Source organism: Mauremys mutica, chromosome 1, assembly GCF_020497125.1.
Source record: "Mauremys mutica isolate MM-2020 ecotype Southern chromosome 1, ASM2049712v1, whole genome shotgun sequence".
NCBI lineage: Eukaryota > Metazoa > Chordata > Testudines > Geoemydidae > Mauremys > Mauremys mutica.
The window spans coordinates 154,181,937-154,303,832 of NC_059072.1; the positions used below are offsets into that span (position 1 = coordinate 154,181,937).

The 121,896-nt window shown below is 42.9% G+C and overlaps 1 protein-coding gene across 4 annotated transcripts; it reads left to right on the forward strand.

The window, feature by feature from the left end:
• The first annotated feature begins 34,632 nt into the window (after positions 1–34,632).
• WARS2 (tryptophanyl tRNA synthetase 2, mitochondrial) lies at positions 34,633–120,003 on the forward strand. 4 transcript variants are annotated; one of them, XM_045000958.1, is made up of 7 exons: positions 34,633–34,734; positions 73,730–73,987; positions 107,867–107,947; positions 109,789–109,874; positions 113,031–113,149; positions 115,591–115,739; positions 118,336–120,003. In XM_045000958.1, exons 1-7 carry the CDS (start codon positions 34,681–34,683, stop codon positions 118,456–118,458), a joined length of 870 nt encoding a protein of 289 aa, XP_044856893.1. In that variant the 5' UTR covers positions 34,633–34,680; the 3' UTR covers positions 118,459–120,003. The 4 variants fall into 4 exon arrangements, with proteins under 4 accessions (XP_044856893.1, XP_044856894.1, XP_044856890.1 ...); XM_045000959.1 differs by having other exon boundaries at positions 117,545–118,472; XM_045000957.1 differs by lacking the exon at positions 118,336–120,003 and adding an exon at positions 72,901–73,016 and having other exon boundaries at positions 34,718–34,734; positions 115,591–117,568.
• The last annotated feature ends 1,893 nt before the right edge of the window (positions 120,004–121,896 follow it).

Consider the following 121,896-nt stretch of genomic DNA (forward strand, 5'->3'; position numbering starts at 1 on the left):
GCATTTTGTGCGCTCCCCACGGGGCGCACGGGAGCTTCCGGTTCCGCTCCCGTCGCGCCGCCGAAGAACGACCTTCTGCCGATGTGCCGCGGAAAACAGCGGCAGGCAATTGAGCAGCTCAATGGCTGCCGCTGTCGCCTGCGGCATTTCGGCAGAGGGTCCTTCTTCGGCGGCGCGATGGGAGCGGAACCGGAAGCTCCCTTGCACCCCGTGGGGAGCGCACAAAATGCCGCCCCCCGAAACCCTGGCGCCACTTCTGCTGACAGAAGAGGTGGAGAAGGAGCAGGGCCTCCAGGGAAGAGCAGAGAATGGCAGGGCCTCAAATGAAGAGGCTGAAAAGGACAGGGTCTTGAGGGAAGAGGCGGGGCTTCGGGGGTCCAGTTACCAGCAATTAGAAATTTCCCATCAGGAATTCTGCACACAAATAGCTCACAAATTGCAGGATTCCTCTTGTTCAAACATGACTTGTCCTGTAGATCTTATTGAGTGCTAAGAAATAAGCCACGGAGAAAGACAATTGGTTTACTATGTCTAAAATTATGGATGGAAGTTTTGTTCATGCACAGTAGAATGGCCTGCAGAGATACAAATCTATTGCTTAATGGCCAAGAGTTTGAAAAATAGGTGCCTGTAGTTAGATTCCAAAATCCATATTTGGGCAGCTAAATAAATGCTGGTTTTCTAAAGAGCTGGGCACTCAGCTGAGCACTTTTGAAAATCTGTAAACCACTAACCCTCCTTTGTCCTCTGATTGCAGAGGTGTTAGCCCACTTCATCTTGAATGGTCTCTTGAAGCATATGTTAACTCCATATACTTAACAATCTGTTCCGCCTTGTATTTAGTAGTGACACTCTGATTGCCTTTCCCAGACATGAAGAAGAGCTCTGCGGAGCTTGAAAGCTTGTATCTTAGGTCTGGTCTACACTACACTACACTAGAACCAGCCACTTGGAAATCCCCATGGCATAAAGGGAATTCCATGGTAGTGTTGGCTTTATGCTGTTCCCTCACAGTGCCTGGCAAGGAGTGGTAAAAAGTGTTGGAGGAGGACAAAGCGGGGCTGGAGTGCAGGGCACTCTGACTCTTTTGGTCTGTTACAGTGGCTCATAAAGCTCAGAAGAGCTTAAGGCCTGGTTTATACTACCAAATTAGATCAACATAAACTGCCTTGCATAACCTATTTGTGTATTAAAATTAATCTCCAGTAAAAATAAGCAGCTTGTTACAGCAATGCAGTAAAACCACCTCCCCAGACAGTGTTGAGGTGCAACTGACCTATTGAGGTCCACGCAGTGCCAGTGTAGACAGTGTGCGACCTATGTCAACCCTAACAGTTCTCGAGCAGCTGTCCCACAATGCCCCATTCCTTGTGACAGTGACCACTCTGGTCACAATTTTAAACTCAACCGCCAAGTGGTCACAGAGATGGGAAGCCCCTTTAAAGTCCTCCATGTGTTTTTGAAATGCCTTTTTCTAATTGCCTGTGTTTGTGAGCACACCTTGCTCATCTTTGTAGTGTGCAATTGCCCATGCCGGCTTCATGCATACAGAGAGACACTAAATGTGATCCTGCCTGGACAGACAGGAAGGTTTGGATCTCCTGGGCCTGTGGGAGATAAGCCTGTGCAAGCTCAGCTACAGACCAGCCACAGAAAGGTGGACAGCTACAAGCAGATTGCACAGGGGATGCAGGCAAAGGGGCGCAATAGGGATCAGCAGCAGTGCTGCATGAAAGCCAAGGACTTCAACAGGGACACCTCAAGACCAGGGAGCACAGCCACTGATCTGCCACTTTTACAATGAGCTGAATGCCATGCTTGGCAGAGACCCCACCAGCGCACTGCAGACCATTGTGGATACCTGAGAGGAGCCCAAGACAGAGACCCCTGCTATGAACAGTGAGGGAGAGAAGGAAGAAGAGAAGAGTGGAGCTGCCACAGGGGACTCCAGCCATGCTACCATGGGCGGTGGGTATAATAGGCTGGGGGAGGCTTTGCCTGCCCCGGTACTGCCGTGGGCACTGGGCCCCTGGGTGTGGAGTTTGTGGGGGCAAGTTTTTGCTTTATTATGCCCCATGCAGGTCCCGGGGTGGCTGAGGAGGCAGTATGTGCTATTCAGCTTCCCAGGTTGATCAGTAATCTCCCTGGACTCCAGAGAGATTACTGAGGAACCCAGGAAGCTGAGTAGCTGAGTACTGCCTCCTCAGCCCCCCCCCCCCCCCACAACCAACATGGGGCATAGCAAAAGCTTCTTCATGAGAGTGAGAGCTTTTCTCCAGGGCCGCTTGGGGTCTGGGGACGGGGGGGCACAGTGCAGCTGTGGCTGGCCAGTGGCTCCTCCGGGCAGGTGGGGTGAGGGGCCTAGAGGCTTTGGCTGGCCTGGGGCTCCTCTTGGCAGGGGCTTATAGCTCTGGCCAAGGGGGGGAGGGGTCTCAGCGCTCCAGCTGTGGGGGGGCTCGGGGCTCTAGCCAAGGGGGCGGAGCGCTCAGGCCTCTGGCCAGTCTGAGACTCCTCTGGCCAAGGGAGGAGGGGCAGAAGGCCCCGGCGGGGGGCTCCAGCCACCACCCATGATGCTGCAAACTAGTAACTGTTTGAGATTCTGCCAGAGTCTAGACAGTTCTGCCTGGCAAGTTCAGATGAGCCTAATGAAGGGGAAAGGAACTCAAGGCAGTGTGTCCATGCATTTTTCCTTACAGTGTTTAAATTTAAAGAAGGAACCTGGCCCATCCCCCAGTTAGCAAGACAAAGGTACCAACTTTTTACTGTTTTACTCATATAGAAATGTTAGAGGTACAACAAACAGAGGTAGAGTTGGCATCTGCTTTTCATTCTGCTGTTGGGTTGGGGTGGGGGGAGGGCGCATATGGAATACTTTGTCTAAGTGAATAGCGACGTCCCTTTTATCCTTCTGAGAGATCTTGATGAAACTTTCACGGAGATACTTTGCAATCCTCTTTTCAAGGTTTCTAGGGATGACAGCTTTATTTTTTCCTGTGCAGTAGGACACTTTCCCATGCCACTCTGCAATGAGTTCTGCCGGTATCATTGCAGTAAATAGGCTAGTTGCGTACGAGCCTGGGCAGTTCTGGGTGCCAGTAGCAGCTGTGTTATCTGTGCTTTTTGTGACCCTCAGGAATGAGATACCAGCTAGAATCACCACTGCCTGTGAAAATAGTGCCAATATTTGGTGCCATTGTCCTATACTTGTTGTACCCATGGAATAGGAACTGAAATTTTACAGCTTTGTGCAACAAAAAATCTTTCCTTCTCCCATCCCTAGTGGGTCATGCTCACCATGGCTGGGGCTGGACAGTGATGCTGTCCTGTGACATTCCAAAGCTGAAATGTTAATAAGTATTTCTTATTAAAAGTATGTATGGGAAATAAGGGAAGGGAGTTTTGAAACCTTCCATTGTAACTGTAAATCCAATGGTACATCTGTCTGTTTTATCTGCAGCTGCTTCTCTTGTGGCCTTGAGGGGTTGACCCTCCATGCCCGCAGAACCCCTGATCCTGAGGAGGAGGAGAAAGAAGAGGACATATTCTGTGAGATGCAGCAAGCTAGTGCAGTACTGGAACATGAACAAAAGGCTTGACGAGCCAGTATGACTGACAGCATGGAGAAAGACAGAGGGGACAGGAAAAAAGCCCAGGAGTCCCAGAAGAAGAAGGGGGAAATGCACCAGGACATAACTGGTCTTCTGAGGCAGCAAACCCAAATGCTAGAGACCCAGTGTCACAGGGCTGGCCCTTTAAAGGAGTCAGATGCCTAGGCTGCCTGTGACAGGCTCTACTGAAGGGATTAGGGAATGAGCCAACGCAGGCCCACCTGGGGATAGTTAACTGCCTAAGTTGCTGGAAGGCAGTTAATTTAGGAAGGAGCACCTGGGCCTAATAAAAGGCTCAGGAGAGCTCACTTGAAGAAAAAAGTTCCTGAGGAGAAAGGAAGCTGCAGAGGAGGGGAGCTCTGAGGGAACATGAACTAGGCAAAAGCTCTCCAGGCAGGGAGGCCTGGGAGAATGTGATGGTTCTTGGAGCACTCAAGATCATGAGTGGCAAGATGTGGCCTTGCCTGTGGTGGCTGGGTGTCAGCTCCCTGACACTACCAACCATTCAAGCATTCTCCTCTGCGGCATGATAGCCATATCATCGCCTTGCAGATTAACATTAGGGGCACTCCAGTCTCTAGATCCCCTTGCAATGTTCCCCTGTGATATCCAGCCCGAGACTGGCTACTCACAGAAATCCCAGATCTCCTGCCCCCAAAGGAGCCGTGTGCCCCAGTTTGCCAGTTTTCTCTTAAATCACCATTCCTATAAACCACTTTTAATACAACAAAAGTAGGTTTATTTAAGAAAGAATAGATATTTAACTAGATACAAGAGAGAGTGGTGGAAACAAATGGTTACAAAACAAAACAAAATTATAAAACAGGAACATGGGTCTACATTTATCATTCCTATCTAACAGAGCAGATTTCAAGTTCTATTTTTGGAGAATCCAATTATCTTTATTAGTGCACAGTGAATATTGCAGAATGAATAGCAGTAGTCAAGAAAAAAATACTTGGAAGTGCACACCAAGCACCATACAGTTAATAGTTTCAGGGAAACACACAGCCTTTGTTATAAATATACAGCCAACACTGCACAGTTCTTAGCAGAACTCAAAGCTCCAGGCTCAGAGAACAGTCCAGCACAGAACATTACTGTGACTGACCATTAAAGTGTTCTTTCAAAGCCTCCCTCAACCACATAGGTCCACATTTGGTTCTTGTAATAGCCCCCATGTCTGTGTATTCAAAGGCAGCAGACAGCCGCTTCACCTCCACCATGGTGGCAGATTTTCCCCCTTTTGCCTCTCAGATATTATGCTGGACCCAACAGGCAGCTATAACCATTTGGGATATTTTTCTCACTGAGATCCCATCTATAGAGTAAACATCACCAGTGTCCCTTCAGTCTACCAAAAGCACATTCAACAAATTTTCTGCATCACTGTGCTGGTAGTCAAATCTTTCCTTGGTGCTATCGAGGTGGCCAGTGTACTGCTTCATGAGTCAGGGCAGAAGGGGTAGGCTGCTTCTCCCAGAATCACTACTGGCATTTCAATATGGTCAATGGTAATCTGTGAGTCTGGAAAGAAAATCCCTGAGGGCAGTTTTCTGACCAGTCCTGTGTTCTTAAAAGACGTGATCATCATGCATCTTCGCACACTGATATCAATGAAGCATCCCTGGTGACCAACCCATGCTTGCATAACCGTAGAAAATTAGCCCTTTCTGTTGATGTATTCTGTGGCAAGGTGGGCTGGTGCCAAAACAGGGAACTGCAGTTTGGGAACTCCATTGCAGCAAATCCATCTACTATATCTTGCGCATTGCCAAGAGTCACAGTCCTGCACAGCAGGAGATGATTAATGGCCCTAAGAACTTGCATGACAACAGCCCCCACTGAGGATTTTCCAACTCCAAAATGATTTCCTACTGACTGGTAGCAATCTCATGTTGCAATTTTCCAGAGTGTGTTCACCACTCATTTCTCAGCTGTCAGTGAAGCTCTCATTCTGGTGTCCATACACTGGAGGGCTGATGCAAGCTCAGCACACAGATAAAGTTCTGCAGCAGCTGCGCCTCATCCCAAACCTGCGTTATGATATGATCCCACCAGTCAGTGCTCATTTCTTGGGCCCAGAAGCAGCTCTTTGCCATCTGCAGTTGCTTCCTGTACACCACCAAGAAACTTGAATTGTTTTTTGCTATGTCCCTCAGCAAACTCATCTCAAAGAAATCCTTATGTCCCACATTGTTGCGGTACATCCTGAAAGTCTGTACATAAAGAAGAAGCATACATCCTGTATTTGCGACATTCATTGGAATACTGCAGAGCTCGTCAAGCTCCATGCTTCTCTCAGAAATGACAGAAACCCACAAGTGCTGCACGGGTTTGTGGGATTTTTAAAAAGGTGTGTGAAAATTATGGGATATGGATGGCATGGGATAGAGAAAGTTGCATGCTGGGAACTTGACCCATAGTGCCCAGAAATCCCTGGGCAAGTCATTACTATCCCACAAAACATTGCAAAAATATCCCAGAAGTCATTGTGCTAGATGGCAATGCATGGCACTCTGGGATACTTACCCATGGTGAGTTGCACTTGACATCAACACTGCACTTGACATCGACACAAGTACTCCTGGTAAGTATGTGCAGCACTGACACAAACAGGCAAGCATGCATGTGCCCAAATTATATAGAAAATTCAGCGGCTATACACTGACATAGCTTGCATTGACCAACGTTTATAGTGTTGACATGGTCTAAGTTAGAGCAACCTTTGGATTCTGGGACAAAAGTTAGAGCAGTCCATGAAGTGCAAAGGTGGCATAAAGTCACTTTTCTCCTCATTTCTGCAGTTCCAGGGCTGATCTCAGCTCACCCAGAATGGAGAATGAGGACCAGAATCTTTGCTGGTGCTGCTTGAACCAGAAAGAAGCCAGCTTCTGTCTCTGGTCTCAGGTTAAGTTTGTGGAGCCAGCAGTTAGAAAAAACAACGTTTTACTTGCAGATTAAACTAATTTGCTCTGGACTCATGAAAGACAATAAACCTGAAGTCCCACAATGATATTTTTACAGTTACCTTCCAGTGTAGAACTGCACTTTAACCTTATACTGTACAGTACATCTTGTATGTATGAAAGTATACAATGTAATAAACCCAATGAATCATGGCTGTATTACAGTGTGCAGAATAAGGGAGTTAAGTGTATTATTTTTATTAATATCATATGCACCTCAGCTTACTTGTTTGATATTTGCCTGCCTGCCTGCCTGCATAAATTTAAATCAAAGGAGGTTGTTAGGGGGCAAACAAGCAGGAAACAAAACAGTGGCAGAGCTAAGGCTCCTTAAGGGAACAATGGAGGGAACTATTAACCAAGGAATGCCCCTGCCTGGCTCCAACCAGGCTAGCAAGGTTTACTCTTCCCAGGCCCAAGTCTAGGATCAAAGGAGATATTCAACCATTAAAGGATCCTGGGCCTAGGCAGGAGAGTTGGGTTGAGTGGATGGTCAGCAGCTGCCAGGGGGAGATGCTGAGAGTGACACATGGAAGGAGGAAGACAATGCAGCAGGGCAGTCTGCTTCCCCTGCCATGAGATGGTAACTGAACCGAATGCACTTACCAAAGCTAGCCAGGAAAAGTTAAGATTTAGGTAAGGAGAAATATCTATACAGGCCTTTGTTTTAACTCTTGTTTCTGACTGCTATGTACATATGGGTGAATGAATAACTAAATGCTTATTTTCAATAAGTTGGTTTTGGTCACAGTTGGGTTGCCACCTGTCCGGTTTTCCCAGGATTGTCCTTTTTTTGAAGTAGCAGTCCTGGGAAATCTGTAATGGTGCTCAGCATACTCTGCCAGCTGTCTAGTTTTATGGTCTGAGGCTCATCCAGGATGTCCCTTTTTTTCTACCTCAGAGGTGGCAACCCTGGGTCACAGGCTCCTGGAGAAAAAGGATTTACAGGTGCCAAACACAGCTGGGCCTGTCGGGTTAACACAGTTGGTTAATAGGGGGCTGCAGTCCAGAGATCCAATCTAATTATGGTAGGACTTCTACCCAGAGAAGGGTGAGGGTAGCAAAACTTGTCCCCAAAGAGGTGCAATAGAGAGGGACTAAAATGGGTGAAAAGCACTGCCCTGTAACCATGACATACAGCATTACAGTAATGACTCTGTAGTCAAGAGTACAAAGGACAATTCATTCTAAAATGCCACCTTTTCAGATGTAATTACTTTCTTCAAAAATTTTGAGTGAAAAGTTTTTTGTCTCAGCCACATGGGAATAGACCTTGTTGTAAAGATTTTTTTAAAACTCTATACAGCTATTTTCAACTTAGGAAAGTGTGTAGATGGATGAATTGAAAAATAATGTGACCGCTCTTTAAATTATTCAGACCTTTTCCCACCGAACATTCTGACAGCTGATTCTAAAATGACTTAGAATACATGGGAAATGGCTAATACTAAACGAGGAATAGTTATTTGATTAGGTATAGGAAAAATGTGAAGACCTAAAATTGTAAACAAAACAGAATTGCATGCTGACAGGTGCAGTGTCTAATGGTCCCTGCCAGTCAAGCTACTATTAATGACCTGAAATAACCAAAGCCCAGATTGTTTCCCTCCAAACCCCAGCTGGAGGGGATATTCTATGTCTGCATCTTCCCTGACCTTGTAAAGGGTAGATTAAATATTTTATGTCACTGTCTCTGCTGCTCTTGGCCACATAGATGGCTCTCTATAGTGTCAGTGTCTTCACTGCTGAGGATGTGAGAGAAATTCCCACACTTGAGCCATTCTTTTTTTAAGTGACAAATCAGAAGAACTGTACCAGAATCAGGCATCAGTAGACGAGGTTTTGGAACAAATTGGTAAATTGAACAGTAATAACCAGGACCAGATGGTATTCATCCAAGAGATCTGAAGAAATTCATATATGAAATTGCAGAACTACTAACTGTGGTATGTAACCTAGTGCTAGGTAACCTAGTAACTAGGTAACCTAGTGTACCAAATGACCTAGTAACTAGGTAACCTAGTGTGCCAAATGACTGGCAGATAGCTAATGTCATGCCAATTTTTAAAAAAGGCTCCAGAGGTGATCCTGGCAATTACAGGTCAGTAAGCCTAACTTCAGTACCTGGAAATTGGCTGAAACTTTAGTAAAGAACAGAATTATGAGATACACAGATGAACATAATATGTTGGGGAAGAGTCAACGTGGCTTTTGTAAAGGGAAATCATGCCTCAGCAATCAATTAGAATTCTTTGAGACGGTCAACAAACATGTGGACAAGGGTGATCCAGTGGACATAGTGTACTTGGACTTTCAGAAAGCCTTTGACATTCATCCTCACCAAAAGCTCTTAAGCAAAGTAAGCAGTCATGGGATAAGAGGGAGTGCCTCAAGTGCCTTCAAGTGGCTGGGGCTGCAATCTTTTTTCTTCTCCTGGCATCCCCTATAAGTTGCCACCAAAGCAAGGTATATATCAGAACTGAAGCACAAGACAAAAATAAGAAAATGTACTGTAGGGAATAATCTTGCATTGGCCAGCAGGAGGTGGACTGAACGAGCTAATGCAGGGGCTTTCATACATTTGCATAGACCACATGTTAATAAAACTGTTTGGGACAACCACCCTCCCATTTGGGATCTTGCAATATCACTAAAATAAAATCATCTAATGTATTATTTATTGTGATTTGCTCTCCTGACTTTTTATGACATTCATAAAAAGGTTAAAGCCCAAAAAGTGAGAACCTCCTTTTTGTGAATCCACATATCTCCAAAATACCTCATCTACTATGCCTTAAACATTCCAGGAATGTTCTACTCCAACCTACAACCCTACCTGTGAAATGTCAGCTTTGGTTTGCCCAAATTAGAAGTGGGGTTAGAATCAGGCTTATAATAACTGCCTCAACTGCAGTTATGTAAGAAACTAGCATCTCCTTAATAACAGCGAGTAGAATGTGTTAGATTGAGACATGATTATCAGCTAGGCAAGAAAGGAAGATAGATAGAAATGGGGATGGGCACTACGTTCTCTTTCATCGCAGATTTTAGGCGCCAACCATCAATGGTTGTACAGTGTGAAATGTTCAATATCTGACTCAAACATCCATTCTCCACCAGATCTCAGCGGGAATGCCTAACATTGAAGCTCTGTGTTATTATAACATATTGGTAGATGCACTGCAATATTTTCCTCTCTGCAAGTCTGGTGTTGGCATTCCATGTTGGCAGACGATTTTCCAGCATCAGTGAGGTGAAAGGCAGCTGCCATTCTCCCCAGCAGCAGCTGGAGAAACCAGGGCTATGTGTAAAGAGTGTCAGAGGTGTCAGAGCCTCAGGGGCAAAAGAGGGAAGGGAATTGCATGACTGTAACAGGAACCTTGTCTGCTTGCCTATCTGTCTGTCAGCATGGAGTTCTGAGTCAATAAATACTAGTCAAAATGCACAATTCCCACTGACCCACAGTCCCCTCTCTGTCTCTGGAGAAAATAAACAGGGATCTTGGGTGCTGAGCAGTTCTGCCTTCTTCAGAGCTTCCATTGTATTTGTATTTGAAGTTTTCAGCCAAAAGCACTCGGTAACATTAGTCTGGTAGTCCCAGGAACTTGGAGGGACTCCCCAGATATTATGAGATGATCCTTTCACCACAAAATGAAAGGTTCTTTACTGTTTCCAAATCCAACAAAGGAGCGTTCTCTCACAGATGTCAAGGAGTCAAGATGGGCTGGGTGTTTGATCTAACATGTAATCCTCTCACTGTTAGCTGAAGTTACCAGCACATTGCAGCTCTCCATCCCAAGCATCCAACGTGGCAAGAAGTTTTAGTCATTCTGTAGGTGGCACTCTTCCTCTGAATCAGAACTGAACGCAATGTCTCCCCAGCATAATGCTAGAGAGCCCGGTGCTGCTGGAGGTGCCTCCTTTCAATGGGATATGGTAATGAGCCTTTGACCACTTGGGCCCCGTGGCACTTTTAAAAAACAGCTACACTACTAGTTATAGGCTGCTTGCCATTTCCTGACAACAAAACATTCTGTCTCAGGTCACGCAGGGGACAGGACACTGCCCCTAATAGTAAAGGAACATATTTTATTCTAGATCTTTGCACGACCAGTTGTGATTATTATAATTAATTGTTCACAGTAAAATTGTTGTATAGAGTTAGTTACATATCTCCATCCACTGACTGTCATCTCCATCCTCCTCTCCATATTTAACTCCACTGTGCCTCTGTGATGGGACACTCCCCCTTGCTGGAGACCCTGCGGCCCTACTACACCCTACCCTAGGAAGGAGCAGCTAACTGGGTCTTCCAGGCCTAACTAGAGAGGCCCTATGGAAGCAGCCAATCAGAGTCCAGCAGGCTCAGATAAAAGGAGCTGCAGGGGCTGAGCAGGTCACTTCCTGATTCGGGTCAGCAGGGCAGAGAAGGAGGCTCTGCTCTGGGCAATGGAGCTTGGTGAGCTGCAATCCTGGGGGCAAGGATACCTGAGAACTCTTAACCCTAAGGTAACAGGGAGAAGTAAGGAGACCTGGTGGGAAGAGGCCCAGGGAAGTAGCAGTAACTAATAAAAGGGAGCAGTGCGTAGCTGCTGTTTATACAGAAAAGCTTCTGTATTAGGAGAGATCAAAAAGACTGGGACTTTTCAGTTTGGAAAAGTGATGACTAAGGAGGGATATGATAGAGATTTATAAAATCTTGACTGGTGTGGAGAAAGTGAATAAAGAAATGTTATTTACTTCTTCACATAACACAAGAACAAGGGGTCACCCAATAAAATTAATAGGCAGTCAGTTTAAAACAAACAAAAGGAAATGTTTCTTCACGCAATGCACAGTCAACCTGTGGAACTCCTTGCCAGGGGGTGTTGTGAAGGTCAAAACTATAATAGGGGTCAAAAAATAAATAGATAAGTTCCTGTAGGATAGGCTAATCAATGGCTATTAGCCAGGATGGGCAGGGATGCAGCACCATGTCTGAGTGTCCCTAGACTTTGTTTGACAGAAGCTGAGAATGGATGACAGAGGATGGATTGCTTGATGATTGCCTGTTCTGTTCATTCCCTCTGAAGCACCTGGCATTGGCCCCTGTCAGAAGACAGGATACTGGGTTAGATGGGCCATTGGTTTGACCCAGTATGGCCGTTCTTATGTTCTTATGAGGCGGGCCTGGGTTCCTCCACTGGCCACTGGCAAAGTGGCCTAAGCCCTGAGAAGGGGACAAGTCTCCTTTAGAAGCCTGAGTGTAGGGCTGATTTTAAAGGGCCCAGGAACAGGGCTGAAGACCCTTGTGGGGGCAGACAGTTTGTTGAACTCTTTGTTACCCAGGAAGGGGTTCATTTGTGACTGTGTGATTTGGCCAGAAGGCTGAACCACTGAAGAAATACCTATTGAGGTTTGCAAACTACAGGGGGTGCCAGGAGCAGAAAAAAAACTACAATACTACACCCAGCTGATAGAAGGCACTCAAGAGGTGAGTGTTCTCTGTCACAGCCTCTTTCAAACCTTCCTTCCAGTCCTCAAATTTGGCTGTGCCCTGCATCTGCTCCCCCTGTTCCTTCCCCCGTACTACCAAGCATCTTGAAAAAAATCCAACAACCATGCTGACATCCACCTATAAATGTATCTTGTTTGAGTTCTGCTATGTATCTTGATTTGTTTCTTCTCCTTGAATTTCTCCATGTTCACAAACTTCATTCCCTCTTCTCCTTCAACTGTGTCCTCAAACGCTCTCCTCCCTCTTGGCCTGCACTCTTGCCAGTTTCCTGAAGGACTGACACCAACTTTTCCCCTTATCCCATTTACTCCAACATCTCCCTTCCCATATGCTGCTACATGCTGAGAAGTCCCTTCTTTTCTCTTCCCTTGGAAGTACGAATGATATATGGAACGGAAGGAGAGAGATCCTTGAGGCCAAATTTAGGCTATTAGGTAAGAGATTAAAGTCCATGACCTCCATGGTAGCATTCTCTGAAATGCTTCCAGTTCCAAGTGCAGGGCCAGTTAGACAAGCAAAACTGTAGGGTCTCAACGTATAGATGAATCTATGGTGTTCAGAGGAGGGATTTAGGGTTATTAGGAACTGGGCAACCTTTTTGGAAAGGAGGAGCTGATACGAATAGATGGGCTCCACCTAAACCAAAACACAACCAGATTGCTGGCATGAATGAAAAAGATTGTAAAGGAGTTTTTAAACTAAGGGCTGGGGGAAAGCCAACAGCAGCGGTGCAAGTAGGACTGTATGGTATGGTAGGCCGTACTAGTAAGCTATTTAGAGCCGGTATGTCGTACTGGAAAGGCACTGGAGGAGCTGTACTGCCCCCAGCCCTTCCACGCAGCTGCATGCCTGCGTCTTCTGTCCGGGGTCTGTACAGCAGCCCTGTCGGAGAACAAGGCTGGGGGCAGGGCTGGGAGTGATACAGCTGTGCCGGAGGAGCTGCCAGTCTGAGGCCACCCGATGGTCCCACATTCTGCTCCTTTCACCGCTGCCTTTCCTGGGAGAAGCTAAATAAATTCTTTGCATCAGTCTTCACTGCAGCAGATATGAAAGAGATTCACATATCTGAGCCATTCTTTTTAGGTAACATATCTGAAGAACTGTTCCAGATTCAGATATCAATAGAGGAAATTTTGGAACACATTAATAAATTAGACAGTAATAAGCCATCAGGACCAGATGGTATTCACCTGAGAGTACGTACTAAAGGAACTCAGATGTGAAATTGCAGAACTAACTGTAGTGTGTAACCTATCGCTTCATCATCTGGTACAGAGGCTGATTAGGCAGATAGCTAAAGTAATTTTTTTATTTTATTTTTTAAAAGACTCCAGAGTCAAACCTGGCAATTATAGGCTGATAAGCCTAACTTCAGTACCAGGCAAATTGGTTGAAACTATAGCAAAGAACAATTATCAGACACATAGATGAACTCAACATGTCGGGGAAGAGCCAACACAGCTTTTGTAAAGGGAAATCATGCCTCACCAATCTATTAGCATTCTTCGTGAGGGTCAACAAACATATGGACAAGGGTGATTCAGTTGATATAGTTCACTTGGACTTTCAGAAAGCCTCTGACAAGGTCCCAGCAAAGTAGGCAGTCATGGGATAAGAAGGAAGGTCCTCTCCTGAATCAATAACTGGTTAAAAGATAGCAACAAAGGGTAGGAATAAATGGTCATTTTTCACAGTGGAGAAAGGTATATTAAAATTGAAAAAAGACAGAAAAGGCAATAAAAATGATTAGGGGTATGGAACACCTTCCATATAAGAAGAGATGGAAAAAACTGGGATTTCTCAGTTTAGAAAACAGATGATCAGATGGGAATATTCTAGAGGTCTATAGGATCATGAATGGTGTGGAGAAAATGAATAAGGAAGTGCTATTTACCCTTCACACAGCACAATGAAATTAATAGGCAGTAGACTTAAAACAAACATAAGGAAATACTTCACACAATGTATAGTCAACCTGGGGAACTCATTGCCTGGGGTTGTTGTGAAGGCCAAAAATATAACTGGGTTAAAAATAAATTAGATACGTTCTTTGGTCCATCAATGGCAATTAGCCAAGAAGGTCAGGGATGATGCAGTCTCATGCTCTGAGTTATCCCTAAACCTCTGACTGCTAGAATCTGGGACTGGATGACAGGGGATGTCACACTTGATAAATTGCCCTGTTCTGTTCATTCCCTCTGAGCACTGCTGGAAGGCAGGATACTGGACTAGATGGACCATTGATCTGATACAATATGGTTGTTCTTATGATCCAATACTTGACCCCAAGTTTTCACATCTCCTGATCTCCCTTCCATCCCCCTACTTCATGACCCTTCCATTGTACTCATTCTCAATTTTTTTCATCTGGGTCTTTTCCCTCAGCCTCCAAGAAAGTACCTGATTCTCCTATTTCCCTACAAACCTTTTCTGACTCCCCAGCTACAGCACCATCTCCATCCTCCCTTTCATGTCCAAGCCCCTAGACCTCGCAGTTTACTCTTGCTCCCTACTAATTCATTCGTTGACCCTTTGAACTCTGGCATCACTCTACTCAGGCTGCTCTCATTAAAGTCACTAATTACCTCTTCCTAGCTTCCACCTCTTTTCCTTCTACACCTTTTCCCTGGGAGAATTCATTCACTTGCATTGCTCCTGTCACCTTCTCAACACTAATGACTGCTTCTCTCTGCCCTTCCTGATACCCACCTAGCTCTCTTCCAGTTTAACAAAATGCTGCCAACAAATTCATCTTCTTCACCTGCCACTCTGACCGCATCAAACCTCTTCTGGGCCCCTTCACTAGCTCACATCTCCTCTGCATCAATATCACACTCCTTGGCCTCATTATTAAGGATCTGTCCATTCCTACAAATTATCACTGGTCACCCCCCACTCTCCTGATTGGACTATGCAATCTAACAATTCTTCCTTTTTCATGTTACTTTTGTTCCATTCTCCTGTAGGTGCCTCTGCACAATTTTCCCATGCTGTCCAATGACTGGAATGTCATGTCTAGTTCCGTGTAATATGCCATCTCCCGGTCTTCCTGAAAATCCCTCCTCAAAACCCACCTTTTCCCAACAATCTCTCAAAGATTCTCTAATTCCCTATAAATTTTAATAAGAAATTATTCAAAAATAAAATCAAGGAACTAACCTGCTGTGCATGGTGCCATCGAAGCAGACACACAGGATCATCTCCATATTTCTTCCTTCCTTCCTCTTTTCCCCATCTTGCCTGTCATTTGCTTCCATCCCACACTCCTTTTTCTGTATGTTGTCCATTTAGATTGTAAGCACTTTGGGGCAGGTTCCTCTTTTACACTGTCTCTAAAGCATCTAGTACAGTTTGGTTGTCATACAAATAAAAAGAAATAGTAGATCAGTATGTGTCTTCTCTCTTAGCCTTTTCAGCTATTGCAGTCAGCACGATAACACCAACATTTATCTGCATGTGTTCACTGATAAGTTGCCCTAAAGCACATAGGGAGCAAGGTCGGGGCTGCTCCACAAAACACAGGGAATGAGCACACTTACCTATGGTGGAAAATTAAAAGACTGAGATTTTCCTCCTGCTACCCATCCAAATCTCTTCCCCCTACCATACTCCCCCTACATACATCCAGGTTAAATTAATGACTTGTAAACATTTTAATTTGTGAAGGTGTATTTGGGATGTTTACTTTGTTTTTAAAACAGAAGAATAGTCTATCACTGACATTGAGTCAATTCTGACAAAAGGGGGATTGAAGAATTCAAGAGTTATTTTCTCTGTCTTGGCAGGATCTATCTCACTATTTCTCCAATCTATTTGAGGCTACCTTTGCGGCTGTGGCTGCTCCATCCATGTCACTTGTGGACCTGAATACTGTATCTACGCCAAATGTCCTGAGATTTTTGAAAGAAGTCCTGCAGGCCTGAGGAATCTCCCAAAAGCCTGAATATCATGCCAAAAGTCCGAGGTTAGGCTGTCGTGAGGGTGAGAGAGTGGCCTGGAGCAGATGAGCAGTGTCGCAAGATGCAAGGGTGAAGCAATCATCTCACAGAGACCTATGACAAGGTAGCAGGAGAAAGGGTACAGCAGTGACCTCTCAGAGGCATGGGGAAGTAGAGCAGCCATTGAGGATGCCGGGGTGATGCATAATGAATATAATGGTGCAGCACATAAAGATGTTTATCAGATCTTGTAATCAGGGCTCCATGTTTTCCACAATTCCATAACTGTGGAATTCACCACTTCCTGCAAAATCATGCTCCCGAATCTGAGCTTTCATTTAAAAAAATGCTTCTAGTCATTAGAGCTGCAGAGAACATGAACCAAGAGTAAATAAATGCAGTGATGTTTGTCTGACTCTACAGCGAGCCGAAAAACAACACCTCTGAGAGATGTGAACTGTTCCATTCATCTCAATCAGGGCCTCATGGACTCCATGACTCTGCTGCCATGGGATCCCTGATACGACTGAATTCAGCACTTTTACCATTCACCATTTTGCTGCAGCAGGCGCCTGACATTTTTTATTTCAGTCAGCTTGCAGAGAGGAAGATGGGGAAGTTGGTGTAAGCTGGTGAGCTAGGCAGTCTGAAGAACAGTATAGCAGCTAAGACCCAAGATGATGCTAGGGAGATGCACTTTTGAAGCTAGGTTCAAGTTCCTTCCTTCCCTGCCACATGAGGAGAAGAAAGCCCTGAGTTGGGCTACTTGGACTACATTGCTGGATTTGAGGCTCTGGGAATGGATCTGAGTTGCCTGGCGAGCATTGTGAAAGGAATTTTTCTCAAAAATAATAGTTGTTGAAAATAGTCAACAAATGTTACATCTGAGTGTTTTCAACTACATGCCACAGAAGTGCGTGTTTGTGTAGGGGTAGGGAGACAGAAATAAAGGGTATTTCCTAGCGATCACATCAGTTGTTGCCACACAATGAAGTGGTTGTTGCTGAACTACTTGGCCCCACTGTACCATGGAGTACACGGGCCCCTGCTTATAGAAGGATGCCCTATTGAATCCTATGACTCAGGTCCTTAGCTGGTGTAAAGTATTGTATCTCCACTGAAGTCAATGAGCTACTCATGAATCAACTGAAGTCCATTGAGCTACATCAATTTATACCAGCAGAGGATCTGGCCCTGTATATGTACTATACATTAAGTGACTGTTAAGGTTGGAAAGTACTCAAAATTAAGAAATGCCCATGTAACCTTAATTCAGTCCCCTTTGTGCATGCATTATGATACAGTCTTAAATTACATGATCAATGGGATGCTTTCTCAGGGCATCCAGAGAAAGTCACCTTGTTACTCCTCTGCCTCAGTGGGAGAGAGATTTGCTGCTACTAAACTGTGTGTCTGCACCTGGATGTTCCAATACTAAGCAATAATAATAGCGACAGAAATGGTTACAAATAAAACAATGGTATAATCATGCTTCTTAGAGACTAAAACTTAACCCAGCAGGTTATTATCCTTGTCTAAGGTGTTTTTCTCCCTACAGCCACTTTAGAGTCATCAACCAGTGCAGTTGGGTAACCACCATTCATCGATACAAAGAACACTGTCCTCTTAGTTCCTCAGTGATATATAGCTACGGCATTCTCTCACCTTCTTCTTATAGTCCAGTAAACCTTTGACACGCATTCTTTTGAAGTAGCAAAGAATCCTGTGGCACCTTATAGACTAACAGACGTTTTGCAGCATGAGCTTTCGTGGGTGAATACCCACTTCTTCGGATGCAAGTGGTGGAAATACACTTTTGAAGTGTATCCCCAGATAAAGTTCTCTTCCACTGCTGTTTGTGCCCCAGTGAGCTGATGCCATGCTGTCTTCCTCACCCTTCTCTCAATTTGCTTTTCCTGTTGACTCAGATGCAAATATAACCTCCATTGTCTCTGCCTTTAGGCGGACTGGTAACTCAACGTTCCTTTGATGCTGGGACTGCTCACATCTGGTCCATTACCCGTGCAGGCTTGAAATCAGACCTCTTACCATCTAGAGTCTCCCTCGTTCCAGGGGAACTCTGACTCACATCACCTTATCACTGTGTCTAGTTTTCCTCAGCCAGATCAGCAAAGGGTTCTGTTAGTGTGAATGTGGTTTCATGCTTTATTTACTGCACACTATTCAATCCCTGATCTGAAGACAGAATTATTAATTTTCTCATGGGATTTTCTTTGGCACTTATCACAGTCAGGTCAAGTGCTTCTCAAACATCAGTGCATTTATCTTCACAACACCCCTCTGAGAAAAGGTGATATTATTATTCCTATTTTACAGATGGATGAATGAGGCATAGAGATACCGATGTCAAAAGTGTCTGTAAGTTTTGGGTGCTCAATTTGAGATGTCTATGGGCCAATGTTTCAAATAACTTTATTTGAACACAACTCTCATTGCACAGGCAACCTTAATTCTGGAATTTCCTAACTTTTGAGTCCTTGACTTTGCAACTTTAATGTTCCTTTATTGTAGGTTTTTGTGTGTAATTTTCTAGGTGTTTTTAAAAAGGGAAACTGAAAAAATAGAAATTCAATCTCGTGGAATCATTTCAGCTCCACCATGGTTCATCAGCATGGTTAGAATCTTTAAATCTGTAGCACAGATCTCTGCCACTTGAGGTAAATGGAGTAACTGCTAGCAGTAGTAGGTTGTCATCCTCTGTGTGGACCAGCACTAGAAGAAGATGAGGCACACTTTTTGTCAGTTAGCTTCACAGGTATTTGCTGATAACAAGAGAATCTAGAGACTCAGGAATCCTGGATTATATTCCAGGCTCTCAAGGGAATGGACTCTAGTGGTGTTAGAACCTGTTCTGCCCCTCTCTCTCACAAGCCAGGCCACGTCTATCCCAGCCCACCCCATGTCCCAGTCTCCACTCCACCAAATCTTGGCTCCTTGTCTCAGACTCCCTGCCCACCCTTTAGCACCCCTCCCACTCAGTTCCATGTCCCAGTCCCAATCCTCCATACTCCCTGGCTCCATGTCCCTGTCCCCCACCTTGCCTTGGCTCCTCATCCTGGGCCTTCCTCCCTGGCAATTTGTCATGGCTCCTCAACCCCACATGCCCCCTCTTTGTTTCAGCCTTCCCACTCATGATACCTGATCCTCAACCCTCTGCATTCCAATCATGAAGCTTACTCCTGCTACTCCATGATACTTGAGGTTATGTCTACACTACTGTGGTAAATCGACCTACACTACGCAACTCCAGCAACGTGAATAACATCGCTGAAGTTGACGTACCTTAGGTCGAGTTACCATGGGGTCCACACCACGGTGGGAGGAGGGGTCCACGGGAGAAAATCTCCCTTCGACTTACCTTACTCTTCTTGTCAGGGGTAGAGTACAAGGGTCGACTGGAGAGTGATCTGCAGTCGATTTGGCGAGTCTTTACTAGACCCGCCAAATCAACTGCTGGTGGATCGATTTCATAGCATAGATCACAGCTGTAGTGTAGACCTGCCCTGATTGTCAGCAGAGTGTAGTGAAACAGTCTCTCTGCTCTCAGTTCCTGTGTGTGGAGCAACTATTAGTGGCCTCGTGTAGCCAAGCACACCAATTTCAGGGAAAGGCCTGACAGGCCCCTACAGTCCTGAGCTGGAGCATGCCCAGTGCAGACAGAATCGTCAGGGAATTTAACTGCAAAACTGTAAAAAGTCTATATTGAGCATGTGTGAACTGAAATTTTCAGAGGTTCATAATGTAGCCAAATTTGGGTGGATGTTCACAGGGGTAGGAGAAGACATGAAACCAGGATGTGAAGCCTGCCAAATTTAAGTCCAAAGCAAGGAGACATTAGACTTTCTCAACAAAACAGTTGTAAGACTTTTTTTAACATGAACAAGACAACCATTTTCCTTTTAGCCTCATTCTGAGAAATAGCAGAACTATTTTTGCTGACTTTTCTTTCTTTTTTTTGTTTTTTGTTCAGCCTGAGGCAGACATCTGGCCTGGGAAATTTCAGCCCAAATGGTTAAAGTTGGCAAAGTTATAATTAACTGAAAACAAGCTCTTATAATGGAAAATATTGGCCAAGCTTAACTATAGGTGTAGCTACCTGTACTGCCGATAATACTTATCTCACTTGATAAAAACTTAAAATTCTTTTTGATTAAGAGAAAAACAAAGCTGCTCTGCATATTATTTTAATCAACTCAGTAATAATTTGGTGATTAAATGTAGCAGAGTTCTTCTTAATTATAGTAATTACAGGCCAATTGTATGTATTAACCTTGGTTCTAAAATCTTGCAAAAAGTTTAGCCAAACAACTGTTAAAAACCCATTTTTACTTTATCTCTTTTTTTCAAATAGATTTAAGAAAAACGTTTGGCTGAGATTCATTTCTACAGTAAGTCAGTGGGCTCATTACTCTGTGGGCAGCATCACTGTCTTTCAATGTCAAAAAGGCATTTGACCGCCATGAGGAATGGAGCTACCTCATCCAAGCAATTAGTTGACTTAGTGAAGTGCCCAGGCTCATTAAAGGAACACTTCAATGAAATACAAAAGGCCATCTAAACACCACAGCTAATTACAAAACAGAATGAATGAGAATGTAAGGGTTCCGAAAAAATAAAAATAATAATTATCAGATTGCTAGTAAATTGCCACATTAATAGTCTGACAATGCAGGGGAGGACTCAGGCAATAGATAAGTCATATGAATACATGAGAAGAGAGAAAACTTGCAAGAAAAATTGATCATTTTTAAAATTAACTAAATGGGCCAAATCCATCCCTACTTAAGTGTTGACTAAGGAGGAACTTGATAATTGTCTTCAATTTGAACTAAGTAAACACCAAGCAATATGAAGAATTGTTTAAAGTTGTTCATGGAATAATGGGATGGAAATGTGGGGAAAATATGTTGACAGTAAAGATCAAATAGCTGCCGGAACTCTCCCCTTGGAGAAGTGGTAGAAGTCCCAGTATTTGTAATCTTTAAAACTGGACTGGATAAAGTACTAAATAATACATTGCAGGGAACAATTCTGCCTTGTCCCAACTCTGTGTCTTATGATTCTGTGATCAAAATCAGTACTAATTGTCAGTCTCAGACTCTCAGCAGAGAACCCGAGGACTGTCTAGACCATGGAAACTGACTTCCCCTCTCCTCAGAAGGGGGATGGGGTGTGACTAGGGCATGGGTGAGGTGCTTTGGTGAGGAAGCTCAGTAGCTGTGCCCAGGCTGTACCTGTTTTGTGGAACAATAAAGGACTTCAGTTTCTAAGGTTGTCAATCTGAAACTTTCATGAGAACCAAATTAATAAAAATGTCTTTAAAAAGTGAATAAAAAACATGTTAAAAGTGCTAAGTAGCCAGCGACTGATAGTTTGGAGCCCAGGGATTGATGGTGGAGAGTGAGCAGGGGGTCTGTTTCTCACCTAGGTAATGATTATATGAGCCCCATAAGGACATAGTTAAATCAAATATTAAGAAGACTGCACTTAAGAAGGGGAAAATATGTCAATCACACTTTGCCTTTGACAAAAGGAAATTCCTTGAAACTGAGAATGGAGAGAGAGCGGGAGGGAAAGTGTCTCCTCATGTGGGTGGCCAGGAAATTGGAGGCCAGAAAAGTACGAGAGAGAAAGAAAGTGTAAGAGACAGGAGGAAAAAAATCCACCAGATTGAATTCTAATCCAAATGCTGTGAGGCGTTCACACCAGGCCTTCTGAGAATATTAACAAGGTTACAGAAGAGAGGCCTTTAGCCTCGGGAATTATTAGTGAATATGGAATTATATTTGCACAAACACAACCAGATGCAAGCAGCTAAATGTTCTGCAGATGTGAAAAGAGCTGGAGTGTGTTACATAAAGCTGCTGCCCATTTGGAATTTAACACTCCTTCTTGGTGCCTTGCTGCATGTTACAAAAGGGCTACATTTCTCAAATGGCAATAGTACTGGAGGGATGGGGCTTTCTCTCTTGTCAATGCTGCATATATGGGCTCCTTTTGGGAATTGTTCTTTGGCAGAGCCCCCAACACCTCACAAGTGACATGAAGCTGAAGAATGTGTCTTTACTTCATTCTTTTTCATTGTCTGTACTTTTCCTCAGACCCATTTTCTACTATTGTACTTTCTTGTTGAATTTTTCCATTTATTTTTTTCTATAACCTCTATGTCCTTCTCATTGTTCTATTATTGCTGTTGTTATTAGTAATTACAGTCGCACCTAGAGGCTCAATTGATTTAGACACTGTACAAACATGGTAAGAGGCATTCCCTGCCCTGACTCCATGAGGAGAAAAATCTAATGAGTCTTTAAACATCAGTTTAATCTAATTTGGGTCCACAAACACTAAAGTGCCTTAATCATAACTGTATGGTTTTCGAATGGTGTCATTCTAGGGCAGAATTAAGGATTTTGCTGAAGGAAAAAAAAATTCAGGTATGAAGAATAATGGGAAAAATTACTGTTAATCATAGAAAAATATGCAAGTGTAGCCTATCGACAAGAGTTCACTGAGTTTTAACTATATGGGAAGTTTGACAAGTCCGTGACAGGGCAGAATTAAAGTTGTTTGGCAGCCCTAACTGTGCATTTGTATACCTTAATATGTTAGGATTTCTTTTAACTTAACTTTAAATTTCCTGGATTTGTAATGCTTGGTTTCAAGATAATTACCTTAGATGTCGTTTACCCTAAATTACAGTTGATGTGAGCTCTCAACCTAAACTTAATTTTGAAGTATATTTGTCTAGGAATATAGACTATGGAGGCATTGTTAGAAATTCCATAGTTAAGGCTGAGTTGAGTTCTGTACTTAAAGCAGGGGATTCAACCTCTTTGTAATGTATGAAAAACATACAGTGTCCTCCCCAAAATTGCAACACTTTACTTTTTAAGTATAGAATGAATTTTCTGAGAATTTGTAATGCATTAGTTAATTAGTTTAGGAATAAAAATTAATGAAAAATAGGTCCTTTAAGAAATATATCATCCACTGTCATATCTCATTTTTGCCTCTAATAATCTCACTAGCAGAATAACAGACTCTTCAAACTTCTCACGTAGTTAAAAATCACTGAAATCTTATGCATAGACTACTTTTCAGTTTTGTTTTTGTTTAGAATCATTGTTCAGATCAGGGGTGGGCAAACTTTTTGGACCGAGGGGCACATCTGGGTATAGAAATTGTATGGCGTGTCATGAATGCTCATAAATTGGGGTTGGGGCACAGGGGAGTGGCTCGTGGTGCAGGCTCTGGGCAGTGCTTACCTCAAGTGGCTCCCGGAAGCAGCAATATGTCCCCCCCCCCGGCTCCTACGCGCTGCCCCGTCTGCAAGTGCCACCCCTGAAACTCTCATTGGCTGTGGTTCCCAGCCAATGGGAGCTGTGGGGGGGAGGGGGGCACTTGGGGTGGGGACAGTGTGCAGAGCAGAGCACCCTGGTTGCCCCTATGCTTAGGAGCCAAAGGAAGGCCATGCTGCTGCTTCTGGGAGCCATGTAGATTAAAATGGCTGGTGGGCCACATCTGGCCCACGGGCCGTAGTTTACCCACCCCGGTTTAGATCATTTTTCAAGTTTTTCTTCATAACTGATTTTTTTTCCTTCAGCAGTGGCTGAAGGATAGAATGGCCTACTACAAAGAATTCCATAAAGAATTGCCCTCTTTCAAATGGCTGCCATGTTCCATTGCTCTCAGTGGGACTGAAACCACAGTGGCCCCCTGTTGGTGGCCATTTTGAGAAGGTGCACTATCTCTCTCATTGTTCACAATGGGTCTGAATTTCTGTGACTCTTCACAATATAGTCACTCACCATCTTCCCTGAGGGCAGCTGTCAGTTTTCAGTTCCATTGAGAACAATGCGAGATGGTGGGCATTTTGAAAGGGAGCAATTCATGACATAAATTTTCAGTTATGAAAAAGAATGACCCATATGATCATTCATCCTAAATAACTTTTCAAAAGCCACCCGTTGCATCAGGTAGGCCATGAGAGATGGGGAAACTGGAATATTTGTGTGTGCATGCAGGGGAATGTAGGAGGGTACAGGAGGAAAGAAGAAACAGACATGTGGGTGCAGGGTTATGTAGACAGGTACCAGAGGAAGAGGGAATTTGGAGTGTGTGTGCACAGAGTAGGTTTGCCAGTTTTGGTAGGATGTATTCCTGGAGGTTTCATCACATGACATAATCTCTAATTAAATATTAATCTTTAATTCCTGGAGGATTGGCAAACCTAGCACAGGGTAATGTAAGAAGGTGCAAGAAGCAGGGCAATTTTGTGTGCACACAAGGTAATGCTGGGAGGTGGAACAACAGGGGTAATCTGAGGGTTCTCCTTAATAGAACATAGGGAGGTGCAAGAGAGAAGTGGAATTTTTGCCAAGGATAATGCTGGGAGGTACAAGAGGCAGGAGAAATTTGGAGTATGGAAGGCAGGTCTCTGAAACAAAGCAGCCATAAATCCAGTTTATATGACCCATAAACTCTGGCTGCTTAGTGCTGCTCCAGAGTGGGGTAAAGCAGCCAAAATGTACCAGTGAATCTGGTCATAAAAGTTAAAATAAAAAAAAACAGATTTAAGGCTGACACTACATATCTTCAAATCGTTAAAAATATCAAATGCAACATTCTCTTTGAGTTTCTTATTTAGTGTTCTATTAAATTTTCATTTAAAAAAGAAAGGAAATTCTCAGACAATAACTATATTAAAATGGTTTTAAAGGTTAGAATAGATTTCAGTATTTAAGGTAAAATCCAGGTTGTAATTATATATCAAATAAACAAACAAACACACACACAAAAAACCCCAACTGTTGTAATCTGAGGAAATTCACAGTTAAGTTTAAGATTAAAAGAAATCCAAGCATGTTAACATATGGAGAGGCACAAACTAGGGCACTGAAACAATCTTAAATCTGCCTTGTCACAGACTCTTCAAAATTTCTCATATACTTAGAACTCATTGAAATTTTATGCATAGGCTACATCTGAATATATATTTCTTTAGAATTAACAGTCATTTCCCCCCACAAGTCTTCATATCTAAAAGTTTCTCGTATACCTTAACTCTGCCCTGTAGGACAAAACCATATGATTTATTATTGTGATTAAGGTATTTTAGTATTTGTGGTCCCAGTTAGATTAAATTCTTTTTTAAAACTCATTAGATTTTCTTCATTATTTTCTCCTCATAGTTTACTACAGGACTGAGTTAAGTTATTTGGGTGTCCTAACTGTGCATTTCTTTACTTTAACCAGTTTGGACTTCTTTAAAATTTAATCTTAACTGAATTTCCTGGGACCGCAATACTTGACCTTTAGATAATTACAATATACCTGTAATGTATTTTGTACATATAAAATCAATGAAGCATATATTAAATAGATTAAAAACTGACAGATTTCCAAAAATAATTGGGATTGGGGAGTCATCAGACAAGGGCGTTTTTATGGGTTTTCTTTAGAGATCTGATCTTGCTCAAATGCTCTTAAATGTCTTTACCAACAATCTGGAAGAAAATTATTGCTGGTAGAATTTGCAGATGACTAAAGTTGGTGGATTAGTAAATAATGTTGAGGATCAGACTATTATACCAAGTAATCAGGATTGCTTGGTAAGAAAGACTCAGTCAAACAACATGTTTTTTAATACAAATCAATGCAAGGTCATACATCTAGGAACAAAGAATGTGGGTCATACTTACAGGATGGAACACTGTATCTTGGAAAGCAGTGACTGAAAATGATTTAGGAGATCATGGTGAATAAGCAATTGAACATGATCTCCCACGGCTATATGGTGGCTAATGCTATACTTGGATGTATAAACAGAGGAATATTGAATAAGCAGGTTGCATTAAGTGAGACTGTTACTGGAATACTCTGCCCAGTTCTGGGGTCCCTGCTTCAAAAAGGATGTTGAAAAATTAGAAAATGTTCAGAAAAGAGCTACAAGAATTATTTGAGGTCTGAAAATCCTGATTTAGAGTGAGAGACATAAGAAAAAATCTATTAGTTTATCAAAGACAAGATAAAGAACTTACTTTATTATGTGGAGAGAAGATTTCTGAGAACAGAGGGCTCTTGCTGGGATGATTTAGTTGGGGATTGGTCCTACTTTGAGCAGGGGATTGTACTAGATGACCTCCTGAGGTCTCTTCCAATCCTAATCTTCTATGATTCTTTAGTCTAATGGACAATGATAATAATAATTAATAAGATACAATGGCTCGAAGTTGGAGTGAGACTAGTTCAGACTGGAAACGAGGCACAGTTTTTAACAGTGAGAATAACTGAAATAATTCGCCAAAGAGGCAGGGGGGAGGATTCTCTATCACTTGAAGTATTTAAATCAAGACTGAATATCTTTCTAAAAGATATCCTCTAGCTCAGCCAGAAGTTATGGGCTTTAGCAGGAATCACTGGGTGAATTCTGTGATCTGTGCTATATAGGGTGTCAGTCTAGAGGATCATAATGGTCACTTCTGGACTAAAAGCTATGACTACATGTTCACACATATATGCATGTATTTAATAACATCTTCAATATGTTTCATAGTAGGCTGAACATAGCCAAACCATGGCATACACAGGATTTAAGATGTCCTAAGCTTTAGGGAGCCAGTCTAAAGGTTAAAATGGTTGTAAAATGTCCAATAGCTGATGTGAGGGAAATATATGGGGAAGATAGGATGCGTGTTGGATAAGTTGTTGGTGCATATATGGTGAGATGTTGCTGTCTAGTCAATGAAGGATGAATCTGAGAATAGTCTATGATCACATTGATGGAACATACCCCAGGGAGGACAGATGGCTGTGTCGTAAGGGCACTATTCTGGGAGTAAAGAGATCTGGGTTGAATTCTTGGGCCCATCACAGACTCCTGTGTGACATTGAGTAAATCACTTAATATCTCTCTGTCTCAATCTCACATCTGTAAAATGGGGATAATATTTCTCCACCTCCCAGGTGTGTTGTGAGAGAAAATTATTCATTCACTTTGGGGGGGTCCTTCACCCCGAGGCGCTGGAACAATTTTTATAGTGAGGGTGCTGAGAGCCATTGAACCAAACTGTAATAAACCCTGTATATGGTGGAAACCACCTCAAGTTAGGGGGTGCAGCAGGCCTCCCCCAGCACCCCTAATTCCAGCACTTATGGGTTCATCTAACTACCTTAGACAGATATTTTTCTCTTACATTATAAATATATATTACAATCTTAGCACTATTTTAGCATATTTTTTGTTTGGGAATATCACTGTCAGTTTGGACGCTCTGGAGACAGGTTCCATAGATAAGAGGAACAGCAAAGGAGATAAGGTCTAGTAACTCTCTTCAGAGTAAAATCTTTCAACTCTACTCCATTAATAGTTATTTAAGCAGATGGTGCAGAGTATATTAATTTAATCCAAGAAAATAATATAGGGCCCATTGCAGATGTTTTGCGCATATAGAAAAGAAATTGCCATTCCACATGACAGAACCTTCTCAGCACCCAAGAAGAGAATGATGACTGGGGATCTAGTGGAGAGGATTATGTTTAAATGTCTGCTGTCAGAACTGTACTGATTTATTATAAAGCCTGCTTGTTCTCAGTGAATCGGTGTAGGAAGGAGTCTGTCTCTCTGGTGGAAACTATTTTGAATAATATTTGTTAAGCTACATTAGTACCTGGAAGTTTTAAAAGGAAGAAGTGTGTGGGAGGGAGGCGGAAAGCAGTTGAGGTGACATCCCAGCCATTCAATTCTCCCCTCCCCTCCTTTCACTTCTCGGTCACTGCTGTATAACATGAGGAAATATACTGTATATATCTGCTTCCTCTCCCAATAGTTCTCTCTCATATACACACACACTTCTTCCCTTCCCATCCCTCTCTTGTATTCTGGAAAAGCATATAAAAGTAGGTATCAGATCAGCACTAAAACTTTTCTTTATGTTGTCTGATTTGGATATTGATGCATCCTTTTCTTTCAGCCTAGGGATTTCATGTCATTTTAAAGTGGATAGATATTTCCACTATCCCCTTTATTACTAATTCATATTATCAACATCTAAATAGCAATACTGCTACAAACTGAATTTGGGAAGCAGGAGAAATGAAAATGTAATTATTAATTATTATTTATGTGGCATCCAAAAATATGCTAGGCACTTTACAGACATGGAATAAGACAGGGCCCTGCTCTGAATATGATTGGAGCTGTCTTCAGACATTCATACTGGACAAACTACTGGAAATAATAGCAGACTTCAGCTTTTTTATTTACCATAGTAAAGCAACCTGGTCTAGAAACTCCTTATTGCTGCAAACTAAAGGTGTGTGTCTGGGGAGGGAGAGCTTTTCCCCTTGATGTTCCAGGACGTGGAAACACAATCCTTTTTCAGACACAGATGTTTGCAATAGAAAACTTTCACCCTGCACTCCTCTGTTTTTAATCTACCCATGACAGGAAACACAGATTCAAAATGAATGTAAGAACAGAGTCACCACAACGGGTGATAATACAAAAGAACTTATAGGAAAGATCTCCTTCCCCCAAAATAGTAGAGAGAGAAAATTCCAGTAGATTTTAGGTGTATGTATTTCTGCTATGTTATCAATGCAATTGTTTTTCATGTACTTCAGAGAAAATAATCCTTACCAAACAGTGCCATATAGTACTGTGCAAATACACATTTAGTGTCTCTGCCAGATACTCAGCTCTTTTCAAACTGCTAATCTGCTTCATGTGAAAAGCTCTGAGCACAAAACAGAAATATCAGTTGTTAAAGCTTCCTCTTCTTATGTATGTAAAGTTTTTAATGGAACAGATATGATTATTTGATCCACTCCCTAGTTCCTCAGCCAGTCTCCAGCCCTTCTCTAACTCATTAGGCCAGGACTGCTCCCAAGCTCTGTACCCCCAAAGACATGCAAACTATTTCAACATATACCTCTCAAATACATATTCAAACATTCACATGTACAAAGACCATAGAAGTGTAGACTGGAAGAGACCTCAATAGGTCATCTATTCCAGTCCCCTGCACTCAAGGCAAGACTAAGTAATAACTAGACTAGACCATTCCTGACAGATGTTTGTCTAATTTGTTCTTTAAAACCTCCGATGATGGAGATTCCACAACCTTCCTAGGCAATTTGTTCTAGTGCTTAACTATCCTGACAGGAAGTTTTTTTCCTAATGTCTAACCTAAATCTCCCTTGCTGCAATTAAGCCCATTGCTTCTTGTCCTATCTTCAGAGGTTAAGAAAAACAATTTTTCTCCCTCCTCCTTGTAACAACCTTTTATGTACTTGAAAACTGTTATCATGTCCCCCCTCAGTCTTCTCTTCTCCAGACCAAACAAACCCATTCTTTTCAAACTTCCCTCATAGGTCTTGTTTTTTAGACCTTTAATCATTTTTGTTGCTGTCCTCTGGACTTTCTCCAGTTTGTCCACATCTTCCCTGAAATGTGGCACCCAGAACTGGACACAATGCTCCAGCTGAGGCCATATCAGCACGGAGCAGAGCTGAAGAATTACTTCTCATGTCTTGCTCACAACACTCCCGCTGATACATCTCAGAATGATGTTCATTTTTTTGCAACAGTATTACACAGCTGACTCATATTTAGCTTGTGATTCACTATAAACCCCAGATCCCTTTCCGCAGTACTCCTCCCAAGGCAGTCATTTCCCATTTTGTATGTGTGCAACTAATTGTTCCTTCCTAAGAGAAGTACTTTGCATTTGAAGAAGTGGTTTTTTACCCATGAAAGCTTATGCCCAAATAAATCTGCTAGTCTTTAAGGTGTCACTGGACTCCTTGTTCCTTTGCATTTGTCCTTATTGAATTTCATTCTATTTACTTAAGAAGAACATCAGAAAGGCCATACTGGGTCAGATCAAAGGTCCATCTAGCGCAGTATCCTGTCTCCCGACAGTAGTCAATGCCAAGTGCCCCAGAGGGAATGAACAGAACAGGTAATCATCAAGTGATCCATCCCCTGTTGCCCATTCCCAGCTTCTGGCAAACAGAGGCTAGGGACACCATCCCTGTCCATCCTGGCTAATAGCCATTGATGGACCTATCTGTGACATTGCAGTCTATATGGTTTTATAGAAATATGCTAATGAGTGAATATAATGAAACTGGAATATGCTTCATGCAAAAGGTCTCTTGTAAGGTATCATTACAAAGCTTATAATCTACTGAGTGTGATCATCCTATTTGTATAAATGTTCCATTTTTGTATCTGAAACTAGAAATATGAAATATAACTGAGGCCCTATTGTAATTATGCAAAGTGTGGGCCATTAACGGTGGTTTGGAATCTTGATGACTCCCATTAACCAGGACAACTGTCTGCAGATGGGTGTGTTTTACCTGTAAGTCTTCCTGTATAAGTGTGTACTGGCAAGTGGGCAATGAAGTCTTGCAGTGACATCTGATCATGCCACCTGAACTGGAATCCATCTTTAACCTGGTGTCTTTCCATTGAGGAGCGGGTGGGAACCAAGAGACGGACGAAGGATTCCCGCCTTATGCAAAAGATATATAAAGGGGTGGAAGAGAACAAAGGGGAGAAAGGAGCCATCATGAAGAATCCCCTAGCTACCACCTGAGCTGGATCAAGAGTTGTACCAGAGGAAAGAATTGTGCCCAGGCCTGGAAGGTGTCCAGTCTGAGGAAAAAACTTACTGAAGCATCTCTGAGGGTGAGATTATCTGTATTCAGTTTAATTAGACATAAGATTTGTGTATTTTATTTTATTTTGCTTGGTGACTTACTGTCTGTTACACCATGGGACCACTTAAATCCTACTTTCTGTATTTAATAAAATAACTTTTTACTTATTAATTAACTCAGAGTATGTATTAATACCTGGGCGAGCAAACAACTGTGCATATCTCTCTATCAGTGTTATAGAGGTTGGACAATTTATGAGTTTACCTGGTATAAGATTTATACAGGGTAAAATGGATTTATTTGGGTTTAGACCCAATTGGGAGTTGGGCAGCTGAGTGTTAAAGACAAGAACACTTCTGTTAGCTGCTTTCAGGTTAACCTGCAGCTTTGGGGCAAGTAATTCAGACCCTGAGTCTTTGTTGGAGCAGACGGGAATGTCTGGCTCAGCCAGACAGAGTGCTGGGGTCCCAAGCTGGCAGGAAAAGCAGGGGTAGAGGTAGTCTTGGCACATTGGGTGGCAGCTCCCAAGGGGGTTTCTGTGATCCGACCCATCACACTATCCTCCATGAATTTATCTAGTTCTTTTTAGAACCCTGCTATAGTCTTGGCCTTCACAACATGCTCTGACAAAGAGTTCCACAGGTTGACTATGCGTTGTATGAAAAAATACTTCCTTTTGTTTGTTTTAAACTTGCTCCCTAATAATTTCATTTGGTGACCCCTAGTTTCTGTGTTATGAGAAGGAGTAAATAACACTTCCTTATTTACTTTCTCCACACCAGTCATGATTTTATAGACCTCTATCATATCTCCCCTTAGTCGTCTCTTTTCCAAGCTGAAAAGTCCCAGTCTTATTAATCTCTCCTCATATGGCAGCCATTCCATACCCCAGTCATTTTGTTGCCCTTTTCTGAACCTTTTCCAATTCCAATATATCTTTTTTGAGATGGGGCGACCACATCTGCATGTAGTATTCAAGATGTGGGCATACAGTGGATTTATATAGAGGCAAAATTATATTTTCTGTCTTATTATCTATCCCTTTCTTAATGATTCCCAACATTCTGATAGCTTTTTTGACTGCTGCTGCACACTGAGTGGATGTTTTCAGAGAACTATCCACAATGACCCCAAGATCTCTTTTTTTGAGTGTCAACAGCTAATTTAGACTCCATCATTTTATATGTAGAGTTGGGACTTCAGACCATATCTCCAGATAATTTTGAATTTTAATCCTATTCACCAAAGCACTTGCAACCCCTCCCAGCTTGGTATCGTCCACAAAATTTATAAGCATACTCTCTATGCCGTTATCTAAATCATTGATGAAGATATTGAAGAGAACCAGACCCAGAACTGATCCCTGCAGGACCCCACTTGATATGCCCTTCTAGCTTGATTGTGAGCTACTGATAACTGGTGAACCCACAGAGTCGGACAACCACATCAGCATAGGTGCCCTCAATCTCCTACTGAAGTTGTTCCACTTTATATGACTAGTTAAATATTAATTTGGGCAGAGAAAGAATGAGTGACTCTACGTCCCAGTGGTACGAGCACTCATTTCAGAGGTGGCAGATCCCTATTCAAATTAGGCATGTAAATACTGTTTAAAAAGTTTTAAAAAACGGTTTAAACAATTAAAAATATTTCTTTTAAGTGGTTAACCAATTAAGCGGCTGAGGCTGATCCTGCTGGCCAGCCGGCATGGCTGGGGCTGCCTGCTCTAGCCAGGGCTTCTCTGGCTGGGCGGCACAGCTGGTCCCGCTCCAGCTGGGTGGTGTGGGGCCAGTGGGGCTAGCCAGCCAGCCCAATGGTTAATTATTGTCACTGTTTTAAAATGTACACCTTATTGCCAGCCTGAAGGTGTTTAGCTTCAACTTCAAGCTATTGAATCATGTTATATTGGTCTCAGCTAGATTGAAGAGCCCATTATTAAATATTTGTTCCCCATTTAGGTACTTACAGAATGTAATCAAGTCACCCTTTAACCTTCTGTTTGTTAAGCTAAATAGGTTGAACTCAAGTCTTTCACTAGAAGGCATGTTTTCTAATCCTTTCACCATTCTTGTGTCTCTTCTTTGAACCCTCTCCAATTTATCAACATTTTTTTTGAACTGTAGACACCAGAACTGGACACAGTATTCCTTGCAATGGTGGTACCATTGCCAAATACAGAATAAAATAACCTCTCTACTCGTTGAAATCCCTGTCTATGCATCCAAGGATTGCAGTAACCATTTTGGCCACAGCATCACACCGGGAGCTGACATTCAGTTGATTATCCACCAATGCCCCCCAAATTTTTTTCAGTCACTGCTTCTCAGGCTAGAGTCCCCCATCCAGTAAATACAGCCTACATTCTTTGTTCCTAGGTGTATACATTTAGCTGCATTAAAACATATATTATTTGCTTGTTCCTAGTTTACCAAGTGATCCAGAGTACTCTGTATCAGTGATCTGTTCTCTTCATTACATGAATGTTTTGATTAAGTAGACTGCACAAGGATTTATTTTTTCAACAATTTGACACTAAATTAAAGTATTTCTGTGAAAATTAACTTTTAAGCAGTATTGTATGTGTGTTGAATGTCTCTGTTCTAAGATCAGGCTACTAATCTGATCTAACCTGCACTAAAACATAATGTGTGCAGATGACCCGAGGCTGAAAATAAGAGCTGAGCTTCCACCTAATGTTTTTTTGTAAACTCCATCGAATGGCAGAAATGCCTCACGTTTCACATCTGTGGGAGCATATTATGGATTGACAAAGGCCCCCACTGCCACCCATACTAGTACAGCCTGGAATATACACCTCTACCCCGATAACGCTGTCCTCGGGAGCCAAAAAATCTTCTGCATTATAGGTGAAACCGTGTTATATCGAAATTGCTTTGATCCTCCAGAGTGTGCAGCCCCCCCGGAGCACTGCTTTACCATGTTATATCCAAATTTGTGTTATATAGGGTCGTGTTATACTTATATCAGGGTAGAGGCGTATTACCCACAGTACTGCAGTAGGACATTGGGATTAGTACTGACTCAGAGAAGAGTGCCCTCTCCTGAATTAGTTATGCCACTCATTTCCTGCAGCCAGCAGTGGATTATGGCTAAACAGTAGCTGGAGCCACCAAAACTCTGGGAGACCCCCATAGCCTGGTCTTCTTGCTCAAAAATTGACAGGCAGCTGGAAGAATCACCTGTGTGCTACACACTGTCATCTTCTGCTCTGCCATTAAACCACTGCTGAATCTGGCTCTTCCTAATTGTTGGGCCTGAATTACACAAATCCTGCAATAATCCACCCCTGCTTTTAGCACCGTGCAGGCGCCCAATACTGGATCTGAGCCTGCCCATCTCTGTTCATCTGGAGCGATCTGATCACAAAGCCATCAGGGAACAAGTCACCTATTATTTATCTCCCCAGTGGTGTTTATTGCTCTTGGTTCTGTTAGCCTGCGCAGGGCGAGGGGACTGGGGTGCAGTACCGTGCTGGGTGGCTAGGGAGAGGCGATGGCCTTCTCAGTGGGGCTGGGGGCGAAGCCACAGGCTTCCGGCAGCGCCGGGGCTGGCGCTGTGCTGGGGCCGGGGCCGGGGCCGGGGCCGCGAGCAGAGCTGGGCACCTCTGTGCAGGGACGCGGCCCGCGCACGAGTCTGTGTGTGGGACGGGCCGGGGCAGGCGGGGCTGTTCACGCGGCGGGGGGAGGCGTGGCAGGGGCCGCGGGGAGGGGCGGGAGGCGCGTGGCTGGGGGACGTTGGGATGACGCAAGGGGAGAGGCGGCAACACGCGCCGGCGGCAGCATCACTGGAGGGGGCGGGCTCTGACGAACCTGCCGGCCCCGCCCCTGCGCAGGGCGGTAGATTATGTTCTGGCCCCGCCCCTTGACGGCGGGTGCCCGGCGCGCAGGCGCTAGCAGTCAGCCAGGCCCCGTGCGCAGGCGCAGGCTCCCCGGCTGGCTATTCCCCTCCCCCCAGCCATGGCGGCGCCGCGCGGCGTGATCCGGGCCCTGCACCGCGGGACCCTCACCCAGGTAATGGGCCGGGGCCCCTCCTGGGCGGGGCCCGCGCGCGCCCCGCTCCGGGGACCCCCCCCCCGGGCACCGGCCCCACGCTGCGCCCCGGCCGCTCCCTGCCCCGAGCCGGAGCCGGAGGTGCCGGTGCGTTTCCCAGCTCGGCCCCGCCCCCCTCCGCATCCCTCCCCGTCCTTCCTCAGCCCCTCACCGCAGCTCTGCCCCCTGCCCTGCGTCACCAGCCCTCTGCGTAGCGCCGCAGCCCTGCCCCGCCCTCTGCCCTGCCGCACCACGCCCCCCCCCGCACTGCCCTGCCGCACCACGGCCCCCCCCCGCACTGCCCTGCCGCACCACGGCCCCCCCCCCGCACTGCCCCGCATCGGCGCACCTCCCCTCTGCATTGCCCCGCCGTGCTGCAGCATCGTGCCACAGCCCTGCCCCGCCCTCTGCCCTGCCGCACCACGCCCCCCCCCCGCACTGCCCCGCATCGGCGCACCTCCCCTCTGCATTGCCCCGCCGTGCTGCAGCATCGTGCCACAGCCCTGCCCCGCCCTCTGCCCTGCGTCTCCTGCCTGCGCCGCTTTACCAGATCACCACCTCCCTGCTGTGCCACAACAGTGCACGACTGTAGGGTCATGTTCCCTTGTATTTACTGTAAGGGAAAAAAAAAAGTCAAATTTAAGTTAGGTTTAGCTGGCACATGTGTGAGCTAAACGCTACTTTACACTCATCCATTGTCCCTAGTCCTGACAAGGCTTTGTCAGGACTAGGGAGAGCTAGTCCAATTTAGCACGTTAAAGGAAGACTACTTTGTCTCACTGAGACTCTTAAAAGATATTCACTAACATCACATCATGAAATCCTAGTCTAGACAGTATTTGGTAATAGTTTTTCTCAGGGTGATGGGGAGCTAGAGCCTGACTTTCTAACCTTTTTTTCCATTGTTTGCTGTGTTTATATGTGAGGTTTAGAACTTTTCAAAGCAAACCCTTTGGGCTGAAATTTATCAACCCTCTTCTCAGCCCAGACATAGGGTATGGCTACACTGGCGAGTTGCAGCGCTGGAAAGCCTCCACCAGCGCTGCAATTAGTAAGTGGCCACACCTGCAGGGCACTTCCAGCGCTGCAACTCCCTGGCTGCAGTGCTGGTCGTACACCTCACTCAGCATGGGGAATAAGGATTCCAGCGCTGGTCATCAAATGTGGCCACACACCAGCGCTGTGATTGGCCTCCAGGGTATAAGGATGTATCCCAGAATGCTTTTATAAATTACTCTCTTTGTTTTGTTATGCAGCCTCTCTTTGTTTGCTGTGATCAATCTGTGAACAATCAAATGAGATAATGAGGCAGGCAGGGAGTGAGTGTTTGCTTGACAGAAACAGCAGGGGCAGAGGGGAGAAAGGGAGTCGTGTTGGCTGCAGGCTGTTTGCAGTTAAGAGTTAAGGGTAAGGGATCGGGAACATGTTCTGATTTTTCAAGTCAGGAAGCTAACACACAGTATTGGCTCCAAAAATCCACACTCTCCCCCCCCCCCCGTCACACTATGCCCCACCCCACCCCCCTCTTTTGAAAAGCCCCGTTGCTGCCACTTGAATGCTGGGATAGCTGCCCATAATGCATCACTCTCAACAGCGCTGCAAATGTGGCTACACACCAGCGCTGGTAGCTGTGAGTGTGGCCACACACCAGCGCTGGCTCTGCACAGCTGGATGACCAGCGCTGCAACTATCAGTGCTGCAGATTTGTAAGTGTAGCCATACCCATAGAATAGTTGGAAAACTGGTAAACTGTTTACAGCAAAGTTATGTGAATCAGGGTGGATGGAAATAATTCAGTTTATCCAGAAGTATATAGTGTAATAAGATTTTTTTTTTTACGAATATTACAAGGTTTTACCAGTCTTCCTCTTGTAGAAGAAATCTTTTTCAAGACAGAGCTCACGAATGTTATGAAGAAATAAGTCCCTGGGGCCAGCCGCATTGGCTGCTGCTCAGGTGATCGGTGTGGCTGTCCCCAGGGCTGCCTGAGCAGCTAGCCGGTGCTGGCTGCTTGGGTGGCCCTGTGATCAGCCACACTGGGTGCTGCAGAAGTCACGGCGGTCGCAGGAAATCATGGAATCCGTAACTTACGCAACTTCTGTGACAAACGTGGAGCACTACTTATGCTGAACAGTCTGTTACATCTTGTATTTAGCTGTGACACTCTGAGGGATGGTCTACACTTAAAATACATCAGCATTGCTGTAGCGCTTAAGTGAGGGGTCTCCAAAGCGGGGAGAGGAACATGCGGGGGGCTCAGCTGGACCTGGGGGCAGGGGAAGGGAGTGCCACCCAGCCCCTCTCTGCCCCCATGTCTGCCCTGGTCCCACCGCAGCCTGGCTGTGGCTTTACTCCTGCTTCCACCCCCAGCCTTGGCCCCTAGCCACAGCCCTGCTCCCAGCCACACCCCCAGTTGCGTTTCCATCCCCCATCCCCCCAAGCTGCAGCCCCGCTTCCTGCTCTGGGGGAGCAGGGGGAGTGCAGACAGGGATAAGGGGGGCATGACCCTCAAAAGTTTGGGGACCGCTGGCTTAAGCGAAGATGCTCCTACACTGATGGGAGAGCACTCTCCCGTCGATGTAGTTAATCTACCTCCCTAAGATGAGATACCTTTCTCCCGCTGATATAGCGCTGTCCACATGGTGGTTTAGGCTGGTATAATTATGTTGCTCAGGGGTGAGCATTTTTCACAACATAGTTATGCTGACCTAACCCCCTATTTTAAGGTATAGGTCTATAGTGTAGACCAAACCTGAGTAAGTTTCTCATACCTGAAGAAGAGTTCTGTGTAAGATCGAAAGCTTGTCTCTCTCACCAACAGAAGTTGGTCCAATAAAAGATATTTCCTCACCCACCTCGTCTCTCTAATATCCTGGGACAGACAGACACAACTACAACTACACTGCATATATCTCTATATTAGGGAACATTTTTAGAAAATTTCAACCATTGCTAATACTGGTTTAGGTCTGTTTGTATTAGCAAAATTGAGAACCATAGTGTAGATGGGTCAGTGGCTGCTGCTGGGATTGTTAACACTGTCGGACCTTGATTGAGAATGGTTATGTGACAGTACTAAATAGATTGGTAACAACAGAATTGATGTTAAAATGGCTTAATTAAAACCATGTGGTTTTGCATTATGTCAGTAGAGGGTGGTTCCTGCTGAACAAGAATTTTTCACCTCTGTGGAATAATGTTAGATAAAAGGCCACTAATCCTAAAAATAAATTAAAAATCAAAATGTAGCCTATACTTAAGATTGCACTGAGTTTTAATTATATGGAAAGTTTGAAGAATGTGACAAGGTGGAGTTAAGGTTGTTTAGATGCCCTGATTTGTAGTGAATGCTACACTGGGGCCTATCTCATTCTTCTTGAGAGTGCAGAGACATGAGGATGATGCAGTGTTTCTGGGTGAGGTGGAAGTTGGAAGTGGCAAAGATCTATTTGATCCCAGACCATCCCATGGGGGCCAGTGCAGGATTGTTTAGTACAGTGTAATTGTCATGTTTTTTTTCTAGGCCAGTTTTAAATTACTTGAAATGTGGCTTCCTTAAAAGACTGTACACAGAAGAGCTTGTACATGATAGTCTACCTCAGTTTTATTTTTTATTACTATTATCCTTCTCCTAATTTTATGCCTTTGAATTGTTATTGTTGAGTTTGCTCCTAGGCCTCTCTTACCAGTCTTCTGCTCTGATATAGTGTATTGGATAGCTTCACAGTCTTTTGCTCTAAGGATTGAATATCCCTTTCAGATATCCCTTAGGATAACGGTGGGCAGCCTGTGGCCCACGGGCTGCACGTGGCCCATCAGGGTAATCCACTGGGGGGCCACCAGACAGTTTGTTTACATTTGCACAGCTGCCTGCAGCTCCCAGTGGCCACGGTTCACCGTTCCCGGCCAATGGGAGCTGCAGGCGGCCATGCAAATGTAAACAAACTGGTGGGTTGCCTGCGGATTACCCTGATGGGCCGCAGGTTGCCCACCACTGCATTCGGAACGTTGTCTAGGCCAGAATTAAGCATCTGCTCTTTTCTCACTTTCAGAGGTCAGAGAGAGCCAGTATGTAGCAGTACAGTGTACACTTCTGAGAGCCTCATTGAGTTCTGTGGCATTGAAGCTTTCATATAATAGTAAGTTACAAGAACTAGCCTCATTTTTCAGACAGAAATTATAGAATCATAGAAATGAAAGGTCTTTGAGGTATGTACTAACCCTGTTCATCTCAGTGGCATGTTAACAATGAAGTATGACAAATGGTCAATGTTAACTTCTCTAGGTGATCATTGTAATAGGAAATACCCCTTCATTCTGGTGTCTTGGCAGGTCTTGGGTAGAGTCCTACCTCTCGTTCCCTCTCTGGCCCGTAATTGAATCTCTTTGTTGAGCCTGATGTTAAACTGACAGTCCTGGATGCTGCATTTCTCTGTAAATATCCCCAGAACAGGTTGTGATTGTCACCGTTTCAAGGTTAACTGCTCCTTCTGACTCCCCCCACCCCGTCATCCTTGAGGATATCCATTTAAAGTTTCAGGCTTCCAGTGGTCACCTCTCATAGACAGAGAACTGTGTCTCTTTCCCTCCAGACTGGGAGGTTAGATTTGCAGTCCCTCTGCACCTCACTGTGATTTTCTCAGCAGATGTGACCAGGTTCCAGCACCTGGCGTTAACCTTTCTCCAGGGGCTACAGCCATGTATACTAGTTACCAAGCAGCCTTCACAGAGCCAAATACATTCATTCTTAGAATAAAATTATTATGGAGAAAACATATAAAACAACAATAGAAGTTCCTATACACATGCTAAAAGTTTATCCCATTAATCTTATGGGATCCTAGTAAGCCACAGTCCTTCCAACCCTTCCGCAAGGATTGGGGAATTCTCCTTCTTGGACAGAGGGTCCTGTCTGTTTACTGGGTCAGAAAGAAGGCCCTGTGTCCCAGACTTTTGGTATAAACTCAGCCTGTTTATACCAAAAGCCCTTTATTTGTTTTGTGAACCAATACATGCAAACCTCTCCAGGGGGTGATACTGCTGTAGAGTAGTTTAGTCTCAGTGACTCACCTTAGTCACCCCCCTCCCCACACGCACACGCCGATTTTAGTTCCTGAAGGAGCTGTGGTAACCCTCCCCATGGAGTAGTATGTAGTCCTACATAAACCATGCATACATTTAGAACACCGGTCCCCAGAGATACTGCCTGGGGTTGCAATATCTGTCAGAGTGAAGTGTGTGAGATAGTGAACTCTCTGTATGCATCTTTATCAAGCTGCAAACTCCATTTTGAATGTGCAACTTGTTTGCCTTCTCTGTTGTCCTTCTACTTCCATCTTGGGCTGGAATTCAAGGGATAGTTGCTCCGGCTGTCAATGGAGGATGGTTAAACCTTGATGGTCTTCTATTCAAATAGAAGCACCCTACAGAAAAGACTGTCTGCTACCCAGGAGAACTGGTTTATCAGGGGGAGGTTGCCTGACAATAAAGTCACCTGGTAAAGGTCTGTGGTCACCTGTTGAAGCTGATCTGTGTGGGTGAGTGGGGGAGTCATCACACAACAGGAGACTGGAAGGTTTCAAAAGGGCAGGAGCTGCTCTATTCTGCATCTCAAGCTATTTTCACCAGACCAAGCTGAACAGAGCTGCTGCTGCAGAAGCCTTGATGAGGCAGGGGGAGACCTGGCTGGCTGAACAGAGAGACACTTAAGGGTTGGGTGAGCTGATGTAAGGGGTGTTTCATTCAGGATGCTTGTTTTCTAAATGAATTGTGCTTTCTCTTTAGTAAAGAGTGATTGAGTTAGAAAGACTGTATTTTGCTATTTGCTTCCTGCAACCAGAAGGCTCACAAGGTATTCTGGGGAACGTGCAAGAGCTGCTGGGGAGCCTTGAGGAAGATGGCACTAGTTTCAGGACCTAGCAACTGGACTGTGGGGTCCTCATTGGCATCAGATGCAAAGTCTGCGCCTGGAATGCACGCATAGAGGTCCAAAGGCAGGGACAGTGCCTAAACTCATCTTGCCGGAGCTGAGCCCATGTTATGTGGCTTCAGCGTTTAGATCCCCTCACAGCTTTCTGGCAAGTCTGCCATAGGGGGAGCTTGGCCAGACTTGTGACAAATACAATGGGGCTGTGGAAAACTTCCTCCAAACTGGCCTGCCCTCAGAGAGCCACCTCTTGGGGTATGTCAAGAGTAGAGTGTGTAGTCCTGTGTTAACTGAATTTAATTGACAATTTAGTTAACTCGAGTTAACTAAAATATGATTATAAATGCAAGTTGAGACACTCCACAGCCCTTTGTTACAGGACACCAAAATTGTTGGTTTACCCTCGGACTCCAAGGTTAGATGAACAAACACTTGTGGAATTGACTTCTCCTGTTGTAACTCAAGTTCAGATAAACCTGAAGACTGAGGTCAGTTAAGTCTCCTTGGACCACTTAGCCCTTGACCTCAGCTGAGGTTGCATATAAGAGGGCTGATCATGGTGGTTTTTAGTGACTTGAGCATCTGTTCACTAGGAAATGGGCTGACACTTTTCCCCTCTATTCAGACAGGCCAATGAACAGCCTTCAGGAGCCTCACTTGTTTCTGTTGGGTTTAAAAGATTTACCTAATACCTGTTAGCCAGAACAAACAATACTTGATTCACCACAGATGTCCAGCTTGAACGTGCTCCCCAATCTCTGCTGCAAGAAGGAATATTTTCTGTCTTTGACCAGTCCCACACTATTACCGACTGGCTGCCACAAGGGTGGGGCGATTCTCTGTTATTCTTAGCCCCCAGCTTCTATTTCTGTGAGTTCTTCAAAGGCTTGCTGCTGTTTCTGCTGCTTAGAAAAGCTCAGAGAATGAAGTTGACCAGATTATTAGTTTCACTGATTCCCACAGGACTTAGAATAGCAGCAGGGTCAGCTTATAGTACTCTGGTCAGTTTTCATGCTGTTGCACCTGGTGATTAGCAGCAGAGGTAGAGCCACATCAGTTACAACATTTTGTGTTTAGACTATAAAGGCTATACACTTATAGTTTGCAGGAGTGGAGTTTCAAGTACTGAGGGTAATGATTTGCTTTTTATGCTATCTTCACACTGGGCCTTTTCTGCCACCCTGAAGAGCTGGGTCTCCTACTATCTAGGGTTGGGCATTTGACCAGTCCAAAAATAGCTGGTCATTTGACCAATCACATATTGGTCACATATTGTCAAATAATGTCAAAAAATGGTCAAATATTTTAAAGCATTAATTTATTAGAACAATAACAGTAACAAAAAAGAGTGAGACATTATGGTCTCCAGTAGGATTAGCCTTGTGTACTTATGCCTAATAACAAAAAAAATTATGAAACAGTTGTTTTAACACAGAAAAATGTGTAACACAATGAAATTAAGATTAAAAAATGAAAGAATGCTGCAATCAAAAAGGGAGGCAACTGCTTATATCAGGGTATTCTTGCTGGAGTACTTGACAATATTTGGCTCAACTGGCCAGTCAATTGACTGGCTTGCCAAGCCTAATCTTGTCCAGTGGTAGCACTTAGTGTTCCTCGTAAAACAGAGATCCCACTATTTTAGAATTGACACTAAGATCTATAATTGTCATACTCAACCACCCTTCCCATGTACACACCTCTTGTTCCAGCAAATGCATTCTGACATATATAAGGATTTGCAAAGGGAGGTTTCCGAGAGCGTAGTGTCTTTTGTGATGTGGACCATTGTCCAGTAAGATCCAAGGTGAGAGCACCAGGCCTAAAATAGGATTTGAACTCTCCTCTCCAGAGGATAATGCACTTGTCTGTCTGCACTCCAAAATCTGCCTCATTTTCCAGTTCAAATGATCTGGAAACTCTTACTTTCAACTTCTGATGTGTGACTGTCCCAGATCTAACACAGTTCATTGTAACTCCCTTTAACATGTGACTCTGTATAAGCAGCTGTACCCCATGCTCCAATCACATATTTCAAGATGTGCTTTGTTGGGATGGGTCAGCACTTGGACTGGAAAAGTCCAGAGAATATGTATGTCCTGCCTCATATGGTATTTATGATAAGTACCATCTTACTTTGTGAGTCAATATTGAGCCACTGCTGGGGTGATACTGGGGAAGGAAGGACACTGTGCTGCTGGAGGTGCTATCTACTAAATAAGACAAAACTCAGGTCCTTATATGGATTTGGTGTTCACTTACTGTCCCAAGTAGTTAAACAGCTGCCATGTTCCACCTCAGAGGATTCTGAATCATAGGGATTCCTGTGTATATTTTGTGTATAACATTAAGCTTGTAGATAACTTTGGGATTCTTCAGGATAGAAGTGTGGCTATAAGATACTTAATAATCAGGAGAAAGTGAAAATTTTGGAACATTTATTTGGGGGGGGGGGGGTTAAGCTGCTTTCTTGTATCCAGGAGAACATGCTCACATTGCTGTGTTGCATTGTCTTTTCCTCCAGGAAGTTAGAGAAAATTACAGCTGGCATTTGGGATACACCTTTGCCACTACTCTATCAGCCTGTCTCAAGGATGCACTACTGGAAAGTTAGCAGTTCAGGGGACATCTGTTTTAATGAAGAGATCGTGCTTATATGTAGCAGTTCATGCTAGAGAGGCTGTATTCAGGAAATGAAGATTTCCTGTGTAATATCCTATATTTCTGTATAGCTCCCTTTAACCTGAAGAATTCCAAAAGCACCTTGTGACCTTAAACTGTAATGTACTGCTTAGATTCTTAGACTTAAAATTTTCCGAAGTGCCCAAGTCCAATTTTCAAAAGTGACATAGTCACTTAGGCCTGGGCTACATAGCAGGGGGGTTCAAACTAAGATATGTAACTTCAGCTATGCTATTCGCATAGCTGAAGTCGAAGTATCTTAGTTCGACTTACCTGGCCATCCTCATGGCGGCGAGTTGACTGCCGCGGCTCCCCCGTTGACTCCGCTTACTCCTCCTGCCAAGGTGGAGTATGGGTGTCGATTCGGGGATTGATCTATCGCATCCAGACGAGATGCGATAAATTGATCCCCGATACATTGAACACTACCCGCCGATCTGGCGGGTAGTATAGACGCACCCTAAGGAACCTGACTCTCATTGAAAGTCAGTGGAACAAGGGCCTGGCCTACACAGCGGATCTTAAAGCACCTTTCTACTGGTGTAACTGTCCACACTAGGGGGTTGCATTGCTTTGATTATTGTTTTCTAAACTCATGTTATAGTTGTACAGAAGTTGTGCAGACCAGCCCATAATCCCACTGACTTTCAATGGGACTTGTAGTCCTTAAAATGCTATTGAAAAGGTGTCTATCACTGTGGGGCCTGAGCATCTTCCTGTAATTATTCTACATAAACATCACTGCCATGCTTGAGATGTAATTGGGCATCAGTTCTTTGGTGCACAGCAAAACTGCAATAGTTTAGGACAGGAAGAGAAGCAGAATTTTGAATCCATCTGAAAATGCAGGGGGAATTTAGTGAGGCAGGATGTAATATGAGTTGAAATTTCACCAGGATGCTGCTGTTAATGGCCCAAGCCTTACAAAAAGTGCCATAGGCTCTTTAATAACCCAGTGTGGTCAGATTCTCAGTTTTGCATCCCCTCTAAGGACTGATTTAAACAAGCTGATTACCATGTTCAGTTAAGTTAAGAAGAAAAAAGTTTCAAGTAATTTCTTGACTTGTTCAAAGGATTTTGCTTGTTGCCCAACCCTGAGAGTTGTCTGAGAAGCCAGCATTTCACATCAGTCAAGTGTAGACCTTGAACTGATGAATTTGCACTTTTACCATCTGGATACAGTAGAAGGGATGATATTTTTGCATTGGCTTACTGGATACTATCCAGAAAATAACATGTCTTGGGCATCAAAGAGCTAGATTAGAAGTGGTGCCTACCCTTTGGGATTGACTTTTTTAAAAAAAAACATGGCTATGAGACATCCTGGAATGAGATCAGAGTTGCCAAAATTTATGATTTTTCTCTTTTGCCACCCGTAAATATTCACGTACGCATTCAAGCGTATCTTGGAGTTAAACCTCATTGTCTCTCTAAATGAGGTCACTCCTGCCTGGGTAGCAGAACCAGGAGGGATGGGAGTGGGGAGTCGGCTTTGTCTCCTTGTAAACTCATGCACAGCAAGGGTTGGGGGTGGGGACCAGAGGTGAGAGTGGGACCAGCTGCTCTAGGGCCTGGGATCATTGCAGGGAGTGGGAAATGGAGGGGCTAGAATGGGAACGGGAGCAGGTAGGAAACCCTGGGACCCTCCTTCCCAACCTGGGGCCGCCTCCATGCCGGCCAAGTCTTAGTACCTCCCCTCATTCCCCCTCCTGTCCTACTTCTGCCACCCCCTGACTCCTGCAGTGCACCATGCATTTAAACAGAAGGCTGTGAACATCTCTGGGGCCTTAAACTTATTATAGTCTAATAATGGATGCCCAAACTTTGCCATACTGAGTATTGTGTTGGTAATTTGTAATGAACCTATAGGCCAGTGATGGGGCAGTCTGCGGGCCACCCGTGGCCCGTCAGGGTAATCCACTGGTGGGCTGCGAGACAGTTTGTTTACATTGACTGTCCGCAGCAGGGCTTTGGAGCTGTGCTCCGGCTCCACTCCGGCTCCAGGCAAAAAACCTGCAGCTCCCCTGCTCTGGTGCTGCTCCGCACTCCAGCTCCGGGCTCCGCTCCAAAGCCCTGGTATGCAGGAAGCGGCATAGGCCGCAGGAATGTGCTGGCTGCTGCTTCCGGCAGCGCCCATTGGCCGGGAATGGCGAACCGCGGCCACTGGGAGCTACAGGCGGCTGTGCTTGCGGACGGTCTGTGTAAACAAACTGTCTCGCGGCCTGCCAGCGGATTACCCTGATGGGCCTCAGGTTGCCCACCACTGCTACAGGCCATCCACACCAGACTTACATAAAACAGGGCAGATCGCAAATGGCCTCTCATCTTTCTGTCAGAGGAATGGCTCATGAAGACGACAGATCCAATCATGTGATGCTGCTTGGCTTAAGATAAATAACAAATAAAACTGACTTTCATGAGATGCACTTTGGCCACCCTAGTTTTATGGGAAGAGTCCTCTGGATTTTAAATATCTTAGAACTCTGTTAAGAGGCACACTGCTGAGTACCCTGGCACTCGGTAAGGATGGAATCCACATTTTCACCTGTAAACTAATAGTTTTCTTTTAAGTCTACCCTTAGTCACTGCGACATTAAGGAAAATATGGCTTCCACTTTTGCAGCAGCCATAAAACCAACTGTTAGTTGTGTTGGTGTCTGTTAAATATGCTGATACATTAAGTGTCTAGATGTGAGAGGGTGCTAAGTTGAATTGGTAGTTTTTACCATGTTTTAAGTGAATGCAGCATTAGTGAAAATTCTTGGATATACAGAAGTAGAGATTGAAGAATTGTCTATCTGAAGAATAGGTCCAACACAGAAAATGAAGGTGAAAGCCTCCCATCTGCCTGATCTCCACTAGGGAGCTTCAACCCCAACCTAGATTGAGCTTCTTGAAGGGGAAATGCAACTTGTGTCTTTGGTGTGTTTGTTGAGATTTAGACCTGGTCAACTTTAGAAAAGATTTTAAAATCTTAGATCAGTAATGTTGCAACACAAACTATGTTGATTAAGTAAAGGTTAAAACAGTTTAAATATGTCTATGTGCGGGGTCCACACTGATTTAATTAGTTCTATTTTAAATCCATTTAAATTGGTATAACTTTTCTAATATGGAAAAGAAGGGCCAATTGTGTTTTTAGTGATGTGCACATTTGCCCACTAGGGAATGCACTGAGACTCCGAACTCTCACAGACTTCAGAGTGCCATCAGATGGTGTAAACTTTCATTTCCACTTGAGATAGATTTGAGCCAGAAACCACAAAATGAAAGTTTTTAAACAGCTGTGTTAATTTTGGCGCCATATAAAAAGTAGCTAACCTTTCCAGCCTTCAGGCAATTGCCAAACAAAATAACTAATAGAAAAAATTATTTTCTGTTTTTTAAGATGCATTATGAACAATTGAATAGTTAAAACACAAAACACATGTTTTTTAAAAGCCACTTTAAATGTGACTTGATACTGTTTGTCCTTGTTTGTGTTTGTTTGGGCCAGTCTTGCTAGCATACAACTACACACTTGAACCAAAAGTGCTATAAAATAAAAAAGTCTCCTTCACCTGAAGGTCAGAGAAGGAGAAATTGAGATTGTATGTTTGTAAGGCACTTAGATATTACTGTGATGATTGCAATATAAAAACTTAGCCAGCTAGTTCACTGAGAGGGAAGCAGGCAGTTGGGAATTTGGTTGCCCTCTCCTAAAAAGAGACTGGGAAGTCTTTTTACAAATAAATGAAATAATTTTTGACATAATTCAGAGATCAGAAAAAGGAGGCATTTAGTAAATTAGCTACTAGCCCTTTGTATGTCCAATGGTCATTATTCTTAAAAGGTAATAAATACATACTCTCTTTTCATATTCTGAAAATAAGTCTTGCCTCTGTATTGCTTACTCCTCATTTCTAAAATCACTTTTCTTTTTGGAAACAAATCAGACTTCTTTCCAGCAATCTTATGTGGTGCAAATAAATGGAGGTTTCTTCTATTTCTGAGTGATAGTACACACGAGGCTGTAAGTACTAAATACTAAGCCACATTTCCTTATTTCCAGAACATCTCTGTCAATGTCAGGGGTCGGCAACCGGTGGCTCGCGACTTGCCAGGATAAGCACCCTGGCAGGCCGGCCTGGTTTGTTTATCTGACGCGTCGGCAAGTTCGGCCGATCGCGGCTCCCACTGGCCGCGGTTTGCGGTCCCAGGCCAATGCGGGAGGCAGGAAGTGGCGCGAGCCGAGGGATGTTCTGGCCGCGGCTTCCTGCCTCCCACATTGGCCTGGGACCGCGAACCGTGGCCAGTGGGAGCCGCGATCGGCCGAACTTGCCGACGCGGCAGATAAACAAAGCGGGCCGGCCCGCCAGGGTGCTTACCCTGGCGAGTCGCGAGCCACCGGTTGCCGACCCCTGGTCTAGGTAGAACACAGAATGGTTGCAGAATTGTCAGTGTTCAATTCTTATCTATAATGGGTTTTTATAATCTCTTCCCCAAAACTTGTCAGAATAAGACAGGATCAGATCACATGATCTATTGAGCCTCATTGTCATTTCTTGAACAACAGTGCTTTTTGGCTTTGTCTACACTGGAAAGTTGCAGTTTTAAATTAACTGGTATATTTTAAAACAGTACAACTCTATAGTGTGGACATAGTTATACTAGTGTAAAAGTGCTCTATATCAGTATAATTATTCCCAGATGGAAAGGGAAAAATTCCCCTGCTGTAGTATTTGAAGTGTATTATGGCTCCCCCTGACCCTGCCTTTCTGTCTTCAGTTAGTGGATGTGTTCCTCAAAGCCCATTGGTTACCACCTTCTTCCTCCTTGTCCCTGCAGCCCTGATGGGAGCGTGGAGGGGCTAGGAGGAAGGTAGAATCCGTAGCTGAGTGGCAGTGAGATGTTCCCAGGATGCCACCTTCTATCCCCCTCATTGCCACCACTTCCTCAAAACACAAGAGGAATTCACTGACTAAAAACTTAGTGCAGAGTTAAGTTTGACCAGCAGCGCATCGTACCCCTCCAGAATGTCAAATGAACCTGTATTTAAACCTCTGAAAACCAGGAAATGTAGAGTTAATGTACGTACCATCCCTGCCCCGTAACAGTAACTGTGCATTCTCTGTGTGATGCCCCAGTGCGGCCCCTTCAACAGATATCTGTGAGGACACAGCACGGGAGTGTGATAGGAGGAACTGTCAGAGCATGTCTTCACTAAGGGGAAAGTTGTGTTAAGGGCAGGCTTAGTGGCACCAGCAGGCTACGTCTGTCTTGTGCTCAACTCTTTCACCCGCTTTTCACAAACCATTCAAAAATTAGTAGATATTACCATCCTTTGACCCTGGTCCTAATGGCTCTCTCTGCAACATACCTGCACCAATGTCTGCATTATTACATATGCTACCAGACTGCTACACATCCGCATGGCAAGAATAGATTTTATGCTCCTATGCTTGCACAACCCGCATAAATTAGCACAGAAACGACGGGTCTGTGATCCCTTTTGGGGGCACTTCTCTCTCCTGCTACTGCAGTGTTAGTTGTGTCAACCTGCTGCAAGTAATCCCTGCACCAATCAATACTGCTGTCTGTCACAAAGTGAAGTGCAGTTGCAGTGTATGTAGATGAATAAGAGAATGCAGTTCTGTGTGACGCAGCACATCACTTAAAATGGCCCATTTACTTCATACATTCAGTACCTGCCAGCTCCAGGTTTGGGGCGGGGCTGTTTATCTTAAATCTTTCTTTCCAGGTTTTCAGAGTTTCAAGTATAGGTGCATTTTGGAAGGGTACAAGGCACTGCAGGACAACCTTACCGCTACATTAATTAAGTTTTTGGGCAGTGCATTAATATAGTTTCTTAGTGCATGACTATATCCAAAAACTTGCACGGAATAAGTCTTTAATTTAGGGGTTTGCATTGATGTAATTAACTCTAAATGCACTTAAATCAGTTTAAACTGCATTTATACCAATTTATCTTATTTTGATTACCAGATTAAGCTAAACCAGTTTGAGTACATTTACATTAGGAGTGTGCATTGATGTAATTAAATTGATTTAGTTACATCAGCATGATGTCTAAACCAGCCCTTGGTTTCCCTCTTTCTTTTAAAAAGAAAGTGAAACAAATGCCTATACCTGATGATGATAGCACTTCAGTGGTCCCAGTTAGGCTTTAAAATGTATACCTCAGTTGCAGGGGTTTAATGAGGTGGGGTAAGTTCCTACCTTTCTTACTGCTTCAGACTTTTTTTTTTTTTGGTAAGTCTAGGTTAACAGGCCAGCATATCATTTAGAAAACAAAAACTTTTTATTTGCAAAATATTAATAAGGGAAGTAAAAAATTATGTGCAGCCCCTAAAGATGCAAGAGTTCATATTTACAGCCAGAGAATTTCTCCTGTCCTTGAAGATGAGGAAAGTTTTTGTTTTGTTTTCTTCTCCAGCTCCCTGGGGAAGATCTTACTTATATTTGATCAAACACTTACAGTGTCAGGCACTTTTCTTTTGACTGTATTCACGTATGTATTGTTCTTTCTTCCTTCTGACACTCTCTGGTTTTCAGTCTTATGTGTTTCTCTTCTTTTGACATATTTCAAGATGTTTCAGTTGGAAACAACTGGGGCTATGTGAACTGCCTTGGATAAAATAATGATAAAAAGGAGAAAAGTCTGTGAGTGATTCTTCTCTGTTTCCTGAGTCATTCCAGCCCCATTAATCAGTGCTAGTGCTGTGGAGGCTGTGTGGTGTGTTATGTCGCCAGCACAGCAGCTCCTCAGTCCCTTTCCCCCACCCCCTGCGTGCCTACACAGTGGGGAAAACTAGAGAGGGAAGCCATCAATCTTTCCCGTCACCACATGCCAACAGTGATTCCCCTCTCCACTTCCTGTTCTCTCTGTCTTGCTCACCACCTGGGTTTAGAATTAGCTCTGATTCTACTAATCTCACTCTCATCCTTACCTGATCTGCTCCGAGAAGATAGCAAATTGCCATGCCACTAAAGCATTTGTGAGTAGTGACCACTTGAGTTTGGATTGTAAAATAAGTTCCCTTATAACAATCTGTACTGACTCTCTCCATTTTCTGTAACATTCATTCTCTGCTTGCTTTCACTTCAGCCCAATAATGAGCTTTAGAGAGAGTTTTAAAAAACTCTAGTTAGCCATTTGTATTATCTGCAGGGATTGAAATATATACTATGTACTTTCTTGTGAGAGGACTAAACTAGCTAGAGGCAGATATAGCAGGTGAATGGATGAGGGTTGAAGGCAGCCTGCAGAATAAGTCCACAGGCAGCAGTTGGGTTAGAAGCCCAGTCTTTATGCTCAGCTCCTGGGAGGGTTCTTATCAAAAAGCTTGTGTACCCTGTTTGGGGCTTGTTCTTGATTTCTGCATCTCATTAGTAGGTGTTTTGAAGATTAGAAGTCCCATCCCCATCTCTTTTGGCTACTAATAACTTGGAGCCTCCAGGTTCAACTCCATAATCTCATCAGTTCGTCTCTGTCAAATAATGTGGCCAAGTAAAACCTTTATTCTCACTGTCATGTAGTTTGTAGCCTGATCTAGATTATGAATAAAATTCCCAGCTGTCCCTTTGAGGGTTGACAGTTTCTTGTCCCAAGATCAGGCCCAGTATTTTTAAAATTATTGTATAGTTGAGAACCCCGATGTGCACAGGTGCAACACTCGCAATGTAGGAACTCTTTTATATTTACAAATAAATAATGTATTAATACGTTTAGCAAAGTCTCCCACACTTTAACTCAGTAAGATAGATAGAGCTAATACAGAAGTACATCTGAACATCCACACTCACACCATCCCTTGCAGGACAACCTGAAATGTTAGCCATTATCCTCCTCATCACCGTCACTCTCCTTATCTTCATCAGTGGCCATCATTCTGGCCCCTCCAAGGGCTACATCTCTCCCCGCTACTGCCCTGGGATGCCACTTTTGTAATATGTTACACTGACATTACCATGTCTAATGCATATTCAGTAGGGGGTTTTTCCCCTCTTCCTTATATGTATTTCCTCCCCTTACCAATGTTAAGATATCCTTCTTCCACAGGTTAGTGTATTTATGATTTCACCTCATTAACATATATGTCAATTCATTTCTTGCAGTCGGATGTTCCATCCAAAACCTTCCAGAAGATGGTGTGAGTTCATGTGCTGTGCTTGGCTGACGTCCTTATGGACAAAATTCCCCCCTACACTCTACTTCCAGGTCCCCAAAACTTAGGAGTTACCTAAGTTTATCTATGCCAAAGTTCATAGGCCTCAAGCCTCATGCTAACTGCTGAAGCCAATGACTTACAGGATACAAGCCTGTGGGTTCCTTGCATTATTGCTGAATATAAAAAGCAGAATATAATGCAAAGCAATGAATATAATAGAGGTAAGCTGGTCCACTGGGCTACAAGCTTGTATATAAACAAACTTTCTAGGCAAAAAAAAAAATTGTTTATGGGATTGGTAGAGTTAAGGTTGTAAGCAATATGCTTCTCAATTATTTAAGAAGAAAACTTTTACAGGAACGTTAGTAGTTTTTACAAAACCCCAGCAGGTGTTGGCCTGTCTGTTCAAAGCTAAGATTTTGCTAAAAACAACAAAATATTTGGAAAGAATGGAATTGTCCAGTTAAGGGCATCCAGATAGCCCTAACTCTGCTCTTATCTGCTGCCACCCTTCGGTTGTGTCTTGAGTGTATAATGGTGATATTCTTATAGACTTCTGGAGGGTTTTTGGTAGGAACTGAGCTTTAAATCCACTTTATATGCATAGCTTAAGTTGTCTGAGGAGCAGAGGAACAGTAATACATGTTTGATACATGTGATCCCCCTACGACCTCGATGTGTAGAACTACTTCATTTGGGGTTCGCCCTTTATGAAGTTCATCACCCTAAATATGGTAGCCATGGTCAAAATTTTGCAAAAGTGAGTAATGATTTTTAGGTCCCTCAATTTGTGGGTGCTCATTGAAGGTGCATGAATTGGCCTGATATTTATCAGAAGGTGTATCCACAGCACTTTCTGAAAATCAGATCCTGAAAAGGTGTCTTAATGAGCACATACAAACTGAGGCACCCGAAATCAATACTTACCTTTGAAAATCTCTGGTCCATGTGTCTATGCTAACTTTTGCAGTATGACAGCACTCATATTTGAAATTACGTAGAATATCATTCAGGATAATTCCTAAAAAGTGTTCACCTCTGGTCAAGAGGTCTAAATCTGTATTTTATTTTTTTTTAGTGACTGACTGCTCATGGCCTTAAAGAAGGCAGAATTATTTTGCTGTAGTGATGTAAAGACAGGTGTACTTCGGTTTATATGCTACAGCAGTAGTGCTCTGTTAATCAACAACAGTACAATAACTTTAGTCACTGACAATGATTAAATGTGCTTTTGAAGATGGGATTATCTACTGCCTTTCAGTTGTTCTCTGGGTTGAGATACAGGTCAGAGTTATGGTTAGCTTTTCATGGCCGTGCTTTCTGCTGTTTGCTTTTTCGTTTTTTTATGTAACCTGAACTCGGAAGTTCCAAACTAATAATGTTACTGTAATTTGAGAAAACTACAATGTTGTCCAGCCTTTTCCTTACAAGATAGATATTTACAAACTTATTTAAAGATTAAAGGTTTTGCCTGAGAGTTTTCTTAGATTTTTGAATGCATTTTATTGCAGTTTCTGTCACTTGGATGTCTGTTAGGGATGTCTAAAAGTTGTGTATACTAATTTGGACATCTGTACAGTTTGGAGAGGCATTAACAAAATAAACTTGTTTGCAGCGTTGTAGCCTTTTTGGTCCCAGGATATTAGAGAGACAAGATGGGTGAGGTAATATTCTTTATTGGACCAACTTCTGTTGGTGAAAGAGACAAGCTTTCAAGCTTACATAGGACTCTTCAGTTTGCTGAAATAAACTTGAGTTAGTTGCAAGTCATAGAATGCAATAGAGAAACTTTATTGTGAAACTTTGGCTGCAGCTGTTTACATCTAACGGAGCATATGACACGCTACTCTGAATGGTGCACAGACCATTAGAGAGAACATGGAACATAGCACATATGTCTGCCAGCATCCTAAAGTTTGAATGGCATAGCCACTTAGATGAGGATTCCAGGCTGCCACACTGGTCAAGAGCTTGGAAGTTTCTTCATGTGCATTATGAATGGCACATGAGGACCATGCCTTATCTTGAAGTAATTGTTTTAGTCCCTATAATAGATAATCCATCTCCAGACTCCTTGGAAATAGCAAAAGGCTCTCTTCCTTGATGTCTAAGGACAGCTCAGGAAAACATGGCGGGGGGGCCTGGCTGGCTGGCCATTTCCTAGGTCAAACCACTTTTGATCTGTGAAGGGACAAAAAACAAATGAGGAAACTTTTCATAGTCAAACACTCCATTCATTTTTGTCACTCCCGAATCTTGGAAATGTCTTGCCTTATTTGCTTCAACCTTTTCAGAAACTTTTTTTCTGGCAGAGGGCTCTGTTTGCAAATGTTCAGGCAGATTAAGTGGACCTTTGAAGTGCCTGGTGTGCAGTGGGTGTTCAAAATCAGCCTGATAATGGTATGAAGAATCTATATACTGTGTGTGTGTGTATGTGTGTGTTTATACACCCTCAGCAGAAGTAAATATAAGTGTACCCTTCTAAATGAGCAATGTAAGCCAACTGCTAGTGCCATTGTGGTTTAAAAAATGCAGTTTATGGCAATAGTGCAGGCGACACTCAGATTTTCTGTCCTCATATCCAGCATTTACACTACATTCTCCAATTTCAACAGATGGATTTCTTATCCAAACCAAGTTTGGTAGCTGAGGAGGAGGTCCAGATATTGTATGCATCTTCATCTCTAATATGGAGGTGTAGCCTCTTGAGAAGCTGGGTCTGTACATGCAGTGCTCTATCTTGATGCCAAAAATAAGGCAACATTGCATGCAGGGGCCGGCAGTCTCTAAAGAACACTCTAAAAACGAGTCACACGGTAAAATTTGGTGTGGGCCACACTTTGGTTGTCCTGCAATAAGTAGGGCCCTACCAAATTCACAGTCCATCTTGGTCAGTTTCATAATCAGAGGATTTTTAAAATTGTAAATTTCATGATTTCAGCTATTTAAATCTGAAATGTCACAGTGTTATAATTGTAGGGGTCCTGACCCAAAAAGGAGTTGTCGGGGGGAAGAGGTTGCAGTACTGCTACCCTTACGTCTGCACTGCTGGCGGTGGTGTACCTCCAGAGCTGGGCAGCTGGAGAGTGGCAGCTGCTGGCCAGGAGCCCAGCTCTGAAGGCAGAGCTGCTGCCAGCAGCAGCGGAGAAGGAAGGATGGCATGGTATGGTATGGGTCCTCAGTCAGCAGCTGCCACTCTCCAGAGCCCAGCTCAAAAGGCAGCAGCGCAGAAGGAAGGATGGCATGGTATGGTGTTGCCACCCTTGCTTCTGTGCTGCTGCCTACAGAGCTGGGCCCTCTGGCTGCCCAGCTCTGAAGGCAGCAGCACAGAAGTAAGGGTTGCAGAGTATGGTACTTCTGCGCTGCTGCTGGCGGGTCGCTTCCTTCAGAGCTGGGTGCCTGGCCAACAGCTGCTGCTCTCAGGCCACTCAGTTCTGAAGGCAGCACAGAAGTAAGAGTGGTGATACCGCAATCCCCCTAAAATAATCTTGTGTCCCCTCTGCAACTCCCTTTTTGGTCAGGCCCCCCACTTTGAGAAACGCTGGTCTCCCCCAGTGAAATCTGTATAGTATAGGGTAAAAGCACACACCACACCAGATTTCACGGTCCATGCCGCATTTTTCCTGGCTGTGAATTTGGTAGGGCCCTAGCAATAAGGTAAGCACAAACGTTTTAGTTATGATTAGGCTTGGTAGGATTCAATTTAAATTGATAGGTGTTGGTAAATGTCATTTTCAGATGACGCACTGAAATCAACAACAACAAAACCTATTGGTAATAGTTGTTCCGAGTGCAGCCTGCCCCTCGCACCTTGCAGGTGTCACTGGCCCTGTGGCTGTGCAGGGAGCCCTCTGCAGCCCTGCTGTCACGGGAGTGAGCGAGCGGGGCTGTGACAGCAGGGCTGCAGAGGGCTCCCTGAACAGCTACATGGTCAGTGACACCTGATCTCTGCAGGCACAAGTCACGGAGGAGCCTGCAGTCCTGGCAGAGTACCCCCCAGCCAGGGCAGCCAGGAGGAGGAGGAACCCCCTGGCCACGGGGAGACCACTCCACTGCTGAATGGCTCCTTGAAGGGGTGGGGTGTCATTGGCCCCTCAGCCATGCAGAGAGCCCTCTACAGCTTTACTGTCACAGACCCACACTCTCACTCACCAGCCTGGAGTGCGAAGGCCATCCCCAGGCAGGAACTGTTCAGCAGTTCTCCTCCTTGCAAGCCTAGCTGAGAGCCTCTGTTCCTGCAGGCCAGGACTGCATCCTTCCCCACACCTTGCACCTAGGGAGCACTGCCCCACTCCTACCCCCCTTAAATTCCTGCAATTGTAAAAATAGTTAAAGATTAAAAAATGAAAAACAATATTAATTATCAAGATTGGGGGGAAAAGTCAAATGGTACCAAGCCTGCTTATGATAATTTATTAGCAAGAGATATGGAAGTTAGTGGCATATGCTTTTGCATTTGTCAGGAGGGGTAGCTGTTCATCTTCTCATGAAAGAAAGGATTTGGTGAAGGAATAGCTGAACCTTGCCACATTTCTGTGCCAGTTCTGTTTAAATGGAGAGACATATCACCACACCTGGGTTGAGTAGCAAGTTCCAAACTCTGAGGTTTGGAATTTTTTCCTTTAGGAATGCCATGGAGTAATAACTAGTACCGAATGCAGAAGCCTTATTGAAGGAAAATGTGATAAAGCAAATGAAGTATCTGAAAGGTTCCCCTTTCCTCTGACGCACTTTGTAGACTTGTATATAGATTCATCTGCCACACACAACCCTTATGGACTTACATGCTCATCATATAGACTTAAACACACACATAACAGACTTTCACACTGCACATACTACAGATGCCTGAGAGAGAGCCTATGGGCTGAGGTCACGTGTCTTGTGGCTGCTCCATTGGGAAGTCTTCACTCCTCTCAGTTTTGTCATTTTCTCACCCCTGTACTTGAGAATCCACAACTCCTATCCCCTGATCTCACAACTCCATTGAAGCACATTCCAGTCCCATGATTTTATACTAGCAGGCAGGACTCCCCTGCCATGCTGCTATGCTACCTACTAATTCTCATAGGGTGTTCAAACGAGGAACAAAGACTCTGTCCAAAGAAGCAATGTTTTCTGTATATTTTTTAGTAGTAGCAATGAATCCAGGATGCATTTAAAGGTTTTTATACAGACATTTGCTAACAATGGAATATTTCATACTTCCCCTACTTGTGAAACATTTCTTTCTTAATGGATGGAATCCTAGGAGTTAAAGAAGAAAGGTTTCTAGTAAACTGGTCCCTCAGCTGGAAGCCAATGTAAGATTGTTCCTTGCAATGTAATCTTTAGTGCTGTATCCAGTTCCAGTCTAGTCTAATTCTTACTATTCTGCTTGCTTGGCTTTGTGGCATCTTTTTTGCAACTTCCGCATTTTATGTTGGATAATTGCTGAACTCAGAACCAGTATAGTGTTGCTACCATTTAATCTTTCCACCATCGTTCATGTGCTGTGCAAACCTTGTATCATTAGCTATTTACCATTTGTACATACAAACAAAATTAAAAATACTTTTGTTTACACTTTTAGTCCATTTTCAATATCTTGTCCGTTCACAGATGTGTTGCTGTTTGCCACGAATCCATGAACTCTATCCACAATCCGTATTGTGCTTTGCCTAGGCTTTTCCTTGAAGCATATGCTGGCTATTCCAGTGCTACGCTGTGTATTAGAACATTAAGCCCATATTTAATTTTGAGCTCATCTGTAATCTTACTCCAAATATTTATATCAATGAATAGCACAGGATCTGTATTTGAATGGGGAATATACCCTTTAAGATCTCAGTATTTTCCAGGATCTATACCACAAGGACCTGTCACATTCATTTGTGGTATGAAGGGGTCAGTAGTGACTCCATAGTTAAGTCCAGGTTGATTTGCATCGATTGCATGCTTTAATTATTTAATTTAGGGTATGTCTACACTTAAAATGCTATAGTGGCACACCTACGCTGCAGAAGCTGCATTGTCATTGTGCTTCAGTGTAGGGGGGGTTAGGTCAGTTTAACTGCATTGCTCGGGAGGATGGGGGGAGGGCCTAGGGAGCGGGCAAAGTGACCATAGCATGGAGAGGCATGAAGTGTTGAGTGGGGGTTAGCAGGGAAGAGTGGGAAGCCTGGGAGTGAAGAGATTTGTGGGTTTGGGGCACTGAGTCTGTGGAGGTGAGCCGAGTGTCTTCATGCCAAGGCATTGGCACTGGAGCTTTTCTGATGATATTGCCTCTTCTGCTTCTCTGTGCTCTACGGCTCCTGGGGACAGAAGCAAGCTTCTCTGGATCTCCTAGACCCAGAGCCTCGCTTTTCTGTAATGCTATTAGGTTAGTAGTAAAGTGTATTAGAAGCTAGTTATTATTGGCTGATATGTTAGTAAATTTAGTTACTGTTAGAAAAGTGATTTTAATTTTAGTTCCATCAGAGCTGTAATGGCGGATCTGAAGAACAGAAGAGCAGGCTTCAAGAGACATGTCTCGTGTCTGGCAGCGTTCCTCACATCAGACTCTCATCTAAGGTGCCTCTTGTAGCTTGATGAAGGATATTGTCCATCCAGATGTTCCATTTGCTACATATTTATTCTAAAAGTGTGTAGATGAAATAGGTTACAGGCACCCTTGATTCGAGCGGTTTGGCAGTACAGCCATCTCAGAGCATGGAACACAGAGAAGAGACTGCTATTAGCTTCAGGTTCAGCTCTAAGACTACGTGGACTATGAAGACTCAGGAATCGGCATAGGAGCTAACTCTAGAACCTGCTGTATTCATGGCACACAAGATGTGGGATCTGTTAAAACTGAAAGCTCCTCAGGTCCCATCAGCACCTACCTGCCTTGGATCCATCAAAGGGTGGGCCATATGTAAGAGCATCAGATCCATGGGGTCTGATACCAAGGAAGGTGGCTAAGGAAAGAACAGCCACTGTTAGCAGGGCCAGATCCCAGATGAGAGACTCTTCAGATCAGTCAGGCCATTAGTATTAGTTCCCAGACTGAAAACTAAACAAGACATTCTGTTACCGGAACCTGTGATTCATATGGATCCAAAGGTTATGGCAAAGGCATGACCAAAACAGATAACAGTGCTGTCTTTGGAACTAGGATGATAGCTGAAATTTACTACATCATCTGTTCTCAAACTTCATTGCACTGTGACCCCCTTCTGACAATAAAAATGAATACACGACCCTAGGAAGGGGGACCGAAGCCTGAGTCCGCCCAAGCCCTGCTGCCCTGGGGGGGCAAAGCCCGAGCCTCACTGCCTCAGGCGGGGGGACCAAAGCCCAATCTGAGCCTCGCTGCCCGTGGCTGAAGTCCTTGGGCTTTGGCTTCGGCCCCGGGCCCAAACAAGTCTAAGCCAGCCCTGGCAACCCCATTAAAATTGGGTCGCGGCCCACTTTGGATTCCTGACCCACAGTTTGAGAACCGCTGTGCTACATGGATCCCCAACTGGAATGGTCTGCTGATCTGCAAGAGGTATCTTCAGGGGAAGGAAGAGAAAAGCTTCTTCAGAGATGTCTGTTGGGATCAGTTCCTCTGATAAATGAGGTAGAGTGGAGGAAATATCTTGCTTCTATCCAAAGTCTTCTCTACCTCTTCCCAAGACACCCTCAGATTCCCTGAATATATGGATGTTCCAGTTTTGATAGTGCCTCCAATTGTTTCAGCTACAGATCCAATGTTGCGTCCACATTGAGGAAAAAAAGCAGGAAAGACTTAAAGAACCTGAGGCACTTCCTAGCTTCTATTCTACAGGAATGGAATATAATCCAGGATATGATACCTTTAGACCTCCCTACCTTCCTAGTTGTAAGATAGTACTAGATGGGAGGATATTGGTAAGATTGGCCTCCTTGAGCTGCAGGATGGCATTCAGCAAGGGAATTTATACCATCACCTAGGTGTGGTAGAAGAACCTCCCTTCTAATAAGGATCCAGGAGGAGACTCTGGAATGGTTTCAAGTTTCTGAGATCAGTCTACTTCCCCTGCCTTCAGGGAACAATCCCAGATGGTAGTACCAGACACTGAGGAGGAGGAACACTTAGCCCCACAGATGAACTTTCAGCATCTTGACATAGAATTAGAGGCAGATTGATTTGAGAAAAACATGGGAATAACTTCAGCTTCCCTTCCCTCAGAGACTGCTGTACAATTTCATGCCTGGTGGATAGAATGGTAGGAATTCTAAAACTGCCTGCTGTACTAATTGTCTCTTCACATCCACTTTTTGACATGTGGAGAGCACCATCAAAGAGCAAGTTTTCTTTACCCATTTTGGATTGGTTACTACAGCCTGCCAAATATGAAGGGCTGAGAAGCTGGTGTAGACCAATTTCCAGAAAGGCTGCTAAGTTATACCACTTTCCCTATGAAGGACTGTCTTATTTTCATTCACATCCTTCTTGTGGAAGCAACAGCTATCAGCAGGTGGAGAAGTAGACAAGGACATTTCCCACCATATGATAAAAAGGATTAAAAATTGGATGTTTTGGGAAGGAAACTTTTTGGTTTTGTTTTTTTGTTTTTTCTTCACCTTTCTTGAGGATTAGAGTGGTGAACTATCAGGCAGTAATGTCCTGTTACCAATTTCACTTGTGGGAAAAGATGGTTATCTTTATTTAAGTGTGGCCTAGTGGCCACCTTGAACTGCCTGAGGGCCAACTTAAGTTGGCTTATACCATTTCAACAGAGGGACAGAATATGGCTAAACATATGCTAAGAGCGTTTTTTGATGCTTCTGATTTGTTGGCCAGAGCAGTAGCCTTGGCTATTATTATAGGAATGCCTGCCTAGTTAAAACCATCTACTCTTCCTACTGAAACAAGGGTATAAGTAGAGGACCCTCCTCTTTGAAGGGGATGGTTGATTTAGCAACAAAACAAATGAGCTGCTAGAAAAACTAGAAGATCCAAAATCTACCGCTTGGTCCCTGGGATTAAGTCCTTCTATGTCTACACTTAGATACCGCCATCAATTTTAGCTGTTATTCTCAACAAATGGATGTCAATAACATCTGCCAAAAGAATATGGGAAATTATAGAAGAAGAGTATACAATTCAATTCAATACTGTGCCTCCATCCGGCCCCCTCATCCCCTTTCCTTGTTCTGGGACCCCTCTCATAAGCATATGATGTTATGGGTGGTACAATCTCTACTGCTCTCAGGTCCTATAGAGGAGTTTTCCAAAACAATTCTGGGGCCTGGATTTTTAATCAAATTACTTTCTCATACCAAAGAAGGATAGTGGACTTTGACCTATTCTGGATTTAAGAAAGATCAGTACCTTTTTCAAAAATTTTTGCTTCTGTTTGTTGACACCTGTGTACATCCCTTTTATTTCCTAGATTGGTTTGTAGCTCTCTACCTCAGGGATGCTTATTTTCACATAGCTATAAGACCAACTCACCTCAAGTATCTCTGGTTTCTTTCAATATAGGGTCCTCCCTCTTGGGCTGTTTATGGCCCCACAGTCTTTATGAAATGCCTCTCTGCTTTGGCAGCTCACTTGAGAATGCAAGGCTTGTTTGTCTACCCATACCTAAACAACTGGCTTCTGAAGTCAATATCATGCGAGGAACTCCTGAGAGAAATTCAGTATATCACGTTTCTACTAAAGAACCTGGGTCTCTTCATAAATATAAAGAAATCTCAGTTATGTACCACACAGAGGACACCATCATAGGTGCAGTCCTAAATTCTCTGTAGGGTAGGGCTTTTGTGCCAGATGACAGATTTCTCAGACTTAAACCTTGACAGTGTTCTCAGAAGGCAGTCATTTTGTCCTAATACTTATCGGCCTAAAGGCATTAGGGATATGTGTCACATACCATGTGCTTGTCTCATAATGAGGATTCTATAGCAGTGACTATCTCTAAACTACTGACCCAGTTCAGATAGAATTTTTCTAGCAATGCCAACGAATGTACTAAATTTCTTGACATGGTGAACTTGGAATAAATGTTCTAAGAGAAATTTTATTCAATCCTGCAACCTCATATATGACAAGCACTTTGGATGCATCCAACAGTGGTTAGGGAGCGTATTTAAATTCCCTGATAGTTCAAGGACATGGGAGCTATCAGGAGAAGAGACTGCCTATAAATCTACTGGAGCTGAGGGCAGTTTAACTGGCTTCTATCAAAGGAAAACTGGTTCAGGGGTGACTGACAATACAACTGCCATGTACTTTGTGAACAAGCAGGGAGAGGGGCTCATTCATCTTAATTATGCAGTCAAGCAATCAAGCTAGGGGACGGGGGTATTTAGCACAAGATTTATCCATTAGTCCTGTACCTTGCAGGAGAGGAAAACAACCTAGTGGACCCACTGAGCAGAGAGGCTGTACAGCTGCATGATTGGTCTATAGAGAAGGAAGTGATACATGAGATCTTCAAAATATGGGGTTGTCCAGATATAGAGCTGGTTGCAGCAAGTCGCAACACAAAGTATAGACTCTTCTTTTCCAGGTCAGGAAGTATCTGAAACTCCATATTGGATGTGTTTCTTCTGCACTGGAGAAAACACCTGGTGTATGCTTTCCTCCCTTCCATTGTATCACGGGGTATGCCGGCCCTGTTGGCTGAATGTGGCACTCCAGGCACTCCCTGCCTCAGTTTCCTCCTCCCCAAGGTTTTCTGGTTCTCCCATGGTTCACATGGGCCCTCTGGCTGGGTCACTCTGAATTCAATTCATTTTTGGCGTTAAGTCCAAACAAAAGTCCCAAATAAACAAAAGGTTATTCTGGCCTTTAGGACTTCTCTGAAGTCAGCAATCTGGGCCCTGTTCCCAGTCCCTCCTGGGTTACCTTTCAATCGCTTTGTCTTTCCTTAAACAGGAGCACCAGCCCTCCTCCTGGAGCTGGGTAATTCAGGCAGTTATTACTTTTCTCCTTAAGCCAGGAGTCCCCACGCTCTCCTCCTTGGAGCTGGGTGTAATTTAATCCGCTGGAGGGCCTTAGCCAGCTTCTCCCTCAATTAATCCTCAGGCTGAGAAGGTTCAGTAGGGCAACATTCTGCTGGTTTCTGCCCTGCTATGATGGAGGAGGCAGTATTTAGTCTGGTCTCCTCCTTCCAGCTCATCCCCAGATGGTTGGGTGACGGGGAGCTTTGCCTCTGCCTTCTCTGCAAGGCTCCTGGCCCTGCATCCTTAAAGACAATTGATCAGTAGATGTTAGCAGCTTAAATGGTTGAGATTTATTACTTGGATGCGCATCAATCCAGAGCAACCAGAACTGGCTTCTCTTCAATATATTTTAGAGTATTTATTACATTTGAAGCCTCTGAGGGTCTTTCAGAGGTTTCCTTAGTGGCTATATTGACAGACCATAATTACATAAAAAATTCGTATTTACACATGGTTCAGTTAAAAGATTCCTGAAGGGACTTGCAAATCTATATCTACCAGTGAAAGATCCTGTACCTGTATGAGACCTCAGTTGAGTGCTGGCATAACTAAGGGCTTGTCTTCACGTACAGTACTACAGCAGCACAGCTGTACCAGTGCAGCTACGCCCCTGTAGCACTTCAGTAAGATGCTACTATACTGGCAAGAGAGCTTCTCCCTTCAGGGTAGTGAATCCATCTCCCCGAGAGGTGATAGTTATGTCAACAGGAGAAGTTCTCCTGTCTACATAGCACAGTCTACACGGGGGTGGCAGGGGGTGTTGTGTGGTTATTTCAGTATAACTACATCGCTCAGGGGTGTGTATTTTTCATATCCTGAGCGACATAGTTATACCGATATAGGTCTGTAGTATAGACCTGGCCTAATAAACTTGTAATGATAAAGCTTGAACCTTTGGTGGAGTGTTCATTATTTAATTTGTCTATTAAGGTTGCTTTTGTTATTGCTAGAGTTTCAGCTAGATAAATTAGTGGATTGCATATGACCTTATGGCACACCCTTTTTTCATTATCTTTCATAGAAACAAGGTAGTGCTCAGACTATACCCTAGATTGTTACCCTAAATTGTGTTGTTATTCCATGATAATCCAACTGTAAATCTACCAGTTTTCTTTCCCAAACTAGGGAATCCACTTTACATGATTTGGGGCTGGTTTTGTTCAATATCTTCATTAATCATCTGGTGGATGGCGTGGATTGCACCCTCAGCAAGTTTGCAGATGACACTAAACTGGGAGGAGTGGTAGATTGGCTGGAGGGTAGGGATAGGATACAGAGGGATCTAGACAAATTAGAGGATTGGGCCAAAAGAAATCTGATGAGGTTCAACAAGGACAAGTGCAGAGTCCTGCACTTAGGATGGAAGAATCCCATGCAGTGCTAGAGACTAGAGACCAAATAGCTGGGCAGCAGTTCTGTAGAAAAGGACCTAGGGGTTACAGTGGACGAGAAGCTGGATATGAGTCAACAGTGTGCCCTGGTTGCCAAGAAGGCTAACAGCATTTTGGGTTGTATAAGTAGGGGCATTTCCAGCTGATCGAGGGATGTGATCATTCCCCTCTATTCAGCACTGGTGAGGGCTCATTTGGAGTACTGTGTCCAGTTTTGGGCCCCACACTACAAGAAGGTTGTGGCAAAATTGGAAAGAGTCCAGCGGAGGGCAACAAAAATGATTAGGGGGCTGGAGCATATGACTTATGAGGAGCGGCTGAGGGACCTGAGATTATTTAGTCTGCAGAAGAGAAGAATGAGGGGGGATTTGAAAGCTGTTTCAATTACCTGAAAGCGGGTTTCCAAGAGGATGGATCTGGACTGTTCTCAGTGGTAGCAGATAACAGAACAAGGAGTAATGGTCTCAAGTTGCAGTGGGGAGTTTTAGGTTGGATATTAGGAAAAACTTTTTCACTAGGAGGGTGGTGAAGCACTGGAATGGGTTACCTAGCTAGGTGAAGGAATCTCCTTCCTTAGAGGATTTTAAGATCAGGCTTGACAAAGCTCTGGCTGGGATGATTTAGTTAGGGATTGGTCCTGCTTTGAGCAGGCAGTTGGACTAGATGACTTCCTGAGGTCCCTTCCAACCCTGAGAGTCTATGATGCTAAAAGAACCCTGTCCTATTATTTTAATAGAACTCGGGAATTTCATTAAATTGTTTATTTCATATGTGGACACTCATCAGAATCAGGCAGTATCATCTCCAACCATTTCCAGATGGATTGAACAATGTATTCAGAAAAGTTATATATAGCAGCACTCCCCCCCCCCCCCGGTATTAGATTGTATGTCCATAGCGTGTTTTAGATGTGTCTGATCAGGAATCATGTAAAGCTGCCACTTGGAACTCTACATAGTTTCACAAAACATTACATGTCAGATGTGACATCTCGAACTGGTGCACATCATTCTTTATTTAGTTAGAACAGGGTCCCTCCTCCTGGTGGGAGTGCTGCTTGCCAAACTATCCCATCAGCAAGAATATGCAGGAGACTCTTGAAAGAAATGGAGGTTACTAACTTGTAAGCAGAGTTCTTAGAAATGAATGCTGCATAGTCACACTCCCTACCCATCTTCCCCTCTTCCTCAGAGGTCTAATGAACACTTTCTCTGATGCAGTAATGGAAGGACCTGAGGCAGAGGAGGGCATCACTAAACTTTGCCCCCAGGATGTTTGGGAGCAGAGAAGTAGGAGTGGGGACGTAAATGCTGTAACAGGCACTGCTTGGAGGAGGTTCCACACTCTAGGCTTCAGCAGCTGGCACAACCCGCGAGTGTGAATATGCAGAGTCCAGTTATAAGTAACAACTTTCTTTTTTCTTGTCAGAGCAGAGCTTCTCTCCCCTCCTCTCCACTTTTCCACCCCACAAGCCCCACTCTTTTCTCAGGCTCCCTCCACTACTTCTACCTAGTGCACCCATGCTAACCCATCCAGGCCTCCACCAACAACATCCCCACTCCCACGGTGCTTTCCTAAGCCTGGTCTACACTAGGCGTTTAAACCGGTTTTAGGAGCGTAAAACCGATTTAACGCCACAACCGTCCACACTAGGAGGCACCATATATCGATTTTAATGGCTCTTTAAACCGGTTTCTGTACTCCTCCCTAACGAGAGGAGTAACGCTAGTATCGGTATTAACATATCGGATTAGGGTTAGTGTGGACGCTGATCGACGGTATTGGCCTCCGGGAGCTATCCCACAATGCAGCAGCGACCGCTCTGGACCGCAATCTGAACTCGGATGCAGTGCTCAGGTAGACAGGAAAAGCCCCGCGAACTTTTGAATATTTCCTGTTTGCCCAGCGTGGAGCTCCGATCAGCACGGGTGACGATGCAGTCCGAAATCAAAATAAAAAAAGAGCTCCAGCACGGACCATGCGGATGTGATCGCTGTAAGGGCAGGCAAATCCGTTCTATCAGCGCTCCGTTACAGAAGATGAAATTCAGAATCCTTTTTTAAAAATCTCCAGACAGACGCCATAGCAGGGACTCAGCGCACTGCAGCGTGACAAGCGTAACGGAAAGCCAAAGAATCAAATGGACGCTCATGGACTGGAGGACTGAAGCTATCCCACAGTTCCTGCAGCCTCCGAAAAGTATTTGCATTCTTGGCTGAGCTCCAAATGCTTCTAGGGTCAAACAGAGTGTCCGCGGTGGGTCAGGGCATAGCTTGGCAATCTACTCACCCCCCCCACCCACCCCCAGAAGCGAAAGGGAAAACAATCCTCTGACTCTTTTACATGTCACCCTATCTTTACTGAATGCTGCAGATAGACACGATGCTGCAGCCGTCAACACCAACATCCTCACTCCCCCCCTGCCATGGGTGGCTGATGGTACAAAAGGACTGGTAACGGTCCTCGTCATCAGCCTATTGGCACATGGGGCAGTAACCATGCTGACTAGCATCCGTCAGGTCGATCAAGGGCTCCTGGCCCTAATTTTTTCTGGTGGATGGTGCAGTATGGCTGGTAACCATCGTCATCATAGCAACAGGGGGCTGAGCTCCATCAGCCCCCACCCTTCATGTGTAAAGAACAGATTCAATTGCCCCTAGACTAGCAGAGGGATGCTGGGCTCCTCTCCTCCACACTCCTTACTGTCCTGTCTGGACTATCATAGCAGCTGGAGGTTGCCTTCCACTCATTTCTCACTAACAAGTCACTGTGTCTTATTCCTGCATTCTTTATTACTTCATCACACAAGTGGGGGGACAATGCTACGGTAGCCCAGGAAGGCTGGGGGAAGAATGGAATCAACAGGTGGGGTTGTTGCAGGAGCACCCCCTGTGAATAGCATACAGCTCATAATTTCTGCTGGATCTGACACAGAGCAGCTGTGCTCTCTGGTTCTCTGATACAGTGGTTCTCTAGTACACTTGCCCAAATTCTAGACAGGACTGATTCTATTTTTTAGATACCAAAAAGGAGGGATTGACTCAGGGAGTCATTCCCAATTTTGGCTTTTGCGCCCCTGGCTAAGAGCAGCCAGGGGCACTTATGACAGCAGCAAATGGTACAAAAGGACTGGTAGCCATAATCATCCTCACCAGTTCCAATTTATGGAAGGGTTTGGATGGTGCAGTATGACTGGTAACCATCTCTGCTGTCATGCAAAAGCAAAAGCATGCTTCTGTGTAGCGCTGCTGAATCGCCTCTGTGAGCGGCATCTAGTACACATACGGTGAGAGTCACAACAAAAGGCAAAACAAGCTCCATGATTGCCATGCTATGGCATCTGCCAGGGCAATCCAGGGGAAAAAGGCGCGAAATGCTTGTCTGCCGTTGCTTTCCCAGAGGAAGGAGTGACTAACGACATTTACCCAGAACCACCCGCGACAATGATTTTTGCCCCATCAGGCACTGGGATCTCAACCCGAAGTTCCAAGGGGCGGGGGACCTAGTCTTCAAACATCAGCTTTAAATCGCTGAAGGTTAATATGTACCAGTGGTGCTAGTGATAATCCAGGATACATGAAAGCATAAATACCTCTTGATACTGACCTATTTTTTTTTTAAAAAGGCTGGGAAATTCTTACACAGCTTTAACTTTGAAGTAAAGACTACATAATCTCTCAGTGCAAATCACAAAAACCAAGAATTAGGAATTAAGTCATTCTAGACTCCACTTCAGTTTCAGCCACCTCTCTTCCACTGTCCACAGACCAAGTGCAGCTGTAGCTTCAGCCGTGAACACACTATGCCAATGTGCACACATACAGATTTCATTTAATGACTCCATCACATACATTTCTGGACAATCATAAGCTGGTATTTCACGTAAGAATTGTACTTGCCTCGCAGGAGAAAATCATAGAATCACAGAAATGTATGACTGGAAGGGACCTTGAGAGGTCATCTACTCCATCTCCCCTCGCTGAGGCAGGATGTTTGTCTAATAAATAAAAACTATGACAGTAACTAATATGTGTTTTAATGGTCCTATTCATGCAGACTTTCCTAAACATGATAGATAAACAAGTCTCTTGGACATCATTCGCAACCTAACACCATCTCTCTCTCACTTATGCACACAATACAAAACCAGGTACAGAACTATGTACAGTATGACTTAGAAAGCCTCATCAGTCCTGCATTAATGATCCAAACACATAGAAATATAACTAGTAAACATGGGGAGAGTTAAGACTGCCTGTTCCTTCGTCAATCATTGCCCCAGGGATTTCATATGATTTGATAATGGGAGAAGAGATGTGAACTGTGGGATGGCAGATAAGAGAGGAAGAGTCTACAAGACAAAAAATCAACTTTTAAGAGAAACCAGTCCTGGAAAACTTCAGCCCAATAGCTGAAAACTGTTCCAACTTCTGAATGAATGAAAACAGGGCCATAATGGAAACAGTGCTTGTGTTACCAGAGGCTAGTGGTGGTGTGGGAGCTGACCCACAGCAGGCTCAAACAAGGTTTCCTCATGCTAAGGTTAGGTAGTAGCAAAACCCCACAACCCTGGGTACCCCTGAGCAGTTTTGCGCTACTACATAATGTTTATGATCCCCATTTGAGGTCATTTGATTGTGGGGTTCTACAGATATAAGCCCTGCAAAAAATAGCCACAACCAGGAACACTATTCCACTGTAACACAGTTGTCCTTTGCTCCAAGTATTGCATGTGAGTTAGGTTATAAGAGAGTGTAGCAGGGTGGCCCCTGCTCCTGCCCTGAGGGGTTTAAAAAGTGGCCTGGCAGGGCTTGAGAAGACAGCCTTTAGCCTGGGCTGATTGGGGAAGTGGCTGCAGGTGAGGCCACGCCCCAAACTGAGCCACAGGCCTTATAAAAAGGCCAGGGCAGCCAGAAGCCAGACAGTCTTCCTCTGCCTGAAGAGGAAGAAGGGCCTGGCTGCTTAGGAGCTGAGATAAGTACCTAGGGTGAAGCAGGGTGGGGAAAAGGCTGAGGAGATGGGGAGCTCCAGCCTAGAAAGCCCCAGGCTGTGGCCTAGCAGAAGGCCAACAGGTACTGGGGGTTGCAGAGGGCAGCCCAGGGGTAGGGCAAGGCAGCAGGTCCAAACCCTCCTTGCCAGTGATGAGTAGGCTGATACTGCAGTCTGCCCCAGAGTGTGGGGCTAGACAATGACTGGCAGTAGCCAAATACTGAGGCAAGGTGGGGATAGAGGGTGAGGGTTCCCTAAGGAGGGGAGACCCAGAGAGAAAGGGGTTACTGCTAGGGGGAAGCACCCCATGTAAGAGGGCACCGGGTCCAGGGAGGGACACGGGGGCCTGAAGATAGGTGGATCACCAGCCTGCAGAGGGTGCTCCGAACGCTGGAACAGAGCTAATTCCCGGAGTCACCAGCAGGAGGTGCTGCGGGGGTGAGTCCGACCTGTTACAGAGGGTAAAGAAGGGCAATAGAAGCATGTATATACCCAGAGTGAAGACTTCAGGAAGATGTGGTTCCTGCTTGCACTGGGGAGGCCATGGCACAGTAATCAGGGAGGTGCCAGGTAGGAGGGGGGAACACATTGCTTGGGTCAATGGCATAGCTGGAGAAGTGTGCAGAAGCATGGCTGATGGGGCCAGAGGGGTGGGAGGACAGGCTGAGTCAGTATGCTAATTGTAAGACATGATATGTACAACTGTCTAAATGACTACTAACTCCTACCAACTATATGTCTAGGAAATTCAATGCCAAAAAATCCAGTGTTGCTTGGTGGCATGTCATCCCCTTGCAGACCATTGAGTTGAGCAAAGTTCAAACTTCGGAAAACCAGGAAATGCAGAGTTCATAGATTCTAAGGCCAGAAGGGACCTTTATGATTATCTAGTCTGACCTCAGTTAAGGTTCCTGTAATCAGGTCAGTGTTCCTCAAGGGGACTGCTTACCACTACACAACATTAATTCTGCATGAACATAGTTTTTTGCCACTGATGCGTTATTTTTGCTTTAGCAAAGTGTCTTGGGGTGAAATGTGTTGTGTAAACATAAAATATTAGAGTGGTGCAATTGGGTAGAGTGTACTGTAACATCAGAATAATTGTTTTACTGGCAGGTCTCCCAGGAAACTGATTTAATGGTAATTGGAACAGATTCTGCTAGTATATAGTAGTTTAATTATGACCAGGTGTTAAAGATTGCAGACAAAGCTCTGTTAGAAGTCCTGTATTTGCTCGCTCTAACTTTAAGTAAGAAAATTGACTTGACCTGAAGAGTAGTAGTCTATTCTGAAGGCAAAAGAGAATCTTTTTAGCAAAAAGTAAGAAGAAAATCGGTTATGGTTGTCACTGGTGTCTAGTGTGGGTCACTACTGTGAGTGCCAATATTAGGTCAGACTGTCAAAACTTGGCAGACACCTCCAAAATGGTTCTATAGTTAGATTTAACCAAACCAGCAGTATATGCCTGCTCCTGGGTCAGGGCTGATCTTCACTACGGGGAGATCAACGCTGCTGCAATTGATGAAGCAGGGGTTGATTTAGTGGGTCTAGTGAAGACCTGCTAAATTGACTTTAGTGTTCTCTGGTCAACCCCGGTACTCCAGCTCCCCAAGAAGAGTAAGGTAAGTCGACGGGAGAGCGTCTCTCATCGACGCAGCACAGTGAAGACACTGGGGTGAGTTGACCTCAGCTACATCAACTCCAGCTACATTATTCACGTAGCTGGAGTAGCATAACTTAGGTTGACTTACCCTGTTAGTGAAGACAAGCCCTCCCTTTATTAGCTCATCATAAAGCCACTGACAATCCCCTTAGCTCTCAAGCCTCCACACAGACAAACTAGACTACTGTGATGAAAGGCTATTAAAACAAACAATCACCAGACATCAAGTTCTGGCTCCAAAGAACTAGTCACTTACCACCAGGTCAAGACAACGCTGCCAGCCAATTACTTTAGTAAATTAACTAAGGTTTTATTAGCTAAGAAACGAAATGAGAGTTATTTCAGAGGTTTAAATTAGGTAAAATACATTACAGAGGGTTTAGTTTGTCAATCCAAAATTGTAGCAGAGATGTTATATCTGCTAGTTTTCTGTAAGTCTCTGGTTTACCCAAATAACATTGGGGACCTCAGTCCTTTGTTCAAAATTTCCTTTGTCAGACTTCAGCAGTCCAGAGATGTGGTGGGAAAGAGGGGGTCAGAAGCCTTTGTTCTCGCCTTTTATATTTTGACCCCTCTTCTGGATAAATCCTGGCTGTATCATGGAGTCAAATGGCTCCAGTGCTTATGTGCTGGCTCAGACAGCTCCACTGTCTACCAGCTGGGGCAACAGTCCTTCTGTGAATTGCAAATTTTGCTTCCATCTTCTGCATGGTATGTGCTACTTAAGGTGTCTTTAGAAATGACATGTAGAGGCTTTTGTTTATAGCTCCTTTGTTATTCCTGAAGGGCTAACCTGTGGACGTTTCCTAGACTCAGATGTTTGAGTTACAAACACATAGCCAAAATTTCATAACTACATAGTGTTGATACAAACATTATAACAAGATGCTTATACACAGCAAATTAGAACTTTTCCAGTGATACAAAGTATGCTTTCTGAGGTATAAGAATTATCATAATTTTGTAAAAGTGGTGACCATATTTGTATTGTAGACAGTCGCCTTCCCCTTTATACAGCATCACACTGTTCTTTTGAATTGCTGATCATTTAAAAAAAACTACCAATTTGAAATGTTACCTAAAATTTTGTATTAGAAATGAGTTCTTAAAGGGCCCCAGTCAATTTGAAAGCTAGTGAATTAAAAAAATAATTTCAGGTTTTACACTTGCCCAAGAGTATCCCCATTATTTTTTTTTGTGGTTTTACAATCACATTTTTTTCCTACTTAAAAAAAAGACGACCTCCCACAAATGGGAAGCTCACCATCTAACTAGTCATCAAATCCTCAAAGTAAAACTGGGAAAAAAAGTTCTTATCTTAGTTATAGGAATCTTAGATGTTACTTGTAACAATAGTAGATAATCACACTTCTGCTTGAAAGATTTTTTTTAAGTTGATGTCCTTTTAACATGTAAACTTCCTGTGTTATGAATAATCTTTATAGTGGTTCCATAGTTAAGATTGAAAACCAGGTTACACTTGCACTCCCTTAACTTTACAAAAAGTATTTTCACATGACATTGTTTAAATATTTTCAAAGTACAGAGGAATTTTTCTGGTAAGTTTGGAAGTAATTGATCGAACTCTGCCAGCTTAAGTTTCTGAGGGTACATCTATAGTGCAAAAGAAAAAAAATGTGGACGCAAGTTACAGAGCCCAGGACTACAGATTTGGTCTTGCGTTACAGCACTACAAATAGTACTGTGAATGTTTCTGCTTGGGCTGGAGCTCAGTCTCTGAAACTCAACATTCGGGGTGGGTGTCAGAGGCCAGGCTTCAGCCTGAGTGGGAACATCTCTGTAGACCTGGGCTCTAAGACTTGCTGCCACTGGGAGTTTTTTGCAGTGTAGATGTATCCGAGAGAATGATCAGCCTGAGAGCCAGGACAGAGGAAAATGAACTTTCCAAAAACGTTAGTTGTCATTTAACCAAACTCTATATATTAACTCTTTTTTTAATCTTTCTATTAGAACACAGCTGTCAATATTTTCCCATCAGTAGGGATAAACCTTTTATGGTCACTGGAATGAGAAGTCAGTTTCTTTTGATACTTTGAACATTTTGAGGATAAATGTCTGGAATTCCCTTCACTGTCATCCTGAGCTTCTGTATTAGTATGATTAATATGCTAAAAGAAAAATTTAAGTTACAGATCCAGAGCAAAAATGTAGTCCCTTGCCTCTGTTGAAAAGTAGTCATTACAGAATTCAATTTCAGCCAGTGCATTTGTTTGTACATGTAATTTGACTGGTTAAAATTATTCTAGATTTCAATATTTATTTGAAGTAAACAATAGGAAGTTTTAATGACTGATCACGCTAACTGTTTCTGGATAATCATGAGCCAGGATATCTTTCTTTTGTGTAACAATTATACTTACCTTGCAGGAGGAAATGATAGAATCATAGACATCCAGGGCTGGAAATAGATCCCAAGACCTTATCTATTCCTGCCAGCCCCCTGCACTGAGCGGTACCAAGTACATCTAGTCCATCCCTGACAGGTGTTTGTTTAACCTGTTCTTAAAAACCTACAATGATGGGGATTCCACAGCCTCCCTTGATAAACTATTCCAGTGCTTATTATCCATGTCTTCCTTAAAGTGCGGTGCCCAAAACTGGACTAATGCCAGTTACAGCAGAACAGTTACCTCCCATGTCTTACATATGGCAGTCCTATTATAGTTCCAGAACTGTCTTTTTCTCAGTTGCATCACACTGTTGACTTCTCTTCAATTTGTGATCTACAATGATCCTTTTCAGCAGTACTACTGCTTTTTTCCTATTTTGTATTTGTGCATTTGATTTTTTTTCCTTTCTAAGTGTAGTATCTTATTGTCTTTATTGAATTTTATCCTGGTGGTTTCAGATCTATTAACCAATTTGTCAAGATCACTTTGAATTCTGATCCTGTCCTCCAAAGTGCTTGCAACTCCTCCCAGCTAGGTATCATCCGCAAATTTTATAAGTGTTCTCTTCACTCCATTATTGAAGTCAGTGATGAAAATATTTAATAATACCAGGCCCAGGACAGATCCCTGCAGGTCTCCATCACATACATTCTTCCAGTTTGACAGCAAACACTGCAAAATGAAGAGTAGGAGGAAATGGGGAGTAGGTGAGGCATAACCAATGTCTGAAAAACACTGACAGTCACAAGTGAAAGAAGTTGTGAAAAAGCAATGATGGTATAAATTATTAAATGTTTTCATTACAGAATAGCGTCGTGGATCGAATTTTCTCAGGTATTCAGCCAACTGGGAAGCTCCACCTTGGCAACTACTTTGGAGCCATCCAGAACTGGATGAGGCTTCAGGAAGAGTACAACTCTGTGTTATACAGCATTGTAGATCTGCACGCTCTCACAGTACCACGGGAGCCAGCAGTCTTGCGTCAGAGCATCCTGGATACCACTGCCACTCTCCTTGCCTGTGGTATCAATCCAGAGAAGTGCCTCCTTTTTCAGCAGTCACAGGTTAGTGTCTCAGTTATTTAAAACTTGATTCTCAGACATGGCTATCTGGTGTTCCCCATGCACTTTGCTGAGCACACATAGCAGTGTGCAAGTCCGTTATTCTTTTGTGCTGACTGTCCTGGAAATTCTTAGCAGTGTTAGAGTCCAAACTCCTGCCTTCACTAACTCTCTGCAAAGGTCAAAGATTTGTTCACAAAGTCCATCCTGGGATACATATATTTCCCAAACAGCCTAGGACTTTGTGAATCTGAAGTCAAACTTATTAGAAAACAGTGAGTCTTGGTAGCAAGAGTGGAAGCTTGTAGTGTGGAAGGGCAGAGTCCACTCTTGCAATCACCAGTGGAGCTACAGAGGTACTGAATAGAGGGTCTGAATTTTACCATTTGGAAACAAGTCCTAGTTTTCATTATCCTCCTTGAACTTGGTTCTTGTCCATGGTTTGTCTGGAGTTTCCTGTGCATCTGTCAAACAGAAGTGCTGCAAAAGACAAACCTTAGAGAATTCCTTAATTCCTTGCCCTTTTTAGTGAGATTCTCAAGTAGGATAGATTTCATATAACCTTCCTTCACTAGTATTACTATAACTACTAAGGCCTGCTCTACATTAGAAAATTCCACTGGCTTAACTAAATGGATTTTAAATCCCTCCAGTTAACCCAGTGAAGACTTCTAATGTAGATGCACTTAAACCAGTCCAACTTTTGACTAAACCTATTTATTTCTATTTGAGAAATTATCTCATGGTTTAAACTGGCCGAACCTTTGCTTAAGTGCCGCGGGGCTGGCACCAAGTTAACTGGATTGATTTAAGTTGGTGATGCAACTTTTCTAATACAGATATGGATAAACTAAACTGGTCCTTTTGATCCTAAACATGCTAGCCTGCCTGTTTATAATATCTGGCATCCCTCACAAAGGTATTTATGCAGATAATCACCTCCCTAGAGAGACTGTTGTCTATCTATTAAATGTCCACTGTGTGTTAGTCATTCTCTTGTTCAGAGATTCTTAACCTTTTTCTTTCTGAGACCCCCCCCCCATCCCCCCTCACAAGCTATAAAAACTCCACGGCCCACCTGTGCCACAATAACTTATTTTCTGCATGTAAAAGCCAGGGCCAGCATTAGGGGGTAGCGAGCAGGGCAGTTGCTTGGGGCCCCATGCCACAGGGGTCCCTGCGAAGCTACATTGCTCAGGCTTCAGCTTCAGCCCTGGGTGGCAGGGCTCAGGGCCCCAGGCTTCAGACCCATGCTGTGGGGCTGGCCTTGCTTGGTCGACCCCCCTGAAACCTGCTCACAGCCCTCCAGGACTCTGGTTGAGAACCACTGCTCTAGTTATCCTCTTTTGGTAAACCAGTTCAGAGGTTCCTTTTTTTCTTCTTCCTGGTATGTTTATTTTATATTAGTTAACTTTTCAACCCGCATTTATAGCATACCATCCTCTGGAAATTTGTCTACACACATTTTTTAACTTTCATTAATTGACTGTTAACTAGCTTAAGTTAGCTAACATATTTGTACATCCTAGTTTGGACAAGTCTACAGGCAGTTTTGTGGAATGTCATTAGTGTGTGTGTGTATATGTGTGTATAATATATTATATGTTTGCCAATTAAGTCAAATGTAAAATTTCCTCCAGTGTAGACCTACCCTGGGTGAATGACTGTTATCAGAAATAAGTTTGGGATGCTAAATAGCTTCAGATGTTTTCTGTACCTGACCATAGGTGTTGACCAAGAGATATCTCACTGACTTTTTTGAGGCAGGTATTATGTTTTGCCCATAATTCCTTTTTACCAGTATTTCTCCTTTATAGGAAATTTGAATTATTGACAGACCAGAAACCAGTCTGTCACAAGCCTTCATTTCACCCAAGTGATTGTATGCATCATAGCTGAGTTCTTTTGGGAAGTCAGCGTAGCCTCTAATTAAATTGGATTGATCTGTGTTAAACCCCAGTGTCTCCAGTGAGTGATTCCAGCTCCTGTGTAGCTACAGTTTTATAACTTGTAATACAAACAAGATTTCTTAATTGTAACTGTGTTCCATAGAATCATAGAATAACAGGGTTGGAAGGGACCTCAGGAGGTCATCTAGTCCAACCCCCTGCTCAAAGCAGGACCAGTTCCCAACTAAATCATCCCAGCCAGAGCTTTGTCAAGTCTGACCTTAAAAACCTCTAAGGAAGGAAATTTCACCACCTCCCTAGGTAACCCATTCCATTGCTTCACCACCCTCCTAGTGAAAAAGTTTTTCCTAATATCCAACCTAAACGTCCCCCGCTACAACTTGAGACGGTTACTCCTTGTACTGTCATCTGGTATCACTGAGAACAGTCCAGATCCATCCTCTTCTGAACCCCCTTTCAGGTAGTTGAAAGCAGCTATCAAATCCCCCCTTGTTCTTCTCTTCTGCAGACTAAATAATCCCAGGTCCCTGAGCCTCTCCTCATAAGTCATATGCTCCAGACCCTAATCATTTTTGTTGCCCTCTGCGGGACTCTTTCCAATTTTTTCACATCCTTCTTGTAGTGTGGGGCCCAAAACTGGACACAGTACTCCAGATGAGGCCTCACCAATGCTGAATAGAGGGGAATGATCACATCCCTTGATCTGCTGGTAATGCCCCTACTTATACAGCCCAAAATGCCGTTAGCCTTCTTGGCAACAAGGGCACACTGTTGACTCATATCCAGCTTCTCGTCCACTGTAACCCCTAGGTCCTTTTTTGCAGAACTGCTGCCTAGCCACTTGGTCCTTAGTCTGTAGCAGTGCATGGGATTCTTCTGTCCTAAGTGTAGGACTCTGCACTTGTTCTTGTTGAACCTCATCAGATTTCTTTTGGCCCAATCCTCTAATTTGTCTAGGTCCCTTTGTATCCTATCCCTACCCTCCAGCGTATCTACCACTCCCCTCAGCTTAATGTCATCCGCAAACTTGCTGAGGGTGCAATCTATACCATCATCCAGATCAGTAATGAAGTTGTTGAACAAAACCGGGCCCAGGACCAACCCCTGAGGCACTCCACTTGATACCAGCTGCCAACTAGACCTGGAGCCATTGATATCTACTTGTTGAGCCCGACGATCTAGCTAGCTTTCTATCCACCTTACAGTCCATTCATCCAGCCCAGACTTCTTTAACTTGCTGGCAAGAATACTGTGGGAGACTGTATCAAATGCTTTGCTAAAGTCAAGGAACAACACTGCTTTCTCCTCACCCACAGAGCCAGTTATCTCGTCATAGAAGTCAATTAGGTTAGTCAGGCATGACTTGCCCTTGCTGAATCCATGCTGACTGTTCCTGATCACTTTCATCTCCTCTGAGTGATTCAGAATTGATTCCTTGAGGACCTGCTCCATGATTTTTCCAGGGACTGAGGTGAGGCTGACTGGCCTGTAGTTCCCTAGATCTTCCTCCTTCCCTTTTTTTAATGATGGGCACTACATTAGCCTTTTTCCAGTCATCTGGGACCTCCCCCGATCGCCAGGAGCTTTCAAAGATAATGGCCATTGGCTCTGCAGTCACATCCGCCAACTCCTTTAGCACCCTCAGATGAAGTGCATCCGGCCCCATGGACTTGTGCTCATCCAGCTTTTCTAAATAGTCCTGAACCACTTCTTTCTCCACAGAGGGCTGGTCACCTCCTCCCCATGCTGTGCTGCCCAGTGCAGCAGTCTGGGAGCTGACCTTGTTCGTGAAGACAGAGGCAAAAGAAGCATTGAGTACATTAGCTTTTTCCCCATCCTCTGTCACTAGGTTGCCTCCCTCATTCAGTAAGGGGCCCACACTTTCCTTGACTTTCTTCTTGTTGCTAACATACCTGAAGAAACCCTTCTTGTTACTCCTAACATCTCTTGCTAGCTGCAACTCCAAGTGTGATTTGGCCTTCCTGATTTCACTCCTGCATGCCTGAGCAATATTTTTATACTCCTCCCTGGTCATTTGTCCAATCTTCCACTTCTTGTAAGCTTCTTTTTTGTGTTTAAGATCAGCAAGTATTTCATTGTTAAGCCAAGCTGGTTGCCTGCCATATTTACTATTCTTTCTACACATTGGGATGGTTTGTTCCTGCAACCTCAATAAGGATTCTTTAAAATACAGCCAGCTCTCCTGGACTCCTTTCCCCCTCATGTTTGTGGTCACTGTATTTGTTCTTCCTGTACTCCTAGGGTGCCCCAACTTAAAAGAATTGTAAGGGTGATTTTCACTCTGTTGATTGTAAAACTGTAGCAACACAGGAACCAGACTCACTCGTTGGGGACACTGTTTAACACAGAACTATGAATTCAACTATCAATTCAATATATTGACAAGTATTTTTGAGTGGTGAGTGTGTATTAGATATATAAGCAAGGTAAGGCTGTAATGCAAGGCCTACAGGCTAAGATCTGTAAGATTTCAATTTAGCCATGCAAGGCCTCTGGCCAAAGGAGGCTTGACATAAGTAGGTGACCCAGGAATAATCCTATGCCAGTAAAGCTACACCAGTTTACATTCTTTTTTCTCAATCTTTAGATGTAAACTTGAAGCCAGTTCAGTGTTCTCTTGATCTCAAATGTAAAGCAACTGGGATTTTGTTTGCAAAACATTCCCCTTCACATTTTTATTGTATGAATTTTTGACATGACTCTCCATGTTGTACTCCCAAATTTGGAAACAGGTGTAAGAATGTTACCTACAGAGCTATAAAGGTGAAATTTTAAACTAATACATTTTTTAAATCTTATTTCTCCTTTGTAATAAAGCTGACTTCATAATGGTTTAAGGGTTGTTTGTATTATTTACATTAAAAAATGAATATTGTGTCCTGTCTTCTAACATTTTATTAGAAGACTTGGGCAGCAACTTGAGGATTGGGTTGATGACATCACAGAAGTCTGAAAGCTGAGCTAATGTGGTCCAGTCTGCCTTGAACCAAGCCTTAGAATGTAATGGAAAGATTCCCTTGACTTCAGCGAGTGTCGGAATAAGGCTCCTAGTCTCTAGCTGATGGTGGAAGGCTTTATGCATCTTGCACAGTATAAGCAATACAGAAGTTGATTCTTTCAAAGTCCCTTGAGAAGGCAATTTCTTAGTACAGTCTGTGAGACACTGAATATCCTGAGCTCCCTTTGCCATCCTTAGGGGTTTAGGATGCTCTGTACCTTGCAGGATCAGGCCCTTAGTTTTTAGTATTCTCTTAGTAACTATACACTACAAACTATCCATTATATTTCATTTCTCATTAAGCCAATTATAAATGACACACAACAGCTTGCATCCATTTTGGGGTATCAAATTCAAGAGAATTGTAATTGTTATTATAGAGCCATGGTTCAGAGTCAGGATCTTAATAGGAACCTCTGGATTTCAAGAACATTTAACATTGACAAGGAAACATTCTCAAACATAGTTACTGCCAGTGGTGACTCTTCACATTATGCAGTGGGTAGACTGGCCTCAATTAAATTGACTCTGGTACCTTTGACCTTTGGTATTAATATGCTCCAATTATCCATTGATGGAAAAATGTTCAAAGTTACCGATGCACTGTCTATGCTAGTGATCTCGGTAATTCCTAATGGAAGTAGAGGGTCAGAACAGTTGAAGCACAAACAATTCGCTGTATCTGGACATGCTGAATCACATTCTGAACCATTGCAGTTTTGCCTATGGCCACGCTACTGATGTTCAAAACTGTTTCAATTGCAGTGCTCTTTGAGAAGTAACTATTCCACAGTTGCCAGTACAGCTCTCAGAAGCAGTGGATTCTGGGAGACTTTAAATTTCCATCGGAACACTGACGAACAGTAAGAGAGGTGTTTGTGCTATCCAGATTGGCACTAAATTGTTTAAATGGAAACAAAATTTAGACTTGCTGAAAACAAATGACATTTGGCAGTCATGTAAATCTAGTGTCATACCTTTGTGTATGTTACAAGATGTACTACAATTGTGTCACAAAAAAGACAAGGAGAATTCATAGTACTGACAAGATCATCATTACAGCCTGTTCTGTACCTGTGCAGATTCCCTAGTGTTCTCAATCTGATAACTTGAACTACTAAATTCACTCAGCAAGGAAGAAATAAAATTCAAGAATGGGTAAAATTAACAAATATGTCAGTGCAGTAGCAGTGAATGGGTTTTTTTACAAAGAAATTAAGGCCAATATGTTGCTTAATATGAGGAAATTAAGGTCTACAAATGTGGGCTCCATTTGTGCACATAAACACACACGCAGTTCATTCGCACATGAAAATCAAGGGTAGGTTTGGTGAAAACAGGTTTTGTGCATGAAGATTCTATCATTTGCATGTACAAGTGATAGTGTGTCAATGACATGGGTACAAATGGAGGCTGGGTTGAGACACTTAAATATTAGGCTTTATGCATGTAATAATGTTAGGTAGTATGCCTAATACTAATATAGGTATTGCTATATAAAAACAAAATCTATGTAGGCTGACTAAGTGGTGACTTAAAAGGAGCCATAGTGATAGTCTAGAAGTATTTTAAATGTATAATTATCTAGGATCCCAAATAATTATTTAGGGTGGTGCAAGGTGGTTCGGTATAACTAGCTGTGATAGACTGAAATCAAGCAAAGGAAATTTTTAAGATGACTATTTAGAAAAACTTCCTAGTATAAAATCTGTTAGACACTAGAATAGAGTCTGAAGGAAAGAAGTAAAAGTCCCACCATTATTTTCAAACCAAGCACTAAGAATCCCAGTTTAAGGGATTTAATAAGAAAACAACAGGTCACAGAGGAGTAATAAATATTCCTGTAAAACAAAAGTGCTTATTTCAGAATTTACACAAGTTAATAAGTCTTGACATGGAGTCTACATGTAAATTAATGGCTGGATGACTTCCCTAGATTACAATGAATCATTGTCTAAGATATGGGATAGGATGGTGGTGTCCCTGGTATGTGCTTTTAGTGTCAATATGTGATGTGCTGTTTACCCTAAAACCAAATAATCTCAAAATATGCTTTCAGTAACATTCTTCTCCTGTTATGCTAAAAGATATGTAATGCAGTAATGATGCATACCACATATGATGGAAGTGCCATAAGAAAGATTAAATATAATTGTGGAAAATGGATTTTTTGTCATTGATAACTTTGTTAGGGCTTCCAGTGAGAGGTATACGTGAAATGAAAGACAACTGTCCCCTCTTTCTGCATTAGAATAAAAGTGGAAGAAGATAACTATCACCAGGAATTGGGAGGTAAGAGGCTGTCCGTCGCTTTGCTCTTTGTAGGACTAGTTTCTCCTTCGGTTTGTAAGGATGGAGCCTGCTTTCTCTGTGCCTTGTTGTGATGGGCATTCTTGGTGACTAGGGCTATAGGCACTTCCACCTTGGGGCATTGCTATCTTTCGCTATGATTTTGGAATATCCAAACCATTAATGAGACACAAATTTCTGCCCTCATAAAGGTGAGAAGCTGTCTAAGGGGTAAAGCAATTCTAACTCCTAGAAATGCCCTCTCTCATAACAACTGAATCAGCTGTAAAACCCTGTCCTGATTCTTCTCCAGAAGGAGCTTTTCCATATCTTCCTTTTCCTCTGTCTCCTCTTCTAGAGAATGGAGTCCATCTTGGGCAGCCCAGTCCAGACAGGAACATTCAGGTCAACATTTTTCCTAGTATAAGTTCTTGGCCATTGACATATACTTTTTGAAGAATATCAGCCCTGTCTCTGCTCTTTTTTCCTCGCCTCCTTTCTCCATTATAATTTTTGCAGAGAGCTAGCTCAATTCTTCAATTTACTAGAGTAGAAGTGACATTTGTTGTATAGAATTCTGTTCCCATCCTTGTCCCCCTCCGTTTTAGCTTCTTCTCTGACAGAGGATAGACCCTAGACCTGCAAATGTCTGAATCACTAATAAGCAGGTCATTTTTTTCATTCACCAGACAACTTCTGTGCCCGTTGCTTCCTGGTCTGGGAAACTGTTGGGAAAGGTTCCACTCAAACTTTGACAGCTGATTCCCAGGTGGTTCAGAGAGTATGATTCTGCCTAGAAAACTGCACTTCTTTGCAGGTAGATTTCCTGTGTTCAGTTCCTGAGGTCCATCTTCACATACCATTAGATTCCTCCCCAGTACACACCTAATCTCATGTTCGTGGTGTGTTTAACTTGCTGCTGATAGGATGACCTATCCTTTTAATCTCATCTCAGCCCCAAGTCTGCATGGAGGTGGCTACCAAATTTTGATAAGAAATGTTTTCACATTTATCCCTATCTGTGCAAGTGACTGTTCTGGGACAGTTTTACCCTTTCTTGATAAGCCAGGACAGAATCCATCACTGCCTCTTGGAATGTGGATTCCTTACCAGTTATGACAGGCTGTGCCGGGACTCTTCACAGGCCCTTATTCTCTTTGGCCTAATCTGAAAGACTCTGTGCAAGTGAGCGTCTTCCTCTGGATGGCTTTGAATTCCACCAGGAAATGCATTCAGATGTCTGGATGAGCTCAGGGAAGACATCAGCTTCTTCAGGCTGCTGCCACTACAGCCTCCTTCCTGCAGCTTTGTGCTGCCTTGTCTATCCTGCTCCATCACTTTTTTGCTCTTCAGCCAGCGATTTTTTTACCACAATCTTTAGAGTCCAGTATTCTACCCAAAATACTAAGATGGCTTCATTTGCGGAACAAGAAAAGTTAGTGCCAATGAAGATTACTTTCCTAATCCCTCCTTTACAGATCAAATCTGTAGTGCAGGTTTCCAAACTGTGATCCACAGAGCACTTGCTCAGAAATGTGACCGATTGTGTGGTGCTGCCTGGTCCTTATTTCCAGCTGCTAAACTGCATTAAAGAAGCTAAAAATATATTAACTACTTTCCCATATCAACACTTTTTGTGTGGTTTTTTTTTGTGGCTGTACAGACCACCTCTCCCCATATTCACAATCTCTGTATTAAAATGTTGTCCACACTGTGAAAAAGTTTGAGAACTCCTGTTCTATAGGATGTGAGATCAACTGCTCACTCTCAAGCCCTCCTTAATGCCACATAGAATTGGTTAAATACTTATGAATTCACAATTTATATGGAATTTTTCATCAGAATTTTGAATTTTGATTAAACAGTTTTTTGAGACTTTTAATGAAAATTTCTACCTATTTTTCAACCAGTCTAATGTAATCATGAACATGGAATTTGTTCAGACTTATTTTATTGACTTACAAAGTTGAGGTTGTTGCTCAGCACTGAAATTTGAGGCCCAAATAATCAGAAAAACAAAACTGTTCCCAATTATTTGGATGGGAACAAGCATCTCAGACTGGGCTGTCTGCATTTCATCTCCAGTTACATAAGAACAATGATCGCCCCTGAAGTGAGTCATGAGTATGAATTGCCTTGAACTCATGGCCATTGTCCTAGTTTGCATTAAATGCAGAATTCCCAATTAATCTGTTATATTCCAGTGAGATGACACAATTAACCTGTCACATTCTAGTCAGATGACACAACATCATGGGCTATGTAAATAATGAAGTGGGGAACAAAATTACAAATGTTCTGTCGAATCCAGCTGAGACACCATTTTACACCAAGAAACAATCACAGAGCTGGACAGGGTGGTCCAGGGAAAGCTATGTCTCAGCTTTGTCAAAACATGGTAGTCTGGAAAATCAAGGAGGAAGCCAATATACTTCTCATTGCACCTCACAGGTCAAGGAGCCGCTGTTTTTTCAAACCTTATTGTCCTAACATCAGAACTAATGGGAATTTTAATAAGATCAGACTTGTTTATCCAGCATGTGATCTTTCTCCGTGAGCCAGGAAGACTTGTCTAGCAGCTTAAAAGCTTAAAGGGAAAAGACTGACCTAGCAAGGGTACTCCAAAATGTCCATTTGAAACTGCTATGGCACCCTGAGAGGACTCAACCAGTATATTACTTTCCAGGCTACTAAAATGAATACATTGGGGTTCAAATGAGCAGATTATATCAATATAATAACTTCTTATAATGTATTCAAAATTGATTATTAGGGATAAAACCTAGTTCCTTGAAGGGCTTTGTCTCAGTAATTGCCAGTATAATTGGATGAGACAGACCAGAGCATATGTTTCTATTCCTCCTGTAAGAAAATTGTCAAAGGCAGCATCTCTGCAGTCCATAACTTGTTCAAAGTCTGGAGCCTTAACTCTGCCCTTGCAGCCCTAACCCTTTCATCATTTCAACACCTGAGCTCAATTTCCTTATTTTCTTTTTCCACTAAAGCAGCCTTTTTGTACAGTGATCACTGGTTAGAAGAATTTCAAAACTAGTGACTCTAGACATAGTCCCATTATTGCACTTACAGTAAAAACAATGATTTTATGGACTGATCCTGCCTTTGTTCCCAAGCCAAATATTGTTCGGAGATCTCAGGATATCCTACCGAAAGATCTGTCTACCCAGCTGTCAAAATGGATGCATGGTTGATGTCTAAAGAGCAATCAAAACTTTTATCCAAAGGTTGGATTCAGCAGGTACTGACTGATGTCATAGCACTACTTCTCTGAGAGCTCCATCAGTTTCTGCAGAATTAAATCTGCAGTTTCTAAAGAGAATTAAGTTTCTAGCCCTTCTGGTTGTGATAGACCTTTGAATGTAACTGGATGCCCTCTTGCAATCCGCAGGTGAATTGAAGCAGAACTCTGAAGGTGGGAATTTACCTATTCATCTCAGTGGGGTCTCAATTCTGAAGCCAAAAGATGACAGTTTAAATGTTAGCACAAACTACTTTACAACTGATCATTTTCAGAAACATAACTTGTAACTTCTAAATCCATTAAAGTATACTCAACTGGCATGGACCAAGAAAGACTATATTTAATAAGAAGAAATATGTGAATAGTTACTTTAATTCGGATAATTGTCCCTCCCTAGGATATTCAGAGCAGTTTATACCACACGGTGGATCTGAAAGTCGTGGTTAAACTGGAGAGGGATTTTTTTTCTCTTAATATCCATGTCTGTCAGTCCAGCTTCTCTTCCCCCCCCCCCCAATTTTCTGGGCACATTGCAATATTAATTCAAATGCCATTCCAGTTGGGAGTAATTTCATAGTTCTTCGAGGAATGTCATTGTGGGTGCTCCACATTAGGTGATGGTGTGTCCCCAAGAGGGGGACAGCGTAAGCATGACCAAAGGGCACTTCTGCTGAAATTCTCCAATCAAAGGCACAGGACGAGCCATTACCTGAAGTGAAGCACCCACAGGGACACCCATCTCAAAGAACCGCAGTTACTGCACAGGGTGAGTAACCTTCTCTTCTCCTTTAAATATTCTATTGCATCTTTATAAAGGAGGAGAGAGAAAAAAACACAACCTGCACCTGATTATTCTGACCTTTCACTTGTTTAAGTACTACAAGCTTCTCCTAAATATTAGGTGAACATAAATTATACAGTTAGGCAAATATTTTTCTCTTTCCTCCTCTAAGTAATAACAAGTAATCCCTGTAGCAATCCACAAGCCATCTTCCCCAACTCAGTACATTGCACTTTATTTTTGGTCCTTCAGCTAGTCTACTATCCATCTAACAATGATCTTATTCAAGCCAACTTGTATTAATTTCAAGAGCAAGAATTTGAGATACCATATCAAATTTCCTAAAATCCAGATAGTACTACTATTGGTTCCCTCTCACCCAGTAACTTTTGTGAATTAATCAAAAGAAGCAATCTTGATTTGCTGCTTATTGTTCATGGTTCTGTTCTTCTTTATACATTAGTGATTTTTCTCTTCTATTTGTTTATTATATGGAGGTGCATTATCAGCAACCTTGTCAATGTTGCCTCAGGCTTTAGGCTTTGACAGAACCTTACACCTCTTTGTAGTTCAGCCTAAAAATGGAAAACACTCTTAGAGGTCTCTTGAATTTTTTGAGGGTATTGGGAGCACTTGCAGGTACTCCTGAAATATGTATAAACCCTCAAATCTTTCCCTTTTTTGAAACTTTATTTGTATCTCTTCAGTTACACAACCCCAACCCCTAAATACCCCGACTGCCCACACAGACACATTTTATTTTGTGATCTTTAATGTTAAGTGACCATCTATCAGAGTCAAGCTTCCCTGGGTGGCAAGATAGATTGGAATGCCCAAGGGGACTCTGACACCATGCTACAGCTGTGTAGTGCCTGAGGAGTTTACACTTGTTACTTGGTTGGTGAAATCTATGTATAGAACGCACAACAAGTTTGGGGTTTGTGCTTGCTTCTTAACAGTCTGCCCTGAAATTGGTATTCTCGCTCATGAGCCACTCCAGACAGTGTGACATTGGTGTAATCTTGGCCCAAATCACATGCCACTGGTCAATTGGATTTATAGATCATAATCCAGTGCAGTTAAGTTTAAACTTGATATTGAGAGTTTTAAAGATTAAAGAATAGATACAGTAAGAGGGCCTCTGTTATATGATAGTCTTGTCACAAAAGACCTTGAACAGTCATGCATGGAGAGGGGAATATCTTTTAAAAGGTAAGCCCCAAATCTGGAACTGAGAGCTTTGCTCATAAGTTTTGACCAGGCATCCAAGGACTCTGCTGCTCCAGACACTGTTGGGGAACTGGCCTGATTGTAGTACTTGGCAGCCCAGGAAGAACGTAAGCATGAGAGAATGATGGCAGAGCTGCGGATCAGGGGGACTGAGGCAATCCAAGCAGCAGTCAAAACCAGTGAGAAGGTTGAGGAGAGAGCCCACCAGTGATGCACAGCTAACAAACAGGTCAAGGAGAAAGCCCACTGAAGACATGTGGAACAGCTAGAAGCTGATGAGATGGCATGCCAGAAACAGATGGAAGCTCACACATTGCAGGTCAAAGTACTGGAGCAGCAAAAGGAGTTTCCTCAGCCAGTGATTACACCCTCTCCCTCCTCCACAGTAGCAAAGAGACTAACTGCATAGAAGAGTTCCTATGACACTCCACCAGAAAAGTAGATCGCATCCTGGAACGGCCCACCTAAATGCCCAGAGAGAATCTGCTTCAATACAGAAATAAGAGTCTTTGACCACACACCCCTAGTTATCACCCTGATAGCCACACTGGAATCCATATGGGGTATCATCAAATAAATTCATGGAGGATAGATCCATCAATGGCTATTAGCCAGGATGGGCAGTGATGGTGTCCCTAGCCGCTGTTTGCCAGAAGTTGGGAATGGGATGGATCACTTGATGATTACCTATTCTGTTCATTCCCCCTGAAGCACCTGGCATTGGCCACTGTTGGAAGACAGGATACTAGGCTAGATGGACCTTTGGTCTGACCCAGTGTGGTCGTTCTTATGTTAACTACAACTCATACTCATTGGGGACCCCATCCTGAAAGACATCTTCCCTGACCTGCAGTGACCAACACCCCCCACAACACATCTTTCAAGAGTTATGAGTCCAACATGTGCCTATCGCAACATTTGGTATACCTCATCCACTGCACTAAGTGCCCCAATAACAGCTATGTGCATGAAACTAAACAATCACTATGCTCTTGAATGAACTCAGGAAAAAATGATGAGACAAAAACAACATATCACCTGTGAGAGAACACTTCCACAAAGTGATCACTCTATATGTGAACAATCAGTCCTCATCTGCAAAGGAAGCCTGCACAACACTTTCAAAAGACAAGCTTGGGAACTTAAATTCATAACTGCTAGACACTAAAAATCATTCACCTAATTAAAACACTGGATGTATGGCTTATTACAACAATCTGTAACCCACTGTCCCCACTTTTTGTCCTTTGACTACAGGGGTGTTAGCACATATTCTAAGGGACCATTGTTAACTACTTACACTGAACTATCTGTTCGATCTTGTATTTAGCTGTGACACTCTGAGTACCTTTCCCACACCTGAAGAACAGCTCTGTGTAGCTCGAAAACTTGTCTCTCTCACCAACAGAAGTTGGACCAATAAAAGATATTACCTGACCTACCTTGTCGCCCTAGAAGGGTTCCTGTTCACCTCTGGAGACTGTGTGGAATCCACAAGGTCCCAGGGGATAAGTGGATGCCTATCCTCGTCACCAGATTAACTGGGATAGTGAGACAAGTTTTTAATTATATGGAGGAGGAGGATGCTATGGTGTGTGAGAATTTTAAAGAAAATGTATTGAAAAAAATTAAAGATCACCCCTGAGACCTATTGACTGAAGTATAGAAATCTTAAAAATGTTTGACAGTATCACTCATGTTGAATATATGTGTAATTCATGTTGAATGTGTAATTTTATGAGAAAATGGCTAATGGGAGTAAGGGCTGAAGGTGATTATGAAAAACTGTTTGATCTGATGGCCCAAGAACAGTTGTTATGGGTAGTTACAGATGAGGTAAAGGCAGCCATCTGTGACAAAAAACCTTCCATAGACTATAGAAATTCCTGATGAATATATTGATTCAAGCATCCATGCGGGATGCAAATCCCAGGTGAAGGGAAATTCCCTGTCACCCCATTTAAGAGGGAGGAGGGGATTGGAAGTAAACCTAAACCCAATGTTGATAAGAAACCCCAGGGGAGCCCAGGTTTTAAAACCCCCTACCCTAAGAGAAGGCTGGCAGTCTGCCATCACTTTGAGGCTCCTGGCCATATAAAATCAGCTTGCCCAAAACTCAAGGTAACCCTATGATCCACAACCCCTATTGTGATGCCTCTACAGTGGTACCAGAGACAGCAGTAGAGAAGGTGCAGGACCCAGTGAACTATGTAAGGACTGAGTCTTGGGAAGGCAGTGAAGATTTATTAGGGATGCTAAGGTAAATAGCATAGACTATAAGGGCTGGAGGGACTCAGCATCCCAAGTCACTTAGGTCAAGGAAAGCTTGGTAAGGGAGAAAGACAAACACTCTGGTAAGAGTTTAAATATATTAGCTTTGGCTGAATGCTCTGTAGCTGTGCCTCTGGCTAAGATCCACCTTGAGTGGGAGGATTTTAAGGGTGATGATATTGTGGGTATTAGAAATCTGCTCCCTGCTGATATTTTAATAGGTAACAACATTTTAGCCATGTCTAAGCAGGTTGATGTTATAACTCGCAGCCAGAAAGAGTATAGCTCTACCACACCTGCTTTGTCTGTGGGCAGCAGGAGGACCTGTGGGGAGGAGGGAAATGCCCTCAGTCCTTGGTCAGCTGAGAGTAGCAGTTTGTCTTCAGAGGAGAAATTTGAAAATTCCACTGCTTTGCCAGAGTCTGCTGTGAATTTAAGTGACACTCCAAAGGACTTTATTGAGGCGTAACAGGCTGATCCTTCCCTGGACCAAGAGAGGGTTGCGGCTCAGAATAATACGCCAGGTGAGGCAGGAAAGGGAGGATAGCTCAGTAGTTTGAGCATTGGCCTGCTAAACCCAGGGTTGTGAGTTCAATCCTTGAGGGGGCTATTTGGCGATTGGTCCTGCTTTGAGCAGCGGGTTGGCTAGATGATCTCCTGAGGTCCCTTCCAACCTTGATATTCTATGAAAGGCTAGATTTTTTTCTTTAAGGAGTTTTGTTGTACCAAAAGGATTCCATAGGAAAAAAGAGGTGTACTGTTGAGGTTTGCAAAAGGGTGCTTGTACCTGATAAATACAGGACAGAATTTCTGCAGTTAAGCCATGATTTTTTTAAGCTGGACATTTAGGAGTAAAAGGAACCCATGAGAGACGTAAACAGAATTTCTATTGGTCTCACATGTGTGAGACAGTAAAAAAAATACTGTAAGAGCTGTGACTTATCTCAGAAGCATGAGAAGTTAAAAGGATTTTGCAAGGCACCTTTGCAGCCATTGCCCATCATTAATGTGGTGTTTGCCTGTGTCCAAAGCATCCGGGATTGAAAAGAAATATATTCTTGTTGTAGTGGATTCTGCCACCAGGTACCATGAAAACAGCTCTATCTAATATAGAAGCTGAGACCATTGCCACTGTCCTATTCAGCATTTTAGTAGAGTAAGTTTTCCCAGAGATATTTTGTCAGACCACAGTGCAAATTTTAAGTTATGGAAATTGTGTGAAATAAGACTCATAAAGGCTGCTCTCATCATCCAGAAACTAATGGTCTGATGGAAAGAGTTAATGGGACTTTGAAAGCTATGCTGAAGATGTATGTTATCAGGCAAGAGAGAGACTGGGATTTGTTACTCTCTTGTGTGTTATTCGCACACGGAAGTGTACCACAAGAATCTACTGGCTTTGCCCCCTTTGATCTCCTTTATGAAAGACATGTGAGGGGATGATTTGAGGCTCTTGGGAGGGTAGTACAAAGGAGACAAGACAGCCTGTAGGGGAGTATGTCATTTATTTTAAAGAGAATTTAAAGACTATGATGGATTTAGTGCAGCAAAACCTTGAAAGAAATCAGGTGACTCAGAAAGCTTGGTATGGCAGGCATGCTGAAGAGAGATCTTTTTGACATAGGTGATTTGGTATTGGTGTTGATTCCAGGGAGGAGGAACAAAATGTAGGATTGTTGGGAAGGACCTTTTGAGTTGATAGAGTGAATGAGGTCACTTACGATGTAAGGAACCCCCATGGCGGGGAAGCTGTGCAAACAGTACATGTTGCTAGAATGAAGGCTTACCATAAAAAGGAGAAGGGAGTGAATATGATTTGTTGTGCTGATGAGGGAACATTAAGTGCCCCTTTAATTGATTTGGGAGAGTAAGAAAGAAATCCCTCTGGAGAGCCTTGATATATGGGAGTGTTTGAAACCCATCCAAGAGCAGGAGACGTTGGCCCTTCTGCAACACCACAGGTGGCAGGTATTTTCCAACTGGCCAGGTTTAACTGACAAAGTACATTCCACTGAAACCACAAGGGTGGTGATCAGAGGAGTGCAGCAGTCAGCTGGTAGAAGAGAGCTAGAGTCTCGGAGAGAAGTTGCCGCACAGGAGAAGCTCTAGAAACAGTCGAGCTTTGGGAGAAGGTTTGGGTCTCAATTTGTTAGTGTTAGTTTATTAATAAAGTCAAATGTCATGAAGAGGGTGAAATTGGCCCTTTATAGTATTGTGACTTTATTAGAGCAGCATGGGAATTGCAAATGATCACAGAATCCTAAGGTGTAGAGAGAAGAGTAGACAACTGAAAAGCCATTTGTCTATACAGAGGGACAAACTGGGCAGCAAACCAGAACAAGTTTCCTTTGAATGAACGAAGGGAAACATATGCTGGAGTTCCAGGAAAGTGCTTGGATCATCCACATCTAACCATGTTTGCTGTAAATGTCAATGACGTTTTTAAAAGTCTGAAAACAAGTTAAATATAGACCAAATGTGAGCCCCACAGGGAAAGGGTCCAATAGTTTGCACTGGAAATAACTTTTATCAGTGATCAGCAGGAAATACTCTCGTGTTGCTGAGCTGATTTGATGCAATGAAGATTGAAGGTGAGGCGACATGAAACCTCTACATCACTGCTAGGAGTGGGGAGGCTGCAGTCTCAACCTGCTGAGAAGTGTTATGAAGTTTTTTTGGCTTGTGAAAGATTTGGAAAGATGTGGGAGTGGGAGAAGAGAAACGGGAAGACTTGAAGTTGAGCACACAAACATACAGAACAGATCGACAGCACAAACTTGATGTATTTAGCAAAGGCGTGGTCTCGGTGGCCAAATAGAGGGATTCATCATGTGGATGTGGTTAGTTTTTTGGTGAAAACTACTAAATGAGAGAGAGCTAGTTTCCTAAGGGAAACAATAAATAGGGGATTTGTAAGACTGATAGTCTTCAAAATATCTTGAGCCAAGCTGCAGGAAATATTTTTTGATATTTATATCCTTCAGGACACAAAAGCAGCTGGAGCTGACATGCAGGATTTAATGGATTAGATTAGATAGCTGCTAGTCAGGGTTTCTAATAGTGATGTTCTAGTAGGTTGACTTGACATGTAGTCAGTGACATCTCCTAAATTGCGGTTTTGCTCATTGGAGAAGAAATCCTTGAGTGCTGCTTTGGGAGTTGGAAGATGTTCATTTGCTTTGCTCCATGTATGGTCTTTTTCTGGTTTTTCTTCATCTCCATCCAACAGACACATCTGCTGACTGCTCCTTCATGCAGTTGCTTGAACTGTAGTTACATTGGCTTGTTAAAATAGGCTGCAAGACTTGTGGAAAGCTTAGAGAAGATTTTACTCTTAGATTTTTCTCTTTCTTATGAAATTTAGCAATTTGCAAGTATGTCCTTTGAACCTCCATTCTCTTCCCATAATTTCTGATCAACTTACATCACCTTGTGCGTATGTAATCTCTTATGAATTTTGCTATAAGCAGGGCTGATAGTTACCTCTCTAGTTAACTTTGCCAAACACTTTCTCTTATAAGAACCTGTTTTCAGTTGCTTACAACTTTGCACAACTTTAATCATTGGAGTTGAAATTTTTCATTCCAGGTGCCTGATTTTTATTTTTAATTTAAGCATCAGTCATTCTTGAAAATGCAATTTGGGAAAAATAGGTTGTTTTGCAAATGTTAAATTTCACAACCATTTAGTTGAGAAGATCTAGTTCCTTAATGCTTCAGAGCAGAGTTTTGAAATTTGGGGTGTGTATGAGGCGGAGGGGCAGTGGAGATGGGTGTTGTCACCGAATGTGAGAGAAGTGCCTTTTTGCTATCCCCATGAAAATCCATCCATATCTGTCTAAGTTACAAGTCTCTGAAAATCACTATTTATACATGCTCAATAGAGGTTTGTTTAGTTTGGCATCTAAACTACCTGAAGATTGTCTGCACTCAGCGTGCTTCAGCCCACTGCTGCAGAGGCTGAGCAGAACTTTCCCTGTGGTTGTACCTCTTGGTTCCTGGGGCCCGCTGTGATACCTGGTGCTGGAACTGAGAGCAAGGAGATTGTCTTGCCTGTGATCAGGGCTTCCCATGCTGATGCTGAGGTAATGTGGAGTAGGAAGCCGCCTGATTCAGAGGAGTGAGAGGCAGGCTGTGGGGATAGAATCACTAGAGCACACTCCTCTCCACAACCTGAAATAGAATTTAGGATTCCAGAGTCCCAGTGTTTCCTCTCTTGTCCAGCAAATAGCTGTGAAACCAGCTGGTCCCCATAGTAGTTAACAGCCTACAACTGCTATCAGTTACTCTGTTATAGAAAATGGCTCCTAATCTAGCAGAAAAAGACAAGATAAGAACCAATAGCTGGAAATTGAAGCCAGACAAATTCAAATTAGAAATTAAGTATATTTTTTTAACTGTGATAGTGATTAGCCACTGGAACAAACTACCAAGGGAAGTGGTAGATTCTCATATCCTGATATCTTCAAATCAAGACTGGATGCCTTTCTGAAAGATATGCTTTAGTCAAATATAAGTTATATTTCCATCAAATAAAAGTTATTGGGCTAAGTAGGTGAAGTTTGTTGGCCTATGATATACAGGAGGGTCAGACTAAATGGTGTAATTGTCCCTTATGGCCTTAAACTCTATGAATGAGCTTGAGTGGTAGAGGTCTGTGATGTGAATCTGAGGGTATGTCTAAACTTCAAGCTGATGGTATGATGCCCTGCTCAAGGAAACATACTTGCACTAGCTCTGATCCAGCTAGCATGCTAAAAATAGAGTGTAGCTGCAGCAGCATGACCAGCAGGAGGGACTAATCACTCTAACCATGTACCTGTTCAAGACCTTAGGCATGTACTCAGGGCAGCTAGCCCCTCCCACCAGTCGCATGGTCATGACTATTCTGGTTTTAGCAGGCTTGATCTGATTGAGCTAGCCCAAATATGTCGTCTTGAGCTGGGCTTCACACTCCCAGCTCAAAGTGTAGACTTTACCTAAAGATTCCAACACTGCCAGTCAGGAGACATGGGAGTCAGTATAGGTCAGGGGTCTCAAACATGCGGCCCGCGGGCCGCATGCGGCCCTCGGAGCTCTTCCCTGCGGCCCGCAGAGCTCCCCCAGTTACTTCCTGTCGCCGCCAAACTCCCCTCACCCCCGCCCCCCTCCCCGAGTTATTTTCTGTGCCTAAGCTCCCTGCGCGCTGCTCCCCAATGTTTGGGGCTGGGTCTCTCCCCTGGCCCCACCTGCCGCCCCCACGCGCCTCCCCCCAGTGTCTACCAGCCCCCACTTGCTGCCCCCTCACCGCCCGGTAGCCTGCCCGGGAGCTCACGCTGACTCCACTCCTCCTCCGCTATGCCGGCTTCCGGCATCACCTGCTGCCGCAGGGTCCTAGCACCCCCCAGCACTAGGGCCAGGGCAGGCTGCCCCTCCCCTAGTCCTGAGACTCTCCAATGCCTCAAACCCCTCACCCTCAGCCCCACAGCCCTCACCCCTGCACTCCCTCCTATCCCCAAACTCCGTCCCAAAGCCTGCACCCCCACCCCCTGCCGCAGCCTGGAGCCTGCACCGAGCACAGAGCCTGCACTCCAGACCCCCTCCCCCACCCAAACTCCCTCCCAGAGCCTTAGGCAGTAAATCTAAGTGTGTGTTTTGTCCTTTGAGTGAGGTGCATTACTGAGTGTATATATTTATTAAAACTGCTTGGAAATGACTTCGTCAAAAAAAAGAACACTCATGGAAGAAAAGAGTTTTCCAAGACAAATGGGAGAATTTATATTTTTTCACAGAGGTAAAAGATAAAATTCAATACCTTATTTGTCAGCAAACGATTGCTGTTCCCAAGGAGTATAACGTGCGTCGGCACTATGACACGATGCACCGTGAAAAATATGATGCATTCACTGGAAAAATCCGAGAGGAAAAAGTTCAGCAACTTAAAGCAGCATTTGCCAAGCAAAGAAATTTATTTTCAGGGATTAACAAGTCTAGCGAAGATTCAGTAAGAGCAAGTTTTGTGATAAGCGAAATGATAGCTAAATCATCGCGACCTTTTACAGAAGGCTTATTCATAAAAGAATGTCTTATGAAGGCCAGTGAAATTTTATGTCCTGATAGGAAGAAAGTTTTTGAAGGCATAAGCTTGTCTGCAAATACAGTTGCCTGCAGGATAACGGATTTAGCTGATAATGTGCAAAAACAATTGATTCAAATGGCAAAAGACTTTGAAGTATTTTCAATTGCTCTTGATGAGAGTACAGATGTATGAGATACCGCACAGTGTGCAGTGTTCATTAGAGGTGTGGACTGCAATTTGAATATAACTGAAGAATTGCTAGACTTAATGCCACTGAAGGGTATCACAACAAGACGTGACATATTTCAAGGATTGGAAGAGTGCATTGAAAAAGCTGTTGGTGGCGCTTAGCACTTTCCAGGAGGGAGGGGGGAGGAGCGGGGAGCCGCGCGCTTAGGGGAGGAGGTGGAGAAGAGACAGGGCAGGGGCGGGGCCTCATGGAAGGGGTGGATTGGGGGTGGGGCAAGGGGGCGTGTCAGTGATGCGGCCCTCGGGCCAATGCACTAGTCCTCATGCGGCCCTCGGGGTCATTTGAGTTTGAGACCCCTGGTATAGGTGTACATGATGGAATTTCTGGTTTTAAGTTTGCTTTTTTTAATTGAGAAACTTCATACAAAACTACATTTTAAAAAGTTAGCATTGCAAAGTTAAGCACTCAGAAGTTAGGGAATACCAATTTTAAGGTTGCCTGTGCAACATTAATTCAGCCCCTTTGTGCATATGCATTATGATAGTCTTTTAATTACTACACCTCTACCCCGTTATAACGCCACCTGATATAACACGAATTCGGCTATAACACGGTAAAGCAGCGCTCCGGGGGCGGGGGGGAGGAGCAGGGCTGTGCGCTCCGGTGGATCAAATCAAGTTCGATATAATGCGGTTTCACCTATAACGCGGTAAGATTTTTTGGCTCCTGAGGACAGCGTTATATCGAGGTAAAGGTGTATTTTGCCTGCAGCACACCTGCATCATTCTGTGCACAGGATGGATGGTGCTTGGGGAATGAATCAGAACTGTGTAGTTAGTAAAGCTAGCATCTATGGGACCTCTTACTTCATCTGTTGAAGAAGTTGGTAGGTGTGTATTGGATGGGGCAGGGAATTCCAGGGAGAGAAAGGATGGTTTCATGTTTAAGTTAGTTGAATGCCACCTTGGAGAATTGGATTCTGTCCCCACCTCTGCCACAGAGTTCCTGTGTGATGCTGGGCAAGTCACTTAGACCAGACTTTTCACAAGTGGCCACTTATTGCATGTTCCTTCATTTTCTGAATAGGAAATGCCAGAATTAAGGTTGCCCCTATAGCCTTCATTTGGGCCCATTCCATGTATGCAATCTTAATTCTAGCATTTCCTAAGCTTTGAGTGCTTGATTTTACAACCTTAACTTATCTCTTACATAACTGCTAATGAGTGTGTGTGTGCGTGCATGAGTGTAAATGTAACTTTACATTTTAGAAGAGAAAACTGAAAAAAATTCACGGTGTGGAATTTTACTGACTCCCACATGGGTCATCAGCAAGGTTGGAACTTTTAGTTCTCTGAGTGGCTTCTGTGTGTTCTCACTTCTAGGATTATCACCTCCTGGCGTTGAGCTGTGAAATCTTTCTTGAGAGCATTGTCCATTGGGGCCACTTTACCCCTCCTTCTGCTTGGTTTGAAGAGGATTCAGATGCTGTAAAGGGGGAGTGCCCCTAACTACACTTCACTTCCCTTTTTAAGCACCAAAGGTACAGCAAGCTCAGATATCAAGCAGTGCCTGTGATACTTTGCTCATCAATTTCTTTGTTTTTCTTAGTGCAGTTTTTCTTAGATTAGAAAAACAAATTAAAAATGGTACCTCGGGCATAGGTATCATCTGAATGACCTTCAGGAACAAGAGGGCTTCCTCACCCCTACCCATGGCATGTGTCTCTCAGGCCCAGTCAACTAAATCTGGCAGTATCTAAATCCAGTATCAACTTTGTCTGGACATTGCTAGCCTAAGTGACTGTGCCCAGCTTAAGCAGTGTCTTCCTCCCTGGTCTTATCTGGGTGCGCCTGGCACCATCAATGCAATACCAAGGTCCCTGGATCCCTCTGTGTTGACCTAATTGTATGTCAGTGACTTCCCAGTGACAGGGACCTGAGGAGGTGATTGTATGTCAGTGACTTCCCAGCAGTAAGGTCCTTGGATCCTTATAGGTTGACCTAGTGTGTTCCTGAGGTTCCCACACTGTAGACTTCCCTGGATCCATCCAGGCTGACTGAGTTCAATGCTTAGGATCTAAAATCATGACCTGGTGACCTACTTAATGAAGTGGCCTGGTTCCAATTTATGGGTCACTGTAAGTGGCACTAAGGTCAACCTTAGTTGAAGTGGTTCTGTACCCAGCTCAGGTGACAATAGGATCCATGGATCCATCTGAACCAACATAGGTGGCAGAGATTCAGCACCATTAGCTTAGATAAGCCACCCGTCAAGTTGTTGTTTGTCCCATGTCTGCAATACTCAGGGCCCTGGGTTTGCTCAGGTCACCTGCGTCCAATGCTGAAAGTCTCTGAAGTGAAATTTATTAGGAGAGTATTAGATTGTATGTCAGTGTCACCAAGGTTCCTGATTTGTTTTAAATTTACCTGAACCTGACTGCTTAGGTAAGTAACAATGCCCAGTGGGAAAGAATTTAACTTATAAATCTGGGATTCTCCGCTGAGTTTAAGAACATAATTTGCTTAGAATTGTTATACTATTCCTTGGCCACACAGTACATGAAAATTGCTCCTTATAAGATGACATTGACATTGTATCGCCTCTTCATGGGATAAACACCAGAGCCTGCTATATCAGTCCACCTCGTTGAAAGTATCTATTAAATGCTTTCCTTTTAAGCACATAAATGAGAGCAAAAGAGAACCCTGCTATCATGACTTGATCTCTCTGTCAACAGGGCATTCATCTAGACTTGGGTCCACAGACAGTTTCCATAACAGTGTAAATGGGTGCTACATTTACTCAAGCTATGCCTGTAGCTCCATAAGACTGATTAAACCAGAGCTATTTATGTATCAAGTCATTCAAAATACTGAAGGTGAAGATAACGTGCTTATCCTCCTTTCTTACAGTCTACAGTAATATCTCTAGATGGGACGTTCACCTTGTTTCCCAGCCCTTGTAAGGTTTATGGATTCTGCAAGAGATAAAAGCTCCACGTAAGGGTTTGGAGTTGATATCTGTTTGCTTAACTAGTGAATCTTTTTCTCTTTTGATCAGAACTTACCTATACCCAGGCAAATTCTTTTAACACAATTTTCATACAATAGCATAAATGTCTTACCTCTGGCTGATACTATGTGTTACGCAAGTGGAGACCCAACCAGGTCTCTATCTTTATTACCAGGGTGAACATCTATTGTCTCCAGTTCTGCTTCAGAGTTGAGCGAGACCCATTGTCATTAGCAGAGTCCCCTTTTTTGGACTGGAATCGGGAATTCTGTGTGTTCCCTCTGATTTCCATAGGTTCAGGAAATCTGTCTGCAGATCATTTGGGATAGAGCCAAGATGTTGTCAGTAGAATCATAGAATATCAGGATTGGAAGGGACCTCAGGAGGTCATCTAGTCCAACCCCCTGCTCAAAGCAGGACCAATTCCCAACTAAATCTTCCCAGCCAGGGCTTTGTCAAGCCTGACCTTAAAAACCTCTAAGGAAGGAGATTCCACCACCTCCCTAGGTAACCCATTCCAGTGCTTCACCACCCTCCCAGTGAATTTTTTTTCCTAATATCCAACCTAAACCTCCCCCACTGCAACTTGAGACCATTACTCCTTGTTCTGTCATCTGCCACCACTGAGAACAGCCGAGCTCCATCCTCTTTGGAACCCCCTTTCAGGTAGTTGAAAGCAGCTATCAAATCCGCCCTCATTCTTCTCTTCTGCAGACTAAACAATCCTAGTTCCCTCAGCCTCTCCCCATAAGTCATGTGCCCCAGCTCCCTAATCATTTTTGTTGCCCTTTGCTGGACTCTTTCCAATTTTCCACATCCTTCTTGAAGTGTGGGGCCCAAAACCAGGTCTCGTAGGATGTTTGAAGACAAATCTGCCATCTGTTGTTAGCATTACTTTACAATGTACTGGATCTTCTACCCCTGCATCTTCTCAGGCTGACATCTGGACTTCTGGATTGCCAGCGGGCTTGATGAGAGAGTTTGTTGGAAGTTTAATGGTTCTTATTAAAAAGCAGCAATCTTTGACCAAACAAATCTCTTGCTTTTAACATTGCTGTCTATTACACTTTGAACATTCAAAACTGTGTTTTGAGTTCTATCAAGCTTTCTGGGTTATGATTCCAGCTTCCACCCACACGTGCTTAGGGCAGTAGTCTTCACACCTTGCAACACTGTGAAAAGGCTGCCTTATGCACCACTAAGATTTCTAGAGATAATTGCTTTTCCCTTCACACCTGTGTCCAAGGAAACGTTTTATAGGATTTCTTTTATAGCAGCACATTTGGTTGTGCTGTAAATACCACAAGGGGGACATATTCACTTAGCTGCCCCGGGAGTGTTCTCTCTAGTGCATATATTTCTTTTGATTTGGGGTTGGAGTCTTGTTTCACTAGGCTCTTGTCTGCTTTGTTTGAGTTTGTTGGAGAGAAGAAGACATTCCTCATAGTTGTAGCTACATGATAGACTTTGAGATACCAGCCTAATGGCCAGGCCTGTATAAACAATAGTCCATATGATAAGTGTGTTATGATCAGTGTTCTCATCCCCATTTCCAGTCTCTAGTCATCGCCATTTCTGCTAACCAGCCTGTTTCTGCAGTTTTTTTTATACCCATGCTTAAGACTTGTCAGCTGTTTATTCACCTGGATATATCAAAAAGTATTCAACTAATCCAAAGAAACATCCACGTAGGCTCCCTGTCCTCATAGAATTTAAAAAGCTGTTACAGTAACTCCTCACTTAAAGTCGTCCCGGTTAACGTTGTTTCGTTGTTACATTGCTGATCAATTAGGGAACATGCTCATTTAAACTTGTGCAATGATCCACTCTTACGTTGTTTGGCTGCCTGCTTTCACCACAGCTGGCAGCCGCCCTACGCCCCCCCATTCCCACAGCACCTCCCGCTCGCCGGCAGACCCCACAGATCAGTGCCTTCCCCCTCTTCCCTCCGCCTCCTGCCCGGGCAGTTAGCTGGCTTGCGGTGTTTAGGAGGGAGCGGGGAGGAACGAGGACTTGGCGCGCAGGCTCCCCCTCCCGCCTCTGCCTCTCGAACAGTGTAAACCAGCTGATTGCCCCAGGCAGGAGGCAGGGAGAGGAGGGAGGGGGAGCCTGCGTGCCAAGTCCTTGCTCTTCCCCCCCTCCCTCCTGCCTCCTAAACGCTGCAAGCCAGCTGATTGCAGTATTACATTGTTTCTTTAAAATTGTTTAAAACTTATACCTGTATTAAATTGCTTGTTTAAAATGTATAGAATGCCTCTTGTCTGGCAAAAAAAAAAAAATTCCCTGGAACCTAACCCCCTCCACCCCCCCATTTACATTCATTCTTATGGGGAAATTGGATTCGCTTAACATCGTTTCACTTAAAGTCACATTTTTCAGGAACATAACTACAACGTTAAGTGAGGAGTTACTGTACTTGAAGCTCTATATGTACTTAAAGCACCAAAAAAATAAACTAAATAAAATGTTGTCCCTTGCATTCTGATCTGGGAGAACAGAGCTGTGGTCCCTTCTGATATATCTTGACCTGCCATCCAGAACTGATGCTCACTTTGGCAATTCTGAGTCCCTGTTCACTTAGAACTCCTCAGCCTGTGTTCCAGGGTCGTGGGCGGAAGGGTAATGCTCATTAAACTCCAACAGGTGGGAATATGTGGAAGCCACTGTAAGGAAAGAGGCTACTTACAACTAGCTGTTGGTTTTTGAATGCACTGCCTCTCTATATTCACTCCCCCACCACCACTTGGTCAGAGTCTAAGGTAAATAATTCCAAAATTAGGGAAGGAGCTGAAAGGGGGGAAGAGAGAGCTCAATGGTTTGAGCATTGGCCTGCTCAACCCAGGGTTGTGAGTTCAATCCTTGAGGGGGCCATTTAGGGAACTGGGGTAAAAATCTGTCTGGGGACTGGTCCTGCTTTGAGCAGGGGGTGGACTACATGACCTGCTGAGGCCCCTTCCAACCCTGATATTCTGTGGTTAGGGTCTTTGGTTGCCCCTTTAATAACTTCTGAATCCTCCACAAGGGAAGGGTAGAGAGAGAGGCAGTTGACCCCAATGCACACTACTCTCTAGATAGATTCCATAGCAAATATGCAGGTGCAATACACTTGAAGAATGCCAGTTTTACTGGTAAGGAACCTCTCTATCACCACCAAAGATGTGTATCACTTTGAACTGATGGAGTAACTGGTAGCAGTATTAGACTGCTGTCCTCTGTGTGGACTGACTCCTAGATGCAGATGAGACATATGCTTTTCCAGTTGGTTTCATGTATGTAAAATGTCAGGAACCAGGACGTGGGCAGTCTGGCCTAGCAGTCAGAGCAGGAATCATGTCTAGTGGGCAGAGCAGGTATCCAGGTCAGGGAACAGAAGTGCAGGGAGAGTTGGGGTCAACTGCTAAGTATCAGAGCCAGGGGGCTGAGCCAAAGTCAGGACCAGGAGTCAAAGCTGAGGATTGGAGCTGGGGTTAGATACCAAATGCCAGAGCAAAGGATTGAGCCAGAGTTTGAGTCAGAAGTCAGAACTTCAAGGTAGAGCAGAACTGACAGCTGATAGTCTGGAGCAAAGTGAAAGGACAGGGACCAGAGAGAGGCAAGGATCAAGCATGGAGCAAGAGCAAGGCAGGAGTTAGGAGCGAGAGGATCAAGTCAGGAGCAGAGCATGAATCAGGAACTTGGTGGGATCACGACTGCAGGAGATAAGTGAGAGCAGGGTCCAATGTAGCAGCAGCAGAAAGTCTGCCCAATTGCTTGGATGCCCACCCGCATCACTTCCTGGCTTAAGTAGCAGGTGTGAGTCATTCAGGCTGCCGCAGGCCTTGGGTGCTCCGATAAAATATTCTGTGGGGCCAGTCCTTCAAGTTTAGGGAGATGGTGCTTTGCTGTCTCACTTGGTGGTGATGAAGCAATTTCAGAGATCCAGGGCTCCTGCAGGCCTGGATTCTAGACCTCTGCTCTCAGAGCCTACCAAAATAATGGAGCCATAGTTAAAAAAGAGACCCATTCCTCTGAAGGGGCATATCAAGCTGCCTGCTATTGAAAAACATCCCTGGGCCTGTTTTTTTAAAAAAGCAAAACAGATAATCACTCATATTTGTAGAGTAAAATTAGAATTGTGGGGAAATACTTCAAATCGTTTAGGAGTTCCAAAAAGTTTAAATAATAATAGTACCTAGCTCTTATATAGTGTGCTTCATCCATAGCTCTCAAAGCACTTTACAAAGGAGGTCAATATTACTATCCCCATTTTGCAGATGGCAAAACTGAGGCACAGGGAGGGAAGTGACTTGCCTGAGGTTACTGAAGAATAAAAGTGGCAGAGCTGGGATGTGAACCCAGGTCTCCTTAAAATTTAGAAAGAGTTAAACTAACTCATGAATAGCTTACACTTGAATAATTAGGTTGTAATTAAAATTGTCTAACTGTTACAGTTATAGACAGGGCCTTGTCAGTAGCTCAGGTCAGGTGATGATGTGACAGAGAATGGGATGCCAACCTTCCATTATCTCCTCCCTGAATTCCACCATCTTATCTCCACCACAAACAGGCCATACTCCCTACACCATCCCTTTTCTGCAGTTCTGTAAAGTTGCATACACTCAAGTGTTTGGAGAAGGCAGTGCTGGAAATCTGACATTCGAGCTGGGGCAGAGTTAAGGTTGTGGTACATTCTCTTAAGCTGTATGATTAACTATGGTTTGTTCTCTGTCCTTTAAATCAGCTTCTGTACCCAGTGACTAGAAGATAGCTAATGTAATGCCAATATTTAAAAAGGGCTCTAGAGGTGATCCCAGCAGTTACAGACTAACGTCAGTACTGGGAAATTAGTTGAAACAATAATGAAGAATAAATTTGTCAAGACACATAGAAGAACATAAATTGTTGGGCAAAAGTCAACATGGTTTCTGTAAAGGGAAATCGTGTCTTACTAATCTATTAAAGTGTTTTGAAGAGGTCAACAAATATGTGGACAAGGGGGATCCAGTGAACATAGTGTACTTAGATTTCCAGAAAGCCTTTGACAAGGTCCCTCATCAAAGGCTCTTACGTAAATAAAGTTGTCATGGAATAAAAGGGAAGGTCCTTTCATGGATTGAGAACTGGTTAAAAGACAGGGAACAAAGGGTAGGGAGGATGTTAGGAATTATTAAAAAGGGTATAGAGAATAAGACGGGGAGAGTATCTTATTGCCTTCATGTAAATTGATGGTACGCCTATATCTTGAATACTGCATACAGATGTGGTCTCCTCATCTCAAAAAAGATATACTGGCATTAGAAAAGGCTCAGAGAAGGGCAACTAAAATGATTAGGGGTTTGGAACAGGTCCCATATGAGGAGAGATTAAAGAGGCTAGAACTTTTCAGCTTGGAAAAGAGGAGACTAAGGGGGGATATGATAGAGGTATATAAAATCATGAGTGATGTGGAGAAAGTAAATAAGGAAAAGTTATTTACTTGTTCCCATAATACAAGAACTAGGGGCTACCAAATGAAATTAATGGTCAGCAGGTTTAAAACAAATAAAAGGAAGTTCTTCACACAGCGCACAGTGAACTTGTGGAACTCCTTACCTGAGGAGGTTGTGAAGGCTTGGACTATAACAGTGTTTAAAAGAGAACTGGATAAATTCATGGAGGTTAAGTCCATTAATGGCTATTACCCAGGATGGGTAAGGGATGGTGTCCCTAGCTTCTGTTTGTCAAAGGGTGGAGATGGATGGCAAGAGAGAGATCACTTGATCATTACCTGTTAGGTTCACTCCCTCTGGGGCACCTGGCATTGGCCACTGTCGGTAGACAGGATACTGGGCTGGATGGACCTTTGGTCTGACCCAGTATGGCCGTTCTTATGTTCTTATGTATGTTACGATAGACTTAACTTTTCATGTCATTTTATTTTTAGATTTTATTAGTGTTGTTGATTAATTGCAGTTAACTCACGCGATTAACTGAAAAAATTAATCACAATTTTAAAAATTGTGGTTAAACATAGTTTTAATCGCACTGTTAAACAATAAAATACCAATTGAAATTTATTAAATATTTTGGATGTTTTTCTACATTTTCAAGTATGTTGATTTCAATTACAAGACATAATACAAAGTAGAAAATGCTCACTTTGTTATTTTTATTACAAATATTTGCACTGTAAAAATGATCAAAGAAATTGTATTTTTCAATTCACCTCATACAAGTACTGTAGTGCAATCTCTTTATCGTGAAAGTGCAGTTTACAGATATAGGTTATTTTTTGTTACATAACTGCATTAAAAAACAAAACAATGTAAAACTTTAGAGTCTACAGGTCCACTCAGTCCTACTTCTTGTTCAGCCAGTCGCTAAGACAAACAGGTTTGTTTACATATACGGGAGATAGCGGCTACCTGCTTCTTGTTTACAGTGTCATCTGAAAGTGAGAACAGGTGTCCGCATGGCACTTTTGTAGCCAGCATTGCAAGGTATTTGCGTGCCAGATATGCTAAACATTCGTATAGTCCTTCATGCTTCGGCCACCATTCCAGAGGACATGCTTTCATGCTGATGATGCTCGTTTAAAAAAAAAATTAATAAAAATTGTGACTGAACTCCTTGGGGAATTTGTATGTCTCCTGCTCTGTTATATCTGCATTCTGCCATATATTTCATGTTCTAGCAGTCTCGGATGATGACCCAGCATGTGTTGTTTGTTTTAAGAACACTTTCACAAAATGCAAAGAAGGTACCAATATGAGATTTCTAATGATAGCTACAGCACTTGACCCAAGGTTTAAGAATCTGAAGTGCCGCCCAAAATCTGAGAGGGATGAGGTGTTGAGCATGCTTTCAGAAGTCTTAAAAGAGTAACACTCCAGTGCGGAAACTACAGATCCCAAATCACCAAAAAAGAAAATCAACCTTCTGATGGTGGCATCTGACTCAGATTATTAAATGAACATGTGTTGATCTGCATTGCTTTGGATCGTTATCGAGCAGAACCCATTTCAGCATGGACGCATGTCCTCTGGAATAGTGGTTGAAGCATGAAGGGACATATGAACCTTTAGTGCATCTGGCAAGTAAATATCTTGCGACGCCAGCTACAACAGTGCCATGTGAACTCTTGTTCTCACTTTCAGGTGACATTGTAAACAAGAAGTGGGCAGCATTATCTCCTGCAAATATAAATAAACTTGTTTGCCTGAGCAATTGGGTGAACAAGTAGTAGGACTGAGTGGACTTGTAGGCTCTAAAGTTTTACATTGTTTTATTTTGAATGCAATTACTTTTTTGTATATAATTCTACATTTGTAAGTTCAACTTTTATGATAAAGAGACTGCACTACAGTACTTTTATTAAGTGAATTGAAAAATACTATTTCTTTTGTTTTTTACAGTGTACTGTACAATCTGTGTTGTAATTGAAATGAATATATTTGAAAATGTAGATAACATCCAAAAATATTTAAATAAATGGTATTCTATTATTAACAGCACGATTAATCGTGATTGATTTTTTTAATCGCTTGACAGCCCTAGATTTTATGTGAAGTATTTTATGTATAGAACAGCCTTAACTGAAACACAACACATTGTTTTTGTGTATTAGTTTCCCAGGTTTTTAGATAGGATCCTCAGCGTTGCAGTTACTTTCAGAAAGAACAGGACCTTCATCAAAGAGTTCTTTGAAGCTATTGCCCTTTGTGGAATGAGCTGTTTGTGTGTCGAAGGTCTTGCTCTTCATTAATATTAGCATGATTAATGTTATGAAATTTGATACAAAGCTACTGAAAATTAATTGACAGTGATAGAGAGATAGGGCACGTCTTTTTTACTTTTGACTGTTTCTTTCTATTATATGAATTAACTCCATGGTCCCTTGTTTAATAGCATAGAGAAGGACTTCCTGCAAAAATTTAAATGAATTTAATTCTATTTATACAAATCAAGTTCCTCCAAGGATACTTGACTTCACTGATTGTAGCTCTGGCTCTTTGTAATCCATCACTGCTGAGCATACTAAGCAGTATTGGGACAATGAGTTAACAAGACTTTTATTTATTTTACCCTGTGTGATTGTTTTTCTTTGTTTCTTCCATGCTTCTTTGCGCTTCCACCCTCCCCCCCCCCCGCCCCAGCCTTTCTTCTTTACACTAGCATGTGTTCTTACCACTTTGTATTAATAATGGGCCATGCTTCATGTGAATCTGGCTTTGGGAGCTAGAAGTGAATGTAACTCTCACTGGTTAGAGCCAGGGCTGCAGAATGGCTGATCGCTCAGTGTTCCAGTAACACATGGGTTAAGTCAGTTCCATCCAGCTCAGTTTACATTGCATATTGCATAGAGGACACATTTGGTGCCATCTTGTCACACTTTGCCTTGTGTACTAAAGCCAGGCAGGCAAATGAACGTGAAGGAATCGAAAAAGAGAAGGTCTGGGAGGCTTCATGTCATTGTAATCAGTTCCTGCGCTATTCACCTCAGGTCATCAGTTCAGCTGTGGACCATAACATTAGTGACCAAAAGTAATTACAATCTTAGGGCTATTTTATGGATATTAAATTTAGTCAGTGATGGAATCGGTCCTTTTCCCAGTCTACATACAACACCAAAAAGATTTCTGCAGATGATATTAGTAATTGTCCCACTTGTTGTTAATAAGCACTTTTTAATGCTTTTTATCTACGCTCTTAGATCGAAACACAAGCATTAAGTTTCTCAAACCCTCTGTCCTAGGTATTATCATATCTCTCAACCTTCAGACCTGCCAGCATGTGACAGAGGCAACTGAAATGTGTGGCAAATGACCAGAAGTGGAACACCTGTGCTTTGTTGCACCTCACATTATACCTCATAAATTACCTCCAGACAAAAACTGTTAAAATGGAGTTAAGATTGAGAATACACATCAGTGATTCATGGTGGGGGTTTTTAATAGAGCGATGTTGTAATTATTTCCAAAACATGCATTATAAACCCAGGAAATTCAGAATTAAGGTTAAACTTTAACAGGAATCCTAGCACGTTAAGGTGTAGAAATGTGAGGGCACCAAACAACCTTAACTCTGCCCTGTAGTGAGTGACACCATTAGGAAAGAAAAAAATCTAAAATATATTTAAAAATCATCTAATCTAGTCTTACAGATGCTAAAATGTGTTCATCATTTCATTTCCTGAAGGCATTTTGGTGGTTGTAGTCCCACATTAGATATGGCATCCTGGCTCTCTGCCCCATGCATCCTTCCCTAAGTCAGTGGATATTTTGAGTCAGTCTTTCTCTTTATTTGCAAAACATCTCCTGGCTTTGGTGCTGCAGAACAGGCAGGTGAATTAACCCAAAATGTAGAACATTCCACAAAATCCAGAATACTTAAGAGGTCTAGGTGTCCCCATTTTACAGACAGGACAACTGAAGCACGGAGATACGTTTGACTCCCACAGCAAATTAATGTTGGAGCTAGGCCTAGAAGCAAGGGGATCTGACTAACAGTCCTGTGTTGTAACCCCTAGCCTACTGCCTCAAGGTACTTGGAATTCTCAGCATAAAGGCCAAGATCTGAATGAACATGAAAATTAAACACCCGTCTCACCTCCACAGTTTTCTTTCTTGGTCAGTTAGGGCAGGCTGGCCAGGTAAGGTGGGGAAGCTTGTACTGCTGCTGCAGGAGTTGTACTTGTACTATGGATCAATATAGGTTCTTCAGTCACCAGGGCTCTCTGTTACTTCTCACCAGCACTAAACTCACTGAAAAAATGGTAGCCAAAAATAAACTAATTTTACTAATCTCTGGTTGATAGCCTTTACTGGCTGTACTTTCTCTTGAAATGATGTGTGCAGGTGAAAATACATTCAACCTATTCTGATTTCCTATGGCTTTTTTTTTTAGGTGCCTGAACATGCAGAACTCGGTTGGATTCTTGGGTGCTTAACTAATATGCCACGTATACAAAGCTTTCCGCAGTGGAAGGTAAGGTTTATATGATCAGCATATTAAACTAAAAGGAGATTTAAGGAAATATAATAACAACAGTATTGTCTTTCTTGTAAAAATTTCTGTTGCCTGTGGACCACAAACACTGGGCCCGTCATTCTTACTAAAAGGTGATGGAGTCACTTCAGGAAGAGGAAAGAAAACAACCCCGTACAATGCTATTACTATAGGAGACACAACTGTATATTGTGAATCAGTGAGGCTGCTGCTGTGGGAAGTTACAAAGTAGCATACCTGTATAAGCAGAGAATACAGAGGCAGTTAAAGAAGGTTTTCAATTATAGACTGGTATTTTTAATCATTTATCAAAATGCTTAAAGCTCTTATTTCAAGCCTAGTAAAATAATAAAATGCAATAACTACAACACAACATTAAGGCTAAAAAATCAAGCAGTCACAAGTAAGGAAATTCCGTAAGTAAGTCTTCTGCAACATCAGTTAGCTATTCTGTGTGTTGTATGGTATGGGATATGTTACGGTTTACATTTTAAAAGGGATACAGAAATAAACATTACTAAAGATGACTGTGGCTGAGTTGATGTTCTGAAAAATCTTCCCTTTTGCCATTCTTGACATATGTGCTTAATTTCTTAGTATTGCATCAATGCTATTTTTTTGCATTTAATTTCTGTGTGTTTTCTTTATTTAACAAGAAGAGAAATCAGAAGTGTGCTGGGGTGTCACATGCTGGCAGGTCTGAAGGTTGAGTTTGAACTTTTGCTTTTCCCCACCCATAAACAAAGTAAGAAGGCCAGCAAGGGTGGGGTGGGGCTAAGAGGCTGGGGCCTAGACTGGGCCAACCCTATGGTGCTACTTGTATTGGGGTGTGGCAAGGAGCCCTGAACAACTATTTTACAAGGAGTCAGGAGAGAGACAAACAATGAGAAGAAAAAAGAATCCAGAGCAGTTTCGTTCGCAGAGTTCACAACTGGAGCAGGCTAAATACCTCCAGATGTTTGTGGGTGGTTTTTTCCCCCTTCCTGTTTTTTCTTCTTAATTAAATAAACTCATTCAAATTTAAATGCAACAAATAGTGTTAATGCAAAATTTAAATTTAAGCCAAGCTTTTCCAACTGAGTTTCTCAAGTTAGACTTGTAAAGCCATATTTAGGCATCCAAGTATAAGTGGTTGGACTTTTAAAACCCACAAATAGGAGCTGCAGGTGCTTGGCATCAGGTCCCCTGTATTTAAGAGCCTGGAGATGGAGACAGGAGAGTATGATCTGGATGACGGGGAGAGGAAAAAGATATAGGAAAATATAAGGAAGTCTGGACAGATTTTAACGATTTTTTTAAATGTAGCTACAGTTAAAACAAAAAGCAGGAAACTAGATACTTGAACATCTACAGACCAGCTGGTCCAGATGATATGCATCTAGGGTGTTAAAGGAATTAGGTATTGAACTTTTGAACCTTTGATAACTATTTACAAAAAGGTGGGTTAATCTGGAGGGTACCAGGACTTTGTATAAAAACAAGTGCTGCATACCAGTCTTCCAACAAACAACAACAGAAAAGGAGTGAGTTTGGCTGTTACCATCCCGCACATCTAATATATCTCCCTAGTGAAATAACAGAACAAATATTATGAGATGAGATCTATAAATATCTCTAGAAAATAACGGATCCATGAGCAGTAAGTAGCACTGAGCATTAAAAAAGCACAAATTCTGTTAGGAATGCTTCTTTGCTAGAATGGCAGTGTCAGTGAAGGAAGCGGACTCACTAACTGAAACTTACAACCAAAAAAATCAAAATCAGACGTTGACATCATTAGCCAAATGGATGATTTCAGTGTGTCTTTCTTTTGCAAACAGGTAAAGAATGCCAGCCAGAATTATGAAGGAACCGTTGGTCTGTTCACATACCCTGTTCTTCAAGCTGCAGATATTCTGCTGTACAAGTAAGAGACAGAATGTGAGCCCACAGGCAACGTCTGTTCAACTGCTGTAAGATGAAAGTTCTTTGGGTCAACATGTTAAATACCAAGGGGCATGAATAGCTGAGAGGATTGGGAATGGATGAAACCTTTTCGTCTTTCAGTCACTGATTAAAATCTTGCTCAGGTTGATAGTGGTTAAATAGCAGGCCACTAGAAAGACATTGGATGGTATTGTCTAAGAAGAGTTGGTCACCTTAGAACAATTTAGTGCATATCCCTGAAATCGCCAATAAAACTAACACCAATTGACCCATTTAGCTGTTGAGTTGGATTGATTGACTGAATGGGCCACAGAGACTAAACTAGTTGTGGATCCTCAAGGTCAGGGCTGATTCATGTTGTTACTTCCCATGATGGAGCTGCTATGAAGCTAGAGAGATGTCTTGTCCAGACCTTTCAATTGAGCACTTCACACCACTATTAAATTCACTTACATTTTTTTTCAAGTTCTGGCGTAGATTATGCTGTGTCGATGGGGGAGGAGTTCTCTGCACAAAGGGGAAGCTAAACCTCGTGTGTTGCCTTCATGAGACCCATTACAGAAGCATAGTTCTATACTAGTCAATTATCTTTGATGTAAGATTAGCAGAGGTCCCAGCTTTGACATGAGGTGTAATGCCTGGCACTGTCAGGATGTCATGTAGCCATAATGCACAATATTTGAAGAAGTCTTCTGCAAATTGGGAAACTGTGAAGTAGCATTTTTTTTTCACATTTTAATTCTTTTTTACATCCCTGAGGAGAAGTTTACTGTACTGAGGAAATGTAGACTATATCCTTCTTTCAGTTACTCATTCTTTTTTTTCCTGGTTCTTCCCGCATGTCTCTTGTAAACCTAATCCCTTTTCTTCTCCCTGCCCACCTACCCAGTGCTAGCAGCCTGACTCCTATACCACTCCACTCCAGCTTCTTGATGGTTCCATTCTACACCCCGCTCTCCCCGTACATGGCTGAGTTTTTAGTTCCTAGGCTGACTGACGAGACTGAGATCAAGAGCTGGTAATGTGGAGGAAGGTTGCATCTGTGAATGAAGCATAGTTAAGTCGGGTAATTTGTAAAATCTTAATTAATGAATCTCCAAGGGAGAGTAAATAGTGCATTAAGTTTGCAGATTATGTTGAGTTGTGTGGGTTCATCAACTCCTGTGACGACAGAGAAATGATACAAAAGGGCATGGAGGGTTTGGGAATATAGAGTAGGCAGGAATAACAATACATCTCGGGTAAAATAATCCAAAGCATAGAGTCAGTGGGAGGGAAAACAGTCATGTCAAAAGACTTAGGGATGATATTGCTAGTTTATATGTATCATAATTAGGAATATTGAGGTAAAAGTAAAGGGAAAATGTAATTTGAATATTAGAAAAATCTTCTTAACTGAAGTCTGTTTGATAGTTGAATAGTTCCCCAAGGGGAATAATAGAAGCCCCATCAATTAAAGTAATTTTAATAAACAAAACACTGGCAACTTCACTATCAGAAACCATTCTGCACTGGGCCCTGGGATGGACTGAACTACCTAGATCTTTCCCATCTCTGTGTAATAAGATTCTGTACTTTTGATTATCAGTGTTCATTTTAGCTCAACTTTTGCATGTTAAGTCTTGGCTGACTGGAAATAGATGACAAAATAAGGAGGTGTGAGAGAGAGAACACATATATTAAAAGATATATATTTAACAAGAGAGATCTTTTATATTAAAAATTATAGGAAATGGGACAAGAGGCAAGAGAAAATGGATAATTAGGAAAGGAGCAGCAGTCATAGAAGGAAGAGCTGGAAAAGCAGATGCTGAAATGGTACAAAGCAAAACTAACTGCAGAAATAAGAACACAAAAAAATGGCAGAAAAGAGTCAGCAAATAAAATACCACAAACAAAATAAATGAATTAGGAGGAGGAAGCGAGGGAGAAACAAAACCAACTGAAGTGACCTAGGAGGAAAAAGAGGATTAGGGAGAAGAAAAAAATGTAAATTAATAGAAGATAAATAAATAGCATGTGAGAAGCAGAAGCAAAGACAGCAAGAAAACTAATATAAGAAAAAAAGAAAGTCATGCAGAGGCATTTATAGAAACACAATATGTTTTTGGATCAGTGGGATAACTTTGTGATTCTGGAACCATTTTGGCATATGGAAATGTTCCTTTCGGGCTGCTTAAGTGTATTGATTAAGGTAACTGTTTTTTTCTGTGTTGTAAGACACTGTGATTTTCTATGGGCTACTGTAACAGTTTTTAGCTTGTCCTGATTACTCTTTGGTGAGTAGATGGGTGAAGAGATTGAACCCCTGTGGTTTAGGATCATAAGTAAAGAATACCATATGGAATTGAAATTGTCTGGGTATTTAGAGACACAGAATGTAAATTAGAATTTGGCCAGGACTTGGTTTAACATACACCAACTCTTTAAAAAGTGCAGTGGAAGCTTTAATAAATAAAAGCGGACATAAGAACGGCCATACCGGGTCAGACCAAAGGTCCATCTAGCCCAGTATCTGTCTACGTGATTTCAAGTCTATATCTCATGTAAAAAATCGCAGATTAACAGTGAGAAAATAACACCAGGGAAAGTGATGGATTCTCCATCTCTTAAAGTCTTCAAATCAAGACGGGGTGTCATTATGGAAGATATGCTTTAGTTAGACACAAGTTATTGGGCTTCAACACAGCAGTAACTGAATACATTTGTATGACCTATGTTATACAAGAGATCAGACTAGATGATCAAAGGGTCCCTTCAGTCCTTAAAATCAGTGAATGAATAGAAGACGGTGGGTAGTAGAAATCTTATGGAAAGTGGGAGATGCTTGCAGAATGCAAGTGTGCATGCCAGTATTGTTACTCTTTCTTGTATATTTCCCATTTACGTTCAGACTTTGGTAAAAGGCTGTTCTTTTGCTGCTGAATCTGCATTTCATCCCATCAGACACAGCAGAACCGTATTAGACAGGATCCGTCTGGAATCTTGTTCACCCAGAAGAGAGCGAGTTAGCTATGATTGAACATTTGGCTTCGTCTGGCCCTCAGCTATGGCAGGAGCTGTGACAGTCTCAGGTAACGTTTCAATAGAACCAGAGAATTTTGCTGAGTTTCCTGTGTCTGTCTTTTATTAAAAGGTCAACACATGTTCCTGTTGGAGAAGATCAAGTCCTGCACCTGGAACTGGCTCGAGATATAGCACAACACTTTAACAAGAAATATGGAAACTTCTTTCCTGTGCCCAAAGCCATTTTAAGTGAGTAGAGAGACGTGTGGTTAAATACTAGATTGTAGTGTGTTATTAAGGGTTGAGATTTGACTTACAGGTAAGGTGAATCTATGTGGGAGCAACTGTGGAAAGGGGGCAAACTGATGGCAAAATAGATTAATAGAATAGAATGAGTATGGGGCTTTGAATCCCCCCAGAAAGGAATGTGTACAGTATCTGCTATTCCAGTCCTGGGGCCCCCCACAATGCTCTGCTACTGCCTTTCAGTCCTGCTTGGTTACAGCCCCTGCTCTTGCAGGCATGGGCCTCTCATGAGGAGAGAGCATGTTCGATGGTGCCAATTAAGGAGCAATTTGTGATGCCCGTTAAGGCGTTGAATAAGAGACCACCAACCAGCATAACACTCTAGTGTTTGCTTGTAGTAAATGCTGTAATTGAAGTTGCAACGCAGTTTCTATTTTATTACCTTCATTACCATAGCACACAAAAGTTCATTAGGTGCTTTGACATATGCTTGTAAATTTCAAGAAGGCTCTTCATTGGAGCTAAACTTTCCATTCTTGGTCACAGCCTAAAGCTTAGGAGATTTTGAAGGAAATGTGTTCTGCCATTTTTTGCATTATGAGGCCGTGAAAAATTTCTGAATCTTTCTGTAGAGCAAATGGCACATGTGGCAGGAAACATGAGCAGCTGAGTACAGAAAAAGTGTGGTATCTTTGCATTAGTTCATAATCTAGAGGAATGTGCAGCCCCCAGGAGCAGGGAGTTCTCCCCTTAGAAAAGATTACTCTGCCAGGGTATCGTTAGTAGCCCTCTTTCCACTTTAAAGCCCCAGTTAAAAATGAGAGGTCACCCATGAGAATATTGGGTGTTACAAACCTTGCAGTGTCTTGTGAGCAGTGTGAGCACAAATATTGTGATGTCTTTGCAACCATGATTCAGTGCTATGCGATTCTAGTACTTAGATCAGCGGCTCATACTGCTTTTTGTGTATAATAATAATGGGAAGAGACTGTGAATTAATGGAGTGGTGTAACTAGATGAAAGTTGCCAAGTGCTTTATAATACTGGTATCCTGTCTCGCATACGTGCATGTGTCTCAGTTATTTCTACGGCACCTATCACCCTGCCAAAATTTAAGCAACGTTTTCCCCCTTAGTTTTTTGAGTAGATAACACCTAGGAGGGAGCTATTTCTAAGGAGCTCTAGGAGAGTTTCAGGGGCTTCTTGTGTGGGACAGCGTCTCAAGGTGAGGAGACTGGTCATTTTGAGACTCTCCTCTGGAGTCTGATCTGACCCAGCTCCCCACTTTTACAGGATCCCTCACACACTTCTAGTTTGTGCTCCCTGGTTACTCGTGTCATAACTATAAAGGGAAGGGAACAGCCCTCCTGTGTACAATACTATAAAATCCCTCCTGGCCAGAGACACCAAATCCTTTTACCTGTAAAGAGTTAAGAAGCTCAGGTAACCTGGCTGACACCTGACCCAAAGGACCAATAAGGGGACAAGATATTTTCAAATCTTGGTGGGGGGAAGTCTTTTGTTTGTGTGCTCTTTGTTTTGGGGTTGTTCGCTCTTGGGACTAAGAGGGACCAGACATCAATCTGTTCTCTCCAAATCTTTCTGAACCAGTCTCTCATATTTCAAACTTGTAAGTAACAGCCAGGCAAGGCATGTTAGTTTTATCTTTGTTTTCTCAACTTGTAAATGTTCCTTTTTGCTAAGAGGATTTACCTCTGTTTGCTGTAGTGTTAAACCTAAGGCTAGAGGGGGTTCTGATTACCTTGTAAAGTTATTTTCCATCCTGATTTTACAGAGGATGATTTTTACCTTTCTTTCTTTAATTAAAAGCCTTCTTTTTAAGAACCTGATTGATTTTCCTTGTTTTAAGATCCAAGGGGGTTGGATCTGCACTCACCAGGAACTTGGTGGAGAAGTCTCTCAAGACTACTGGGAGGGAGATATTTGGGAAACTCTGTCTACCTTCCCCCCAGACTAACTCTTAAAGGATTTGGGTGGTGGCAGTAAAACCAGATCTAAGCTGGTAATTAAGCTTAGAGGTTCTCATGCAGGTCCCTGCATCCATACCCTAGAGTTCAGAGTGGGGAAGGAACCTTGACAACTCGCTTCGCCAATACCAGGTATCTAAAGGAGGAGGTGGATTGGTAGGGAAATCAGCATAGACCATAGCATACAATAGCAGGGAATCATCCCAGCAGCAGTAGGTAACTGGGGAGAAAGGGGAACAAGGTTCAGGTTCTTTGGGTGATTATGGGGGGAAAAGGGGATGGCTGGGGTGCTTTTGGTGGGAGAGAATGAAGATCAAGAATGAGTGTATTTTGTAAAGCTTGGGAAAGTGTTAAAGCAGGGCAAGCAGCCAGGGGAACCTGCTGTAGGTTGTAGTATTCTCCTAAGAAAAGTGCCAAATAAGCATTAATAGAAAACCATTATCTGTCTGTTTTTAGGTACAACAAAGAAGGTGAAGTCTCTCAGGGATCCAACAGCCAAGATGTCCAAGTCAGACCCTCAGAAGTTGGGCACACTCAACATCACAGACAGTCCAGAGGAGATTGTTCTGAAATTCCGCAAGGCTGTGACTGACTTCACCTCTGAGGTGACCTATGACCCAGACTCTCGTCCTGGTGTCTCCAATCTGGTGACCATTCATGCTGCAGTGACAGGACTCAGCATAAAGGAAGTGGTGCACCAGTGTGTTGGTCTTGACACTGCTCATTACAAAGGGATAGTGGCAGAAGCAGTTATTCAGAAGTTTGCGCCAATCGGGAACGAAATTAAGAGGCTCCAGGAGGACAAATCCCACTTGGAGAAGGTTTTACAGGCTGGAGCAGAGAAAGCCAAAGAACTAGCTTCCCCTGTGTATCAAGAAATAAGGAGATTAGTCGGGTTTCAATAGAACCTACTGAATAATTTAAAATTTTATTTCCTGAGATAGCTCTTGTTCATCATCTCCCATCTCAGAGTCTGAGAGAGAGTTTTCTTTGTCCTGGAAAATCAGACAAACAATCAGAGATGATTTTTCCATGTGATTATGACACCATCCAATTGGACCAGCATCAAGCCATTCTGGATGCTCCAAAGGAAGGCCCAGACACACAATTTCCAAAGAAACTCACAGAACCAGAAAAGTGAAGCTGACCAAATTAACTTCCTGTTTTCATAGAGCAACATAAAAAGTTGAAATAGAAGCCATGGTCGTGGGGATGTCAGAGTTGTTGCATTCCTGATTACTCCAGCAGGAGAGGAAGTCACAAGCTTCATAAAATCCTCCCCTATTACACACACAACCTCACAGCGAAAGACAACTGTTTCATAAACTCTGATGACAGTTACACTGTGCTGAATGTAATGGCAGAATGTGCTTCTGGATAACCAGAATAAAAATACATACTAGGGACCTGGAATGCCCAGGACATTGGTAATGGGAAAGAGCCTTTCACCTCTAAATCCCCAGTTCAGATGCAGCCTAGTTTGGTAATGACAGCTAGTCTGTATGAAATGAGTTGGGCTCTTAGTCCGTTTCCTGATATACAAATGTCCATATTACAGAAACCACCATGACCATTGAAACTCTGCTTCTTTTTGGTAGTCTCAGTAAAGAATTCATGGAGTGAATGGAACCTGTACCCTCTACCCTGAACTCCCCTCTCTCTTCTAGGTCATCTTAGTAGGTCAGGATTAAGATACATTGGCAGGGGACTGCCTGTGTTGGGAAACTTGCTCAGCAGCTGTCCATTTTGCAGCTATTCTGTAGAGAAGTAAAGGCTCCAGCACTGTCAGTCCAGCACCAACTACAGGATTCATTTTAGAATCTCTGTCCTGCAGGGAAATGACTTTTGGCTGGGAAACCAGAGAACTGGCTGTAAAATTAACAAAAACGGCTTGTGTAAGTGACTAGCTGACTACAAAGCCATGGTTATGATCAAAGTATTTTTCTTAAAATGAATAGGCCTAGTAATGAGAGCTGCACTCAGCCTCCACAGATCTTATTCCTCCCAAGCCCCAGTGAGAGATCCCGGAATGAGTGAGCTGCTGCTGAGGAGCAGAAGGAAAGGGAGAAATTGGCAAAAAGGAATAAACTCTTCTAGAGGGAATGGAATGGCGAGGGTAGAGAAGTGCTTAAAGCAATGCAAAAGTAATTATTGTACTGTTGTGGAGAATTTTTTTGCGTCAGTGCATTGATGCCTCACATTTGAAACCACTGTATTAAAACTTAAACTAAGTTTATAGTACCACAGTCATGGCAGGTACTGAAAAGAGGAAAATGCAAATTTAAAAGTGTCTGAAATGTGTGTTCACTGTTTCTCCTGAGTTGGGAAAGGTGGAAGTTATATCAAGAAACTAGGGCAACTTTATACTCCTGAATCAACATGAACTGATCTTTTTTTCTGTGTAATACAGACCAATAAAAAGCTGATGAATTTGTTTACTGGTTGGAGTGAAGTACTGAGTCTTCACTGACTCAGAATCCTTTAGCTCCTGTATATTGTAAAGCAAGAAATTCACAATTGGACGTCCCTACCATCCAATCTAAGACCTGGGTTTATATATAAAGGATCTGTAGAAAGAGAAGAATGAGATGAGAATTTTCAGGTAAGACAATTACTAAAGCTAGTCAAGACCCAGAGGAGGTATATGAATGGACACAATGGTGTCAGTTAGAAAACAAGTGCAAGGTAATGTACATTGGAAGGATTAATTGCATCTGTTCATACAGGTTGCTGGTTTCTAAATTAACACACAGGGAAAGATGTGGGTGTTGTGGACAGCTCATTGTAAAATATCAGCTCAGTGGCCAGCAGCGGACCAGAAAGCAATTGCTAGGTTTCATGAAGAATAGGGTAGAAAGTACTACTGAAAATATAACACCACTCTTAGTTAATAATACTCAAGATAAAGACATACTGTTCATTTCTGGATACCCCAGGTTAAAAACGTTATAGCAGAAATAGAAGATGGTCAAAAGGTGAGGAATAAAAATTCGAGGTAAAGAGATTGAAAAGATTGACTGTCTTCTTTACAAAGAAAACAACAAGAGGGGGCCATGATAGAGGTGTATATATAATAAACATTATAAATAGAAGGTGGATTGCATGCTTATATTGTCTTTATAATATCAGAACAAGACGTGTCCCATGAAATTTAAAAGACAACAAACTTCAAAACTGATTTTTTTTTTAATTGTTTTACAGAATGTATGGCTAATCTGTCGAACTCATTCACACAAGATATTAAAGTGCAAGTATTTAGCAGGATTCAGAAAAACTTGCACATATATGAATAAAGAATATAAACCTATATGCTTCAAAGTATAAGACATGGACTATAAGAAACTGACTGATTAGGCTAAAGAAGAAACTTCTACTGTGGACTGGTTATTCCGAAACTGTTCATTGTGAGGATTTTTGTACCTTCATCTTGAAGCATTTGCTGCTGACTACTGCCAGAGACAGGATACCTAACGTAGATGGACAACTGGTCTCATCCAGAATGGCAATTTCTGTATTTCTGAGGGAATTCTGTGCAACAAAATTCTGGTTTGGGACGATCTGAAGCAGTTAGCTCACAGTTTAAATCTATTTCTGTTTCTATACAGAAGCAATTCAGTTCAGATCCACCCAATTTTATGAGGAAAATAATCAGGAAAACAATGGGAGGGTCTTGGACCTGCCACTAAATGAAGCAGCTTAGATTAACTAAGCTGCCCATCACTAAACACTGTGATTAGGCTCATTACAGTTCTTCAGTTATCACAGATATAGCCATGCAGTCACATGGAGATGTTTCTCACTGGTACAAAATAACTTATGGGCTCTGAATTGTTCAAAATGAGCTGGCCAGTCTTAAAAATGACCTATAAAAAAACCCAAAAATGTTGTATCCTTTTTGTTACTTAATGGTGTATGCAGAAGGCCCACAGGTATTTTTGTAATGTTTTTCCCTGCTTGTTTTTTACATTAGAAATTCAGCTGTCATCTGCTGTATTTTTCCTAGGGGACAATATGGATGACTGGAGAACTCATATGGTTACAAATGACGTCAGAGATACCAGGAAGATAAAACTGATTAATTGACAGGGGAAGGGATTTTTATTCAGCCTGTTTAAAACACTCTCTTGATTTCTGTTGACACCTGTTTAATTCAAATGCCTAACAAATACTTTGGTCAAATATATTGGTTAAAAATTCCATACTGTACCACATCAGATAAGATTAGGGGCTCCCAATCCATTTCTTCCTCTTTCAAAGGGGGACCTCCAACAAAATCAAGAAAAACAAGACAAATCTTGATATTCCTAGGGTTTGGTTTTGTGTTTTAATCTTTAGGCTATTTGTTTTTTAAGAGAGATTTCAGAGCTCTGAGATACCAGAGCATACACATTCTGCACTAGTGTTGCAGCACTGCATGTACAGACTGCAGCCACACTGCATTGTGTTATGAATGTTCTTGAATTATTTTGCTTTAGCTCCATATGGGCTTGGGGTTCAACATTCCACCCTTTCAAGCAAAGAAACAGGAGCAAGTATGCTCTTAAAGTAGAAATATTTCATACCAGTAAAATAAGGAGGACGGGGACAAAAGAGAGAAACTCCTGGTATGTTGGAAGAATGGATTGTGAACAGAATGTTTCTAACATTCTCCAAGAGGTGTCATTGAGATTTTTCTGAGAAGCCAAAAAATGTGCTTGGGGCAGGGAGAGTGTTTTTTACGAAGATCTCTCTCTAATGTAATTTGGCTTTATTAAATTTAAGGGTTTACCACTGTTTCCAGAAAATTTGCTTCTTTCTTTCCTTTTGTTTGCATTTAAGGGCACTGATTTTTCCTTTTTATTTCTTTATTTTATTTTTCTTCCCTTAAACATATTTTACACTTTTACCACATTTTTATAGAACATGCTGATCATTTTATTTTCCTCGGGAAAGCTTTACTTCTACTGAACATACAATCTAAAAGTATGATAAAAATCTGGGTTTTTTTTTTATTAGGGGGCTGGAGGGAGATATTTTATATTTCACACATGCCAAGTTCAAAAGAGAAATCATTAAGTATGATTTCCACCCTAGCACAGGCCAGATGTGCAGCAGATATAACCAATGCAGTTTTTATTGTTTGAGTCCACACATGGATTTGAAAAATAACCAGGAAAGAAGTGTGAACTGTCCCATTCATCTCAATAGGTTGTTTACTCTGAAACCTAATGGTTAACTGTCAACATTCTTTACTATTTCACTGCTAATCAAAGTACACACACAAAAAGAGGAGCCTATTATGAATGTTTGCCCAGTCTATGGTGAATGGGATTTCATTTGAGTGAATGAAGCTGGAGAATACTACAGAGATTGCTCGACTGTACCAGATTGTACCAGATGTACTTGGGGTTTGGTCCTGCTTTGAGCAGGGGGTTGGACTAGATGACCTCCTGAGGTCCCTTCCAACCCTGATATTCTATGATTGTGTAGAATGTTCCACAGTGGCGCTATCAGGCTGCTTGTTGTAAGAGAGACTTTTCATCTAACTACCGTAATGTATAAAGGAAGATTTACTGAGCTGGGAGCCATGAGTTGTGGTTTCAGTTCTAGTGACTGCTGTTTATACTTCAGCATACTTCCTAGCCCCTATCACTGAGCAAAGCTTTATACCCCAACCCTAGAAGGCAGTCAAATATTAGTCCATTCTCTATTTTACATATAGGTTTGCAACAAAATTTTATGATCTCATTTCAAGCTGACTGAAAATTGAACCCCTGCTCTCTAATACAGCAGAGCTAAATTTCATCAGGTTAGCCGTGCTTCCTTTCATACTGCATGAACCAAATCTACACGCTGTGGTTATCCTATATGTAACCACTCCTCCACACTCTGTGCCCACAACTAAGGATAGAACCTGGGATTCTTGATCTCCAGCATGCTTCTGCTGTCATCAAACAGCTGTGTAACCCACTGGAAAGTGCACGTCAAATCTCCCTGTAATATTTGGTCCACATAAGGCTAGCAATTTCCCCAGTATCTCAGCTAGCTCACCAATCTGTGATGGGGATTTAGAGGTCCAGGATTCGGATTCTGTTCTTGGGCAAGGGGTGTGGTTTCACAAAAGATGGGCTTGTTTTTCTGGGGTGGGTTGGTTTGTTTGCTTATAAATGATTTATTTAATTCACACAGTGAAATAATATCCTTTAAATAGGCTTTATAGTTTTAAAAAATCATAATCTGTCAGTTATCGTGTAACACACGATACAATAGCAGTCAGCATGCTCATTCGTCCCAAATCTTGCTGGTATCACACACAAGTTTGATGGTCAAAGAACCACCTTTCTATTTTTTTTTTTTAACCTAGCTGAGCTGTGGCTCCTAAACCTAACTATTCTCAAGCTGCTTTTGAGGGAAGGGGTTAGCTGAAGTGGCAATGTCTTTGTGACTTAGGGGAAAGTTTTAGTGGCTGATGAGCGGTCTACCACAGTAGGACTCTGAGTGGGCTGGGGAGATTGTATGGATACTGAGACATTTGATGTGCTTTTTAATAAAATCTCCATAGGGCCTGGAGCAAAAGAAAAGTCTGATAAATTGAAGTACTGGTAAGTAAAGAGAAAATTCTTCCTTCAGGATACACTCCTGCAACTGTGCAGCAAACAACTGCATTAGTGTAAGGGCAGAGTTTTGTCCATTGTGTATAATGGCTCTTTATTACCTGCCATGGTTCCCTGCTCCTTGAATTGGATTGTATTATGGAGGGAGGAAGTTTGATCTTGTTAAAGC

Bases quoted from the DNA above. Each gene is read 5' to 3' on its own strand.
- WARS2 (XM_045000955.1), top strand. From the start codon at position 34,681: ATGGCGGCGCCGCGCGGCGTGATCCGGGCCCTGCACCGCGGGACCCTC. The intron at 109,875-113,030 runs GTAAGAGACAGA...TTTTATTAAAAG, and splicing joins GCAGATATTCTGCTGTACAA to GTCAACACATGTTCCTGTTG. The intron at 113,150-115,590 runs GTGAGTAGAGAG...GTCTGTTTTTAG, and splicing joins TGTGCCCAAAGCCATTTTAA to GTACAACAAAGAAGGTGAAG.